This window comes from Garra rufa, chromosome 25, assembly GCF_049309525.1.
Source record: "Garra rufa chromosome 25, GarRuf1.0, whole genome shotgun sequence".
In the NCBI taxonomy this organism is placed as follows: domain Eukaryota; kingdom Metazoa; phylum Chordata; class Actinopteri; order Cypriniformes; family Cyprinidae; genus Garra; species Garra rufa.
This window is the reverse complement of record NC_133385.1, coordinates 28,178,247-28,322,425: the sequence shown is the minus strand read 5'-3', so window position 1 is coordinate 28,322,425 and position 144,179 is coordinate 28,178,247. Positions and strand designations below refer to the sequence as shown.

At 35.3% G+C, this 144,179-nt stretch overlaps 7 protein-coding genes across 7 annotated transcripts; 3 read left to right on the top strand and 4 right to left on the bottom strand.

The window, feature by feature from the left end:
* Positions 1 to 6,875: 6,875 nt before the first annotated feature.
* scamp5a (secretory carrier membrane protein 5a) lies at positions 6,876 to 21,834 on the bottom strand. Its single transcript, XM_073832110.1, has 7 exons — positions 21,614 to 21,834; positions 19,377 to 19,429; positions 19,140 to 19,259; positions 17,836 to 17,992; positions 17,649 to 17,750; positions 14,269 to 14,386; positions 6,876 to 12,276 (listed from the first exon to the last, which is right to left on the bottom strand). Exons 2-7 carry the CDS (start codon positions 19,381 to 19,383, stop codon positions 12,088 to 12,090), a joined length of 693 nt encoding a protein of 230 aa, XP_073688211.1. The 5' UTR covers positions 19,384 to 19,429; positions 21,614 to 21,834; the 3' UTR covers positions 6,876 to 12,087.
* Positions 21,835 to 29,807: 7,973 nt separating this feature from the next.
* On the top strand, positions 29,808 to 41,419 carry parp16 (poly (ADP-ribose) polymerase family, member 16). Its single transcript, XM_073831878.1, has 7 exons — positions 29,808 to 29,916; positions 31,690 to 31,886; positions 31,974 to 32,111; positions 36,655 to 36,867; positions 37,101 to 37,272; positions 38,070 to 38,214; positions 40,677 to 41,419. Exons 2-7 carry the CDS (start codon positions 31,698 to 31,700, stop codon positions 40,810 to 40,812), a joined length of 993 nt encoding a protein of 330 aa, XP_073687979.1. The 5' UTR covers positions 29,808 to 29,916; positions 31,690 to 31,697; the 3' UTR covers positions 40,813 to 41,419.
* A 611-nt stretch (positions 41,420 to 42,030) lies between these two features.
* On the bottom strand, positions 42,031 to 46,954 carry LOC141301689 (cysteine-rich motor neuron 1 protein). Its single transcript, XM_073831879.1, has 4 exons — positions 46,165 to 46,954; positions 44,341 to 44,428; positions 44,064 to 44,262; positions 42,031 to 42,388 (listed from the first exon to the last, which is right to left on the bottom strand). Exons 1-4 carry the CDS (start codon positions 46,508 to 46,510, stop codon positions 42,311 to 42,313), a joined length of 711 nt encoding a protein of 236 aa, XP_073687980.1. The 5' UTR covers positions 46,511 to 46,954; the 3' UTR covers positions 42,031 to 42,310.
* Positions 46,955 to 51,226: 4,272 nt separating this feature from the next.
* On the bottom strand, positions 51,227 to 59,408 carry eif3ja (eukaryotic translation initiation factor 3, subunit Ja). Its single transcript, XM_073831825.1, has 8 exons — positions 59,355 to 59,408; positions 59,126 to 59,214; positions 58,571 to 58,628; positions 57,449 to 57,540; positions 56,690 to 56,804; positions 56,446 to 56,610; positions 56,287 to 56,360; positions 51,227 to 52,343 (listed from the first exon to the last, which is right to left on the bottom strand). The coding sequence occupies exons 1-8, from the start codon at positions 59,374 to 59,376 to the stop codon at positions 52,212 to 52,214; spliced, it is 747 nt and encodes a 248-aa protein (XP_073687926.1). The 5' UTR covers positions 59,377 to 59,408; the 3' UTR covers positions 51,227 to 52,211.
* Positions 59,409 to 63,962: 4,554 nt separating this feature from the next.
* Positions 63,963 to 84,781, top strand: apba2a (amyloid beta (A4) precursor protein-binding, family A, member 2a). Its single transcript, XM_073831828.1, has 12 exons — positions 63,963 to 64,098; positions 68,440 to 70,011; positions 72,305 to 72,367; positions 74,166 to 74,205; positions 74,393 to 74,538; positions 74,963 to 75,049; positions 75,295 to 75,474; positions 77,675 to 77,854; positions 80,424 to 80,636; positions 80,724 to 80,843; positions 81,006 to 81,146; positions 84,008 to 84,781. Exons 2-12 carry the CDS (start codon positions 68,470 to 68,472, stop codon positions 84,077 to 84,079), a joined length of 2,784 nt encoding a protein of 927 aa, XP_073687929.1. The 5' UTR covers positions 63,963 to 64,098; positions 68,440 to 68,469; the 3' UTR covers positions 84,080 to 84,781.
* Positions 84,782 to 86,233: 1,452 nt separating this feature from the next.
* duox2 (dual oxidase 2) lies at positions 86,234 to 91,419 on the bottom strand. Its single transcript, XM_073832254.1, has 8 exons — positions 91,370 to 91,419; positions 90,507 to 90,679; positions 89,601 to 89,658; positions 89,035 to 89,169; positions 88,450 to 88,657; positions 88,128 to 88,342; positions 86,654 to 86,871; positions 86,234 to 86,419 (listed from the first exon to the last, which is right to left on the bottom strand). Exons 2-8 carry the CDS (start codon positions 90,651 to 90,653, stop codon positions 86,411 to 86,413), a joined length of 990 nt encoding a protein of 329 aa, XP_073688355.1. The 5' UTR covers positions 90,654 to 90,679; positions 91,370 to 91,419; the 3' UTR covers positions 86,234 to 86,410.
* A 341-nt stretch (positions 91,420 to 91,760) lies between these two features.
* Positions 91,761 to 135,942, top strand: duox (dual oxidase). The gene is made up of 33 exons (XM_073831945.1): positions 91,761 to 91,887; positions 92,530 to 92,613; positions 92,703 to 92,867; positions 97,930 to 98,117; positions 99,097 to 99,295; positions 101,255 to 101,421; positions 101,590 to 101,650; positions 103,818 to 103,914; positions 105,137 to 105,227; positions 109,932 to 110,034; positions 110,108 to 110,274; positions 111,345 to 111,520; positions 111,598 to 111,716; positions 111,812 to 111,955; positions 113,939 to 114,052; positions 114,150 to 114,352; positions 114,436 to 114,621; positions 114,701 to 114,914; positions 117,275 to 117,368; positions 117,540 to 117,700; positions 117,807 to 117,879; positions 117,967 to 118,044; positions 118,740 to 118,918; positions 119,625 to 119,855; positions 120,155 to 120,254; positions 128,154 to 128,203; positions 128,297 to 128,424; positions 128,527 to 128,680; positions 129,431 to 129,663; positions 131,266 to 131,424; positions 131,512 to 131,667; positions 131,827 to 131,955; positions 135,571 to 135,942. Exons 1-33 carry the CDS (start codon positions 91,824 to 91,826, stop codon positions 135,691 to 135,693), a joined length of 4,590 nt encoding a protein of 1,529 aa, XP_073688046.1. The 5' UTR covers positions 91,761 to 91,823; the 3' UTR covers positions 135,694 to 135,942.
* The last annotated feature ends 8,237 nt before the right edge of the window (positions 135,943 to 144,179 follow it).

Here is a 144,179-nt window from a genome sequence, read left to right as displayed (position 1 = left end):
TCAAGCCCCGTTCACTGCGCTAGCTTCTCGCATCAACATGAATTGCAAACACTCAATCGATATGAGGTGGTTTAAACGGCTTAATAATCATTCAGAGAGCTTGGCATTTTATTTTTGAATATACAAAAATGACCAAGGGCCGGACCTCGGTGACCTCATAGCTGGCTACGGCCGTGCCTGGAAACGCGTTACAAATGAGCTAATAATTTTTTTTAAACAATTTTCTTGTTTGATAATACTATAGCGAAATAATAGCCCCTTCAAGACCATCCGCTTCACATTCTGACCACACGGCTTAATCTGCGATAAAAACCTGTTGACTTAATTTTTCCTTACCTAATATGCATAGCCTATTAGGCTATTTTCACTCAAACAAAAGAGAACTAAAAACAATAGACAATTTAACTACAAGTTTTAATTAGGCTACAATAACTTAAACCTAAACATACCTTTGCACATGAAACCATAGATATATATACGTAGATACCCCATTGGACCGCTCCAAGCACGTAGATGCGTCCGCCATTTTGGAACGGTCCACTTGACGTCATTCACCATACTGTAGGTTCGCAGACCAACGGCTGTTCAGGACTGTGGCATTTCGAATATTCAGTGATTACTATGGTCAGTTACATAGATCTACGGGTGAATGACGTAAAGTGGACCGCAGCAAAATGGCGGACGGCTTACGTATAAAGGTCCATAGAAACAGTCGCTAATGAGGCATCTACGTATATATATCTATGCATGAAACAGCCAGGTGCTTGGCAGAGCCATATAAAAAGAGAGTTGCGACACTCCCATAGGCTTCCATAGGAACTGAGGAATGCGGAAGTAAAGCGTGTCATGGAGCGGTCAATAGTTCCAAACAACCAATAGCTCCTCCATTGAAGCCCATTCATTTCAGCGCTTCTCAAGCACAGTCGCAAGTATATTGAAGAAATTACTGCATTTCTTTACATTTTAACGCATCAGTTGACCTCTCGAAAAACTGGCCAATAGTGGTGTTTTATGAAGCGTGTTATAGTTAATGTTTATCGTTAAAAAATAAACAGTTAAACTGTAAATGCAGCTGGATAACATGAGAAACACCGTAATAGCGACCATAACCAGATACTAGTTGTCATATTTTTATGTTTTTAGTCTTTCTGCAATCTTTCTCTCACTGTAGGAGGTTGAATGAGTTTCAGTAAAGACTGCATTCAAGAAACACGATAAAAATGTATGCTGAATGCAATTCGTTGCCTTGTGTTTTTTTAAACATTATTTTCATCTTTTCTATTATGTTAAATGCCATTTTTGCTTGCCTTTTATAATATTCACTTATGTTGTATATTTGAATATCATAAAACGAGAGTAAATTACTTTTTTTTTATTTAACGTTAAATCGAAACATACTGTATAAAAAAGAGTGTTTGATCATGTCCAAATACACATGCAGATGTATTTAACCTTAAATATTACACTAACTGTAATCTAAATACTATATTAGAAAATTTTATCTTTTAAATGGTCAGGATCATTATTGCACATATTAAGTACAAAAAAACCTCCCCAAAATATTTACTAAATAGAACTTAACTATATATATTACAGTTATTTAATTGAATAAAAGTTACACTTAAGGTGTTTTGGTCACATTTGACTGCCAAAGAGTATGAGAACATATTAATTATGTCTCTTTATCACTCCCCTGAATAAAATGCGATTGTAAAGCGTATTCAGAGAAGTTATCAATACACAATCAATGCACATTATGTGTTAATAATTACTCGAAATTGCTGCAAATATAGTAAAACTGCTGTCTATCCTATTTAACTCCATTCAAACACATTGACAGCGCGGAGCTGTTTGGAACTATTGAGAGCTCCATGGACCATGTGACCGTGCGGCGGCGAGATCAAAGCGTGTCGCAACTCTCTTTTTATATGGCTCTGGTGCTTGGTAACCTTAAGCTCGTCGCATCAGAAAGGGCTCTGCTTATGACGTCTGCTTCGCGGGCATTTCACGGTATATGCGTCACCGTCGCATTTGCGCACACAATTTGAATTCATGTTTTTGGTCTGCCAAATTGACATAATAAAGAGAACGATAAAAATACCGTTATTAACCGGTTAATTTGGAATTTCTGTTTCTGTTTCTGTTCAGAACGATTAAAATTGATTTTGTTTTCGTTTTTGTTCCTGTTCCTGTTTAATGTCATTTGTTTTCGTTTTTCGTTTTCGTTCCTTAAACCGGTTCAGAGCCCTGGTTGCAAGTTATAAAGTCAGAATTGTGAGATAAAAACTTGCATTTCGTTCTTTTTCGCAAATGCCAGTTTGTATCTCGCAATTCTGACTTTTTACTCAGCACTCGTAATTGCGAGTTATAGTCAGAATTGTGATATAAAAACTCACAATTCAGACTTTTTTGTGCAAATGCAAGTTTGTATCTCGCAATTCTGACTTTTTACTCAGTACTCGTAATTACATGTTATAGTCAGAATTGTGATAATAAAAACTCACAATTCAGACTTTTTTGTGCAAATGCTAGTTTCGATTTCTCAATTCTGACTTTTTTCACAGAACTATGTGATATAAACTTGTAATTGCGAGTTATAAAATCAGAATAGCAAGATAAAAACTCGCAACTCAAATTTTTTTATGCAAATTCAAGTTTGTATCTCGCAATTCTGACCCTTTTCACAGAATTGCATGATATAAACTTGTAATTGCGAGTTATAAAGTCAGAATTGTGAGATAAAAACTTGCATTTCGTTCTTTTTCGCAAATGCCAGTTTGTATCTCGCAATTCTGACTTTTTACTCAGCACTCGTAATTGCGAGTTATAGTCAGAATTGTGATATAAAAACTCACAATTCAGACTTTTTTGTGCAAATGCAAGTTTGTATCTCGCAATTCTGACTTTTTACTCAGTACTCGTAATTACATGTTATAGTCAGAATTGTGATAATAAAAACTCACAATTCAGACTTTTTTGTGCAAATGCTAGTTTCGATTTCTCAATTCTGACTTTTTTCACAGAACTATGTGATATAAACTTGTAATTGCGAGTTATAAAATCAGAATAGCAAGATAAAAACTCGCAACTCAAATTTTTTTATGCAAATTCAAGTTTGTATCTCGCAATTCTGACCCTTTTCACAGAATTGCATGATATAAACTTGTAATTGCGAGTTATAAAGTCAGAATTGTGAGATAAAAACTTGCATTTCGTTCTTTTTCGCAAATGCCAGTTTGTATCTCGCAATTCTGACTTTTTACTCAGTACTCATAACTGTGAGTTATAAAGTCAGTTCTGACTTTTATTTGAGAAAATGCAAGTGTGTATTTCACAATTTTGACTTTTTCGCAGAATTGCGTGATATAAACTTGTAATTGCAAGTTATTAAGTCAGAATAGCAAGATAAAAGCTCACATTTCTTTTCTTTTTTTCGCAAATGAGAGTTTGTATCAAGCCATTCTGACTTCTTACTCAGTAATTGTGAGTTAAAAAGTCAGAACTGTGAAATATAAACTCACAATTGCAAGTTATAGTCAGAATCGGAGATGAAACTCGCAATTCTGACTGTTTTGCCCAAATGCAAGTTTGTGTCTTGCAATTCCGACTTTTTTTCTCAGAATTATATAGTAGCGAGTTATATAGTTAACTGCGAGATGCAAACATGCAATTCTGACTTTTTATCCCAAACGTGAGTTTGTATCTCACAATTTTGACTTTCTCAGTACTCATAATTGTGAGTTATGAAGTCAGAATAGTGAGATATAAACTCACAATTGCAAGTTATAGTCAGAATTGCGAGATAAAAACACAATTCTGACTTTTTTGCACAAACGCGAGTATGTATCTCACAATTCTGACTTTTTTTGTATTTTGCAATTCCGACTTTTTACTCAGTACTTGTAATTGTGAGTTATAAAGACAGAATTGCAAGACATAAACTCACAATTCTGACTTTTTTCTCAAATGCAATTTTGTATTTCTGAGAAAAATGCCATAATTGCGATTCTGAGAAAAAGTCTGAATTGTGAAAATTGTCACAATTACCTTTTTTATTTATTTATTTATTTATTTATTTTATTCAGTGGCAGAAACGGCCTTCCTAAGATGCAATTTTTTTAAATGACAGTTGACATTACTTCAAGCTGATATTAGAGACTTTGATACTAACCCTCACTTTATAACCTTGTTCCTTCATATGTATCCTAATTACTTCAACCTTTTTGCAAATGTAGTAAGTCAAGTAGCATTCTATACATACAAAATAAATAATGCTGAGTATACATACCATATAGTGTAAATAAGTAAGTGTTGTAGTGTGGTAATATGCTTTTCCCAGTAAGCAGAGACCAGATGTGATCCACCCAGGCTTTAGTGCCATCTACTGGTGAATGTGCAATTCAAAACAGAACATTTGATTACAAGGTGCAGTGTTATTTTAGTATCAATAAGATACTATTTTGGTTTTTATTAATATTTTAAATTAAACACGGGTATATTTGTAGAAATAGCCAAAGATACATTGTATGGGCCAAAATTATCGATTTTTCTTTTATGCCAAAAATTATTAGGATATTAAGTAAAGATCATGTTCCATGGAGATGTTTTGTGAAATTTCCTACCATGAATACATCAAAACTTCATTTCTGATTAGTAATATGCATTGCTAAGAACTTTATTTGGACAACTTTAAAGGTGATTTTCTCAATATTTAGATTTGTTTTGCACCCTCAGATTCCAGAGATAAAAACTTGCTTTTCTTTTTTCTTTTTTTTTTCACAAAATCTTAATTTCTATCTCACAATTCATAATTTTTACTCACTGCTCGTAATTGAGAGTTAAAAAGTCATAATTGTGAGACATAAACTCACAATTGCAAGTTATAGTCAGAATTGCTAGATAAAAACTCAGTTCTGAGCAAATGCAAGTTTGTATCTCACAATTCTGACAGTAGGTTTTATCTTGCAATTCTGGCTTTTTATAAGAAATGTGAGTTTGTATCTCACAATTCAGACTTTTTTTCAGTACTTGTAATTGTGAGTTATAAAGTCAGAATTGTGAGATTTAAACTCACAATTGCAAGTTATAGTCAGAATCGCGAGAGTACTGAGACAAGTTTGTATCTCACAATTTGGACTTTTTTCACAGAATTGCGTGACATAAACTTGTAATTCCGAGTTATACAGTCAGAATTCTGAGAAACTTCATTGCGAGTTACAAAGTCAGAATTGCAAGATAAAAACTTGCATTTCTTCTTCTTCCGCAAATGGGAGTTTGTGTCTAGCAATTCTGACTTCGTACTCAGTCATTTTAACTGTGAGTTATAAAGTCAGAATTGTGAAATATAAACTCACAATTGCGAGTTATAGTCAGAATCGGAAAGGAAACTCATAATTCTGACTTTTTTGCACAAATGCAAGTTTGTGCCTTGCAATTCCGTCTTTTTTCTCAGAACTGTGTTTTATAAACTAATAATTGCGAATTATATAGTTAGAATTGCGAGATACAAAAAAATTTGTTTTTATCTCGCAATTCTGACTATATAAATCACAATTACGAGTAGTGAGAAAAAAAGTCAGAATTGTGAGATATAAACTTACATTTGCGATAAAAGTTTTTCTCTCATAGTTCTAACTATATAACTCACAATTATGAGTTTATAAAACACAATTCTGAGAAAAAAAGACACAAACTTGCATTTGCTCAGAAAAAGTCAGAATTGTGAGTTGTGAGATTGTGTATCTTGCAATTCTGACTTTTTCCTCAATACTCGTAATTGTGAGTAGATATAAACTCTATAAAACTTTATTTCTCAGAATGGCGAATTTATTTCTCAGAATTACGAGTTATAAAGTTAGAATTGCAAGACATAAACTCACAATTCTGAGAAATAAAGTCGCCATTCTGAGAAATTCGCCATTTATAACTCACAATTGTGAGTTTATATTATGCAATTCTGAGGAAAAAAATCAGCATTGCAAGTTTATATCTTGCAATTCTGTCTTTATAACTCACAATTACGAGTTTATATTATGCAATTCTGATTTCGTTTCTCAGAATTGGAAGTTTAAATCTCACAATCCTGTGAAAAAAGGGAAAATTTTTGCCATAATTGCGAGATGTAAACTTGCAATTGTCAGAAAAAAAGCAGCATTCTATACATACAAAATAAATAATGCTGAGCATACATACCATATACTGTAAATAAGTAAGTGTTGTAGTGTGGTAGTATGCTTAGCCAGTAAGCAGAGACCAGATGCAATTCACCCAGGCTTTTAGTGCCATCTAAAGGTGGATGTGCAAATCAAAACAGAACATTTCATTACAAGGTGCAGTGTTATTTTAGTATCGAGATACAATTATGGTTTTTATTAATATTTTTAATTAAACACAGGTATATTTTTAGCAGTAGTTAAAAATATATTGCATGGGTCAAAATTATTAATTTTTCTTTTATGCCAAAAATTATTAGGATATTAAGTAAAGATCATGTTCCATGAAGATATATTGTAAATTTACTACCGTAAATATATCAAAACTTAATTTTTGATTAGTAATATGCTTTGCTAAGAACTTCATTTGGACACCTTTAAAGGCGATTTTCTCAATTTTTTTGCACCTCAGATTCAAGATTTTCAAATAGTTGTATCTTGACCAAATATTTTCCTATCCTAACAAGCCATACATCAATGGAAATCTTATTCAGATGTATAAATCTAAAAAAAAAAATAAACACCTTATGACTGGTCCAAGGTCCATTATATATATGCACATATATAGGTTATATATTTCAGCTAACAATTACAAATAAATAAATTTCTGTTTTAGCTTACTATGACTAAGTTTCATGACCCTGAGTGGACTCAGACACAGAATGCAACATTATATGTTTATTATCCATCAGGGAGAGACAAAATAATATAAAAGTAATACAAAATGAACCAAAAAACAATTCATTTGAAACTTCAAAAACAACCACCTTTAGAAATAACAACTATTGAGCTTCATGTTTGCATGACTGATTGATTTCTAAGTATAGCTTTTCTCAAGAAACCTAACGTGTTCAGGTGTTTGCATTGCATTAAATACAAATTAAGTACACTACACAGAGTAGCTGAGGGACAAAATATGGCTAAATTGATATTAGCACAAAATAATTTAAACGTTTGACCCTTAAAAGTCAAGAAAATATGACAAAAAAAAAGAGAGAAGTAAATGGAAACCTGTAAAATGTACTGGACTGTAGTTCTTGTCTTCAAGTCAACAATACATTCAACTTTGGAAAAAATGAACATCTACACACACACAGAGTGCCTTTGTACACGTGGCACAAAGTTTGGTTCAATTCACAAATTTACCAAGCACCACACACAACTCACTATACAAAGACAACTATCTGTTTTGTGTTACTCTACTTGCATCTTTCCACTCACATAACTTTACAGTATGAACAAGGCTTTATCTATTGTTGGCATACATAGGAATAAAGATCAGGGCACGAAAAAAAAGACATGGCGGGTCTTGGAAAGGACAGTGACCTTAGCTTTTGCTGGTGCGGCTGAAATATAACATTCACACTTGTTGATGTGATCAGATCATGCGTGACAGATATCGATATTGCTTCTGTCAGTGTTTTCTTATTAGGTGACTGTTAGAAAACAAAGAAAGTTGTATACATCCAGTCCACTAGAGGGCGCAAGAGGACTGTGGATGTCAGTTCGGAACGAAATCTTAGCCAAAGCTTTGCACAGGAAGTCCTGTCTTACCAAGCCCCACAATACTTCCCTCCAAAGGCAAAGTGCAGTAACTACGCCAACACTGAAACTGAGAGAAACACCTTTAAAATTTTTACACCAGCTAGGTCAAACATGTTGAAACTCTCGTTTCTCTGAAACGGGACACAATTTAACCAGGAGACTTTGCCACAAGACAAAACAGTTATCACAAAGTCCGTTTTAAGCCTTAACTCAATTTTAACCAAATGTGTAGTTACTGCACTTTGCCTTTGGAGAGCAGAATAGTGTACTAAACATCACATTGTGGAACAAGTTACTCCAAATACACACATTATCGAAATTTCCAGAACCAAAAAAGCACATAGAAAACTCCCCAAACATACATGAATAAAACATATTGAAGTTTCACAGTTTTTGAAATGACTGAAAGTATTTTACAAGCCTTGATAGAGACACTGAGATGACATATTACATATACTGTACACTATTATTTTAATCTATTTCATACTTTATTTTCATATAACTATGACCCAGTTCCACAGCCAACCATCTATTTATCGCTAACCAGCTCCTTAGACTGTAAATTCAGTTGAATTGGAACAACGAATCTAAATAAATGTACTACTTTATATTACAAATCCACAATTTTCAGATCTGAAAGAGTTACATAACCTCTAAATATCTGTGATTCAGGAATTTTACATGGAAATTGCTTTTCGATGCATAATAGCACAAATTTTCTTTGAAAAATGTACGGAAAGATCGTCAGACATTATGTAATATCACTATGAGAGCAGTCAATTATTCATATGATATTGTATATGTATTGTACTTGAGACAATATAAATATAATGTGCTTTACTTGAAATGTTAAAACCACCCAGAAGCCATATTTTACAGAAGTTACTGAAATTCATGAGATTATACGAGAAAACAAGAAAAAAATTCTGTGACAATGTTAAAATATCAGCCTTCATTGCAGATTCGGACCATAATGGATTGAAATATATAACAAGCCTGTAGCTAATAGCAGATTAAATATTTACTCTATTCGAGAGCTAATGTACAAACATACAACATGTACACATACAAATATTTCGTCCGTTCAATTTCGCTAGCCGAAGTTCGGCTACAGTACATCAGCAGTAAAATGAGATGCTTAAATCCTGAGGTAAAGAAAACAAAGTGAACAAACACAACCGCACTCATTAAAATGTCAACAACCTTTAACACGAACGAAAATACATAACTAAAAGGACGTAAACATATGGCTTTGCTCGTGCCTTCACAGAAAATGAAAACAAAGTTCCTTTGTACTTGCACTTGACGTAAAGTGCTCAACACAAACAATGTAATGTTTAAAAATGTCCCAGCTAACAAACATATGTTCTAAGAACGTTTTGGTATTGTTGCCATTAAATGTTCTCTGACTGAATGTTAATGGAACATTCGGCAAACATTGAGGAATGTGTTCCCTGAACATTCTGAAACAAGTAGTTATATTTTAAAAAAAAACGTTAAGACGAATGTCTACCTTAAATGTTTTAGAAGAAAAACATTTCATGACTGGTGTATGAACAACATTTGAGAACATTAAAGACCAGATAACTTTGAACGAACAATGACCCTCATTCGTGAAACTTTCCTAAATGTACAAATAAAGTAATTTGCATGTAAAACAGACTTTTCTCTGTATTCAAAAACGCTTCGTATAACAGGGGTTTGGTAGTTGTGAGTGTGTATGTTAATGAATTCTGATCATTCGTAAATAGTGCGTGCATACACGCACATTCACAATTAGAATAATTTTATGAATTACAGCTACGTAAATTACGTTTCCCGGAACGCAGTGGATTGTTCTGGACTCCCTTTGCAGGTTTGACTAACAATAAATATTCAATTAACATGTGTTTTTAGCCAGCTGAAAATGGCCAGTTGGTGGCGCTTGGGACGCTTTGGTTGCTATGATGGAGGATGTGATATACATTTCTTTCGTATCACCAAACATCACAAAAAAAAAAAAAAGAGTAAAAACCATATGACTAACAATAAATATTCAATTAACGTGTGTCCACCAAAGTGTTTTTCGCCAGCAGAAAAAAACGCTAGGCGCTCTTCTAAAAATGGCCAGCTGGTGGCGCTAGACATTATGGTATGATCCACTGAAGTAACATATACTTTGAAAGTAGCATTCTATAAACTATGGTTGGTCGGTGTCGTATTTGCCCCGCCCCTCCTCCATTGATTGGATAGTTGGAGCTATGATGGAGGATGTGTACATTTGTTTTGTACCAGCTAATATTTCGAAAATACGAACATTTTCATGAATTCGAAAGTTTACGTCAGATCGTTTTTCCGAAAGATTTACACAAAAATTTGTTCTGCTCGTGTTTCCTGAATGAAGTGTTTCTATGAACTACAACTATGTAAGTTACGTTTCCAGCAAGGAAGTGGAATATTTTGGACTCCCTTCACAGGTTTGGCTCCAGTATACTGCATAGATGCAAAAAAGACTAATAGGCCATATGACTAATATTAAATATACAGCGTTTTTTCCAGCTGAAACGTTTTGGTTGCTATGATCCATGGCAGTAACACATTACTATATTACTATACTCTGAGAGTAACATTCTATCAACTATAGTTGGTCGGTGTAGAATTTGTGCCGCTCCTCCTCCATTGATTGGATGGTTGGTGCTATGATGGAGGCGGTGTACATTTCTTTCGTACCAGCTAACAATTTTGAAAATACAAACATTCACGATTCATTCGAAAGTTTACATCAGAACAGCTTTCCGTTCATGCAGAAATTCGTTCAGCACGTTTCATAAATGAGGCGAATGAACTACAGCTTTGTAAGTTACGTGTCCAGGAATGAAATGGAATATTCTGGACTCCCTTCGCAGGTTTGGCTCCAGTATATTGCAAACGGAACTAATAAAAAACAAATAGGCCATATGACTAACAATAAATATTCAATAATAATATAGTAGTGCACCAAAATTCAGTGTCGTCAGTTTGCCAGAAAGAACACAGAATGTTTTACGCACCACTGACACATGGTAGGGCGCAAGTGTACATTTCTTTCATACCAACTAATTAACATTTTGAAAATACGAACATTTTCACAAATTCAAAAGTTTACGTCAGAATGCCTTCACAAACAATTTACACAAAAATCTGTCTGCTTGTGTTTCATGAACAAGGCGTATAAATGACAACTTTGTAAGTTAAGTGTCTAGGAACGAAGTGGAATATTCTGGTCTCCCTTCGCAGGTTATATTGAAAATATAAAAAAAATAGGCCATATGACTAAGAATAAATATTCAATTAATGTGCGTCCACCAAACCGTTTTAGTCAGCTTGGCCAGTTGGTGGCCAATTGGTGGCGCTAAAAAGCGCTTGGTGGCACAGCGTTTTTCCAGCATTTTGGTTGCTATGATCCACTGCAGTGATGTATAACTATATTGCTATACTTTACTATACTATTTGTCCCGCCCCTCCTCAACTGATTGGAAGGCTGGGTAAAAAGTGACAGTGATGAGCAATGCGTTTTACCCAAAGTTGAACAACTACTAGTTAACGTTTTGAAAATATGAACATTTTTATATAAATTCGAAAGTTTGTGAGAACGGCTTTATGAACAATTTACACAAAAACTTGTCTGCTCGTGTTTCATAAACGAGGCCTATTGAACGTTACTAGTAGAATGTTTGGTCATAACTTTGAGAGAACATTGGCAAAACGTTCTGAGAACGTTTCCTGTTAGCTGGGTACACTTTTTGAACTGCGAGATCAAGTAAATACCAGTCAATTTATTTCCAAAAGCTAATCCTTTCGTCTCTCTGTGCATAAAATGTACGTTTATCCGTAAGACGTGAGAGTAGAGATGCATTCGCTAAATAGTCAAAATGTGTTCTTGAATACTAACAGCCAAACTAAATATAGAACTGGCTTGCAAATACCAAATACGAATCTGAGAATCTAGTTACTATAGAAACATAGTGAGCTTTGGAATGTTCCCTTCCTGGTGCTCTAGTTCAGCCATGTTTGAAATACGATAATTGGAGAAACACTACAAAACCGTTAATTAAATCTGCCGTTAATACCACATGGCAAGACTTTCCTATTGAGGGGTTCTAAATACCAAAAGCAACTTCTTAAAACTATCACACAGTTTAAGCAAAGGCTTATGTGTTGTTGTACTGGTGGAAATTCGTTTGAATTCAAATTGGTCTGATGTATCTTTCTTTTCTCCCTTCCCCCGTTTCAACCACTGACTTTATCCCTCTGGAGCACCCTCCCGAATACCCTGTTTCTGTCCCCTCCCCCCACTGTGGCTGAAAAGGATCTACATTGGCTCATCGTAGTTGTAGGTAGGGGCAGCTGAGTACTGTTGTTGCTGCACGGCCCCCTGTGCAGCGCCCATAGCTGCCTGCTGTGCTGCCTGCTGGACATGAGGGTTCTTCCAAGCGCCGCTGGTCCATTCTTCCTGAGCCTTGCTCATGCTGCCTCCGCTGCCACGGTACAAGTTGTGAACCTGAGACAGGAGAACAATTTATTGCTCAAAAGATGACCTTTTATAGCTCAGTAGATCATCTGTCCTAAACAAGCAACAAGTTGTTTATTTAGATTGACAAAATCAGAATTTATTTTATGTTTAATATAAAGACTTTGCTACTTTGAACTTTGCTAGAAAATGTCTATTTTGTTCAGGAATCTAAGAAAAATAGACCAAGAATTAGATAATTGAGAGGATACAAAATTAGACACAGGGATATTTAAATTGTGGCCGATGTGCACGTCAGTAATTATTTTCGAATAACCAGTAAACAAAGAATGGCAGATATATCATAATAAGAAGAATAACTACAATTGTGTAAAATAACAAACACTTGTTAACTGCTACTGCTAAAATGGCCAAAAATAGTCAAATAAAGATGAAAAAGGGTTAAAAATAGTAGCTGATATGTAAGCCAATAATTCATTTCATAGTCATTATCATAAATGTCAGATATTAAAATAAACATGTTAAAATAATAATAAAAATATTATTCTATAATCTAAACTAAAAAAATAAAAAATCAAATTAAAGATTTGAACGTTTTAAAGAGAATTTAGGCATTGCAACATTATAGTGTACAGTATAATTGTTAATGTTAATTATTGTTACTAAGTTATTCATGTTTTTAAATATCCAAAAATGTGGCCAATATGTAAAAACATTTTAATATATGATTATTTATTTTATCTAAAATGTTTTCTAAAAACATTTCAAAATGCAGTATAAAAAAGATCACTGTTACTAAATTCTTAGTTCTTAGTCCAGTAAAATACTGGAAATTATGGTCAATGCATAATCCAATAATCATTTTCATAGAACCAGTAATCGATAAATAAAAATAAAAATAATGATTAAAAAAATTAAAATATTGTTCTTTATTATTTTATGAAAATTGTATTTTATATTCTACATTATTTTATAATCAGTATAAAAATGGATATTCATTTCAATAATTGTTGACGATTATTGTTACCAAATTATTAATGTTTTTAAATACCTAAAAAACACCTAAGCCAATAATTATTTTCATAAAAACAATAGTTAATAAATGGCAGATTTAAAAATAATAATAATAATAATAATAATAATATGTTTTTCAGCATTACAACATTTTACTATACAGTATAAAAATTAATAAAGATTGAAAATGATGGCCAATACATAATCCAATAATTATTTTCATAGAACCAATACTCAATAAATAAAAACTAAAAATAATGATCAAAAGTTAAAAATACTGTTCTATAATATTTTATAGAAAGTTTGTTATATATACTATATTATTTTTCAATATAAATATGTTTACATTATTTAGTATAAAAATGGATTTTTATTTTGAAAACTGGTATCGATTATTCATAAAACCAATAAAGGATAAAAGACACATTTTCAAAAAATAAATGATATATATTATTTCAGCATCACAACATTATAATGTACAGTATATACTTCAATTTTAGAATTGTTAAAGATCACTGTTACCGAAGTGTTACTAAATAATTAATGTTTTTAATTATCAAAAATTATGGTCAATACATAATCCAATTATTATTTTAATAGATCCAATAATCAATACATAAAAATAATCATTAAAACATTTTTATATAATATTTTACAGAAATGTTATTATATAGTCTATATTATTTTATATTCAGTATAAAAATGGATACTTATTTCAAGAATTGTTAAAGATCACTGTTAGAAAATTATTAGTGTTTTACTGATGTAAAAAAAGACAAATCTGAGCATAGCTCTATTCACAGACATCTATTCGAGGATTTTTAATCAGGAGAAAAAATATAAGAGGGAGACTACTGTAATTACTGTGTATGAGAAAAATAATGTTAATCGACAAAAAAAACGTTAATATTGTTAATGTATTACACACAGCGTAACTTGCTTGAATTTTAGGAGATATCATATCTGTGTATATTCAAACAATATTGATGGAGGAATAATAACGGGTACCTTGGTGAGAGCAATGAACGAGAGAACAGCCACAGCAGTGAACATTATGGTAGGAATAAGCATAACAACAGCAGAGCCAATATTAGTGCTGAAAAAAGTGATGGTGGCTAGCCAGCCGCTGTAATACAAACACATAAAGAAGACACATTCTCCTCATTAACATGGTACTTAGAAAGCGAACTACATGCAAACACTGTATAAATTCAGAATATTATGCAACATCCTAATATAATTTAAACAGACCCTAATATATGTAGACTAAAAATACCATGTGACGCAAGAGAGTATATGAGTCATTTGAGTTTCTATAGGGTAACTCAAACTGGAACTGACCCAGCTTTGCTGTATGTTGCTACATTTCCGCTGGGTTGAAAATAACCCAATTTGGGCTGTTTTGCAACCCACTGCCAGGTTAAATATGGACAAAACCCAACTGTGGGTTATCGCTTTATTTAACCCACCATAATGGTTGATATATTGATCTATCTAAAATTGAGGTCAAAAGTTAGTGAATCTGCAAAATGGCAATTATTTTAGCAAAATAAGAAGGATTATACAAAATGCATGTCATTTTTTATTTAGTACTGACCTGAATAAGATATTTCACATAAAAGACATTTACATATAGTCCACAAGACAAAATAATAGTTGAATTTATAAAAATGACCCTGTTCAAATGTTTTTTAATACTGTGTTGTTACCTAAATGATTCACAGGTCCCACAAATCTTTGTTTTTTTTAGCATTTTTGTGTATTTGAATCCTTTCCCACAATGACTGTATGATTTTGAGATCCATCTTTTCACACTGAGGACAACTGAGGGACTCATATGCAACTACTACAGAAGGTTCAAACACTCACTGATGCTCCAGAAGGAAGGCTTTAAGAGCTGGGGGTGAAAACTTTTGAACAGAATGAAAATGCATTTTTCCTATTTTGCCTAAATATCATTTTTGTTTTAGTTAACACTGCCCTTCAGAAGCTACAGAAGATGTTTCCCAGTAGACAAAATATCTTTAAATTCAGAAAGTTTCCCCCCCTCCCGGCTCTTAATGCATCGTGTTTAATGCAGCGTTTGAAACAGGGGTGTAGCGTATGGGTACGCAGAGTATGCAGGTTGTAATTGAAACAAGGAAACAAATACAATCCTGAATGGACCCAGCCCTGGCCCGAGACTCTCAGGCCCTAACTCTGCCCTTGTCTGACAACTTATCAGAAAAAAAGCCTGTGTTGCAACCATTAAAATAGTTTAATGGCAAAGTGGCTATATTTAGTTTAATTTCTGCGCTTTCTGCCGTCTCTGTCTTGAGGTGGAGCGCTTCACAAAAATGATCTGAGCTCAGCGAATATTTGCCTCACAGATATGATAAATATATCTATACGATGCTTTAAATGACTACTTTTGAACAAAAGAATTAATGTAATAAAATCTTGTTATATTGAGTAAAGTTAATGTCCGTGGCATTCAACCTGCCCTCACATTTAACATGAAAAACAGCAATAAAAATGTAGGCTTCAACTCAGTTAACTGGCTGATTTTTCTGAAGAACAGCGGACAGTTCAACTGTACAGGGCAAATAAAGGACTCGTGAAAAATTATCACTAAACAAAAAAACACACAGTGTTTCCCATTCATTATTAACAAGAGTGTGGCAGGCCGCCACAGTCTAATCTGTCCCGCCAGTTTCATAATAACCCGAAAATATATTCATACTCATCATTTTAACATAAAATGTCTTTAACGTTGTGTTTTGTGCCATCGCTTTGGCAAAGTGTCCATCAAACAAACTAAAAGCGTAATTATGGCGTTATCCTCTAATCAAGTCTGTTTGCACTGCTTGTTTCAAAGCGAAGCGCGCACTTCATTCAGGCGATCAACTCGTCATATGGTGTTTGCCGCGTCTCAGAGTCAGAGCGGCTTCTTTGAATGAGCGCGTTTACATGCACGTTCTTAAACCGATTATGCTTAACAAGCCAAAAACGCACGTGGTCATGTAAACGCGGTAACCCGTTTTCTTTTACCGGAGTAAGGTCATAATCGGCGTAAACATAAACCGGTTGGCACAGGTAGCTTTCTGCCTCCTGCCCCGATTTCGGGCGGCAAATAAACGCAATAACCCACTTTCTTTCGGCTTATTGAATGTGTGATACGTGACAGATTTAAGCGCATCTAGACAGAGCAAACGCTTTGCAGTAAAGAAAGGCAGACTCTTTAATGACTCAGAAAATTATAAAAAGTGTTCTCTTTTAGTGCAACAAAAGTAGAAGTGGTTCAGTCAAAACGCTGCATTTCTAACTGCATGAGAGGATAATATGAGCTGTACATTTCAGGCTGACATGTTGCAAGCTTTATTTAACATAACAACTGACAAACATATGGAATACTTGAGTCAGATACGCAAATTATTATATTTTGATGTCACTAAAAGGAAAAAAACTTATTTATCAATAAAGTCGTGTGTCATCTTTGTTTGTATTGTGATTAAAATGCAATGGTTGGTTCTTTGGTGTATTATTAAATATGTTTAGTTGTAGTAGCAGCAACTGCAAAAACAGTTTCATGGCCAGGAAAAAATATTTATGGCTGGTAAATTTTCTCAAGTCACCAGCCATTGGCAGATGTGGCAAAAAGTTAGTTTTAGGCCCTGCTTGCAAGTATAGAAATTAGGACAAAAGTATTGTAATTTCCCTGTAGAATAAGGTAAAGTATTATACCTGTGAAATACTCATTATATTTCATTTACTAATGACTAATTTATTTACTCATTTATTTTACAGTGAAATTGTTTTACAATATATGGCTATTACTGTCATAGGAATAATAATATAAAATTATTATTATTATTATTATATTCTAATTAGTTTGGCTTCCAAATTCACCAGTGTTGAGTGTAATTTAGACTGAGACACTATTTTACAACTAAAAAGAAGACATAGTTCCCTTTAAACTTTAAGTCAATTCACCAGCTTTGCACACTGAACCTGTGTTGGAGTTCTTAATTTTGAACTCTCAAGTGCACCAGATAGATGACTTTAACTTTAAAATGTACAAAATTTTCTTACGGGGTGGCATGCCCCCGGACCCCCCTAGAGGGACTGAGGGGAACACTGAACACAGCTGTGGATCATTCACGTAACAACACAGTATTAAGGATCAAGTGTATGTAAACTTTTGAACGGGGTCATTTTTATAAATTCAACTATTATTTTCTCTTTTGGACTATATGTAAACATCTTTTATGTGAAATATCTTATTCAGGTCAGTACTAAATAAAAAAAAACATGCATTTAGTATGATAACATTTTGCTGATTCTGCAAGGTGTATGTAAACTTTTGACTTCAACTGTGTAATTTCTTATACACAATGAGCAGTTCTTACCACACTCCCCATCCTGGGATTCCTACAGTCTGGATGATGCTAATCACCACCTGCGCCATGAAGACGAAAAAGAACGCCATGAAGTTGAAAGAACTGTCTGTCCTGTGAAAGAAAGAGTAACTGCATTAGAGTTGTGCGCAATGACACAACAACTCAAAGACTATTTTAAAACATTAATTTAACTCACTTGAAAGCCTTGTAGATGGGCCTAAACCAGCACACGTATGAGCATGGGGTAAACAGTATCAGCCAGAGAATGGCCATCCCAAAATTGGTTACCCCGCCTCCTCCGCACATCCACGCTAGACAGCCAATCAGGTTCGCTGCTAGAGTGGCACTATTCACTGTAAGTGGAAAAAAAATGAAGCAAATTTAAGGTTTTTGAGGAAAACATTCCAGAATTTTTCTCCATATAGTGGACTTCAATGGTTTCCAATGGGTTGAAGGTCCAAATTGCAGTTTCAATGCAGCTTCAAAGGGCTCTACATGATCCCAGCCGAGGAATAAGGGCCTTAAGGGCGAAATGATGGTAATTTTCTAAAAATAAAAAAGTACAAATTTACATACTTTTTAACCACAAATGCTCGTCTTCCACTAGCTGGACTTCACGCAATACATAATCAAGTCAAACACCCTTTACAAAAAAAGGGATGTTGGACAACTTTCCAAGTTGGAGGAGAAAATCAGATGGGGTTTTTTGTCCTACCGTACCTTTTTGAACCAAAGTACACAAACAAAGAACTAACCATGCATGACATTTCCAATGTGATTATGTAATGCGTAATACATAAAGTCCAGAGCTAGTCCAGGATGAGCATTTGTGGTTAAAAAGTACATAAATATATATTTTTTTTTTAAATGACCAATCGTTTCATTAGATAAAACTCTTATTCCTTGGCTGGGATCGTGTAGAAGCTTTGAAGCTGTATTGAAACTGCAATGTGGACCTTCAACCCACTGATGCCCATTGAAGTCCACTATGGAATGTTTTCCTCAAAAACTGAAATGATCTGTTGAAACCGGGTAGATACTAAAAAACGTTCACATTTATGACACACAGTGACTAAAATCTATTTGCTAAGTAATCTGCCTCAGAACCAGAATACGTTTTAGATACTAATACAAATTTGCATTTATCTCGACAAACACTTACTTTCTCAAGTTCCAGACCTAACGAGCTAACCAAAAAAAAAAAAAAGTGATTTGTGAAAATCTAATGCTTTTGATTCATATTATAGCATAGTAAACTGGACAATAACACAATAGTAATATGACACCTCACATTTTTACTTGTGGACTGACAGATCAAAATACAAAACCTGTCTGTACAGGTTTTCCTGTGCCCGTTTCTCTCAGTGTTTACAGTAAAACAAGGTGACACTGTAGTGGCAAATAAAGACACGTGATTGCAATCTAGTGCACACACAACAATGAACATGCACTGAGAATATCACAAAAATGTATATGCTGAAAAATGAAAATAAAACATACATATCCATAGGTAATACAGTCGTTTGCACATTGTACGCTGATGGTCTGGGATCTCATTAAAGTCTTGGTAAAAACATGGTTTCAGTGGGATGAACCGTGGAAGAGGAGGAAAATTGTTTTCTGTGGGGGAAAAACAAAGCTGATCTCACTGAGAATACCATACAGTACCATGTAAATACCACGGTACTTGAACATGTTAGCAATTCAGTTTGGTTTCAGAAAGTTATAAGCTCTCACCTGCCATGGATTTTTTTTTAGATTACCAACGTCAAACTTGAATATTTAAAAACCTGTAAAAACACACATTGCAGATCAAACTTCAATGAAACACTGTAAAAGGTGCTCGTAATACAACAGGTTATAACCTCATTAGCATATTCCAATGTGAAAGGGAAGCTTGTCCTTTGATATTTATCTAAACTTTGCTAAATAAAACCATACATCACTTTTTAACAACAACTTAGCACACAAGCTAGATCCAGCAGCATTCTTTAGTAAAGCAAAAAATTAATCCTATTATTCACTATTACAAACATGACACCTATAAAAGAGCCTGCAACACTGAGCATGTTTACATGTACATGAATAATACATGAATAATATTCTGATTATACAACAACTTGTTAGTACTTCATTTATTTATTTAAAATACTTTTGGAGGCTTACTAGTTAAAAGTTTTTGAACAGTAAGATTTTTAAAGTCTATTCTGCTCACCAAGTTTGCATTTATTTGATCCATTTATTTGAAGTACAGCAAAAAGTCACATTTTGAAATATTTTTACTATTTAAAATAACTGTTTTCTATTTGAATATTATAATATTTCAGCATCATTACTCCAGTCCCATGATCCTTCAGAAATCATTCTAATATTCTGATTTGCTGCTCAAAAAAACATGTATTATTATTATAATTATGTTGAAAACAGCTGAGTCTTTGATGAATAGAAAGTTCAGAAGAACAGCATTTCTCTGAAATAGAAATCTTTTGCAAAATTATAAATGTCTTAATCATCACTTTTAAACATCCTTGATAAATAAAAGTAATAATTTCTATAATTTCTAAAAAAAGAAAAAAAAACTATACTGACTGGAGTTTTTGAATGGTATAGTGTATAATGTAAAAAAAAAAAAAAAAAAAGGTTTTTATTTCTGATAGAGGATGATTATTGGATCTTTCTTTCATCAAATAATCCTGAAAAAAACTACTCAGCTGTTTTAAATATTGATAATAATAAATGTTTCTTGAACAGCAAATCAGCACATTAGAATGATTTCTGAAGGATCACGTGACACTGAAGAGTAATGATGCTAAAAAAAATTCAGCTTTGATCACAGAAATAAATTACATTTTAAAATATATTCAAATAGAAAGCATATATTTTAAATAGTAAAAATATTTCCCAATTTTACTGCTTTTGCTATATTTTGGATGAAACAAATGCAGGCTTGGTGAGCAGAAGAGACTTTAAAAAACATGAAAAATCTTACTGTTACTGACTAGCAGTATATTTTGTGTTTAGAACAAAAGGTAAAAACATCTTTAAGTAGCCAATGTTTACCACAAAATGATTTTATAAAAACAAACCTATCAAATGTTAAACTATATCCTCCAACCTGACATCAGAGCAACTGAATATACATAATTTATAAATTTACTGTCCAAAAAAGATTAATAATCCAAGTTCTGCTTACTAACATTTTAGAAAAGTTCACAAATGGTTTAAATTGTTTATGGCAATCAGGCTATTTGTGTAATATTGTAATATTTTGAACATGTAAGCATCATAACCTCAACAGGTTTATGAGGCCTAGTAACTGAATCATCAATTATTCGACCATATTCAACTGTCAGAACGACACGATTATAGTTAAAATGATGAAAGATGTTTGAACATTTAATAAATCGTTATGGCGATTATAATAAACCGGTTATTTGAGGCGAATATTCACAAACGTTTATTCGTAGCCGCTATATTTTTAACGAATTGCTTATTTATGTAACGATCGTTTTCTTAGCGATTATTATCAACCGTTTATTTGTAGCGTTAGCGATTTTTATCAGGTCGTGGTTGTTCTCGCTCGGATCTAACGTTAGCCAAACCCGGTTGCAATGTGAAGGACATGTCGCTGGGGTGGTTCACAGATGAGAAACGATAATCTAGTTGCCATAACGTTATATTCCCTTCATCTAAACGGGATGTATAATTATAAAACGCAACTTGAAAGAGAAAACAAAACCGACAGAATATTTAGCAAAAACATTCCCTCATTTCAAAGCGGTATCGAGGTCGAGCGGAGCGCCCTTCAAGGGAAAAGATGGTGCTGAACGGGGAGGTGTTTTATTTAACAGCCCAAGCTAACATTGCATGCATTTGCGATTTTCCTTGCTACACGATGCGTCTGTTCTAAGTGCGTAAATGTAAAAAACAGGGCGAGAGAGTGAAAAGTATCGGCGAGAAGCGTTCCCCCTTACCTTCTAGCGCGTTCACCCAAGAATATGTTGCCGATGCAAGCGCACACTCGCATCTAATAAACCACTTTCCATTCAATGATCGATGCACTTGTAATGGTGATGTTTCCCAAATCCGTTCTCTTACGAGATGATATTGGGAATATGGGAGTGAAAACAATCACGTCACGCTACTCCTACACACGCAAGAGCGTCGATAAGCATCCAAACCGCGAGGAATGAGTGTGTGATGCTGAATAGATCACCTCGTGTGAGGCCTCTACACTCGCGATACTTCATTCCTTCACTCCCACTAACTGAGAGGCCACTCTCCACGGTACTGAAGCATATATGTGACCCCTGGAACACAAAACCAGTCATAAGGTTAAATTTTACAAAACTGAGATGTATACATCATACGAAAGCTCAATAAATAAGCTTTCTATTGATATATGATATATTTGTTAGGATAGGACAATATTTGGCAGAGATACATCTATTTGAAAATCTGGAATCTGAGGGTGCAAAAAAAAATCAAAATACTGAGAAAATCACCTTTAAAGTTGTCCAAATTAAGTTCTTAACAATGCATATTGCTAATCAAAAATTACATTTGGATATATTTACAGTAGGAATTTTACAAAAAATCTTCATGGAACATGATCTTTACTTAATTTCCTAATGATTTTTGGCATAAAAGAAAAATCAATAATTTTGACCCATACAATGTATTTTTGGCTATTGGTACAAATATACCCCATCGACTTAAGACTGGTTTTGTGGTCCAGGGTCACATATGTGACCCTGGAACACAAAACCAGTCATATGGGTCAATTATTTTGAGATTTATACATCATTTGAAAGCTGAATAAATAAGCTTTCCATTGATCATCAATGTAGAAAAATCTGGAATCTGAGGGTACAAACAAAATCTAAATATTGAGAAAATTGTCTTTTAAGTTGTCCAAATGAAGTCCTTAGCAATGCATATTACTAATCAAAAATGATGTTTTGATATATTTATGGTAGGAAATTGGGAAAATATCTTCATGGAACACGACCTTTATTTAATATCCTAATGAATTTTTGCCTAAAAGTAAAATCGATAATTTTGACCCATACAATGTATTTTTGGCTATTGCTACAAATAAACCCTTGCTACTTAAGACTGGTTTTGTGGTCCAGGGTCACATAGTAAAAGAAAAAGGAGACTTTTTTTTTTTCATACACATTTTTTATGGCGACTAAAGAAAAGTAAACGGGGCCTGTTATCAACCAAAAACACATTTAAAAAACATTTAAGAATTCAAACCTTAGATATTTACTAAGATCCTTTTATTGTTTATTAACACCCACGATAATGTTTAAAATATCGGTAAGCTTAATATATATAAAATCATCATTTATTGGGTACTTTCAATTGGGAGGTGGCTGTCCCGAACCCTAACCCCTAAATTTCAACTTGTGAAAATGATGTTGAAATCATTTTAGCATTTTATTCAATTATTGTTTTTAAAAATATCTTTTTGGATTTTGTGGAAAAGTTAAGTTCAACTAAATATTTATTTTATGTTTTCTTTGTAAATTATGAAACTTTATGTAAAAACAACGTGCGCTGTACTGTACTTCACGTCACTACCGAAACAGTGCATGTTTTAGTCCATTGGCTGAGACTGATAGCTACATGCCGAATAGGTCCCATCATTTTGATGCAAATGCTTTCAAAAGTCTGAAAATATGTGTGTAACTTTAAGGAAAGTTACAGAACCCATTTTTATTGATTAAACACTATTTTGGTGTTATTCCATAACATTTTGTTTTTATATGCTAACTAACCATGTGCTGATTAGCATCTTTGAGCTAGGTTCAAAAGTATCTAAAATTGTTACTACCGAAACATTTGGTGAAGTTTCGGTAGTGAAATTGTTTTTTTGTTTTTTTCTTATTCCACTACTGCAGCAGTCATGACCAAAACATGTCATCATTGTTTTGATAGTGACAAAAGGAAACACATAATTCTTTGTTTAGGGGAAATAAGCTAAATTTGTAGTATTTTATTATGTGTTAAAACTCTGTAATGTGATATGGTCACTAGTAAAACATTACTGTTACTACCAAAAATGTGCTGTCACTACTGAAACATGGGATGTTTTGTGAAAAATAAAGTATACTGAATTATCAACTAAGATGTTATGATAGTTTTGTTCAATGTACTGTACATTCAAACTAACAAATCCTTAAGTTTGAAATCAGTGGGATCAACTTTTTGACTTTTACAAAGAAAAATGTCATTCAAAATACAACAAATCTCATAAATCACACTTGAAATATTGTTAAAATTGTAATTGTTATTGATTTACCTCTGAAAACTGTTTAATAAAATAGCAATAAATATATTTACAAGGAAGATGTAAGCAAAATCATAGTAGGCTAATATAACCCCTCTAATTAAATTATTATTACTGTGTTTCGGTAGTGACAAATTTGGGGAGAGGATAAATATTCCAAAACCTTCTTAAAAAACAATATGAGAATTAACTGCACAATTACTAGAAATCTGTACCTTGGATATTATACAATTTGCATGCATACAAAATCTGTGTTTTTTTTTTGACTTTGCACCAATTCTATAGAATTGTCCATTTATTATATATTTTTTGTATATTATATTTATTACAGCTGTAAATTTTATCTATGTAATATGATATTTTATTCTATATTTATCTCTATATTTAATGCATTTATACATACAGAAGGGTAGTACAACTTAGTTATATATTTCTAGATATTTAATACATTTATCACCTTTATATGTACACAATGTTATTAATTACAATAATTTGTACACTGATGTCCAAAAGACCACTAGTAACAGTGTTTTCAAATTTAAAATATATATATATACTTTATAATAAAATATATTTTCATAATTATATAACTGAGCAAAGTGCATTCTTCATGATTTCCAGTGTAGATTCTAGGCCAATTATATTTTGCCTTTTTTCTATACCTCAGCAAAACACTGACCTGATTTTTTCATACATAATTGATCTCTAAGATTCCTCTGGCTGTAATATTGAGTGCTCGGTAACGTTACAGCAAAATGAAAACAACAGCACTCAGCCACTTCTGGTAACACAACACTTGATCTAAAATGCTTCTCACATCATATCAATGATCACTTTCTTGAAAGCAAAAGAGAAAGACAGACTGCTCATGCTGTAAATTTTATCACATTATAGTGAGTGTAGGTTACTATGATTATAACTTCATTAACCGAAAGATTCATCAGGCTGTTTTATACTGGTAACACCTAATTTTGTGAGTTTTTTTTTTTTTTTTGGTTCGTTAAAATAACCAAATCATTTGCACATTATTCAGACTATGCTAATTGATCTGTATGTTTTTGAATCACTATAAAGAAGAAGTTCATAAGAGTCTTTTGCATGTGATTCGGACACTGGTCGCAGTGTGTATGTTATTTTGTAATGCTGAGGTTAAGTTATTGTGATTAACTAGTTGATTAAGGATTCATCAGATGTTTTAAACTAGTAACTCTTGAGTTCGAGAGTTTTTTCTCTTTTGAACAATTTAGTTGCTGGGTCTAGTTATTTGCAACTTAATGAATCTACTGACGACCTCAAGACAATATAAAAACATGTTTTTATCTCAGTACATTCAAATTAGACTGTGTTTACAACAAGTGTTAAATATGATTTCTTTTGGCATGTTACTGTAAATTGGAATAAGTATTGCCGGTTATGAACGGCCCTTAGCATGTTAAAGACGTGGATAGTGACAGAAACTTCAAGACAGTATTACAGTGCCTTAAACCCCCAGTGAGCAAGCCAAAGGCGACAGTGGCAAAGCAAAACTCCCTACAAAATTAAATGTAGGAAGAAACCTTGGGAGGAACCAAGACTCAGCTGAGGGGACCCATCCTCCTCTGGCCGGCACATATAAAATGACTCCCTATTTTACCTGTATTTCACAGGACTTAGCTGCAGTCTACAACTCTTACCTTTGGACTACTGTCCTGAATGCACCTGTATGTTGGCCATGGCATTGAGATGGTCTTGTGGTGGTCTGTGGCTGTGTGTGCTGAACTAAAGGCTGTTTGGGTTTTACCTGAGCACTGAGAGGTACCTGCGGCCGCGGCTTGAGGGTGCCTAGACTGACGCCGAAGCACTGAGGGGTGCCTGTACTTTGACCACAGCGCTGAGGGATGTCTGGGTTGTGGCTCTTGTACTGTGTTTACTAGCAGTGGCTCAAGGACAGGTAACTGTGACATCGACTCAGGAACACTACATTCAGCACTACATTGTCAACAGCCTTTTAATTACAACCACATCAACTTACTACACTGGTTTTACATAGTTGAGGGAAAGTTTGACTATTACGCCTGGTTTTGTTAGGCATAAAATGGTATTTTAACAATAACAGTAAAATGTAGAAAGTATTGCATTATGCAACATTATGTGCATTTAAGGTAATTTTTTCTCATCTAGGAAATTACATACTTTTGGTTAGTAAAAAAGTTAGTGTGCTGCTTGAGAGGAGAGTACATAGTGCATACTATAAGTGCACAGTGTATAAAACATAATTTGGGACACAACTAGAGACTAGTGGCCACAACATATACTGCTTTATGACAGATCTTACTTCATGACTATTAAAAAAAATCATGTTCTATAAAATATAAATATGTACATGTGACCTTAGGGAGTTTGGGCCATGACAGGGGAGACCTCAAGCTGCATCGGCCGTCACAGGGACCTTAGGAAGTGTTGGCTAAGACAGGGACTTCAGGGAGGCAATATCCCTGACAGGGAGTACAGCAAACAGCAGCCGTTATACGACGACACAAGTATCTCAGAGGCCATGGCCAAGTCAGGACTGAACCTCAAGCCTCTAAAATGACTAATGACCTTATATTGAGAAATCGGTCAGTGCTTAACAAAATTGTCCTGCAGGCTCCACAACTGCACATAATGTGTGTCTCTGTTATCGAAAATCTGAATTCAAATTTCAGAGTGTCTACAATTGAGCCGATGAGATGAATCAGATGTGTAAGTTAAGAGACAAACAAAATGTGTAGTGGTGGGGGCTCCAGGACAGGTTTGGGAAGCACAGTTGTATGTGAAAATGTTGGCTCAGGCATCCTTTGAGGTTGAAATGACTATTGAAGACCTACCTGTACACATGTGCATTCTTACCTGTACTCTGCAACACTTACCTTTGCAATATTACCCTTACATATACTCTACATCTCTTACTTAGTGAAGTTCCAAACGTAGGTTCAGGAGGAGCCGAATCATTCAGTCCTGTCGATCATCATTATGAGCAGCAGTCATTGCGTCGTCCTAGTGATGATTCTTCAGAGATCCCTCCACCTCCTCTTTTCGTCCACTATTTCCTTTGTTCTTGCTCTATGCAGTACCACAATGTGGCATTGAACTCAGAGCTCAAGCTGAGTCTCGTTTTCAAGGTCCAAGTCTCCGTTGAGGACAGCAAGCCAAGTTCGTTTGCCATTATCCATCAGGACAGGATGGACAGGCAAACTTGTGAATAGCAGTTTTCCATCCTTTAGTGCAGTGTTTTCAGTTCTGGTCGAGTCCTGTTGTATGTGTTTCTTGTCTGACACACTAGGTTCAATTCATGAAGCTCTCTCAGGATTGAAAAGCACAGCTGTAGTAAAATACTTTTCTCCTACAGCACTAACCTGCGCTCTGACGGAAGTAATTGCTCAATGTAATCCTCAGCAGTGACTGAATCATTTACATAGTGTTCAGCAGCACACCCCTGAGTCTGAAGCAACATTTCTGAAAGATCCTACAGGAAAAGAATTAAAATGTGCAACTTGGTAAGTAAATATACTGAATACATAAATAAATACATACATTTTGTGTTTGTTTGCTGTGTAATATTAATGGAAAGATGCTGAGCGCCACCTTGTCTCTATCATCATGCAAACATGTTTAAGTTACATTCTCGATTTCAATTGATCAAGCCATAAGATTATAAACAACACAGTTTGGTTTGAAGTAAAGTGATTTGAAAATATTTATAAAAGCACAAATCGCAGTAGTGCCAGCTTTGCCTCATCGGGTGTCATGGAAACAAATCTACATAGCAATAATAAACGTAATTTGGCTCTAATTCGGTTCATACGGAAGCACAATTAACCATTAAAATAACTGATATGCAAATGAAGCAAATTCTGCAATATGAAAACGTTAGAAAAGTAAGTTTATCATCAACTCACCAGCAGCAGCAGATGTAAACACAGATGTGGAAACTGAAGCAGCACAAGTTTAACAACAGCGCACTGTGACAACTCCATTCAACTCAATTCATTCTCAAAAGTGAGAAATAACAACAAATATATAAAACACTTCCTGTTCCCTCAAAGTAAAAAATCACTATTCCAAAACCGACATAAACATCCTTTAAAATTCAAATTTTCACAGGTTTTTCTAGATAATACATTTATTGCTGATGAGTGTGAAATTAAAAGTTAATGATTTAGACTGTTTTACACATGCTGTGAGAATCAGAAACTATCCAAGAGAGCTGGAACCTTATCTGAAAGTTTTTATTAAAATCATGAGGTAAAAACATAAGGCCATGTGGCTTAAAACAGCATATTTTTATTTCAAAGACTGTTGCTGCGTCCCAATTCGCATACTATCCGTCCTAAATAGTATTCGAAAATAGAATTATTATGTCCCAAATCGTAGTATGATTAAAAAAGTATTCCAAAGATTCCCGGATGGTCTACTACTTAACTTCAGAATTGTGGGGAAAAGTGCGGATCCGGATCAATGCACACTCTAACGGCTAATATTGCCCACAACACATTGCGCGGTGAACGAGGATTCGATTAGAACTACAAACACGCATAAAAAGTGTTAAAAAACTACAAACATGGCGGATATGCGCGACCAACGGACAGGTAAAGAAAGGGGTGATAAATAATCTCTTGCTGCGTCCCAATTCGCCTACTTATACTACGCCCTGAAAGTATGTACTCTTTTTGTGAAGAAAAAGTACATACTTTTGAGTATGTAGCAGAATAGTAGGCAAGCTTTGGGACATACTACTTCCTCATAACTGCGTCTTTAACGGACGCTCTGTTGCTTAGTTACCTTAATCCTGTCACTGTTTAAACTGCCCTGTCAATCATCACAGTTAACACTATCTACATTTCATGTAATTTAATTTCCTACCATATTAGAGAGAAATGAAGAGGCACGTTCCTTCATGAGTCTTTCATGCTGAGAACTTTGCTCTTGTGTTTGCATAATTATGCATTTAAACGTTAACGACCAAACCTATCATTATAAAAGTTCATAATGTTGCTGCACATGAAATATAACGCGGATAACATTTAAAAATATTTTTTATCAGGTTACACACTGATTATTTATCACTCAAACCCCTTTCTCTACCTGTCCGTTGGTCGCGCATATCCTCCATGTTTGTAGTTTTTTAACACTTTTTATGCGTGTTTGTAGTTCTAATCGAATCCTCGTTTACCGCGCAATGTGTTCTGGGCAATATTAGCCGTTAGAGTGTGCATTGATCCGCACTTCGAATTCCGAAGTTAAGTAGTAGACCATCCGGGAATCTTTGGAATACTTTTTTAAACGTACTACGATTTGGGACATACTAATTCTATTTTCGAATACTATTTAGGACGGATAGTATGCGAATTGGGACGCAGCAAATGTGTAACCTGATAAAAAAAATATTTTTTTAATGTTATCCGTGTTATATTTCATGTGCAGCAACATTATGAACTTTTATAATGATAGGTTTGGTCATTAACGTTTAATGCATAAAATATGCAAACACAAGAGCAGAGTTCTCGGCATGAAAGACTCGTGAAAGAAAGTGCCTCTTCATTTCTCTCTAGTACAGTAGGAAATTAAATTAAACAAAATGTATATAAATATTAACTGTGTTGATTGACAGGGCAGTTTAAACAGTGACAGGATTCAGGTAACTAAGCAACAGAGGGTCCGTTAAAGAAGCAGTTATGACGAAGTATTATGTCCCAAAGCTTGCCTACTATTCTGCTACATACTCAAAAGTATGTACTTTTTCTTCACAAAAAGAGTACATACTTTTAGTGCATAGTATAAGAAGGCGAATTGGGACGCTGCATGTCTTTTAATGTCTAAGAATGCACTATGTTTCAGGGTAGGATCTACTGGGGTGGCAACTGCCTGCCCTCTGTTGGTGGAATCAGGCGCCTGCGCAGCAGCACCTGGACACGTTTAGCTTCCGGTGGCTGTCAGATGCCTGAGCTTCAGGCACATAAGGTAAAATACATAAATGTATGACAAATGTTATTGCTATTTTATAATGTAATTACAAGTAGGGTGATGTGTACTTTGCGTTTAAATCGTTTGTGCGTTGAAGCTTGAATGAGTTTCGCTAATAATGAGACAGAAGTTAAGCTAAGCAGCTAACATGCTTAACATGTAAACAAACACAGCTGTGCTGAACTAACTATTTAACGAACTGTTGCATTAAAACAGTAAGTTAACATATTCGAGTATTAAACGTCTTAGGGCAATTGATAAATAAGTTTATGTTATGGGTTTGGTTTTCGCTAGATGATATTAACTTTGTAGCAGTTAATGTGCAGGCTAAGCTATTAGTCTTACTGAAAACAAGTTTGACATAAATTTACGTACATCTACTAAAATCATGCGTCGACGTTTACTAAAAACGAAATGTTAACATTCTTAGTTATGCATTCGTTTTTAATTGTAAATTATATACTTTAATATATTATTTTTATATTTTTTATAATTGTACATATAGTTATATATTATAATTATTTATGAGTAAAAATAAAATTTAAAATATAATATAATTGTTAAATATATAAATTGCAAAAATGTAAAATAAAAAATATCATTTACAAATATAATATCGAATATAATTATTATGTTTTTATTGTCATTACACTATGTAATATAAATATAAAATTGTGTATTTTTATTTTTTTTGACACTACATCTGTTGTATATGCATATGTGTTAAAATAAATGTAGAAATGCATAAATAAATGTAGTATAACACAAATGGTACAAAAATACAATTAAAATGACACTTGACATAATTAGTAAATTATTTATTCATTTATTTATGCATATCTGCATTAGATTTATTTCAGCATTTCATTATTTATTTATTCATTTATGTATTCTACTTTTTTATGTATTTCTACATTTATTTGTTAATTTATTTATGTATTTATTCATTTATTTATACTTAAGTCATTTCTCTTACCATATACATGTTTGTGATGAATAAAAAACACTTATTATTATCATAATTATTAAATAGCATGTAAAGTAAACATATAAAGTGAAAATGTAATGGATTTACAAATATACATATAAATTGTATTATTTTATTGTATAATGTAAATATAAAATAATAATTATAATATTGTAATTATACTACATAATATAAATATAAGTGTTAATATATAGAGAAAATATAAAGTAAAAATATAATGAATTTACAAATATATATATATTGTCTTTATTATAGTTATTAAATAATATAAATATTAAATGATTATATTAATGTTGTAATTTTACTACATACTGTAAATATAATTATTAAATAGTATATAGAGTAAAAATATAAAATGTAAATATAACGAATTTCCAAACTTGAGTGTTTGAACCTTCTGTAAGAGTTGCATATGAGTCCCTCAGTTGTCCTCACTATAAAAAGATACACTCTTTGTTGGAAAGGGTTCAAACACACAAAAATGCTGAAAAACCAAAGAATTTGTGGGATCTGACGGATTTTTCTGAAGAACAGCAGGCAGTTAACTGTTTAGGACAAACAAGGGACTCATGAACAACTATCACTAACAAAAAAACACAGCTGTGGATCATTCAGGATCAACTCAGTATTAAGAATCAAGGGGATGTAAACTTTTGAACAGGGCTATTTTTATAAATTCAACTTTTTTTTTTTTCATGCTACTAGATTCACAGTCTACATGTTTTGCATTAATGAAAATCATTTCTTATTTTCTGTTATTGTGATATATCTGTGTATTTTAGTGTTGGGAATGCAGCCACCTCTCCCAACAGCTGCGGTCAGAGAGCTGGTTTGCTCCTGTCTGCATCGAGACCCTGTAGCAGCGGATCTGCGCTGCAGCCTCTTTGTTGCCGCTGTCCAGAGCTACAAACGCGATTCAGCTCTCAGGCCCTTCCCTCCTCGCTACCTTAGAGGAGAGATCAAGGACTTTGAGGAGCTGGTAAGACATTTGCAGAAATTGAGTACGTCATGTTGTTGGACTTCCAAAACATATTTTATAGTTTTGATTCTACTGTGTTCCTCACAGCAAAAGGATGTGGATACTTTGCCAAACGTGAGAGATCTGGTGCGTCTGGGACATGGTGATGGAGATCATCATCTGGCTCTTGTACACTGGGTTCTCTCCTCAAAAAGTTTCGCTGTGAAGACCCTGCAGAAAGAGGAGGTATCGCCAAACTTCACATAGATTAAAAAAAATCGATTCATAAGAGTCTGTTTAAGATTCACTGAAAGTAACCAGTTCATAAGAATCATTCTTTGAGGGATGAAGCAACACTGATTCTGCTCTGTGTTTCTAATTCAAGAACAAAATCAAAGGAATAGTTCACCCAAAAATGAAAATTAGCCCATTATTTACTCATCCTCCAGGCATCCTTTCAGACAAACGCAATCGGAGTTATATTAAAAATTATCCTCACACTTCTAATCTTTAGAACGGCATAGGTCTGTGTTTCTCTTCATCAGTTTAAAACAAGTCCAATAAAGTTCATCCATTCATAATAAAAAGTGCCTCACACGGCTCCGCTGGGTGAATAAAGGCCTCCTGTAGCGAATCAAGGCATTTTTGTCGGAAAAATATCCATATTTAAAATGTAAGAATCACTTTAATCTAGCTTGCGCTCATTAATGTACACGAAAGCAGCTCCGGGTGGATAAACAAATAAAAAGAACCGGTATGTTTGTGATTCACTAAAAAGAACTGACTCATAAGAATCATTTGTATCATTTGTGTGAACTACAGCTCAAAAGAATCAATTGTTTGTGCATGGATCAACACTTAAAGCACTTTATGTTTATGATTCACTAAAAAGGACCAGCTCATAAGAATCATTTGTTTAGGGATAGAGCATCACTGTTTGCACTCTGTGTTTATGATTCTCTAAAAAGCACCGGTTCAAAAGAGTCTTTAGTTCGGTCTGCACTGGTTATCCTGTATGGTTTTGATTCACTAAAAAGAAGCCGTTCATAAGAGTCTTTAGTGCAATTACTATGCAGGGCTCGACATTAACGCTTGTCCGGGACAAGTGGATTTTGTGAATAGGCAAGTGAAGGAGAATTTTACTTGTCCGACCAGACAAGTAACCTGATTAAAACATCAATAACATACAATAACTAGCGTAGCACCGAAACTTTGGTGAGAATGATTCTGATTGTATTACTTACAGTGTAAACGGTTACTGAAAGCGGACAGTGTCAAATATCAAGCTCGTGCAGCCTTTCTGAATCACGGAAATTTGAAAACTAATAGGCGCAACAGCATACACAAAGAAACAAACACACTGCGATAGAAAAAAAAGATAAATATAGCACCATTACGATTGCAAACGTGACATTGATTTTATACAACAGTAGTTCTATGTAGTAAACTAGTAGTTAATATTAACTGACTTACATTTTAGACACATCACTGACCGTTTTTGTTAACGAAATGGTTATAAGCAAAGACACAGCAGAACAGTCGCAAATCTGAGAAACACACAGCGGTGTTTCAATACTGAATGATTTAGCATTTAATTTAATGAATCGGGTGAGTCAGTGAACGAACTGGTCTATGGTTGATCCGTGGTTGAATCCGTGACTCGCTCATTAAGGCAGTGACTACTGCCACCTATTGCTGGTTAGGTTTCATATTTATAAGTATTGCATTTTTTCAACATTTTAGATTTATATGTTAAATAAAGTACAGCATTAAAGGTCCCATATTGTCAAAATCAAAATTTCCTGGCTTTTTTCATGATAACTGAGGTCTAGGGGCTATGTAACTACCTTAAGAGTTTCAAAACAGTCAATCCACAGTAAACTGCACACAGCCTGCTTATAGTAGCTGTTCATTTTCACGAGCCGCTGTGACTTCCGCAAAGATGTGAAGTCCGATCTACTCAGTCACCGCCTTCAGTCACCACCCCAGCACCAATCACGTCCCACCCTCCTTTTGTCAAACCCAGACAATATCGAGTCCATAACATTGCTAAGCAACAACAACACGGAAACTAATCTAGAAAACCCTGTTCAGTCGATAGATGTCGAAACTACATCATTGCACAGGCTTCAGAACAACGTTAATATAAGAGACCAGTGGCAGTCAACTTCAGCCTCTTTCACACAGCGATTGCGGTAAATACACGGATAATGTTTCCCATGATTTGTTCCGGAGTTGTTTGATTTGGTTCATTCACAGTTGTTAACCAGAATCTGTGCGTGCTTTACACACAACCCATAAAGACATGTGACGTTTGGATGTGAGATGTAATGCGACGCGTACGTTTCACTAAACTGAAACTAAGCTGAACAAACTGTGCTTCAGCGCTGATAGTGCGGAGCTGGCTCTGCCCGATCGCCGCTTCATTCCACTTTGCACGTATTTTTTTTGTCGTGAAGAGTCGCAGGGTAACGTGCATCATCACTACAACACTGCCTTTATGGTTCTGGCTTTTGTTCACACAGCGCTCGTTCCCGTAATTTTCCAGAATCAGCGCGCATTGTGAAAGAGGCTTTACTAAAGCAACAGTTATGTAGCTTACTGCATTCGGTGTTTGAAAAAGAAAAAACATTAATGATCATTCTGAAATATCCTGTTGAGTATCAGCAGGCTAGGCTCTCTCTATGGCTCTGGGTTCAGCTACAACGATACATGACCGTAGTTACCTGTGATTGGCCTGGCTGTGCGTCACTCAGAAAACAACAGGCCAATCAGAAGAGAGGCTCATGAATATTAATTAGATGGACCAAAATCGACCTGTTTTTGACAGAGCTCCTAAAAAAGGAGCTGTAAAAATATATTGAGATGGATTTTGGCACTTATACCGCAAATATATATTCTCAAGGACATCAACAACTAAAATAAACCTCCAGAAGTGTGTACAATATGGGACCTTTAATCTTATAACATTATTTATGTATTTGCAATTTTACTGTGTAAATGCATTTTTTGGAACCTCTTATCTTCAATAAACAGCCTGAGTAAATGCATTTAAATAGCATTTTCGATGCAGTCTGGGTTTTTCCTGTGCAGTGGAAAGATGGAGTTTGTTGATACTGATTTAATCTGAGTGGTAACCATACAGAGTCTAGTTATTCTAATTAAATGTATTGCTAAAATTTCAGAATTTAATGTAAATGATGACACACGTTTAGTAAGGTTAGGAAATTAAGGTAAAAAATGTCCTAGAAATAAATTTAAACCAAATATAACAAATATTCAGATTAAAGTAAGACCTTATAGAACAGCGATGAGACTATTGCTTCAGAATAGATTGATTTACTGCAAAAAAGGCTCTTTTTTGCCTCAGACAAGTACATTTTTTACTTGGACAAGTGAATGTCTGATTTACTTGTGCGAAGGACAAGCACATGTCAAAGCTTAATGTCAAGCCCTGCTATGGTTGTGATTCACTGAAAGAACCGGTTTGTACGAGTCTTGAGTTTGGGCTGCACTGGTGATGCTCTATATGGTTTTGATGTACTAGAATGATTCTTATGAGTGTATCAAGAGTCCTTAGTTCGGCTTGCACTGGTGACGCTTTATGGTTTTGATTCAATAAAAAGAACCAGTTCATAGGAGTCTTTAGTTCAGTCTGCACTGGTAATGCTGTTTGGTTTTGATTCACTAAAAAGAACTGGTCCATAAGAATCATTTGATTGAGTATGGAGCAACAATGGTAGCGCCCTTTGTTTCTATTTCACTAATAAAAACCGAGTCATGAGACAGACTACACTGGTTGTATTGTATGATTTGATTCATTAAAAAAATTAAATCATTCAAATAATTTTAAGAATTATACTATTAAAGAGTCATTAGTTTGGATTACACAGTTCACACTTTATGCTTGTGATTCACTAAAAGAACTGTCTAGAATAAAATGATAATTTGTATGGGGACAGATCCATTCCGGATGCACTCTATGTTTCTGGTTCACTAAGAATGTGTTCACACTTGTAGTATGGTTCATTCGGTTTGGACCAAAAAGGAAAATGATGCATTTGGTCTTGGACTGCTTAGCATTCACACTGGCATTTTTGACAGCAAACCTAAAAATACAGAACCTAAAGGCATAGTGATACATTCACAACCTGATTGGTTGGGTTGAATAACGTATATATTTCATGACAGAACTCACCGAACACTCCAAACAAAAGGAAAAGGCTCGTTCGACTTAAAGCGGTACTGCGGGTGTATAAGATCAACGTACACATTCACTGAATCTTGCTGATCGGACCTGCAAACTCACAAAGAGCTCATAAAAAGCATTTCCCTCCTTTTCCCTCCACATTTGCCTTCTGCTCATTTCGTTTTGGATACACCGCTTGTTCCCTTCGTGAAATCATCTAGCATAGCGTTGCATCTTGTCATTCCTTCCTGTTTTTGGTTCATTTAGAAGTATTTGGTCTGTGTTGCGTTAATATTTCATTAGAAGCACATAAGGTTTCGGATGGCAGTGTTCACGCTTACTCAAATGAACCGCACTAACAGAGCAATCGCGCCAGAGTTCGTTTTAATCAAACAAAACGCGACAAATGTAAACACACCCTAAAAAGAACCAGTTCATTAAAGTCAGGAATTCGTTAAGGAATGGGATAACATGGTTTGACTGATTCATTAAATCATTTGTTTTTGGTATTCTGGACTAGTCATTCAGACAACACACAATGCAAGTATATTTAGTTTTGAATGTCTCTTAGCTCATGTATATTCAATCTCCCTCCATCAGTTTGCCAGACTCAGCCAGCTGACTCAAAGCGAGGGCGTTTCAGCTCCGGTTCCGGCTCCAGACTTCCTCTTTGAACTGCAGTACTGTGATTTGCTCAACTCCAAGTTCGAACGACTGAGGGCTGGACGCGAGCTCATCTATGCATTCCACGGCAGCAGACTGGAGAACTTCCACTCCATCATACACAACGGATTACACTGCCATCTCAATAAGGTCAGGACATGCTGTGCTGGTGGATGATGCTCATTAAACCTGGCTTGGATGCTGCCCAGACAGGCTTTTTGATTATTATAGAGGGCCGCAAATAAGTGTGTTTGACTCTCCCTTATCAGTTTATGTTTAGATGATGTGTGAAGATGATAATTATAACTACAGTGTTATCTGTTCAATGATTCAGCGTTACACTGTAATTCAGAGTTATATTTGGTCATGGTTTGATGTTTCAGACCTCACTGTTTGGGGAGGGCACATACCTGACCAGTGACCTCAGCATGGCCATCCTTTACAGTCCCCATGGTAATGGATGGAGGGAAAGCGTTCTCGGGCCTTTGATCAGCTGCGTTGCCTTGTGCGAAATCATCGATCATCCTGATGTGAAGTGTCAGGTGAAGAAGAAAGGTAATGTGGCAAAAGTCTGGGAAGTATCTTATGCCCACCCATGGTGCATTTATTTAATCAAAAATACAGTTAAAACTGTAATATTGTGAAATATTATTACAATTTAAAATAACTTTTTGCAATTTGAATACATTTTAAAATGTAATTTATTCCTGTGATGCAAAGCTAAATTTCACCATCATTACTCCAGTCTTCAGTGTCACATGATCCTTCAGAGATCATTCTAATATGCTGATTTGCTGTTCAAGAAACACTTATTATTCTTAATGAGTTGGAAACAGTTGTGCTGCTTAATATTTTGGTGGAAACCATGCTACTTTTTTTTTCAGGATTATTGAATGAATAGAAAGTTAAGCAGCATTTATTTTTATCTTTTGTAACATTATAAATGTCTTTACTGTCACTTAATCAGTTAAATGCATCCTTGCTTAGTGAAAGTATTAATGTCTTTCAAAAAAAGCTGTTGATGTGTTTTAAAAATCTAATTTGTGTGAGCCATTCCCATGTTAAAATAACACTACTAATAACATGTGTTTGTGATGGAATACTACTGTATTTTGTAGTATAGAGAGGTGTGTGGGGTAAAATGTTGCCCTGTAGGCAATGAAAACAACTTTTTAAAACAAATGAGACAATGGCTGCCCACTGCTCCGGTGTGTGTTCACAGTGTGTTTGTTCACGCCTCTCTGCTGTGTGTGTGCACTTGGATGGGTTAAATGCAGAGGGCCAATTTCGAGTATGGGTCACCATACTTGACAATACGTCACTTTCACTTTCACTTATTCTGTGTGTTTTAGACTCCGAGAGCATTGACCGCAAGCGTCTGAGGGCCAGGAACAGTGAAGGTGGTGAGGTTCCTGAGAAATACTTTGTGGTGACCAACAATGAGCTTCTGAGAGTGAAATATCTGCTGGTGTATTCTCAGAGACGCTACCGATCACGGTGAGTCCAGAGTTACGCTTAAGTCCTTATTTACCCAAATTGTCAATTGTTGCAGTTCAAATTCATAATACGTAGTTCTTAGAAACAGTTAGTTACTCAAAATAATTTTTTGTCATTATTCTATTTCCTGTGGAACACAAATGGAGACCTTTTGTGTAATGTATAACTCACAGGTTTCCATATAGTTACAATGAATTAGAGACTAAAACTATAAAAAGTGTCCATAGCTTTATGTGATGACCAAAATTAAAAGGGATAGTTCAACCAAAAATGAAAATTCTGTCATTAATACTCACCCTCATGTCATTCCAAACCTGTAAGACCTTTGTTCATCTTCAGAACACAAATTAAGATTTATGATGAAATCTTTCTGACCCTGCATAGAAAGCTACACAACTAACGGGTTCATGGCCCAGAAATGTAGTAAAATAGTCCATGTGACATCAGTGGTTTAACCGTAATTTTATGAAGCTACGAGAATACCTTTTGTGTGCAAAGAAAACAAAAATGTCAAGATCAAAAGATTGATCTGGTCTATGCAGGGTCAGAAAGCTCTCAGATTTTATCAAAAATATCTTAATTTGTGTTCTGAAGATAAACAAAGTCTTACCAGTTTGGAACGACATGAGGGTGAGTAATTAATGACAGAATTTTCATTTTTGTGTCAACTATCCCTTGAACTTATTCACAACCAATCTTTATATTCAATGGGTTTTTGTGAACAATACATTTAGACTGGTAATGTGAACTGTATTAACTGATTCACTGAAAAGATCTGACTTGAAAGAAAGAATCGTGGGCAGATATCAAGATTTTCAAGAATAACAACTTAAACTTTCATCTGTTTCTCACACAAAGCCATCATATGACTTCCAAACACTTACATAACATAGACTAATATAGCATATTGGTAAAAAGGGCTACTTTTATGATATTTTTATGTTGCTTTAGCATCATTTTGAAGCTTGATAAACCTAGTTGTCATTAAAGGAGAAGTTCACTTTCTGAACAAAAATGTACAGATAATTTACCCACCCCCTTGTCATCCAAGATGTTCATGGTTTTTCTTTCTTCAGTCGATAAGAAATTGTTTTTTCAGGAAAACATTTCAGGATTTCTCTCCATATAGTGAACTTCCATGGTGCCCCGAGTTGAGTTTAAATGCAGCTTCAAAGGACTCTGAACGATCCGAGCTGAGGAAGAAGTGTCTTATCTAGTGAAAAAATCTGTCATTTTCTAAACAAGTTGACAAGCTATACTTTTTAATCTCAGATGCTCGTCTTGTCTGACTTTGTGTCAACTCTGTGTATTCCAGTTCAAGACAGTTAGGGTAAGTCGAAAAATCGTGCTACATCGCTGCAGAAGTACTGACCCACTGTTTACAAAGTGAACATGCAAAGGAGGTCAAACGCTCTTTACAAAAAGGTAAAACAGCGATGCAAGATGATTTTAAAGTTGGAGAAGAAAATGAGATGGGAGTTTTTCGACATACCCTAACTGTCTTGTTCACACAGAGCTAAGACGAGCATGTGAGGTTAAAAATATATAAATTATAATTTTTCAAGAAAATTACAGATCATTTCGCTAGATAAAACCCTTCTTTCTCACCTGAGGCTGCATTGAAACTGCAATTGGAAAGTTCAACCTCGCGGGCACCATAGAAGTCCATTATATGGAGGGAAATCCTGAAATATTTTCCTCAAAAAACATTTTTGCCTAACATTTAATCACCCTTAGGTTATCCAAGATGTAGATGAGTTTGTTTCTTCATCTGAACAGATTTGAAGACATGTAGCATTGCATCACTTGCTCACCAATGGATCCTCTGCAGTGAATGGGTGCCGTCAGAATGAGAATCCAAACAGCTGATAAAAACATCACAATAATCCACAAGTAATCCACACCACTCCAGTCCATCAATTAACATCTTGTGAAGCCAAAAACTGCCAGTTTGTAAGAAACAAATCCATCATAAACATGTTTTTTAATTTCAAACCTGCTTCTGGCTAAAACGTCTCAGGTTAGGAGACTAGACTTTTTCTCTGTAGAAAGCGTTATTATGGATCATGGACTCCTATTTTGGTGGGAAGCAACATTTTTATGTTAAACGCTTTCATGACGGAAATTGCAGATATGCAGCTTTTCACTTCAGAAGATGCTAACTGATGGACTGGAGTGGTGTGGATTACTTGTGGATTACTGTGATGTTCTTATCAGCTGTTTGGACTCTAATTCTGACGGCACCCATTCACTGCAGAGGATCCATTGGTGAGCAAGTGACGTAATGCAATATTTCTCCAGTCCAAATCTGAAGAAACAAACGCATCTACATCTTGCATGGCCTGAGGATGAACAAATATTAAGCAAATTAAAATTTTTAGGTGAAATATTCCTTTCAACGATGACAGAATTTTCATGTTCGCTAATTTGCTGTATAAAGTGACACTCTGTTTTGATTCCAGACGCGCTCAAGGGACGTCGTGGCTCGTCAGACACCATTTTGCTATCATGATGGGCCTGTATCTCCTTCTCCTCATATTCATCGGTGCCTTCAACTCGTCCGCTTTTCAGTCGTTCTGGCACAGAATGTTCCGGTGACCCAGACCACACACATCACATGTAAACGCTCACATCCAAAGTGCCTTCTACACACAAAGACTATCACGAAAGAGGGAAAAAATAGACTCAGGAACGATCTTCTTCAGCTCAACATGACATTCCTTGATTTTTACATTACATAGATTTGCATAAACACTGTGCGTCTGTCAGAGGCAAATCTGCAGTATGAGCAAAAATGTTTGTTTTGCTCATGAGCAGATGCAACTGAGCACCAAGATTGTTACATGTTAGCATGTAGCCTGTTTGAATGATGGGTTCACTACATTAGTTACCAAATGATCAAGACAAAGCGCTGTCTTTACCTGCCTTTCGAACCTATAGACATTGGCATAATTGCTGCTTATATTAAAAATAATCATGTGGGGAGGTCTGTGTGCTTTTATATTGAGATATATTTTCAGTTTTCGGGCAAGTTCACATGTTCTTAGACTATGTCTAGATTAAGTCAACTATGCAGAAGACCCATGCTGTGGTGGTCAGTATCATTAAAACTGTAGTCTTGATATTGCATAAATGTCTCTAATTTGAATAATCCAGAGGATCCGTGAAATATTTTAAATAAATAAATAAATGGGACAAAGTTACAGTGTGTTTGCAAAGGCACGGAGTGTAATATTTGACGGCTGTTGTAGTTTATAGCTCTTGGCGTGCTGAACATTTTGTCTGGCCATTGTTTTATCAGTGGAAAACAAAAGCAGTAATATACTACTGATAACAAAAGCGGTGTGTTTTTCATCTTAAGAGGCGCAGACTCATTTGTGTGCACCATAGATTAGCTCTGATGACTTAAAAAATTTTTTTTGCTAGTGATAGCCATAAAAAAATCACTTTTCATGCACAAAATAAGTTACTAAATTACTAATTTATCACTTTTCTTTGTTGTTCTTCAGGCTGAGAACATGGAAGCATGTTATAAACAGTATTCAATGCCAACGCATTTACCAGAATTAACCATTTACTTTTTTTTTTTGCAGCTTTATATGAGACAGACATCAAATGAATTGTGAACAGGTTGATCTATTATGGATCTGGGCTTTGGATGGACGTCTAATTGCAGGCTCATAAACGCATTGTTATTCAGTAACAGGCCAGACAGGAGTGGGAGCGTGTTTATAGTGCCACTTTTTTCTGAAGGTGTCAGCCTGACCTTATTAGTTCATTTAATATATGCAACAAAAAAAAGAAAAAAGAAAGAGCTTTCTGAAAAAGTTTTATTCGTTTAACATTTGCACATACAATTATTAGAACACATTGTTTAAAAAAACTGAAATGACTGACAAAAATACTATTGCAAATGCAATTTTAACATGGTTTTAGCATGTTTTAATGACAAAAGGTTGTATTTCTCAAAAGCTGTACAACAATAATGCAAGTAATTTCACAGAATTTATTTTTTAAATAGTAATGAAATGCGTTAATAAATCGAGCTGCCTTTTATGCTACATTTTATCACTGGATTACATTATTTGGATTCCTTTTAAGATGTGGAATCAGTTTGCTTAGCTGCAGTTGGACAGGAAGGAGCCAGACACACAAAGAATCCCTCAGAGTTATTCTGTTAAAAGAATATTGAAATAATATTTAATAATAAATTTAATAAAATGTTATAAAAATGAAATACAAAAATAGATAAAATGAAATACAAAAATTACATTAAAAATACAGAAAATTTATTTGATTCATCATTTTTATACATAAATGAAATATTTAATTTAAGCTTCAAATTTCTGTGAATTTAAAAGTCAAAGCATTTTGTTTTCGTTAAAAGAAACCGGATTGTAACCAACATAGAAATCAGCAGAGATATATTTCAGAATTACATAAAAAAAAGAGTGATACAACTGTGTTTTAGTGCCACGTTAAAAAAAAAAAAAAAAAAAAAATCTAAGATGATGAGAATAAAGTTGTAATATTTCAAGATTAAAGTCAAAATACTATGAGAAAAAAAGTCGGAATGTTTCGTGAATAAAGTTGAATGTGTCGTGAATAAAGTCGGAATGTTTCAAGAATAAAGTCGAAATGTTCCAAGTTAAAAGTCGTAATGTTCCGAGAACAAAGTCGGAATGTTCCGAGAACAAAGTCGGAATGTTCCGAGAACAAAGTAAAAAAAGAAGTCGAAATTAAAAAGAATAGGAATGTTTATTGGGGGTGTGAGCTGATGTTAAGATAAAAGATAGTCGGAATGTTTTGAGAATAAAGTCGGAATGTTTCGAGAATAAAGTCGGAATTAAAAAGGATAGGAATGTCTATTGGGGGTGTGAGCTGATGTTAAGATTAAAGATAGTCGGAATGTTTTGAGAATAAAGTCGGAATGTTTTGAGAATAAAGTCAGATGTTCCGAGAACAAAGTCGGAATTAAAAAGGATAGGAATGTCTATTGGGGGTGTGAGCTGATGTTAAGATTAAAGATAGTCAGAATGTTTCGAGAATAAAGTCGGAATGTTTCGAGAATAAAGTCGGAATGTTTCGAGAATAAAGTCGGGATGTTTTGAGAATAAAGTCGGGATGTTTTGAGAATAAAGTCGGGATGTTTTGAGAATAAAGTCGGGATGTTTCGAGAATAAAGTCGGAATGTTTCGAAAATAAAGTCAGATGTTCCGAGAACAAAGTCGGAATTAAAAAGGATAGGAATGTCTATTGGGGGTGTGAGCTGATGTTAAGATTAAAGATAGTCGGGATGTTTCGAGAATAAAGACGGGATGTTTCGAGAATAAAGTCGGAATGTTTCGAGAATAAAGTCGGAATACTACGAGAAGAAAGTGTAAATGTTTTGAGAAGAAAAAAGTTGAAATTACAAGAATGAAATGTTAATGTTTTGAAAAAAGAAGTTGAAATATTACGAAAGTGAAGTTAAAATTAAAAAGGGTAGGAATGTCTATTGGGGGTGTGAGCTGATGTTAAGATAAAAAGTTTATCTGTTCATTGTGTTAATAAATAATCATAATCTTGATATTAAACTGTTTCTGCGAGTCCTTAAAATGGACTCTTTCTCATTTCATTCCAGTGGCCTGGCAACTTCTCCAGGTGCTCTCAATCCAGGCCATTTGCATGCGTAATATAGGCTTTATTCTTGAAAAATTTAGACATTATACTTGTAATTTTGACTTAATTCTTGTAATATTTCGACTTTATTTTCGAAATATTATGACTTTAATCTCGTAGTCTTAGATTTTTTCGTTGCACTAAAACTATCGTAAAATGATAATGCGTAACTCTGGAATCAAATTCACCTGTAGGTTCTGGTGGCAGACGGGTGGGTGTTTTTGTTCGATCAGGTGTCCGCGCACACACCTGCCGAAGCGATGCAGACACACGTGGTCTGTTGGGGAACAGGACTGAGGACAAGATGGAGGTCTGAGAACCAGGCAGCTGGAGCAGGTTGTGTGCTGGCAGTGACCTCCACACTCACGCCTTTCCAGCAATACAGACCTGTAGCGGGAAAAGCTTTTACATTAGAAACACTGGAAAACAGATGAATCAAAAATCAAGACTATAAAAAGAAGTTACCTGGCTGAGCATATCTCATTGGGATTTGCCTTGCAGAACTCCCATGTGCACTCAGGTCTGCAAGTGTCAGCTTTGAGAACCTCCAGCACTGTTTGGAAATCCAAAATTAACAATAAAGCCTTGCAAGAAGTGACAAATAATAAAATATATTGTAAAATATTGTTCTGCAGATCAAAGACAAAAACAGACTATAAAGTCGATGGAATCCCGTTACTATACGGATGCAGTTTTTCAGGAAAGGTTGTGGATTTCATCACCGTCTAGATAAGAACAATCAAAGCGTTGTTTTTATGGGAAAGTGCTCCGAGATCAAAGGAATCCTTGACTGCCGTATCTCTTTTCACAGTTCATAAATTATATTAACCTTGATGGTGCCATTTTCAGGAGTGTGAACATGAACGTAAAAGTTAATCCATAAACTCACACTCTGCTTGAGAAGATTGTACCACAGGGGTTTTCATATTTGATACAAAGAATACCAAACACTGTTCCTAAAATATAAATGCAGCTAAATATTTTTATGCATAAAGAGTGATTTATATTGTGAGAACAAATTTTAAGGGTGATAATACTAATATTACAAGACATGTTTCCAAAATGAAATTATACATTTTTTATAAATATTTTTATCTTGTCATTATATTGTAACCCAAGGAAATTAGTACAATATGAAACTTTTTGTAGATTTAAAAAGATGTAGATGTAAAAATTGGTTTAAAAAATTCGAATGAAAAGTGAAAAATTAAAAGATGAAAAAAAGTGAAAATTTAAAAGCATGTATGAGTGTGTATATATATATATATATATATATATATATATATTACAAAAAAAAAATCCAATGAAATTTGTCAATGAAAATACAAAACTTTCTGTGGATGTATAGCAAAATAAAAAATGTTTCTGATTAAATAAAAATAAATAAAAAATACACACACACACATATGTATATAATTCCAATTAAATTTGTCAAATTTGAAATTTTTTGTAGATGTAAAAAAATATTTCTAATTAAATTCAAATGTGTGTGTATTACAAAAATATTTTTTTCCAATGAAATTAGTAAAATATTAAAAAATAAAAATATATGAAACTTTGTAGATGTATAGCACAATAATAAAATATTTCTTATTAAATTCAAATATATACATATATATATATATATATATATATATATATATATATATATATATATATATATAAAATTTACAAAAATTTTATTTTTGCAATGACATTAGTAAAATATGGAATTTTTTGTTGCTGTTGGTAACATAAAAAAAAGTAATAAAAAAAATTATCTCCATAAATCTCCTACATTTTTTCCATTTTTCTTTTTGTGCAGAACTATGGCTATCAATACAAGAAAATACTATAATTTCAATACTAAATTTTAATGTAAAAATATTGATTAAAAAGAGGTAATGTTAAATTATCATTCATAACTTTTAATTTCAAATTGTATTTATTTTATTTCTCTCTAAATTTTTTTATTTATTTTTTTTCTCTCGGCTCTCCGTTGTACTCCAGTTTGGAAACCCTCGTTGAATTATTATATTTGCTCTTGTATAATTCACAGGGATCCCACAAAAAGGTCTAGTACAAAATTTGAAATGTACTACAGAAATATGATTGATTTATTTTTAAATATTACTAATTTCCATGACTTTTCAGACCTGGTATTCTCTGATATCTATGAGAGCCCTTAAGTTAAGAATCAACTTTTCTATATCAAGTTCTTAACAAAACTAGAGAAGCCAATGAAGAACCTTTATTTCTAAAAACATAGACTTAGACGAATTAACTTGGTATCTCCAGCTTCAGTGCTACCTGATTTGCAGGTTCCCTTGTGTCCTGCCTCTGCTTTTTCATCTGGGTTTACATCTTTTTCTTCTGGGTAAATGCAAACCAGCCCTTCGTCGCACTTCCCCAGGTAGTCCCAGGTGCCTCCACAACTTTCTCCCGCAAGTTTGGCACAAGCTGGACAACACCCGCAAATCCCAGTGGTGATTCCACCCTGACACTGGAGCTTCAGCGCTCGACGAGGCGAACAATGGATGCGCTCGCAGGGCGGACAATGCAGGGCTTGGAGGATCTGCTGGCTTTCCAAGGTGGAGATCTCCACAGCCATTACTAGCCACAAAATCACAGAGATCAAGAAGACGTATGGACTCATTGTTGGACTTAATGTCACTGAAATGGCTCGCCTTTTATATAACGGTCCTCACATTCAACTACACACCAACAAACCTCCTCCCTTCTTCACAACCAATGGATGATGAAGTGTTACGTTTGTTGAGTCTGGATTTGCAGTGAATTATCCTCAAGTCTTATCTTTACAATCGCGCTGTTGTTGTTTTTTTCTGTCTGAAAACCAATAAGTTGGACAAGGGAAAGAAGACTGGACCCTTTGTGCACAGATCACATGACCAATAGCAGGGGGTGTAATTCACGGTGTGATTGAGATAATCACCCAGGAGCAACAAAGACAAGATTAGGACATTGGCAGGTTATCTGTGCAACGTTTTCATAAGCTGGAACGCAATAAAACGCCGCTTTCCATCTGGCTTACACTTTTCAGGACAGAACGGTTCTTCAAACAGTCTCAAAGGTCATATCCTTGACCGCTTTATCCTTAATAAATGTCTACTGTAGATACATATTAGATGATAAAATGTTCTATTAAAATAGTTTTTCTTGTTAAATTAATTTAAAATACATCTCTCTTAGTTCATCTAATGTATATTCTGGTTCAAATAAGTAAGGCTTGGCATAAAATTGCAAGTCATCCTCTCTGGTGAAATCAGAGAGTCTTCCTCTGCTAATAAACAAGGTGGTACTCTCCTGAACGCATGTCCAAGACTGACACAGAAGTAAAGACATTATTGAATATATAAGGGCAACTTTTTGAGCAATTTTATCGGGCAACTTTTTTTGAGCAATGTTGCTTGGGCACTTTCCCATTAAGAATGGCTAACACATTTCTATCTGGATAATTTAGATCAGTTGTGGGCCCTGTATCACCCGTTGACGGCAACATTGCTCAAAAAGTTGCCCAGTGTATCATCAGCATTACAGGTTTGGAATGACATGAGGGTGAGTAATTAATAACAGAATTTTAATTGATGTTGACCTCAAAATATTTGTCTTTGTAATAGTTGTTTTGCTTCCAAAGTGTGTTTTTTTTTTTTTTTGGCTAGTTATCTTATTTCTACTCAGAAAGTCACATTAAAGAGATTATGGTAGGACACTTTTGTCTTGTAATAACGAGATATTATGCTGTTTGAAGTTCACTTCGAGAACAAAAATGTACAGATAGTTTACTCATCCCCTTGTCATCCAAGATGTTTGTTACTTTCTTTCTTCAGTCGATCAGAATTTGTTTCTTCACGAAAAAAAGTTCGGCAGTTATCTCTATATAATGGATGTCAATGGTGCCCCCAAGCTTGAACGTCTAAAATGCAGCTTCAAATGGCTCTGAACAATCCCAGAAGAGAAAGTAGGGTCTTATCTAGCAAAATGATCGTCATTTTTGAAACATATTGACAATTTATATACTTTTTAACCTCAAACGCTCAACTTGTCTAAGTCTGCGTGAACAGTTTTTCTTCCGGCCAATACAGTTAGAGTATGTCGAAAAACTCCTATCTCATTTTCTTCCCCAACTTCAAAGTCGTTCTAAATCGCTGCAGAAGTACGACCCAGTGTTTACAATGTGAACATTTAAAGTAGATCAAATGCCCTTTACAAAAAAAGGTAAAACAGCGATGTAGGGTAATTTTGACGTAGAAGTAGAAAACGAGACAGGGGTTTTTCGACATACCCTAACTGTATTAAACCAGAAAAAAACAGAGTTAATGCAGACTTAGGCCCCGATCACACCGAACGCGTCTTTTAGTTCTAAAAACGCGAGGCGCACAGCACTGCCTTTTTTGGTGACTTTTAATAAAAGAGCAGTGTGCTGCGTTTTTTATGTTGCTAAGCAACGACCAAAACAGCTGTCCTGTCAGTCAAATCAAAGGATTATAGCGCGAGCGCTCTAAAATCTTAGTTTTATTGCTGTTAAGTAAACTGTCATATTAGCAGAAACCCTAAAAAATACAGCTCCTGGTTACCCACGACAGACACCAAAGGTTTCTCCTCCATTTCTTGCAGTCTCCGGACTTTTTAAGCAACGGTAAACTTTCGTCACCACAACAGAAGGCCCGCCTCTCCATTCATTCGATTGGACAATGGAAAAGAACGCGAATGACGTCGGGCGTTTTTCCGCTCAGAGTTGATTTTTTTTTTCAACTTCAGGCGCTCAGAGCGCTCCTGCAAAAACTCGAGGCGCAGCAGGCGGCGAAAACGCGAGGCGCCCGGGGCGCATAAGCAGCGCACAGAACGCTCACTGCCAACAGAAAACCATTCAAAAGAGGCGTTTCCAACTGCAAAAACGTGTTCGGTGTGATCGGGGCCTTAGACAACATGAGCGTTTGAGGTTAAAAAGTCTATAAATTGTCAATTTGTTTCGAAAATGATTGATTGTTTCGCTAGATAAGACCCTTCTTCATTGGCTAGGGTCGTTTAGTGCCATTTGAAGCTGCATTTAAACTGTGTTTTGGAAGTTCAAACTTGGGGGCACCATTGAAATCCATTATATGGAGAACATTCCTGAAATGTTTTCCTCAATAAACATAATTTCTTATTGACTGAAGAAAGAAAGACATGAACATCATGGATGACAAGGGGGTGAGAAAATTATCTGTACATTTTTGTTCTGGAAGTGGACTTCTTCAAAACAACCTTCTTCCTGTTTAAGCGACAATTATCTTGTTGAAACGACATCTTTTCTCATAACGACATCTTTTCTAGTTAAATGACAATCATCTTGTTAAAACATCTTTTCTCGTAATAATGAATGAAGCATATCAGATGGATTACGAAAGAAGAAAAAAAAAAAGATTTACATTCGATTGTGGGTGGGATTTAAGCCAGTCTCTCCAGTATTTTGCAATGCAGTGATCACAGAAGTTAATGTTTATGGTGACGTATTGCTGCCATAAAAATTATTTTTTTCCATAATGAGAGATGTTGTTTTAACAACATCTTTTCTCAGTAAAACATCCTTTTTTGTTAAAATGACAATGCCGTAACAACGTAATGCTGTTAAAACATCTTTTCCCGTTATAACGAGAGATGTTAAAACTACTTTTCTCATTAAAAACAACATCTTTTCTCGTAATAAGATATGTTAAAACGACATCTTTTCTAATTAAATGACATAATTATCTTAAAACATCTTTTCTCGTAATAACGAGATGTTAAAACATTTTTTTTCATTAAAATGACAAATATCTTGTTAAAATTACATCTTTTCTCGTAATGAATATTTCTTGTTAAAACATTTTTACGTAATAACGGTGTTGTCGTGACGACATCTTTCTCATTAAAACTACATATAATTAAAGAGATATGTTGCTAAAACGTAATTTTGTTGTAATGAGATTCCTCATTAAAACCTCTTTTCTCGTAATAACGAGATATGTTGTTAAAACGACTCTTTTCTCATGAAAACAATTATCTTATTATCTCGTAATAACAAGATGTTATGTTAAAACAATATCTTTTCTCATTAAAGCATCTTTCTCGTTAAAAAAACAATTATCTTGTTAAAACATTTTTTTTTTCGTTAAAATGACAATTATCTTGTTTAAATTATATCTTTTCTCGTAATATTTCTTGTTTAAACATTTCTTTTCTCATTAAAACTACATCTTTTCTCGTAATAACGAGATATGTTCGTAAAACGCCATATTTTCTTGTTAAAATGACATTTTCTTGAAATGAGATTTCTCGTTAAAATGTTTTCTCATAATGAGACGTTAAAACGACATCTTTTAAAATTAGTTATCTTGTTGAAACATCTTTTCTCATTATGACAATATTTTCTTGTTAAAACAAAAAAAAAAAAAAAGCAAAACAATGCAAAAAGCCACAATATAAAAAACTAAAGCAAATTCAGTCATTTTAATCAGGAAAAAAAATATGGAATAAATATGACAGTAATAACTTTAAAAAAATTATCAAAGGAAAAAAAACTACATTATTGCTGCATTTTCACTGCAAAACAATAAAAAATAAATAAATAAATAAAAGCCAAAGCAATTTTAGTCATTTTAAGACAAAAATTAGGAAAAAAAATCCAAAGAAATCCCGGTGGGACTGTTTATGTGATAGTTTGATTAAAAAAAAAAAACATACATGGATGAATCATTTGCAAAAAAAAATAAAAAATCTAAAACTATGCATTTAATAATTACAGTGAATTTTCATTTCATGCCTACTTTAAAGGGATAGTTCATCTAAGAATAAAAATAGTAATTTTCTCACTCCCAAGTTGATGGTAGTCATTTACTTCCATAGTATGGGAAAATTCTTTTATGGAAGTCCATGGGTACCGTTAACCGTTTAATTACCAACATTCTTTAAAATATCTTCCACTGTGCTTCACAGAAGAAACTTTTACAGGTTTGGAACAAAATAAGGATGACTTAATTTAATTTTTTGAGTGAACTGTCCCTTTAAATCTGATCAACAGGATTCTATTCAGTCTTTTACCACATAACTATGATTCATTCCTAAGCAAAGATATCCACCTTTTAACATGAAAGTAAGCTTATAGCCACTATAGGGAAATAAGAATAAGTGTTCATAATTAAGATAATACATTAAATATGGTAAGACACACCAATTTGCAATATCAAACAGTAAAACAAACTGTTTTGTACAGATAAAAAAAGCTGGACATGGATGAAACCGGAAGCCAGACCCATAAAATTTACAAATGGCTACACCCACTCTTAAAGAAAGTAAAAAAGGCAATAAAAAAGGCAAAAAAGACAAACAACAGTGGATTTTAAGCAACTTTTATTAAATTAGATCTTTATAAAACAGTGCAGAGTCCTATCAATGTCGTTGCTGATCGGAAGTCTCTTTGAAGCACGTCTATCACTGTAAGTTGTCGAGAAAATGGAAAGCCAAACGACACCTGAAACGACCCTACGTCAACGTTCAGCCCCTTATACATCAGCAGACCGCGTGTGTGAGATCACACTCACTCATTGCTGGCATGGTTGAGGTCAAATGAGTAACTGCATAATGTGCTGTATTGAAAACAAGTCACATTTGTAAATATTCGCATAATTCGCTCAGCAAAAGTTGAGGTAATCCTAATAACGCTGCAATGTATTTTCAAAACGGTCCGTTTTGTGATACTTTTGGTCTTAGACTGTTCATGGAATGCATTATGAACTACAAACATAACGGCGTTATTTTTTGAAGCATTAGGCTAGACGCTACACTAGATTGACTTATCTAAACAAAAGAGCTCACTATCATCTACGAACAAATTAAAATGATTGTAGACATGATTTATAAACCATGTGACTACCATATCACCACTTTAGGTTGTATAGGTTGAGTTAAATCGGCTTAGTTTGCGAAAGGAACATCCCATTCAAAAATGATACCGGCCAAAGCAGATCCAACGAGAGATCAATCCGGACTGAAATTTGCATAGAATGTCATTTATTTCCAAGAAATAGCAGTTACCGAACAATAACACTCTTTGTTGCCTGGGCTGAGACGATTAATCGATACTGAGACCTCGTTTTTTCAGGTTTGTTATTCCGACAAACATTGACCTAAATTCAGACCAGAGAAAAATACCGCAGATTCTCTGCATAAACGTCTTTGAAGGGAGAGTGTGCATTGCGTGGGGTGGCGTTCAGTTTTCTAGCATGGTTCTGGTAGTGGGCCTGACTGTGGGGTAAGGTCATGCTTTTAAGGTGTGTGGTTCAGCAATCAGCAAACGCTATCAATGGGTTCAGCCTTGGTCACATGAAATCCTCGTAGTCTTGTGCATAACCGCCGCCGAACCCCCCGTAGTCTGCGAGATCATCTTTCATTGTGGCTTTTAAACCTCCTCCTGGTACAACTCCCTTCTTTTTCTTTTTACCTTTGTTTGCCTATTGAAAAAAAACATGATATTTAGGACTGAAAAAATACAATAAAATACAAATATTACATATTGTTTGTAGGAGTGAACAAAACAAAGATTTTTACATATAGAAAAACAATGAAATACCATCCAAGACGTAGATGAGTTTGTTTCTTCATCAGAAGCGATTTAGAGAAAATTAGCATTGCATGACTTGAACGGGTGCCATCAGAATGAGAGTCCAAACAGCTGATTAAAACATTACAATAATCCACAAGTAATCCACACCACTCCAGTCCATCAATTAAATGTCTTATGAAGTGAAAAGCTACATGTTTATAAGAAACAAATCAGTTATTAAGGCAATATGATCCATAATCCAAAATGAGGCTTCCTCTAGTGAAAAGTCCATCTCTTGTTGTCCTCTCAACATGAAAATCGACCAATATATTTGTTTAGAGCTGTTTTGGACTTTGTTCGATTGTGAGTACTGCTGTCAAACGATCAATCGCATCCAAAATACAGGGTTCGTACAGATACTGTAAAATTAAATTCCAGGACTTTTTAGATTTTCAAGGACTTCAATCAGAAATCTCTTATCAAACAATGTCTTATGTTTCAAATTCTAAAAAAGATAAATAGATAAAAATATACTAATAATAAAATGGCAAAAATAAAGTCAAGCACATGCAAAGTATCCCTACTAAAGTAATACAAAGTATGCTACACTTTAACTATAGTAAAACCAGTTAGTTTTCTTTGTGTATACTTTTTTTCTGTTTTGTATAACTGTCCCTGACAAAAGTGTTGTCACTTATCTATTTTGTAGAAACACCTGCTATTAACCTGACTTTTAATTAATCAATTGGTGTTAGAAATAGCTCATATGAAAAGCTAAAACCCTCCCAAATGCTGTTTTATGCACTGAAATAAATTAGTTTCACGGAAAAAAGATTTTATCATTTAATCAAGACAGAAAGGTCAGATTTTGGCAAGACAAAAGTTTTGTCGCCTATACAGAAATTGAACAAATTTACTGCAAATACAAAAATATGTCAGCAAATTAAGTAGTGGTGCTGTGACATCCAAATTTAATATCTTGTATGACTTCCATGAGCTTGAAGGACTGCATCCATGCGGTCTGGCAAGGATTCATACAATTTATTGATGAAGTCATCAGGGATAGCAAAGAAAGCAGTCTTGCATGCCTCCCAGAGTTCAACAATATTCTTTGGTTTCGTCTTCCATGCTTCCTCTTTCATCCTACCCCACACATGCTCAATGATGTTCATGTCTGGTGACTGGGCTGGCCAATCCTGGAGCATCTTGATCTTCTTCGCCTTGAGGAACTTTGATGTGGAGATGGAAGTATGCGATGGAGCACCATCCTGCTGCAGAATTTGGCCTCTTTTATGGTTGGGAATATGAGAGGTAGCTAAGATTTCTTGGTATCTTAGACTATTGATGTTGCCTTCCACCCTGCAGATCTCTCGCACACCTCCATACTGGATGTAACCCCAGACCATGATTTTTGCACCACCAAACTTAACTGTTTTCTGGGTGAATCTCAGATCCATGCGGGCTCCAGTAGGTCTCCTGCAATAATTGCGGCGACTGTGGTGTAATTCAACAGAAGATTCATCTGAAAAATCCACCTTCTGCCACTTTTACAGCATCCATCCTTTTAGCAGGCTGTGGGCCTTGGCAAATGCCACACGGTTTTTCAGTTGTCTTTTGTTTAGTGCTGGCTTCTAGGCACTGATTCGACCATGGAGGCCATTTCGAGACAGAATCCGACAAACTGTTCTGGTTGACACAGGGACTTCAGGTGACCAGGTCTCGTGGAGCTCTGCTGCAGTGGAAAATGGGCTGGCCTTGGATTTTCGAGCCAACAAACGGTCCTCTCGAGCAGTTGTCTTGCGGGGTCTGCCTGACCTGGGCTTGTCAAAAACGTCTCCAGTCTCTTCAAATCTTTTTTTTAATCCTCTGTACTTGACACTGAGACACATTAAAGGTGTCTGCCACATCAGCAGTGGATCTGGTCTTCAGCCTCTTGATAATCATTACTTTAGTCTCAGGGTGAATCTTAGGCATGTTTGCAGAGGTCTAGTTGCAGTTGATGTGAAGGTCTGGTGTACTGGGGTTCTTTTTATACACACCTGAGACCTAATTGATCCATTATTAGTCACTGGTGAAGCTCATATGACAAGGCGACAACACTTATGTCTTTGCAAAAATTGACTCAATGGGCTTTACCAAGCTGTGAATATTAGAATACTTTTTGACAGTTTTGTTTTACACTGAAACATTTTTACAAAAGCTGTTGGGATTAAAATGAGCCATTTCTTGTAAAAAAAAAAAAAATCTTGATTAGAAATATATTTCAGCAGCACTTCAGGTCAATTTGTACACAAGCGACAAGATTTTTGTCAGGGACTGTACTGCTCTAATGGTTTGATGTTTTCTACCGTTTAAGAAAAAAATCTGAAAAAAAAAAAAAAAATATTCACAAAATCACTCCAAAGGACTTCAAATCGTGTATTGCGAATCATTTGATTTAAACCATTCAATTTGAAAATGACTCACGAACTCGTTCCGATCTAAATTAAATGATTCACGATACGCGCTCCGAATTCAGGTTCCGATCTGAATCAAATTATCAGTGCTATGCAAAGTTCCGATCTAAATCAAATGGTTCATGATGCGCGATTTTTTTTAGTCCCAACCTAAATCAAATGATTTGCGATTTGAAGTCCCAACATAAAGCAAATGATTCACAATTCACAAACCCGTTCCAATCTAAATCAAATGATTCATGATACGTGATTTGAAGATCCAATCTAAATCAATTGATAAGTCCCGACATAAAGCAAATGATTCGCGATTCATGAACCTGTTCTGATCTAAATCAAATGATTCACAACATGTGCTCCGAATTCAAGTCCCGATCTAAAACAAATGATTCATGATTTGAAGTCCCAATATGAAGCAAATGATTCACGATATGCAAAGTCCCGATCTAAATTAAATGATTCATGACTTAATCACATGATTCGCGATTTGAAGTCCCGATCAAATTAAAATGATTCACAATTTGAAGTCCCGATATGAAGCAAATGATTCGCAACACGCAAAGTTACAATTTTAATCAAATGATTCATGATAGGCGATTTGAAGTCCCAATCTAAATTAAATGTTTCGCGATTTAAAAGTCCCCCTATGAAGCAATTTTTTTTTTATTGCGTGAATTTTGCATGAAAAGATATGATGCATGGAAAGACACTTATTTCACAGATACATTGTCTTTTAATGATTCAAGCACTTTTCAAGTACCTCTTCAGGAATATTGCTATTTTCAAAGGGTTTTCCAGGCCTTAAATTTCAAAAAGTCAAATTTCAGTACTTCTAGCATTTTGTACGAACCCTGCAAATAACTGTTTTTGTTTGTATAATACATGTGGTGTGTGCTGAGTATATTTATTATGTATATATAAATACATATTAACTTATGTAAACAAACGTTTATTTTAGATGCGATTAATCGTTTGACAGCATTACTTGTAAGCAGTGCTTGATCTGTGCACATTTCTATCTAGATTCAGACAAGATGACTTCTTCACTGGAGGATGGATTACAGACTCATCTTTTAACTGGAAGCAATGGTTTGAAGTTTCAAACGTTGTAATGATGGACTTGTTTCTTAAAAACATGCAGCTTTTCACTTCACAAGACGTTAAAGTGATGTACTATAGTGGTGTGGACTTTTGTGATGTTTTTAATCAGCCGCTTGGACTCACTTTGACGGCACCCGTTCACTTCAGTGAATCCATCTGTGAGCAACTGATGCTAAACTTCTCCAAATCTGTTCTGATGAAGAAACAAACTCATCTACATCCTGAAAAGGCCCGAGGGTGAAGAAATTGCATTTTTCCAGGTTTTTCAGGAACTGTTTCTATAAATAAATTCCATACCTTTTCTTGCCTTTGCTTTTCACTTAGTAACACTGTTAGTGAGTTGTTAATTTTCTTCAAGTCTTCAACTTCCACTGCAAAACCGATTCAAAGTGTCACAAAACAATAAATAGATTACATTACGAATGACTGAAGTATACAAAAATGAAGCATACTTACATGAAAGACACAGGTCCCTAAACAGCGTCTCTAAAAAGCTGGAATAGTGTATTGACTTCTCATATGAAGATATTTTTTCTTTTAGCAACCGCTCGAACTCTGTGAAGTCATCTTTTGTAGAAGGACTCATTGCATCAATTCCTGTAACGTTATTTGATACTACACCTACAAACGAGAATATTAGTTAATGATTTGGGCTTATAATGGGTAGAAATAGATATATGGATAAACAAAAAGCACTTACCGAATGCTTCTTTTGCTAGTTCTAAGTCTGAATCCTCTTGTAGTTTTTTCACTCTAAGTTTTTCTGCCAGCTCCTCTTCTGGTGTGAGTTCTGTGCTGTTTTTAGACTCATCTGTCTATTTAAACAAAATAACAGTTAGCGAAATTGTTGGTATGTCCTTCTACAACATGTATGCTATTAATAAATGCACAGGTTGACATGATAGACATACATACACAACCATTCAGACGTTTGGGGTTAGTAAGATATATTTTTTTCAATGCATTTGATTAAAAATGCAGTAAAAACAAATATAATTACAATTTAAAACAACAGTTTTCTATTTGAATATATTTCAAAATGTAATCTATTCCTGTGATGCAAAGCTGAATTTTTAGCATCATTACTCCAGTCTTAAGTGATCCTTCAGAAATCATTCTAATATGATGATTTGATGTTGAAGAAACATTTCTTACTATCAATGCTGAAAACAGTTGTGCTGCTTAATACTTTTGTGGAAAATATGACTGATGAACAAACAATTTAAAAGAACAGCAATTATTTAAATCTGAAATCTTTTGAGTAAAGTTAATTTCTTTAAAAAAAATGTACTTACCTCACACTTTTGAATGGTAGTGCAAGAAAAGAAAAAAAGAAAAATATGACAGTTACAAAATGCTTTAAATAAAACAATGCTTTTAAAGTTACAAAATTAAATGAAATATTTAACAACTTGTTATTGAAAAACAGGTCAAATGAAATACTGCTGTCTGAACTCACTTGTTTTCGAAGCTCCTCTTCTTTTTTTCTTTGTAAATTTTCCTTTTCTTTTATTTTTTCAATGAGTTTCTTCTTTTCTGTAGGTTTAGCCTCTGTATATGAAAAAAGCACTGTTAAACCCTCAAAGTTAAACTTCACATGACATTTCGTAACTGCTTTGAAGAATGTAAATTTATCTGCATAATTAAATAGTGTAATTCTCATATACTGTTGCATTAATTTTTATAGCCTCTGATTAATTAACTATAATCACTCAAAATAAATCTGTACTTAGAGATGAAAATACATACACTACCAGTCAAAAGTTTTTGGACAGTAAGATTTTTAATGTTTATTTTTAAGTCTCTTCTGCTCACCAAGCCTGCATTTATTTGATTCAAAGTACAGCAAAAACAGTACAATTACTAAATATTTTTACGATTTAAAATAACTGTTTTCTATTTGATTATATTTTAAAATGTAATTTATTCCTGTGATTTCAAAGCTGAATTTTTGGGATCATTACTCCAGTCACATGATCCTTCAGAAATCATTCTAATATTCTGATTTGCAGCTCAAAAAACATTATTATTATTGTCAAAAACAGCTGAGTATAACTTATTCAGGTTTCTTTGATGAACAGAAATTCAGAAGAACAGCATTTATCTGAAAAAGAAATTCTTTGTAACATTGTCTTTATTACTTTTGAGCAATTTGAAGCATCCTTGTTAAATAAAAGTAATAATTTCCAATAAATAAATATTATCTTTAAATCTTTCCATTCATCAAAGAATCCTGAAAAAATATACTCAACTGTTTTAAATATTGATGATAAAACTAAAACATATTTCTTGTGACAGAAGACTGGAGTAATGATGCTGAAAATTTTGCTTTGATCACAGGAATAAATTACATTTTACAATATATTCAAATAGAAAACAGTTATTTTAAATAGTAAAAATATTTCAAAATATTACTGCTTTTGCTGTACTTTGGATCTAATAAATGCAGGCTTGGTGAGCAGAAGAAAAAAAAAACATTAAAAATCTTACTGTTCAAAAACTTTAGACTGGTTGTGTTTACTTTGGGAAGAAAAAAAAACTTCTGAATTACGCATTTCATAATTTAACTATGCAGTCGTACCTGATTTATTTTCCTCCTCCTCCTCCTTTTCTTCCTCTTCATCATCATCCCAATTATCCTAAAATGCATTTCAAACCACAAATTAGGACATTTTGTCATGATAAGCAAGTATAAAGAGAAAAGAACAACTGGAGATGATTAATTTCACAGTAATGAAGCAGAAAGCAAACTACTTTGAGAAAGTATGATAATTTGAAATGAGCAACAGATGACATTCATATTTTGCTTTGAAAAGCACAAGTACAGTAAATTAGTCAAAGGTGTTTAAGATATGGCTTTTGCATGAAATTAATATAATTACTATGACTTAATTGCATTTAAACTTAAGCATCTTTAAGACAGCATGTAAACGCCTGTGCTAATAACTAACTCGACACATTTATACTAAGACAAATCATCACCACGCTGTTTTGACACTCTTGAGTTAGCAAGAGCAGCTAAGTTAGCTAGACTTAGCTGACTGTAAGTTCTTAAAACATGGAGACTTTCTCAGTTGTTAAAGAAATAAACACACTCTTTGATGTGCGAACGATATATAAAGCATGCGTTACTAACTTTCACGTCGTCGTCTTCATCTTCTCCCTCCCATTTGTCGTGAACTGCCGCCGTTTTGATAGGCGCCTCCGGCTCGAAACTATCAGCATCTGGACAACAACAGCGCGTTTAGACAGATTACTTAATGACAGCTGTAATTCATTACGACACTGTATAAGATAAAACATATTAAAAGAAATCCGCACGGACATGAAAGGAAAATAACGGTAGAGTTTAGTCAAATTCTCACCCCAAGAATCGGCGTCCGCCATGATGTCGGAGTCGCTGAGGGGAATGAGGGCGTGAAGCTCAACACACTGCACGAAGACTTCCAGAAATTTCAAAATAAAGGTCCACATCACATTATGAAAAGCATGGCTTTGTTCAAAGCGAATTAATTGTGTAATATGAAGAATAATGTTCTTAAATATTAATTAATTAGATTTTTGTGGCTTTTGAACCACGTGTTAGCTTTTATCTATATGCTGATGTACTCATAAACATTGAAAAATCAGCTTTTAGCAGATATATATGCACTTAAATTTTACAGTATTTCTCTTTTGACCAAAATATTAATGACTCACCTTGCTCTACACTAATTTTGACCAATCAAATTCTCACAACAACGGCCCTCCACCTGTAGCCAACTAAATGGTCACGATGTTCAGGAATGCTAGCGGACATTTTAATAGGAGTTCAGATTTTGCATTGGGTTCATGTAAATTTGCCACGCTGACCAACAGAAGGTTGCTTGGTTTAGATGTTTGTTAAAGATTGCTTGATCTGGAAAGCATCTGCTGTGTATAAACATCTGACAGACGTCTGTAAGATGTCAGTTTTACATACATTCTAAATAATAAACATCCTTAACACATCTAATAGACGTCTATTTGACATCTAATAGGAAACGTCCTATAGATGTATTGCAGATGAGCAAACACTCTAAATAATACATCTAGCAGATGTAAATGCAGACATCAAATAGACGTCTTCCGTGGTGTGCTATCAGGGATACGTCTGCAAGATGTCTGGTGAAGATTGCTTTATCTGGAAAGCATCTGCTGTCTACAAACATCTGACAGACGTCTGTAAGTCTGTCAGTTTTACATACATTCTAAATCATAAACATCTTAAAGACATCTAATAGACGTCTATTTGACATCTGATAGGAAACATCCTGTAGACATATTGCAGATTACCAAACACTCTAAAAAATACGTCTTCCAGATGTAAATGCAGACATCAAATAAACATCTTCCGTGGTGTGCTATCAGGGATACGTGTGCAAGATGTCTGTTGAAGACTGCTTGATCTGAAAAGCATCTGGTGTGTACAAACATCTGACAGATGTCAGTTTTACATACATTCTAAATAATGAACATCTTAAAGACATCTTATAGATGTCTATTTGACATCTCATAGGAAATGTCCTATAGACATATGTGACCCTGGACCACAAAACCAGTCTTAAGTCGCTGGGGTATATTTGTAGCAATAGCCAAAAATACATTGCATGGGTCAAAATTTTTTATTTTTCTTTTATGCCAAAAATCATTAAGAAATTAAGTAAAGTTCATGTTCCATGAAGATTTTTTTGTAAAATTCCAACTGTAAACATATCAAAATGTAATTTTTGATTTGTAATATGCATTGTTAAGAACCTAATTTGGACAACTTTAAAGGTGATTTTCTCAGTCTTTTTGATTTTTTTTGCATCCTCAGATTTCTGATTTCAAATAGATGTATCTCAGCCAAATATTGTCCTATCCTAACAAACCATACATCAATAGAAAGCTTATCTATTGAGCTTTCATATGATGTATAAATCTCAGTTTTGTCAAATTTAACCTTATGACTGGTTTTGTGGTCCAGGGTCACATATTACAGATGAGCAAGCACTAAAAAATACGTCTTCCAGATGTAAATGCAAACATCAAATAGACATCTTCCGTGATGTGCTATCAGGGATACATCTGCAATATGTCTGTTGAAGATAACTTTCTCTGGAATGCATCTGTAGTGTACAAACATCTGACAGATGTCAGTATAAAGTCAGTTTTACATACATTCTAAATAATAAACATCCTTAAGGCATCTAATAGACGTCTATTTGACATCTGATAGGAAATGTCCTATAGACGTATTGCAGATGAGCAAATGCTCTAAAAAATACGTCTTCCAGATGTAAATGCAAACATCATTAGACGTCTTCCGTGGTGTGTTATCAGGGATACATCTGCAAGATGTCTGTTAAAGATTGCTTGATCTGGAAAGCATCTGTTGTGTACAAACATCTGACAGACGTCTGTATAATGTCAGTTTGACATCATTCTAAATCATAAACATCTTAAAGACATCTAATAGACGTCTATTTGACATCTGATAGGAAATCCTATAGACATATTACAGATGAGCAAACACTCTAAAAAATACGTCTTCCAGATGTAAATGCAAACATCTTCCGTGGCGTGCTATCAGAGATATGTCTGCAAGATGTCTGTTGAAGATAACTTTATCTGGAAAACATCTGTAGACAAACATCTGACAGATGTCTAAATCATCAACATCTTTAAGGCATCTAATAGACGTCTATTTGACATCTGATAGGAAATGTCCTATAGACGTATTGCAGATGAGCAAACGCTCTAAAAAATACGTCTTCCAGATGTAAATGCAAACATCATTAGACGTCTTCCGTGGTGTGTTATCAGGGATACATCTGCAAGATGTCTGTTAAAGATTGCTTGATCTGGAAAGCATCTGTTGTGTACAAACATCTGACAGACGTCTGTATAATGTCAGTTTTACATCATTCTAAATCATAAACATCTAAGACATCTAACAGACATCTATTTGACATCTGATAGGAAATCCTATAGACATATTACAGATGAGCAAACACTCTAAAAAATACGTCTTCCAGATGTAAATGCAAACATCTTCCGTGGCGTGCTATCAGAGATATGTCTGCAAGATGTCTGTTGAAGATAACTTAATCTGGAAAACATCTGTAGACAAACATCTGACAGATGTCTAAATCATCAACATCTTTAAGGCATCTAATAGACGTCTATTTGACATCTGATAGGAAATGTCCTATAGACGTATTGCAGATGAGCAAACGCTCTAAAAAATACGTCTTGAAGATGTAAATGCAGACCTCAAATAGACATCTCCGTGATGTATTCTGTATGTGTGCTATTAGGGTATACGCCTGAACAAGTAGCGAGTCCCACACGCTTCAAAATCACTGCTTATCCCTTAAAAAGTATACAGCACAATGCTATGCTATTGACAATAGACCTCTTTACCCATGAATTTTCATCGAAATCTTGCTAATTTAATCGCGTTTGAACAAGTAGCAAATCCCACACTCTTCAAAATCACTGCTTATACACTTAAACGTATACTATTTGAGAGAACAGCCACTGTAGTGGTGTTTGAAACCATAACATAAATAAGTGCACTCATTCAATCCCATAGTACACTGCAATAACTAACGTACAATCAATATACACTCAACATTACTTCATCAATTTATTCCACTGAATGAGTAAATGACAATAATGGCTCGGTATGTTTTGTGGAGATGTGCAAATTCCTTCGGTGAGACGGTTACAGCGCATGGGTAACCTTTAGCGGCTAGTCATTGAGTGTACATTAGTTGTACACTTGTTATTGAGGTGAAAAATGTCTTTAAGATATTTATGAATTAGAATATATGTAAAACTGACATCTTAAAGACGTCTATCAGATGTTTGTACACATCAGATGCTTTCCAGATGAAGCAATCTTTAACAGACATCTTACAGACGTACATGTATCTAGGTAAGGGTATAAGGGTTGGTTTTAGACACAGCTGGGATTGTACTGTTTATTATTACATACTATATACTGTAACTTATTAAGTATGTAGTGTTTACAGCCCTGGTAGCACACATACATCATGGAGACGTCTATTTGAAGTCTACTTTTACATCTGCAAGATGTATTTTTAGAGTGTTTGCTTATCAGCTTCCTATCAGATGTCAAATAAACGTTCAGAAAATGTCTTTAAGATGTTTATAAAATAGAATATATGTAAAACTGACATCTTAAAGACGTCTATCAGATGTTGGTACATAGATGCTTTCCAGATGAAGTGATCTTTAACAGACATCTTACGGACATACATGTATGTGGGTAGGGGTATAAGGGTTGTTTTAGACACAGCTGGGACTGTACTGTTTATTATTACATACTACATACTGTAACATATTAAGTATGCAGTGTTTACAGCCCTAGCACACATACATCATGGAGACGTCTATTTGAAGTCTGCTTTTACAACTGCGAGATGTATTTTTAGAGTGTTTGCTTATCTGCAATACGTCTATAGGACGCTTCCTATTAGATGACATTCAGAAAATGTCTTTAAGATGTTTATAAAATAGAATATATATAAAACTGACATCTTAAAGACAGCTATCAAATGTTTGTACATAGATGCTTTCCAGATGAAGTGGTCTTAGTAACAGACATCTTACAGACGTACGTGTATCTGGGTGGAGGTATAATACGAATAAGGTTTGGTTTTAGACACAGCTGGGATTGTACTGTTTATTATTACATACTATATACTGTAACATATGCTTTGTATGCAGAGATGCACACAATTATACTTCTCTGACTTCAGTAGTGACTATATGATCAATTCAGTTGTCCTTTTTATTATTATTTTTACATTTGTTTACATCGGACATGGAATTTAGGTTAAGGAATAATATAAATAATTCATTTGTTAGTACTCTGTAATGTTTGACTGTCTCTTTAAAAAAAAAAAAACTCATAAAGCGCCTCACTGTCCCGGGATGCTGAGGGTGTGTGTATAAGCTACATCCACGTACCTCAGCATCTGTGGTTCATCAAAGACATGTCCTAACATTTGCTCAGTAAATGTCTGAGCAATACAACGACAAATATATATTTGGCTGAGCAACGCCAAACTGGCACCGGTAAGCACTGGTTCGTTTTAAAAGCTTATCGTCGGTATCAAAGTACATGTTAGCCGTTTCGATTTCAGTCAGGTTTGTATTAACTGCACTAAAAAGACGAAATACACATCATGCTAATGCTCATCGCCACATGATATTGGCGTTGTGAGTGAGTGCAGGTTTTAAGCGCGTCCACATGCATGTGGCGTCTCAAACGGCGACATATCTTCATATTCTCTGGATATGAGGCGGGCTAATGTTTCTTGTCATGTTGTGTGCAGAAACAAGAATATTTGGTCGGTGATTTAAAGGATTACGAGCCGTGTGTTTGTGATTCATTCGGTCTGTGAGGAGTCCGGGTCGATGGATGTTGCAGTAATTCAGTATCGAGATCACTGGAAGAATGGAGTGTGGCGTCAGAACCGCTGGAAATGAGGCTTATTTGGTGCTGAAGGCAAACTTTATTTTAGAAAATATTTAACATTCAGAATTGAACGAATGTTTTGTGAAGCTGTTATAGCTGTACAAATGCCTTTAGATAAATCTGAGGTGTTTTCTGACCACACAACCATGCTGAAATGCCAAACCAGCATAAACTGCTTTCATGGTCTTTTGGCTGGTTTAGAGGGGGTTTTTTTGGCCACTCAGATGGTCTTGGTCACACTTCGAGACCAGGTTGCTGATATATATGAGGAAGCTTATATACAGCTCAACACCAGCTTGGCCAGGTTTGAGACCAGTTTAAACCATCAACAAAGCGTAGTTCTTATACTAGCTTAGACTGGTTTAAGGTTTTTTTTTTTCCCAGCAGGAAAGTGTCCAGATGAAGGCATTTACATTTAGATGAGACAGCAACTCCCTGCAGGTCTAGAGGTTTGTACTTGCACCTTTATATTTCAGACCATGTCTGACAGATTCTGTGTTTGTGTTATTGTCCTTTACCAGTCCATTTACTTTGTTAGATATGAGCACATCCGTGTATTGTCCTTTTCTTTTTAACAATTATTTATACGTCTGATCAAAAAGTAATGGAGGTGCAATTTTAAATATGTGACCCTGGACCACAAAACCAGTCATAAGTAGCCAAAAATACATGGTATGGGTCAAAATGATCTATTTTTCTTTAATGCCAAAAATCATTAGGATATTAAGCAAAGATCATGTTCCATAAAGGTATTTTGTAGATTTCCTACCGTAAATATACCTAAACTTAATTTTTGATTAGTAATATGCATTGCTAACTTAATTTGGACAGCTTTAAAGGTGATACAAATAGTTGTATCTCGGCCAAATAATGTCCCATCCTAACAAACCATACATCAACGGAAAGATTATTTATTCAGATGATGTATAAATCTCAATTTAAAAAAATTGACCCTTATGACTGCTTTTATGGTCCAGGGTCACATATATGGTTTCTATCCCTGGGTAGATTAATGAAAATGCAAGTTTTTTTAAAATGTATAGATTTTAAAACTTAGAAAGTCATGGAAATGTATGACGATTATCAATTTTATAGAAGATAGAGTTTTTTAGTTAGAAATTGCACAATTTAAGGGCAGCCTGTATAGTTGTTGTACTTAAAATGAATGGAGGGAAAAAGCTAGTAAAACCTGGAAACATCAGGGCTTTTACTGTGATTCTTGTACTGGAAAAGTCATGGAAGTCTAAGTCACTGAAATGTGAATATATGTGTTTTTATTTATTTTCTGCTCTAAAATATTGAATTGCTTTGCGCAGTCTCTATAAAATGATTTTAAAAAATTGTTCCATATTTATGAATAATCTCAAATGGCATGGAAAATCTATAGAACTTTGTTTAAATTAATAGAAATTTAGTGGGCAAAAGATGTAGGAACCGTGCTATTATGCTATAATCTATTTATTTCCGAGTTTTAGTGCATTCAAATACTGAAAACTGTGTTTATTTCAAACCTATTTTTATTAAATGAGCTTCACAGAAAACCTAATTAAAGGCACATTTCTGCATTGCTGAATAAGAAAGCTGTAGACCAACGAGAAAAAACCCCTCATTGATATTCACTGAACATAAAGGTACATTGAGGAAGACAGGTATATTGGCCAGTTAGAAGTTGCTTGCTGATCTAATAGCGATACTAATGTGTTCGATTACATGCTTTGACCAAGATCACATTTTCAGCTTAGGCTTGCTGTTTTTTCCTTTTTAAAGTCTGGGCCAATTTTCACAGTTTCTCTGAAGTTGCAAACTGTGAGTTGGCTAATTTATGAGGAATAAGAATCAATTTACTTTGCAACTTAAACCACATTAATTGCAGATAGATTAGCAAACTAAAACATTATATTGCTACCCCAGAATCCCCATGCTTAATACAATGGCTTACAAAAGTATTCCACTTCCTTCATGCAGATTTTTTGGGTTTAGGTAAATGTTGCCCAGATCACCTGTTTTTTTGTTCCTGAAATAAATAAAAACTTGTTAATGATTAAGATTTCAATCTAAAAATATCAGTCCATCTGTGGGTGAAGCAAGCTTGTGTTGTATAAGTGGAGAAATGAAGTGAGTCACAATCAAAAGCAGGATGCTGCATTACCACTGGGAATCTGATGCCTCTCATCAATAGTGAGAAATCCCTGTAGTGCAGAAAAATATCAGCATGTTTCCTGCTGATACACCTGCTGAATTGTGCAGATCTGTCTCCCTGACGCTGTGGTGTACTGTGCTTGATTTGGATGAGGTTATTTTCCTCAGAGGTTTTAACTACAAAGTCAAGGTGTCTGTGTAAATTGCATATAGACTGATGCTGTCTAATCAGTTTTTGGATATTAGCAGTGTTGTCTCAAATATTGGATTCACACATTTTGAGAATTCCTTTATCTCTTCTGGGTTTTCGGTATATGTTGCACTAATTTGTTAGAATGTTGTACGAAGGGACCAAAGTTAACTTTTAACCGGTCAAATTTAGACAATGTACAATTTACTGGCAGTGAAATTGTATTTTGCATTGTGTTCATTATATGTGACCCTGGACCACAAAACCAGTCATAAGGGTAATTTTTTAAATGAATAAATAAACGATTTGAAAATCTGGAATCTGAGGGTGGAAAAACTAAATTGAGAAAATCGCTTTCAAAGTTGTCCAAATGAAGTTCTTAGCAATGCATTTTGCTAATCAAAAATTAGGTTTTGATATATTTATGTTAGGAAATTTACAAAATATCTTCATGGATAATTATCTTTTGGCATAAAAGAGAAATTGATGATTTTGACCCATACAGTGTATTTTTGGCTATTGCTACAAATATACCCAATCTACTTGACTGGTTTTGTCTTTAGGATTATTTGGCGGATTTTTTTCCTGCATGAAGCTGCAATCATGCATTTACCATTGTTCAGCTAATTTTCATGGCCAAAATCCAGTAATTTCAATGGGAATCCACACAATCAGGAATGTCCTATAAGGATTAAAGATTTCCCCATGCATTTTTCACAAAGGGTTTAAACTGGTTACAATGACCAACAAAAAGATACTTGGTTTTAAAGTGACTTCTGAGTTGTGCTTCACACAGTACATCACCACACTATTAAAAATAAACAATGGATCTTTTTTCTCCCCACAAAATTTTGCCAAAATGAATGATACTGCACCTAAATAGTGAAATACTTGTCTTTCACTTCCATTGTAAAAAGACACATTTTGATTTTTGGTGAGAAACCTTACTTTGATGGTAGGTAATATGGAGAGAGAAAAAAAAAAAAGAGTAGATAAAAATAGTTTCAAGATGTTTTCTTAATAGATGGCTTATATGTGTTTGAACTGAATCAATCATATCTATAGGCACTTTCACACCAGAGGAACCTTTTCATAGTTCCTAGAACTATTGGCGTAAGTTCCTACTTTTTGACATGTTCTAGGAACTCTTTGGGGGAGCTACATTAGCTCCTACTTCAGAGTAGGGCCTAAAACAGCTCTATAGCAACTACCAGTGATGTAAGTATTCACTGATTGGCCGAAAAAAATTGTGTGTTTACATTCCATCTCTATTATTACGAAACCCAAGACATACAACAAAAACAACTCAGATCACGGTGTCCTCTATTCACTACTTGTTAAGGTTTGTAAATAGCGTACTATCGGCCGCTTCAGAGTTTCTGCTGCCAGTGTGAACGCAACCAGAAAAACGGCCTGAGGGGAAATTGGTTCTCTGGAACCACAATTCTTATAACTATGCGATGCGAAAGTGCCCAATGACATTAGTGACTACATCTTAAAACAGTTCCTTATAGTCACCAAGTTACCCACCAAGTAAGTAAATACTCACCAAAACCTATTTTAATCACATTTGGCATGTTTTACTTTAATTTTGAACTTTTTGTTTCAGGGCTGACAGAATCCCACTACTGTGGGGCTGATGAAGCCAGTCATGGCTCTCAGGAGAAGACCGGGGACCAGAGCCATTGTTTCAGAGCTCAACCCGTCAGCCCCTATCACTGCGCCTGAGGGAAGTGAAAAGCTCTCTGGAGATGGAGTTGATCCAATTCCTGAGGAACTTGGACAGGAAAAGCTGGACATCCAGCCACCCTCACCTACAGCAGCTAGGTTTTCTCTAAGTGATGGGTCTGGGGACGACTCCATTCAATGCGAAAGCCCTCTTCAGCAGGACAGCATGGAGGAAGACTCATTGTCTGAGTATGATAATGTTGTATCTGGGGAAGAGGAAGAAGGAGAAGAGGAGCATGATTACGAGGAAGATGAGGAACTGCAAACCGAAGCAGACAGGATGACCTACTATGTCCACTGCTGTCCTGAAGATGAAAGTTACATGGAGGGAATGGACTGCCATGAAGGTGCGGACAGTGCTGAGTGTCCTGGCACGTCTAGGGACGTAAAGGATAGCCCTAAACCGGAGGAGGCTTGGGAACACTCAGAAGGCTTTTACAAGGTTCTTCAGCAAGATTCAACAACGAAGGTCTACAAACGACCTGAGCCTATCACGGAGACAACCTTCGTACAAGCCCCCATGGCTGAGGATGAAGAGGATGAAGAAGAAACAGAGGAAGAAGCAGAAGAAGAGGACAGTGAAGAAGAAGACAATGTTGGGTTTTTTCACTACGAAGGGAAAGAAGCGGAATTAAACAACAATGAGATCCCACATAAAGGTGTTGATGTCTTTCCCAGAGATGGTAGAAGTCGTCCTCAAGAGTCCAAATGTGCTAAAGTGGAGCAAGAAAGTGATGCAATTAGCAATTATAAAAGGAATCAAGACATCCCCAAAAACCCAAGGGATGTCCCTCCGGGGTCAAGTTGTCCTCGTAGAGATCGAATGGAAAGGGTTCGGGAGGAATGTGCAAGTGACTGTCCAAAAGATTGTGATGTCCCAGTGGTCAGAGAAGGTAGAGGAGAGCCTAGACAAAGTTTCAGATATAAAGGACATCAGTCGGAAAGAGTACACAAAAGAGACACCGCTTACCAGGATGGTAGCGGGGTCAGCAATAAAGCTAAATTCGCAGATCCAGAGGACAGAGGCGTTTGGAAAAAAAGACATTTGCCAAAATACTCTAGAGAGGACAACAGGGACAGAGATAAGCAAAATAAAAGTCCTGGAGACAGCAAAAACAGAGAACAGGACCATCCCGTTTGTGGTCACAAACCAAAGGGTGGAAAAGAGAGAAAAAGCACAGGGAATGTTGAGGAAGAGCAGATTGAGGACGGAGTTAAGACCAAACTCAAAATTGCTCCAAACAACTCAGGGAGGAACAAAGGTGCACCTGAAGAGACAAATAATGAGAAAGGGGCTCCGGACAATTCCAGGGCCTTTTCAACGTCATCAGACAGGAGAAACAGCCAATCCAGAGCCCATGTTAATACACCTGTACAGTCACCAGACAAACAGCTGCATAAAGACTTGGCCAAATCTGTTGAAAAGGAGAAGACAAGGCCTAGTCAGGAACAGGTAACTGTCCAGAATTCTTTACTAGCTGTCAAGAAGTCTTTGCTTCAACCTTGCAGAGGAGCTTACACAATGATTGAATCCGTATGAGTGGATCCTTGTTATTGTGGTAGCAATTTGTCCAGATTGACCTATACTTAAAGGTAGGGTAGGCGATTTCGGAAAGGCTAAAAATAGCATTTCATGGTCCTACGCCTTCCACAGATGATATAAATACATAAAGACCATTTAACTTCGTGATTGCTATTGGGATGTAAATGTTTTTTAACCAAATCACCTACCCTGCCTTTAAATGTCAAAAAAGTGGATGGTTGCTTTGTATTTCGATCAGACAGCATGTTCTTGTTATATTTGGAAGCTCTTGACAACATTTCACCAGACTCCCATCAGTGATCTGGCTCCTTCTAGACAAGCATAAGACAAACATATCCAATGAGATTTAAAGATTTCCATCCATTCTTCAAACTACTTGTCTTCTGTAGGGTTCCAGGAATGCTGGAGCCTGTCCTAGCATCTTGGGCCACAAGCAAGGGAAACACCCTGGACATATGCCATGTCAGATTTGAAGATTTGTCCTAAATAATAGATTAGATCAGGGGAAAGCAAATTCGGTCCTAGAGAGCCGCAGCCCTGCAGAGTTCAGCTCCAACCCAAATCAAACACCTAAACAAGCTAATCAACGTCTTCAGGATTTCTAATGCTGCCTTCATGTGCTATCATAATTATGGTAAATACATAAATCCGACATCGAAATTGCACACGAACACCCACTCACGTTGTAATTTCCACTGGAAAGCTCGGAATGTTTTATGATACCCGAGCTGCCGAGATGGGATAAACTTTGACCTTTCAACATGGCGGACAGCAACGAAACTGTAGTGAATGATAAGCATTGCATGATGTTAAAAGTTCTCTGCTGTTTAGTTGGTTAGTTTGTAGCCCCCATAATGCTGGGGCATAAAGGATTTTAATAACGTCGCTTTTTAAACGTAGTGTTGTCTTTAAAAATACCGTTAAGAGAAGATGCTAGCTTGTCGTGGCTCGCCTCCAGTAGGGTGCTGTGCTGTACAGTGTTCTGAAGGAGGCAATTTTCTCATGTTAATTTATTTGGTCTGTTTTACCAAAGTAGGATGTGAGGACAAATTCCAAGTCCGCCATGTTTCTCTTCATTATGACAACAAAAGCACCTGAACACGACACACTGGTAATTTCCACTTCACAAGTCTTCACATCTTTCCCATATCACATGAAGGCAGCATAAGGCTAGGGTTTGCACTTATGTCACGATTTGGTCAGTTACCCGGATGTGCGGCCATATTGGTGATACTCAAATGTAAACAACAGCATGGATTACACGGTTAATGTACTACTAAATACAATGTTCTGTCTAAACCAACCAATCATATAGAGAAGGACTAAATGTTAAGATTGCAATATTTTGACAAACTAAAGTTAATAGGTGGTAAACATACGTACGAGCAGCAGTTAAGATATTAGCCTAATATTTCACCTACCTGACTGGAAATGATAGGAACAAACACGAATATTGTCAAGATTCTTGCCCTGGAAATCCTGGTTCAGTTTGGCCAACCACAAACGCCTTTGTTCCTTAGTCAGTTTTTTGCACTCTTCTCCTTGATTTGTTATAACATTTGTCAGTCTATAGTACTACAAATGTTTTCCCGGTCCGAACGATTAGTACAGCCCAAAACATGACAATAATTGACCTTTTTTCAGCGCCGTCAATATCGCCGATTGATGACGTGTCGTGCCTCTATTAGGCAAGTCAGGTTTTTTTTTTCAGGGTTGAAGCTAAACTCTGCAAGACTTTGGCTCTCAAGGACCAAACTTGGACTAGATGTTCAACCTCTGAACAGTGGACCAATAAGGAGTGGAAAAGCGGTTATTTGGAAAACAACACATACAAACTTTTTTTATACAAACCCAAAAATGTAAGCTAATTATGCTAATGCTAACTGAACTAATTTAGCTAATGTTTGCTTCAAGTTTGTTATACGTTCCCTAAAAATTGAGTTGTCCTTCTCCAGCTTATATGTATACTCCTCAAAAATTTTCAAACGCCAATATATCCAAGTAAATCCACATCTAAACCGTCAATTGTTGAGCTCTTGAAGGGTGAAATTGTAACTGCTATAGCTGACTGGCTATTGACAATAATAGCACTGCCATCCACTTATTTTTTGGTCTTATGTTTTCAACAATAATTATCTTATGTCAATTATAAATTGCACCTATAATCAAAATGTAATAATTGTCTGTTTTATTGCTTCTACAGGTTTCTCAGAGTAGTCCAGAGGACAGTAGTAGTACAGGGTCACCGCCCGGACAAAAGAAACCGGCAAGTTACCTAGTTGAACTATGCTTAAACAATCTCTGAGTTGGTTGTATCTCTCACAACCCTGTGAAAAAAAACACCATATGCTGGTAAGATATATTTTGCAGCATGGTAGCTGGTTTGAGTTGGTTTATCTGGTCCTTAGTCGGTCATGAGCTGGTTTAAGCTGGTCCTGAGCAGGAGATAGTTTAACAGCTTAAACCAGCTTATGACCAATTTAGGACCAGCTTAAACCAATTCAAACCAGCGACCATGCTTTAAAACATACAGTTGAAGTCAAATGTTTGCAAAAATCTTGCAGAATCTGCAAAATTATCTGTTAACTTCACCTGTTAATTATTTTACCAAAATAAGAGGGATGATACAAAATGTTATTGTGTATTTAGTACTGACCTGAATGAGATATTTCACATAAAAGACGTAGAGAAGAGAAAATAGTAGTTGAAATTCTAAAAGTGACCCCATTGAAAAGTTTACATACACTTGAGATCTATCTTTTCACACTGAGGAAAACTGAGACTCATATGCAACTATTACAGAAGGTTCAAACACTCACTGATGAGTCAGAAGGAAAAACTAGGGGGTGTAAACTTTTGAACAGAATGAATATGTGTACATTTTTCTTATTTTGCCTAAATATCTTCTTTTTTTCCATTTAGTACTGCCCTTTAGAAGCTACAGAAGATACTTACATGTTTTCCAGAAGACAAAACAATTCAATTTACCCTCATCTTCAAATTCAAAAAGTTCACCCTCTGGCTCTTAATGCATTTGTGTTTTCTTTCTGGATCATCAGTGAGCGTTTGAACCTTCTGTAATAGTTGCATATGAGTCCCTCAGTTGTCCTCAGTGTGAAAAGATGGATCTCAGAATCATACAGTCATTGTTGGAAAGGGTTCAAATACACAAAATGCTGAAAAACCAAAACATTTGTGAAACCTGAAGGTTTTTTTTTGAAGAACAGCAGGCAGTTTAACTGTTCAGGACAAACAAGGGACTCATGAACAACTATCACAAAAAAAAAAAATTCAGCTGTGGATCATTCAGGTAACAACACAGTATTACGAATCAAGTGTATGTAAACTTTTGAACAGGGTCATTTTTATAAATTCAACTATTATTTTCTCTTGTGGACTATATGTAAATGTCTTTTATGTGAAATATCTTATTCAGGTCAGTACTTAAGCAATAAGGTACGAGAGGCCGTGCTGTATCATGAATAAATCACGGCTGAAGGGTATTGTTAGGCACGACTCGAAGCGGAGTGCCTGCAACCCCTTCAGCCGTGATTTATTCATGATACAGCACGGTCTCAAGTACCTTATTGCTTTTATAAAACGGTTACCACACAATAAAAATATTAAAATCAAAAATATATATTAATTTATTATATATGTTAAGTTGTACGTTTTCATAAAGTAAAATCATTAACTGCCTTCCGCTGTAAAAAGTAGTCCCTAACTGCTGCAGCTGTGTTTACGTTGCTAAGGGTGGTTGCTAAGGGGGTTCAATGATACACAAAACCGTTGAGTGAAGCGGTCATAGCAGTGCCGTATCATGAATATGACACAGCTGCTGACCAATCAGAATTGAGGAATGGAACTAACCGTTTTATAATAAATAATAACATGCATTTTGTATGATCCCTCTCATTTTGGTAAAATAATTCACATTTTGTACATTCTGCTAGATGTATATATACTTTTGACCTCAACTGAACCTAACCAGCATATACTGCTTTTTTGGTATAAGTTGTAACCTGAAACTAGATCTGTAACATAAATATTGTTTTGCTTTTCAGCAGCCACAGAGAAATCCCTCTTTCCCAAGCTTTGTGGATAGTAAGTTCAGTTTTATATGAAAACTATTAAATATATTGCGACTTAAACCTTTAAAGATTTGAAAGACGCATCTGTTTGTTGATAACCGGTATATGGCTGATATTAGAATCAAGTCCAGAGTTTTAGCTCAGATACCAGGTGTTTTATTAATCAAGTTGTTTATCCAGGTCTTTGCATTTGTTTCCAGTCCCTGGTCCATGTGAGCCAGAAGATCTCATCAATGGAATCATCTTTGCCGCAAACTACCTCGGCTCTACCCAACTGCTCTCCGACAGAAACCCGTCCAAAAGTGTGCGAATGAAGCAAGCCCAGGAAGCTGTGGACTGTGTTAAGGTACTTTATAAGATTCTTCTCACAAAAATATTCGAATATGTGTGCTGCACTGTAAAAAAAATAATGCCTTTCTTACTTAAATTTTTTACCTTTTGTTTTTTGCCAAGATATCTAAAAATCCTTAAATCAAGAAGGATTTTTTTAGACACGTAAACAGAAAACAAGATTATTTAGCTTACCACATTGGCAGATTATTTGGCTTGTTTCAAGCAAAAACTTCTCTAAAAACAAGACAATAATTTTACTTCCTGATTTAAGAATTTTTTGATATCTGGGCTGGAAACAAGACAAAAAAAATCTAAGTAAGAAAAGCATTTTTTTGCTGTGTGTCTTGGTGAAATGTGTTTATAGTTGAATATTTGGTGGAATTTCCCTCTCATTCCACTAGATGACACCCTAACCTTTATAAAACCATATTCTTTAGTCTGCAGAGGGTGAAGCTCAGAGTTTAACAGAGATTGACTTGTTCATCTCAACCAAGGCCATCAAGGTGCTCAATGCTGACACACAGGTAGGTAAATTTAATTTAGGACACTATAATACACTATTTTGTTGGCTCTGTAGTACAGCTGGCCTAATGGGAACGCAGGCTTAAATCCGGCCTTGATCTCACTGTTTTCTTTCTGTCCTGATACTTTCCTGTTGCGTTATACTTTACTATTCATAAAAAGACCAAATGCACTATTAAAAAGAACCGGGTTTACAATAAAAAACAAGGTGCTGGATTGATACTTACAGACTTTTTATTGTTCACAGGAGACGATGATGGACAATGCTCTCCGAACCATCTCATACATCGCAGACATCGGTAACGTGGTGGTCCTGATGGCTCGCAGGCGTCTGTCGAACTCCTCGCTTGACTGCACAGATTCAGGCCTCAGCACTGAAAACCGAAAGCAGTACCGCATGATGTGCTACGTCTTTGAGTCAGAAGATGTGAGACTGATCTTTTCTTAAAATAATGAACTGACTTAAAACTGATGAGGTGTTTGGTAAACCTTACATTTTACATTTTTTTTGCAATTGCAGGTTTTTTTCACATAAGTTGCACAAGCTGTCAATCAAAAACTGCATAATAAATCTGTCCTCATATCAGTGTTAATTTGGTACCCTCTAACTAATAATATGTACCTATAATATTAGTCAAAAATCCAGATAGAATATTATGACTTTCTTCACATTTATGTTATTTAAAATTATTTAAATATATGTATTTTTTTAAATCTCTGGATTTTATGGATTTAAACCTAAGTTAATAGATTTAACTTGAGTATAATTTAACAAACGTAATATCTAATATAGCTATATTTAACATTTAACAAACAAACACTCTTATTGGTAACTGAAAGCATGAGTAAATTAGCCTAATTATTAAACAGACATATAATATTTAATATTCAGTAAGCAATATTTACTATTATCGGTAGTTCAAAGCATTATCAAGTTAGCCAAATAATTACTAAACAAGCATATGTATTAATCTGTAAGCAATATTTAATATAAATAATATATTAATTAACTATATATTTAATAAAAACATTAATAGCTGTCCAGTATTAATATTTAATTATTTAAAAAATAATAATTTTAACACGGAATAAAAACTAAAACATAAAAAAGGGCTAAGCAACTATATATTATTATTATTATTATTATTATTATATATATTATATAATATTCAATATCCAATATTCTTATTGGTAGCTGAACAAATTATTAAATTATGTATTATATAATATTCAGTAAGAAATATTTAATGTTAATATTTCATAAATAAACTCTATTGTTGTTAGCTGAAAGCATTATCAAATTATCTCAAAATCTGGATAAGCACATTTATATTATTTAATATTCAATAAGCTGTAGTTAAGATCAGGATTTCATAAACAAGCACTATTTTTTGTAGCAGAAACATTATCAAATTAATAATATTTAATATTTAATAAGCAATAGTTACCATCAGTATTTAATAAACAAACATTATTCTTTGTAGCAGAAAACATGATCAATATTTTTATTCAATAAGCAATAGTTAGCATCAGTATTTAATAAACACTATTTTTGGTAGCAGAAAACATGATCAACTTAATATTTAGTATTCAGTAAGCAATAAGTAATATCAGTATTTAATAAACACTTTTTGGTAGCAGAAAACATGATCAAATTAATAATATTTAATATTCAATAAGCAATAGTTAACCTAAATATTTAATAAACACAATTTTTGGTAGCAAAAAATATGGTCAGATTAATAATATTTAATATTCAATTATCAATAGTTAACATCAGTATATTTTTTTGTAGCAGAAAACATCAAATTAAAAATGAGTTAATATTCAATAAGCGTTAATTAACATCAGTATTTAATAAACAAACACTATTTTTGGTAGCAGAAAACATGATCAAATAATATTCAATAAGCGTTAGATAACATCAGTATTTATTAAACAAACACTTTTGTTAGCAGAAAAGATGATCAAATTAATAATATATATAGTTAACATCAGTATTTAATAAACACTATTTTTGATAACAGAAAACATGATCAAATTAATGATATTCAATATTTAATAAGCAATAGTTAGCATCAGTACTTACTAAACTAAAAAATTAATAATGTTTAATATTCAATAATCAACAGTTAATATCAGTATTTGATAAACAACACTATTTTTGGTAGCAGAAAAAAATAATAAAATAATAATATTTAATATTCAGTAATCTATAGTTAACATCAGAATATTTTTGCAGCAGAAAACATTATCAAATGAATAATATTCAATATTTAATAAGTGTTAGTTAACATCAGTATTTAATAAACTATTTTTAGTAGCAGAAAACATGATCAAATCATTAATATGTAATTTTCAATAAGCTATAGTTAAATCAAATTAGCCCAAATAATGACTAAACAGACATGCATGTAATTCCTGGGTTTGCAGCTCATAAGTCATAATCAGCCTGTAGTCAGTTATGTATTTATTCTTTGTGTTCATGTTGTGCTCATGTAACTGCTTGTTTGGACTTTTTTCCGCCCTCTCGATTTGAGTCAAGCACTCTCTGGCTCTGAGATGTCGTCACGTGGTCAAGTATCCTCCTCTGGCTGAGTGTTTCACCTCCCTGTCCTCCCTCACAGGCCCAGCTCATCGCACAGTCCATCGGTCAGGCGTTCAGCATGGCCTACCAAGAGTTCCTCCGAGCCAATGGGATCAATCCCAAGGACCTCAGCCAGAAAGACTACAGCGATATCCTCAACACCCAGGAGATGTATAATGACGACCTGGTCCATTTCTCCAACTCTGAAAACTGTAAAGAGGTGATAAAAAAAAAACAGAAATCAAAGCAGCTATGAATTGTAAAAAACACTTTGTATCACAAACACCAAACTCAGTCATGTTGTGATGCTCCTGCAAGTCTGGCCTCTCTTTTCCAAATCCCATTCTTTTAGTTATTCCTAATGTTTTTCTATGACTTTCCAGTGTCCTGTCTAGTGGTCGGCCAGTATGCATTTTTCAATGCTGATGCCAGTAAAATGTAAAGTGATTAAGTAAGCAATATTTACTATTAATATTTAATACAAACAATTGTATTGGTAGCTGAAAGCATTTTCAAATTAGCCTAAATAATATGTTTAATATTCAGCTATATGTATTATTAATATTTACTAAAAACTAAGGAATTATCAAATTAGCCTAAATAATTACTAAATAAACATGTTTAATATTTGGTAAGCAATATTTACTATTAATATTTAATACAAACAATTTTATTGGTAGCTAAAAGCATTACTAAATGGGCCTAAATAATTACAAAATATAATATTTAATATTCAATGGAATATGTTCAGTAATAACATTTACATTTTAATTATGTAAATTGTTTTATGAATATATGAAAATATGAAATATAATAATCTAAATATATTAATTGTATAACTGTATAAATGGTAAATATTTATATATTTATTATAATATTTTAATATTAATGTAATTTTTAAATATTAATACATTTGACATTTATATTTATATTTAAATATTTAAGTATTTTTTTATTATTTCTAATGATATTCATTACTTTATATTATATGAATATATTAAATATATAAAATATAACATAAATATAACTTAATTATATAACTATACATTGACTTTATAACTGCATATTTAAATGTATATATTTCATAATTTTACACACACGCACACACACACACACACACACACACACACACACACACACACATTAATTAATAATTATATTAATTATTTATATATTTTTCCCTAATTATGTAAATTACTTTATATTAATATATGAAAATATTAATTAAATATAATATCTAAATATATTAATTGTTTAACTGTATGAATGGTAAATATTTGTGTGTATGTATCTATCTATCTATCTATCTATCTATATATACACATATATTATGAATATATTAAATACAAATACAAATGTATAACTATATTAATTATATAACTATATATTTATTTGAATATTTAATATTTTTAAACACATAATTTTTAATTACTTATTACTTTTTATATATTTTTTAATAATATAAATTATTTTTTATTAATGTGAAATTGTGAAAATGTTAAATGTTAAATACAGTATCTGCATATAATAATTGTATAACTTTATAAATTGTAAATATTTAGATATTCATTTTAATATATATTTTTCTTTTTTATATTAGTGCATTAAAAAATAATACTATTTACATTTATTTCTATATGTAATTTTTATATGATTTCTGATTATACTAATTATTATTATTATATTTTACTAATTATTTTAAATTATTTTTTTGAATATAATCATTCAAAAATAATGTATAACTATATTAACTATATAACATATATTTAATTAAGTATATTTCATATTTTGACACACACATGTTTTTAATTAATAATATTGAAATTATCATTCATTATTATATTTTTATATTCTAATTATGTAAATTTTTATATGAATATATGTATATAAATATTAAATATAATATCTCTATATTAATTGTATAACTTTTACACACATCAGGTTTAATTATTAAACATTTGCATAATTATGTTTGTAATTATGTAAATTATTTTATATTTATATATGAAAATGTTAAATATAATATCTAAATATATGAATTGTATAACTGTATAAATAGTAAATATTTTTTAATATATTTTTCTTTTTTTTAAATATTAATGTGTTTTTTAAATATGAATACATTTGACATTTTTTATACATGTCATTTTCATATTATTTCTATTTATATTAACTATTTCATATTAAATTTATAACTATATTAATTTTAAAACTATACATTTGACTATACATTTAATTTAATATATTTCATATTTGTACACACACACACACACTCATAATTTAATTAATTTTATTAATATTATTAATTATTTTTCAAATTATTAGATTAATTATTTTAATGTTTTCTAATTATGTAAATAATTTTATATTAAATAAATATATACATACTCAGAATATAATATAGTAAAATATTTTATTATCACTGTATTTATTGCAAAATGCGCTCAAAGATTAATTCATTTAAACGTGCAAAAAGCAAGCTTGATGTTGATAATAGGCTCATAATGGCTGAATATCAACCAATTAACTGACAGTAATGAATACTGGTGTACCACTGCTCCTGTGTAGTAAATGCAAAAAAATAATAATAAAAAACTGATTTAGCATATTTAGCTTCATGCCACATCATTAGAACATTAAAATCATACTTATAACAGCAATTAACACCTGTCACCCCATGAAAACACCCCAAATGAAACAAACTTGTCTGACTTCTTTACTTTCTTTCTTTACTCTTTAATCATTTAATTGATTTTCCTCTTTTATTAATCCTCTTTTTGCACATTAAGCTCCAGCTAGAGAAGCAGAAGGGCGAGATGCTGGGTGTGGTGATCGTGGAGTCGGGCTGGGGCTCCATTCTGCCCACGGTCATCCTGGCTTGCATGCTGAACAACGGCCCTGCGGCCCGCTCCGGCAAACTCAACGTGGGCGATCAGATAATGGCCGTCAACGACACCAGTCTGGTGGGCCTGCCGCTCGCCACCTGTCAGGGCATCATCAAGGTTTTGACACATCTAAGCATGCATTCAACACATACGAGTCATTAGATTACACTATTACATATTTTTGTGTCTGCTCGTGTGTTTCAGGCCCTGAAGAATCACGTTCAGGTGAAACTAAGTGTGGTTAGTTGCCCACCAGTTACTACAGTCCTCATAAAGAGACCTGACCTGCAATACCAGCTGGGTTTCAGCGTTCAGAATGGCATAGTAAGTCTCAAGGACCTAGTATTGCTAAATAACAAACATCTTATGCATGACTCACAAATGTCTTTTTGATTGCAGTAACTTGATCAGCTGATGTGTACACATTTAGAGGATGTTTGGCTTGCATCATGGCTTGTTTCAGTCTTACGCTGTCATCAATTGCAGATTTGTAGTCTGATGCGTGGAGGTATTGCGGAGAGGGGCGGTGTGCGAGTCGGTCACAGGATAATTGAGATAAATGGACAGAGCGTGGTCGCTATGGCGCATGAGAAAATCGTCCACGCCCTTTCAGTATCTGTAGGAGAGGTACAGTATTACATAAACTATGTTTTGGTGAAGCATTAGTCACTGGCAGGGGTGTAAAAATACACAGACATTATGCCTAAACATAAGTACTGTGCCAAAAATATTCCATTAATGGCTGAAAAAAAGCCTTACTTTGCCAACACTTAATTTGGTTGACTTATAAAGGTGTCCACATACTTAAAAAAAATGTGCTTTAAGTGAGCACATACATACATACATATATATATATATATATATATATATATATATATATATATATATATACACACAGAATGCATGTTATTTTTTATTTAGTACTAACCTGAATAAGATATTTCACATAAAAGACATTTGCATACAGTCCACAAGAGAACATTATAGTTACATTTATAAAAATGAACCCGTTCAGAAGTTGATCTTAATACTGTGTTGTTGCCTGAATGATCCACATATTTTTGTCCTGAACTGTTAAACTGCCTGCTGTTCTTCAGAAAAATCTTTCAGGCCCCACAAATTCTTTGATTTTTCAGCATTTTTATGTATTTGAACCCTTTCCAACAATGACCGGATGATTTTGAGAGCCATCCTTTCACACTGAGGACAACTGAGGGACTCATATGCAACTATTAAAGAAGGTTTAAATGCTCGCCGATGCTTTAGAAAGAAAAATGATGCATTAAGATCCGGGGGTGAAAACTTTTGAACAGAATAAATGTGTGTACATTTTTTCTTATTTTGCTTAAATATCATATTTTTCTATTTAGTACTGCACTTAAGAAGCTACAGAAGTTACTTGCATGTTTCCCAGAAGACAAAATTACATTTACCCTGATCTTCAAATGCCAAAAGTTTTCACCCCTGGCTCTTACTGCATTGTTTTTCCTTCTGGAGCATCGGTGAGCGTTTGAACCTTCTGTAATAGTTGCACATGAGTCCCTCAGTTGTCCTCAGTGTGAAAAGCTGGATCACAAAATCATACAGTCATTGTTGGAAAGGGTTCAAATACACAGAAATACTGAAAAACCAAAGAATTTGTGAGACCTGAAGGACTTTTATGTACATATACATACATTAAAATTCAGAGACTGGAGGCTGATGAAATTTTAACTTTACCATCACAGGAATAAATTACACTTTAAAATATATTTAAATAGAAAACAGTTCTTTAGAATTGTGAAAATCTATAGGTTTTTAATGCATTTTTGATTAAGTAAATACAGCATTGGTGAGCATTAGGGCTGGGTTTTAACACAAATTGCACAATTTGATTCTTCGAAGCTGGCGATTTGATTCAATATTGATTATTTTGGATATATATCAGGTACAGTACATGCTAAATTATCTGAAAGAAAACAAATCTCTCAACTAATGCAGTAAAATATACACGAGAGTCGGTTGATACTACAATAATATTGAAGGTTAAAATTAACTGATTTGTATAGAAGCGCTTAAATTACACTTAATTAAGTTTTTATATTAATACATTACAATTACATAATTATATTTCTACTTCAATTAATTTTTTGACACATAAATGGTGGTTTTGAGATCTAAATGGTGGCTTTCATAAAAACATGTGACAGATTTATTCAAACATAAATTAAACATTGATAACGAATATGTTGTATGCTGCATATATTTAGCAAAATGCTCCTCTCTTGAGTTATTTTTTTTTAGTTGACCAATGAGTTTATGCTCACCGAAATGTGACGTTATGTGATATATTGTTGACAAGCTGTTACAGCGATGGCTTTCCGATACGAATTTCAGCAAGTGTCTTTCTTTTAACATACCTTCAGATGTTTATTCAAGCTTATTTTATTCTGAAACTGTATTAAAGCATAGAAGAAAATCAGTTCACATGCCACTTCTCTTGAACCGAGACGCTACAGCGATCTGTCACTCCACATGAACTTTTTTTATGTATTTGTTTAAATACTGTAATAAAATGGACAGAGTTTAAAATCTAAGACTTTGTTTCATAACAAAAGTAATAAAGCACAAAGCCTATTGCGATTTATCAAATGGTAGGTGTGCATAAATGTTTCCTTAATTAACTGAAAATTCTTGGGATTTAAGAATTGATATAGTTTTATAAAAATGAGAACCATCTAAAATCGATAAATCTGTATTTTTACCCAGCCCTAGTGAGCATGAGAATAAAAATGAGAAAAAAAGTCTTAATTATTTCAAACTTTTCAGCCCTAGTGTGTGTGTTTATGTAATTAAGTTTAAAATTGGCTGCTTCCAAATTAAAATTCTCAACATTTTGTTTTTAATGAAGGTTAATTAAACTACTCTCATGATGTAAAGAAAATCCTGAAATAAAAAATATAGAAACTATTTTGGAAAAACTCAATTACCTCTAATTGTAATGACAGCAGTTTTGTGGATACTGACACAGTTATGAAATATTAGAAATTGTGCCAACATACCAAATGAACTGAAACTATTTATCAAGATCTTAGGCTCTTTATACATTTTATTGTTAAGGTGCGGGTGGCCTAAATACAGCATTTATGACAAAATTGTTTTAATTAAAATTTACAATTTAAAAATTGTAAAATTAAAATTAAATAAAAAAATTTAACGAAAATGTTCATTTTAAAAACACCCAATTAAAAAAAAAAGCTAGGTTTCACTTTGAGGTCAAACAACATGTTTTTAGTTTCGACTGAACTTCAGTACAGTACAAATTCCTCGAAATAACACGCAAGTACTGTACAGTTATGAAGAACAATTAGTACTTTACACCCCTGTCTTTTGCCGTGAGTCAAATAAAACTGACTTTTAATTTTAAGCACACAGAGTACACATTATTTCACTCAATGATTCATGCTGTACATGCTGTTAAAATGACGTGTCTTTTCTTTTTTCAACAGATTAACATGAAAACTATGCCTGCCGTCATGTTCAGGTTGTTAACTGGCCAAGAGACTCCTGTGTACATATAAGGAATCATAAAACTGGGACTTTTTCCTGCAAATAAGTAAAAAAGTTTACAGCTTCTTCTAAAAGCGCAGAAAAATACTGAAGAGCTCTGTCTTGCTGTAGACCGCATGTCAAGACCATTAGAAAGAGTACAAACTTACACACAAAAGAAGACCTAATCATGTAATTACCTGATCAAAGCAATGCTGTTGTTTGCTTATTAAGGCGATTATACGGATAGTCTTATCCATGTCAGACTTATTAGTTTGTATATATGTTAAATGCCTTTGGTTTAAGCCTTTTATGAGTTCCTAAACTAACAAAGTACTCTTAAAAAATAAAGTGAGTGCTCAATCATTAAAGTAGGGCATTATTAATAGATTTAATTTCGACCAATAGTCATTTCACAATTAACAAATGGACTAAAGCATGCTAAAATCCAAAGATTACTGTTATATTTGTCGAACAGGCTGCGTTTTAATTCTTCTGCTGTCTTCAGTGTCTGTGGTAAATGGGTATTGTACACTGTGAATGAACCATTTCTGTAGATTACTACTGTAGTTCAGCATGCCGGATTTGAAGACTGAAAATATACTAATCAGAAAACCTGAGCTGAGCTTCATGTTTATGCATGATGTTATAAATTATGAATGGGTATTATTTCATGAATGAGCCCCTCTCTGATGTATATCAGTGTTATTGTAGAATCAATAGACCGTATTATTATTTTTGAATGACGTATTTTTTGTCTTTTTCAAATGTCTGTATAGTGTAAAGAAAATATTTTATACAGTTGTAGGTATTTTAGAACTTCAGTTTAAATGATAAAGAGATTTTTTTTTTTTCATATACACTACCAGTCAAAAGTTTTTGAACACTAAGATTTTAATGTGTTTTTAGAATCATAGCTCCAGTTTTATTATTATATAGAAAACTGTAGATTTTTTTTTCAGGTTTGTTTGATAATTAGAAAGTTCAGAAGAATAGCATTTATCTGAAATAGAAATCTTTTGTAACATTATAAATGTCTTTATCATCACTTTTGCACTTTTAAACATCCTTGCAAAATAAAAGTATTAATTTCTATCATTTCTTTCTATAAAAAAAAATTATACTGACTCTAAGCTTTTGAATGGAATTATGTTATTTCAGAAAAAAATCTGATCTTTCTATTAATTGAAGAATCCTTTTAAATATTAATAATAATAATAATAACAATAATAATAATAAATGTTTCTAGAGCTCTGTCTTGCTGTAGACTGCATGCAAAGACATTTTAATATTCTGATTTACTGTTAAAAAACATTTATTATTATTATTATTATGTAGAAAACTATATTTTTTTCAGGTTTATTTGATAATTAGAAAGTTCAGAAGAACAGCATTTATCTGAAATAGAGATCTTCTGTAACATTATACATGTCTTTATCGTCACTTTTGCACTTTTAAACGTCCTTGCTAAATAAAAGTAATAATTTCTATAATTACTTTCTATTAAAAAAATTATACTGACTCCAAGCTTTTGAATGGAATTGTATGTTATTTCAGACTAAATTCTGATCTTTCTATTAATTGAAGAATCCTTTTAAATATTGATAATAATAATAATAATAAATATTTCTTGAACAGCAAATCATCATATTAGAATGATTTCTGAAGGATCATGTGACACTGAAAACTGCAGTAATGATGCTGAAAATTCTACTTTGAAATCACCGGAATAAATTATATTTTTAAATATATTCCAATAGAAAGCAGTTATTTTAAATAGTAAAACTATTTACAAATTTTACTGTTTTTGCTGTACTTTGGATCAAATAAATGCAGGCTTGGTGAGCAGAAGAGACTTCTTTAAAAACATTAAAAATCTTACTGTTCAAAAACTTTTGACTGGTAGTGTATATTTAATTTATTTCAATTTATATTTATTTCAAGTATTAAAAATGTTATATATGGTTTTATTTTTTTAGCTAGTGATGTGTGTGTGTGCGTGTGTGTGTGTGTTTATGAATTACTTGCGTATTATTTCAGAATTAAAAATTAAATTAGCACATTCAGGTGGCTCACATATTGAAAAAAAAATGCTCTTATGGTTATGAATTCAATCTTGGCATCACCAAGTTATCTCATTCAACTAGAAAGATCAAACTGTAAGACAAATTATGAAAACAGACATGTTATAGAATTTGTATTTTATTTATTTATTTTGCCTTATGTACATATATACATATGAATATGCAGTTTGTTTAGAGTACAGTTTGATCAGTAACAATTTATATACAGATGCTCCCAGCAATTCAGTCTGTAAGTTTTCAAGTAGTAGTAGTTGTAGTACAATGACAACAAACCGCCCATCAAAGTCTCTGTAAAAATAGGAGAAAAAAGCAAAGCAAATATTTAATCAAACAGTAAAAACAATGCATATGACATAATTTTGGTGTATGTAGCAATATGCGTTTGTTCCATGGAAAAGCGCAGCATTAAGGTCGTCATATGGGTTTGCAACGACATGAGTGAGTAAGGTTGAGTAACTGATGACAAACTGAATTTTTCGATAATGTTAATGCAAATGCATGTATTTGTGTTTTGAAACATACTGTCAGTGTAGTGTTCTGCTGAGACAAGGAGCCATTCCCCGTCTGCATGCTGTCGTCATAGATGACTCCCTCTAGAAAGCCTGAGTTGAGGTAACCTACACCAGTATGGCATTCATCATCCTCGATGTCCACGCCCACGCTGAACACCTCCCTCATCCTCGCAGGAAACAGACAGTCAAGTAGCACCACCACCAAACCAATCACAGCGCACAGAACACCTGAAAATGATCACCAAATACAAATAAATATTCTTCATTGGCATTGAAGGTTCTATGAAGAACCTTTATCATCCTTCGAACCAATCACCGTAGGGTTCTTTGGGAAATTCAAAAATGGTTCCATGACATCACTGTGAAAACCACCTTCTAGAACTTTTATTTTTCAAACTGTTTCAAATAAAGCTTCCAAAATGTTTTTTGAAGGGATTCCATAGAAGAAGCATTTTGGGTTCCATAAAGAACCCTACCATGAACAATTCTTAAAGGAGAAATTCACTTCCAGAGCAAAAATTTACAGATAATTTACTCACCCCCTTGCCATCCAAGATGGTCATGTCTTTCTTTCTTCAGTCGTAAAGAAATTACGTTTCTTGAGGAAAACTTTTCAGGAATGTTCTCCATATAATTGACTTCTATGGTGCCCCAGAGTTTGAACTTTAAAAATGCAGCTTCAAAAGGCTCTAAATGATCCCAGCCGAGGAAGAAGGGTCTTATCTAGTGAAACGATCGTTTATTTTCTAATAAAAGCACAATTTATACACTTCTTAACCTCAAATGCTCGTCTTGAACTCTGCATATTCTGGTTCAAGGCAGTTAGGGTATGTCGAAAACTCCCATCTCATTTTCTCCTCCAACTTCGTCCTCCAAAATCGTTCTACATCGCCGTTTTACCTTTTTTGTAAAGAGTGTTTGATCTTCTTTGCACATTCACTTTGTAAACACTGGGTTGGTATTTGTGTAGCGATGTAGGACGATTTAGAAGTTGAAGGAGAAAATGAAATGAGTTTTTCGACCTAGCCTTACTGGAATACACAGAGTTGACGCAGATAGACAAGACGCGCATTTGAGGTCACCTGTCAATTTTTTTTAGGAAAATAACCCATAATTTCGCTAGATAAAACCATTCTTCCTCGGTTGGGATCATTTAAAGCCCTTTGAAGCTGCATTTAAACTGCATTTTGGAAGTTCAAACTCATGGGCACCATAGAAATCCCCTTCATGGATCAACGTTTTCCTCAAAAAACATAATTTCTTTACGACTGAAGAAAGAAAGCGTGAACATCTTGGATAATAAGGGGGTGAGTAAATTATCTGTAAATTTTTGTTCTAGAAGTGAACTTCTCCTTTAAAAGAACCATTTTTCTTAGTGTGAAGAATATTTTAATCATCTAAAGAAACTTCTGTGGAATTGAAAGCTTCTATAGATGCAAAAGGAACTTTTTTGAGAGTGGTGCGCTTTCATAAGGAGCATTTACCCGTAGCCAAAGCGATCCAGAAGGAATGGCTGTAGTCTGCACTTAAGGACTCTGCACCTATACTGAAGTCACACGGGGTCACGTTGAATATCGTCGAGAAGGAAGCGATGGAGAAGAAGATGAAAGCGGCCGTGGCTATCATCATGTACCCGGCGTAGAGGATGACAGGCATTGAGAAGAGGATATTGGCCACCAGCCAGCAGCAAAAAGCCGTCCTGTGGGAGAAGGCCATTCTGTACTTTAGCTTGTTTGCATTTGTTGAATAGGACTGAGTTTCTTTACACTACAGTAAGACATTGGTGGTGTCTGTGTGTTGGTTTACCACAGATTGGCGGAGGCGAAGCGGCCTGAGTATCTGTACTGGTAGATGAGGCCACAGGCGCTGCTGCGAGTGAACTTCTCTGCAATGTAGAGGATTGGGTTGGGAAGACCTCGCTCCAGCGCTTCGTTGTATTGCTCATCCATGTTGCTCGACCACCTGAAGACCTCGTTGTAGTCAATGGTCTCGTTTATCTGTGATACTGGGTTGCCTGTTGGAAACCGATATCGAAAGACTCCATTAAACCCTGAAATGTGACCCTGGACATCAAAACCAGTCATAAGGGTCCATTTTTTTAAATTGAGATTTATACACCATCTGAGGGTGCAAAGAAAATCGCCTTTAAAGTTGTTCGAATGAAGTTTTTAGCAATGCATATCACTAATCAAAACTTAAGTTTTGATATTTTTATGGTAGGAAATGTACTAAAAATCTTTATGGGACTTGATCTTAACTTGATTAACTTGTCCTAGTGTTTTTGGCATAAAAGAATTTATAATATTGTTGGCTATTGCTACAAATATACCCTTGCTACTTACGACAAATGGTAACAAATGGACTCAGTCTTCTTGAAAAATATTGATTTACCTTTGAGTGTGATGTTTATGCCATACAGCCCCACGTGAAGTCCCACCTTAGCGGACACCACTGCGTTACTAAAGGATTTGTAGGTGGCGTTGGCCTTCACGCTGGCTTCAGCCCAGTCTCCAGTAAAATTCAACGCTGTAGAAGGTCATGGAAAGAAAATGTAAGATTTGTTACACAGTTTCAGCAGATCTTATATAATGCCATGAGATAACTGGACTTAAAGGGATATTTATTTCTATTGTCCCAGTAGAGTTTTTAGACTCTTACTCATGCTTAAAAATATGTAAATGCTATTGAATTATATAACAAATATGTCAAAGCAAACCAATTACATTTAATGAAAGAAACTTTTTAGGTTATCACTTTGACCTTGGTTAAACGTCATCGAAAAATTTGCCAATTTATTTTAGAGAAAGTTCTAGCAGACTTCTGTTGTCTAATGCAATGTAATTCATGCATTTTAAAATGGAAAAAAAAAAAAAAAAAATTGAGGCCAACATAAACACATCTTGCAAAAACTACTAGATTTCTTGCGTATTAAAAATTAAAGAACTTGAAATACTCACCTACTAAAACAGCTCCAATAAATAAACTAGTGATTATCCTGAACATCCAGAACAGTCTCTGAAAAAGAGGATATTTTAGCATTTCTTCTCTTTTTTTTTTTTTTTTTTTTTTTTGCACATATGTAACCTTGACCCACAAACCAATCATAATGGTCAATTTTTGGAATAAATAAGCTTTCCATTGGTGTATGGTTAGGATAGAACAATATTTGGCCAAGATACAACTATTTAAAAATCAGGAATCAGGGTGCAAAAAAAAAAAAAAAATCAAAATATATTGAGAAAATCGCCTTTAAACTTGTCCAAACTAAGTTCTTAAGCTTAGCAATGCATATTACTGATCAAAAATTAAGTTTTGATATATTTATGGTAGGAAATGTACAAAATATCTTCATGAAACATGATCTTTACTTAATATCTAATGATTTTCGGCATACAATTAAAATCGATCATTTTGATCCATACAACGTGCTATTTAAGACTGGTTTAGTGGTCCAGGGTCACATATGTTTCTACATCTTCGACAGATATAAAGAGCTGATGTAAAAGACTTAACACTAGGTTTATAAATGAACAATGGGCACCAAAAATGTCGCCTAAATTGGCAAAAAAAAAATACCTCAGATATATAATTTTAATCTAACTGGTGTTACTGTACATATCAATGGAAAAAAGAAATAGAAATGTATTCTATGTCCCTCAGAAAATCAAAACCAAATAGAAAACAAAGAAGTAGCCTATACTGTTACTAATATGAAATAAATGGCAAAAAAAGTTTTTCAAAAAAACTGAAGCCATCTCAGAGATCGACAGGTAACTTTTCAAAGATCCTTATTCATTATTGACCCTTATCTCAAAGCTGTAGAGAGTAATATCGTTCTAGACAACGTGCTCCAGCTTACTCACCGATTTGCCACGTATTCCCGGTAGAATGAAGAGGAAACTGACAGCCAGAACCGAGAAAACCAGGATCACGACCAGCAGGCTGATGTCGATGATGAACGGGCTCCTTTGTAGCGAGTAGAACGGGTAAATGCCATCGAAGAAAGTCATCTTCCCTCCACAAGCGAGAACTAAAGCTGAAAGCAGGACAGTGTTGGCCAGAGGCTCAGTTACCTTAAGATTGCAGATAACAGTCTAGTGTGCAAATTATACAGTCAATATCAAGGGAGCCGATATATCGTTGAAGTGCGTCTAGAGAAACCCGCACTTGAGGGGATTTTTCGTAAACTTTCTTAGACTTTTTTTTAGTTTGTGTGATATATGAATTTGCTTTTTTTTAACTAAATAATGATTTTTGCTTTTGTTGAAATATCGTCCCTGCGTGAGAAGTGAAAATTCCAAGTGAAATTCGCGGTACACCCATGTTTAAACAAATCCGTATAGGCTAGTTAAAAAGAAAATGTAGGCTACTTAAGACCTTCCTAATTTGTTTCCCTCAGATTTAAAATGACTGAAACATCCCCCATAATTGAGCCAATCTCTATCACTGATCCTCACACTTCACTCACACAAATCCATCGTTAAAATCTATCAAATTACTAACTTAAAAACTTAAAATACATCTACATTATAAAGCGCTGCTCATAGAGCAGCCCGTTATAATGCAAATGATCCCGCTCAGGTAACCTGTCCAGGTAAGCGCACCTTGAGGTGATTGTTAACGTGAATGATGATACGTTGATTACAGTAAATCAAAGGACATCGGATCTTTTTTAAAAGTCTTTAAAAAAATCTCTACCCGACGACAATGCCGCATTGCAACTCACCTGTGGACGCAACGAGAGCCGCAAAACAGCACGGGAAAATGTGAGTCCTGGAATTGAAATGATCCGCATCTTTTAAAGGATCGCACTTCCTAATAACAGCCTTGATTTGCATTGATTGGTATTTCCAAAAAGGTGTCAACCGGTCATGACCAACCCTTCAACATAAACTCAGCGTGTAACAGTCAGGTGTGGATGTGGGTCGGACTCTCGTTCCGTCACTGACTCTTCCTTTTACTTTGGCAGCCATCCGCTCTATTCGAAGACAGGTGAGGTCTGCTATTCCGTAGACAGGTGTGACTGTATTTTCACTTTAATTGCTTTAATGTTTGCTCTAAAGTTCCTGATTTGTCAGTCTTAAAGGAAAGCTTTGTCTACTGTACACACAGCTGGTTTCTCCAGTCTGAAGTTGAAGTGCTCTTGTTCAGGCGAAGAGCTGCTTCATTGGTTTGCAAGAATGGGTTTATGTGAGGTACTCTGGAGAACTTTAACTGCACTGTCTGTTCTCTGTCAAGCTATTGGTAAGTAGAACTATCTATCTATCTATCTATCTATCTATCTATCTATCTATCTATCTATCTATCTATCTACATTGAAAAAACTTAGTATAAAACCATTTTCACTCAGAAATTTCTAGCAAATTTCACAAATAATTACAATGAGATGTCAATTAACAGTCTGTTTGTCTGTCTATTGCATTTTGAAAACATAAAAACTATTTTTAATCAGTTTGAACCCACTTGCATCACTTTATAATAATTTTATTTTTTAGTATAATATTTAGTATATTTCCTCTCAAGCTTCGAATGCTATATTAATTAGAAAAACTGATTTTTGAGTTATTATTTTATTTTAAGAGTTATGTTTTTTTTTCAAATAAAAGATACATTTCTTCTATTTTGCAATAAATAAGTACATTGTCACAAAATAGCTTTTTTTATTTTAAATATTCATTTATTTTACATCATAATTGTATTTACATTTTTGAGGGACATTACAGGATGTACAGTAAATTGGAATTTGAATCCTAGATAAATCCTAGGTGTATTTTAAGAAAAGCTTGACTGTGCATGCAATAAATGAATACGTCATTAACTAACATTATATGATGACTCACGTTTATTATAGTGTTGCAAAACTCCCTTTGATCTTGATCCAAACAGGTGCCGATTCTGCCATTAGCTGGGAAGTTCAAAGGTATGATGGGTGGTACAATAATTTGGCAGATCATGATCGAGGGGCTGCAGGTGAGTGAGTTAAATATACAGATAAATAATAATTTTCCAAAAAAAAAAAAAAAATGAAAGAAAGAAACATAACGATGTTGTTCCTACAGATGCAGCTCTGGTCCGTCTCTTTCCGGCCCAGTACATCGATGGCGTTTATCTGCCCCGACAGGAACCGCACCTGCCCAACCCCCGCCAAATAAGCAACATAGCCATGAGCGGCCAATCCGGTCTCCTGTCCTACAAGAACAGAAGCGTTCTCTCTGTGGCCTTTGGTGAGTGACGTTTTCATTTAAACAAGTGCAACTTGTTGATTGAAGAGCCAGTCTTTTAATTATAGTTTCACATCATTTAAAGACATTTTCAGTAAATGCATCCTGAGTGTAATTTACCCTGAAGGGATAGTTCACCCAGTGTATTCACCCAAAATGGTACCTTTTATTCAGTCCTTTCTTTCATGGAACAAAAACAAAGAAAATTTGGTAACACTTTACAATAAAGTGTCATTTGTTGCCATTAGTTAATGTATTAACTAACATGAATGAATACTAAATAATACATTTATTACACCATTTATTAATCTTTGTTAATGCTGGTTAATGGAAATACAGTTGTTCATGTGTGTTCATGTTCACAAATTAACATTAACTAAGATTATTTATTAATGTAGTATTGTTCATTCTTAGTTTATGTTACAGTGCCTTGCAAAAGTATTCATACTCATTTTTTTCACATTTTGTTTTGTTGCAGCATTATGTTAAACTGCTTTAAATTACTTTTTTTTCCACATCTCATACACCATAATGACAAAGCACTGAACAGGTTTGTAACAACTTTGCAAATTTATTAGAAATAAAAAACTGAAAAGATCCCATTGCATAAGTATTCATACCCTTTTCTGGGACACTCGAAATTTAGCTCAGGGGCATTCATATTGCTTCTAGATGTTACTACACTTCGAGTGGAGTTAAACTGTGGCAAATTTATTTGAATGAGTATGATTTAGAAAGGCACACACATCTCGGAAAAGATCTAGATGCATATCAGAGCAAAAACCAAGTCCTGAGGTCAAGATAACTGCCTGTAGAGCTCAGAGACAGACTTGCGTTAAGGCAATGATCTAGGGAAGAGTTCAGAAACAAATCTGCTGCATTGAAGGTTCGCAGAAGCATTATCCATAATGGAAGACGATTGGAACAACTAGGACTCTAGAAAATGTCTGCCAGCCTCCACCCAAGCTGACAGAGCTTGAGAGGTGAAAAGGTGAGGCAAAGAATGGCAGATAATTGCCAAATGCAGATGTGCAAAGCTTGTCATATCATACCCAAAAAGACTTGAGGCTGTAAAGGTGCTTCAACTATGTACTGAGTTAAGGGTATGAATACTTATGCAATTGTAATAAATTTGTAAAATTTGCATATTTGGTTTTTGCTTTGTCATTATTATGGTGTATGGAGTGTAAATTGATGTGGGGAAAAACTAATTTAAAACAGTTTAACATAATGCTGCAACAAAACAAAATGTGAAAAAAATGAAGGGGTATGAAGGCACTGTAACCAATGTTAACTAATGTTAACCAATGAAACTTATTGTTGTTACCGAAATCTTAAAGACTTTACTATTTATTCTTTTTTTCCCATGCAATTACAATAAACTTTCAAGCTTTAAAACATGCAAAAGCACTTTTTTAAAATTACTCATTCACTGTATTGTTTTATCTTAGTCTGGAAAAGACTGTTGTAAATCCACCCTGGTTCACCTCAGTGTATTCATTGGAGTCCATGAAGGGAGTGTTGATGTCCAGTTTATAAGGAATCATTCTTCTCTTTGAGTCAGATCTTTTAGTGAAATGTCATGGAAATGATTCACTCACGAATGGACTAAATCAAAATCAATCAATTAGAATGGCACTTATTTTTGAATATGATTGAGAAAATAGTTAGGTTCAGGTGTTTATATGTTTAATTCTTTCCTGTTAATTGAATTATTTCAGGCTTACAGCATCCTTTTCATTCGAATTGAAATATAATTTGGCTCAAACTCAGTTGGAACAATTGAGGTGTGTCAGTGAAGGCTTTTTAGTCTGAATGAGCCATCAGTCCATCAGTAAATAGCAGCCCAGGCTTATGAAAATGCATGCATCATTATGCACTGCTGTTCAAAAGTCTGGGACCAGTAAGATTTTTATTGTTTTTAAAGAAGTTTATGTTCATCAAGGCTGAAGAAAATGTAATATTGTGAAATATTGTTTCAATGTAAAGTTTCTATGTGAATATATTTTAAGATTTTAAGCTGAATTTTCAGCATCATTAGTCTTCAGTGTCACATGATCCTTCAGAAATCACTCTAATATGCTGATTTATTTTCAGTGTTGAAAATAATATTTTGTTATATGATACTTTTTTTCCAATAAAAGCATTATTTAAAAATAGAAATATTTTGTAACAACATATAATAACTATAATTTGTATAATATAATAACTAAAGTGTGCTCAGTAAATTTTATTATTTTTTACAAAAAGATTTGTATTTTGAATAAATGGAATTCTTTAAAAAAAAAATTATCAAAGAATCACATATTCCAAAAAATTATTAAAAAAACAGCACAACTGTTGCTAACATTTATAATAAAAGTTATAAATCAGCATATTAGAATGATTTCTGAAGGATCATGTGACACTGAAGCCTGGAGTAATGGCTGATAAAAATTCAGCTTTGCATCACAGGAATAAATTATAGTTTAAAATATATTAATATAGAAAACCATTATTTTAAACTGTAATAATATTTCACAATATTACAGTTTTTACTGTATTTTGATCAAGCCTTGATAAGCATAAGAGACTTATTTAAAAAACATTACAAATCATACTGATCCCAAAATTTTTATCGGCAGTGTATATTTCTGCAACACCGTGATTATGTTTATGTGTAATTATGTTACCTTACTGTGCGTTTTGCGGCAATTTCAAAGTAAAGTGAGTGTAACATGGTATCGCTTGAGCTACTGAGCAAACCTACTGAAATTGAAAACTCATGCATATGAAGCTGTATATGATAACAACGTTCAAAAGTATAATTTTTCACATTGCACAGGATGTTAAAGTTGTTCTGAAGGCATAATATTCTGCAAGTAAACTCTGTACCTGTAAATCATACTTTGAGTTTTACTGCCTCTAGTGTTTGTTTCAACTAGAAACTGCAGTCATTCGAACATATAGGTACAGGGTTTTTTTCTGATTTGCAGAAATGCATAGAGGCACATATTTCCAATGTTGGTAAACAGATTGTTCCAGAATAGTTCACCCAGTAATTAAAATGTACTGTTAATGCTGTTTGCTATTAATTTACTCACCCTTTTTTTTTCAGTAGAACATTAAAGACTATTTTTAGCCGAACACATGGATCTTGGTGATTCATAAAGTGCTATTGTCACTTTGAGAGTCAAAAAAGTATATCAGGGAACTCAAAATGAATACATGTGGCTCCTGACTACATATATAGAGGTCTTACAAAACAATCAGTCTGTGCAAGAAATTGAACATTATTTACAGTATTATTACCTGTAATCCATAGCCTCAGGCAAACGGGAAAATCCGTTTCTTTCCGCCAACAGGTTCTTTGGGACAATTCGCTAGGTCATTTGCATAATCACGTAATGGCATAGCATATACTAAATTATATTATTAAAACACCCAAATGTGAAATGCGGATGTTTTACATGTCTAAAACACATAAAGTGAATAAACTAGTCTGCATCAACTAGTCTTCAACTTTTTACAAAATAGGGAAACCATAAAAACTTTAATTTTGCTCTTTCACACATTTATGTCAGCAACTAAAATTATTTGGCTAAAAATAGCAAAAAAAGCTCTTTTGGTGTTTTACTGCCTCTAGTGTTCCTTTCAACTGGAAACTGCAGTGATTCATACATACAGCTACATTTTTTTTTCAGTTTTGCAAAAATGTATATAGAGGCATGTATTTCAAATGAGCCTTTGTTGGACAGATTATTACAGAATAGTTCACCCAAACATTAAAATTTGCTTTTAATGTTGTTTGCTATTGATTTACTTACCATTTTGTTCTTCAGTAGAACATTAAAGACTAATTTTAGCTGAAACCATTCTTGGTGATTCATTAAATGCAAGTCAGTGGCTATCGTCACTTTGTCAAAAAAGTATACCAGGGAACACAATATAAATACCTGTGGCTCCCGACAATATATTGAGGTCTTATGAAGCAAAGCAATCAATCTGTGAAAGAAACTGAAAATTATTTACAATATTATTACTTGTAATCCAGAGCCGCAGGCAAACGGGAAAATCGTTTTCTTTCCGCAAACTGGTTCTTTGGGACAATTCGCTTTAGTGAACTGGTTCAGTTCTCTAGTTCATTTGCATAATCACATTATGATATAGCATATACTCAATTATACTATTAAAACACCCAATGATGATGTAAAATGTGGAGGTTTTACATGTCTATAGCACATAAACTGAATAAACTAGTCTTCATCAACTAGTCTTCAACTTTTTACATAAAGGAAAAACATAAAAACAGTCATTTTGCTCATTTTACACATGCTCATATCAGCAGCTCATCAATCGTTGTTCCGTGTCTAATCTGTTGCCTCAGTTCAGTGACTGTTGGAGAAACTGGAGCACTGAATGGCAAAAAACAGTATCATATGATCAGATATGCTAGTATTTTGGCTCATTTTGAGTCTGAGTGATTGTCAAGCATTTGAAAGTAAGTTTTGATTAACTTGTAGATCTGTGCTGCTCAAGCTGCGGTTTCAGACCGATCTATGCAGTGTTATCAAGAATTTTAAACCCTTTTTAGAGCTCTTCAAGGATTTCAGTAGATGTTTTCCTGATATTAACCCATTTTTGTAAAGGATCAAGAAGAATTTGATTGCTTGTGATGGCCATTTTAAAGAAATGGTTTATAATTCTGTCATTAATTACTCACCACATGTTGTTTCAAAACAGTAAGACCTTCATTCATCTTCAAAACACATTTTTGATCAAATTCAAAAGCTTTCTGACACTGCATAGACAGCAACGCAACTACCATGTTCAAGGCCCAGAAAAGTAGTAATGGACTATTTCAACAACGTCCTTACTACCTTTCTGGGCCTTGAACATGTCAGTTGCGTTGCTGTCTATGCAGTGTCAGAAAGCTTTTGGAAATCATCAAAAATACCTTAATTTGTGTTCTGGAAATAAACTAAGGTCTTACGGGTTTGGAACAACATGAGGGTGAGTAATTAATGACAGAATTTTCATATTTGTCTAAACTAACTCTTTAAAACACTCTTTCTTTCTACATCAGGTTACCATGTGTGGTCTGAGATCTCTGAATCCCGAAGACCTGGTTGCCCAACTGAGTTCATGCATATTAAAGTCCAAAAAGAAGATCCCATCTTTGGCTCTAACTCTTCACAACCAGTACTGCTTCAGTTCCAGAGAGCAGAGTGGGATCCAACCACGGGCAAAAGTCCCAACAATCCCCGTGCACAGGTGCGTACAGTACAGTATGTCACAAAAGTGAGTACACCCCTCACATTTCAGCAACCATTTTAGTATATCTTCTCAAGGGACAATACAGTAGAAATGAAACTTGGATCTATTTTAGAGTAGTCAATGTGCAGCTTGAATAGCAGTATAGATTAACTGTCCTCTAAAAATAACTCAACATACAGCCATTATTATCAAAATAGCTGGCAAAAGTGAGTACACCATAAGTGATAACAGCAGTATGTTGTTTAACCATGCAAAGTTTATGTTTTTGTCTGCTTGACAGGACCATACAAACTTGTGTATCTTGTATTAGAGCAGTTAAAATGTAGTGCTTTGAGTACAATTCTCTCATACTGACCACTGGATGTTCAACATGGCATCTCATCGAAGAACTCTTTGAGGATTTGAGAATTATATTGTTGCTCTCCACAAAGATGGCCAAGGCTATTAGAGGTTCAGTAACACCCTGAAACTGAGTTATACTACAGTGGTCAGGGTCATACAGAGGTTTTCCAAGATCGGTTCAATTCAGAACAGGCCTTGCAAGAGTCAATCAATGAAGTTGAAGGTGCAGAACCTGGCTTCAAAAAACATATGCATGAGTGCTGCCAGCATTGCTTTAAAGGTTGCAGAAGTAGAAGGTCAGCTTGTCAGTACTCAGACCATACGCCGCACACTGCAACAAGTCGGTTTGCATAGGCGTCATCCCAGATGGAAGCCTCTTCTGAAGCTGGCTCACAAGAAAGCCCGCAAACAGTTTGCTGAAGACAACCAAGTCCAAGAGCATGAATTACTGGAATTTGTTTGCTTATGTGGTCTTCCTGTGGTCTGATGAGACTAAGATAAACTTGTTTGGCTCAGATGGTGACACTAAATCTATACTGCTATACAAGCATGTATATGTATGTAGACACAATAGACTGAAATTAATTTAGAATGGACCTGCTGAGTTTTTGATTAACACATGATTATATTACAGATGAATCATGTGACAGCATGGATAGATGGCAGCTCCATCTATGGGTCGTCCAGCTCATGGTGTGATGCCCTGAGAACGTTTTCCAAAGGGATGCTGGCATCAGGCTCCTCACAGGACATGCCCCGGCAAAGCAACAGCGGTTACCTCATGTGGAGTGCACCGGACCCCAGCACCGGTCCCGACTCACAAGAGCTCTATGGTAAGATATGAAACAGCTACTTTAAGGGATAGTTCAACCAAAAATGAAAATTACCCCATGATTTACTCACCCTCAAGCCATAGGTGTATATGACGTTCTTCTTTCAGATGAGTACAATCAGAGTTATATTAAAAATGTCCTGCCTCTTCCAAGCTTTATAATTGATTTTGAATAATCGATTCAAAATAAAAGTTTATTTTACATACTATATGTGCGTGTACTGTATATATTTATTATGTATATATTCTGCCGCTCCAAAAGTTTGGGATCAGTAAGATTTTTAATGTTTTTTAAAGAATTCTTATATGCTCTTAAAAATGTTTCCTAAAAATACAGAAAATGTAATATTGTGGGATATTATTACAGTTTAAAATAATGGTGTTCTATATAATATATTTTAAAATATAAATTATTCCTGTGATGCAAACTGAATTTTTGTCAGTCATTACAGTTTTCAGTGTCACATGATCCTTCAGAAATCATTCTAATATGCTGATGTATTACTGTTATTATCAATGTTGTAAACAGTTGTGCTGATTGATTTTTTTTTTTTTTTTTTGAAACCTGTGATTCTTTTTTTTAGGATTTTTGGTGAATAAAGGGGGTTAAAAAGAGCAAAAATAACTTTTCTAACAATATAAGTCACTGCTATCACTTTTTATCAATTTAACACATCCTTACTGAATAAAAGTATTAATTTCTTTCAAAAAAAGAAAGAATAAAAATGTACTGATTTTTATTTTAAATAAACACTGTTCTTTTCACATTTTTATTTGTTAAAGAATCCTGGGGGGTTTTCACAGAAATATTGAGCAGCACAACTGTTTTCAACACTGATAACTGTTTTCAAAATTGATAATAAATCAGCATATAAAAATGATTTCTGAAGGATCATGTGACACTGAAGACTGGAGTAATGATGCTGAAAATTCATTTTTATATCACAGGAATAAATTACATTTTAAAACATATTCACAGTTATTTTAAATTGAAATAATATTTCACATTATTAAAGATGATAAGAATAAGAAACATAAGAAACACCTTTTACACACAAATAGTATGTAAACATAAACTTTTATTTTGAATCGTTTAGTCACAACTAATCGTTTTGCAGTCCTAGTGTAAATAAACAAATAGATTTTTTATAAATAATTAATAGATTAATAGATTTGTTTAAAATAATATTTATTTATTTATGGATGAATAGATAAATACACAATACACAAATGGCTAAACAAATACATTTATTGTAAGTTAGTTTATCATTTAGGAGAAATTTGTCTTGAGGAATCAAAAGAGAAGGTCAACAAAACGTTATTTTTTAGAAAAAATAAGTAATAATAATAAATAAATAAATAAATTACAAAATATTTTAATTAAAAAAATCTCAAAATTATCATTAAAATTATAATAACTATTAATAAATTAATGTTTAAATGATTGCATAATTAAATAAATACCAGAGTGTTGTTGTTGCAACTGTGACTATAGTAATTATTATATTTTAGCCATCACTCTGGTTACCATGCTAAATGGTCATAAGACATTCAGATAGCATTTTAAGTCTTTTTGTGCTCTTAATCTAGTCTGTCACCAGGTTCAATCCCTTTGCATGTTTCTGCTAGAACCCCTAACAATGTGCAGTTGGTATATTGCTGTAAAAATAAATTACATAACACCAATATGAGGCATGGAAGTAAAATACTGAATAAACCACAACTTTTGTTTAACTTGTGTGTGACAATAAAAAGAGTAACTAAATATATGTACATTTACTTCTTGTAAATGCAAGAAAAAACATTAAGCAATCAAGTACAAGAGGACATGACACAGGGCAGAGTGCATTTTCACAATATTGGGTTTAGTACTTATATAAACAAAATTGCATGCATTGCAAAGTGCTTATGGAAATGTTGCAAGTTGTGGTTTTCAGCTGCTGGATTTGTGTGTTCTCAGAGTTTGGGAATGCCTGGGCCAATGAGAACATCTTTACAGTCACTGAGGGAATTATTTGGTTTCGTTACCACAATTACCTGGCCTCCAAACTGCATGAGGAACACCCCTCTTGGTCAGACGAAGAGCTTTTCCAAAACGCCAGAAAGAGGGTTGTTGCCACATTTCAGGTAAAGCAGATAGTCCTCTATTACTGACTCACTTCACGTAACAGGTGCCAATTTGGAGGGGCGTAGCGCACTATCCTTCACTTAATATTTCCTCTGAACACTGGTGTATGAATATAGAGATCATAGATATCAGTCCTATTTCTGATTTGATGATTTATCTTTTCTCAGAATATAGCGTTCTATGAGTGGCTGCCAGCCTATCTGGGAACACAAGTGACTTCCTATCCAGGTAAGATTTCTGTGTGTTTGTTTGAATGTGCATATAGTCCAGTAATCTGTGGTTTGTCTTAGTCTCAGACGGCACACCCACTGACCACAGTCCGTTCACTGACCGTCTGAGGTGACACTACAATTTGAGTCCCATTCACTTCCACTTACAGTCAAGCCCAAAATTATTCATACCCCTGCCAAATTCTGACTTAAAGTTACTTTTATTTAACCAGCAAGTTTTTTTTTTTTGACCGCAAATGACATAGGCTTCTCCCAAAAGATAATAAGACGACGTACAAGAGGCATCATTGTGGAAAAAAATATTACTCATCTTTTATTTACATTTGAACAAAAAGTGGCCTGTCCAAAAGTATTCATATCCTTCTCATTAATCAATAGAAAATTCTTTATTGGCTATTACAGCAATCAAATGCTTCCTATAATTGCTGACCAGCTTTTTGCATGTCTCCACTGGTATTTTTGCCAAATCATCTTTAGCGATGAGCTCCAACTCTTTCAGGTTGGAGGGTCTCCTTGCCATCACCCTGATCTTTAGCTCAATTGGATTTAAGTCAGGACTCTGGCTGGGCCACTGCAAAACGTTAATGTTTTGTCTGCTAACCATTTATTCACCACCTTTGCTGTGTGTTTTGGGTTGTTGTTTTGCTAAAATGTCCACTGGTGCCCAAAGCCAAGTTTCTCTGCAGACTGCCTGATGTTGTTGTTGAGAATTTTGATGTATTGCTCCTTTTTCATGGTGCCGTTTACTGTGATTAGGTTCCCTGGTCCACCGACTGAAAAACACCCCCAAAACATTAGGTTCCCACCACCATGTTTGACAGTGGGGATGGCGTTCTTAGGGCTTGATTAAAACAGCTGTTCCCAATGACTCAGGGTAATTAGGATACTTTAGAACAGCTTGGACTATTTGGAATGGTATAGAACTTTGGATTTTCCCATAGACTGTGACAGTTTGCAAAGGGTATGAATAATTTTGGACATGCCACTTTTTGTTCAAATGTAAATACATAGAAGATATCTGCCTGTTGATGATGCCACGATGGTATTAATTTTTCTAATATTTGAAGAAATAGTTCACCCAAAAATTAAAATTACCCCATGATTTACTCACCCTCAAAGTGTATGTCTTTCTTGTTTCAGATTAATACAATCAGAGTTATATTAACAAATGTCCTGGCTCTTCCAAGCTTTATAATGGCAGTGAATGGCTGTTCAGGTTTTGAAGTCCAATAAAGACCATCCATCATAAAAAAAAGTACCCCACATGACTCCAGGGGGTTAATAAAAGCCTTCTGAAGTGATTTGATGCATTTTTGTAAAAAAAAAAAGTCCCCCCAACACTGGTAACAATACAATATTTCTATATGCAACTTTAAAGACATTTTATGTTAGAATAAGAAGTTTAAATATATTTTAAAAACTACACTTTTTGCCTGGAAGACCTATCGTTTCATATCGTCATGTGACCACGATAATATCGAGACAGTTTGCTATCACGATACCACGATATTAAAAATACCATTACATCCCTATTTGCTTCAGAAGGCCTTTATTAACCTCTGGAGCCATGTGGAGTACCTTTTATGATGATGGATGCACTTTATTGGACTTAAAAATCTCAACAGCCATTCACTGCCATTATAAAGCTTGGAAGAGCCAGAACATTTTTTATTATAATTTCAATTATTCATCTAAACGAATATTGTCATATACACCTAGGATGGCTTGGATGTGAGTAAATCTTTTTTGGTTGAAATATCTTCAGGCTGAAGAGAATATCCCACTTTACAGTTATTTAATATTAAATGATTAGTCTGTTATTGTGGTGTATTGATCAGAATGAACTACAGCAGGTCAGATGGTCTCTTCTTGTTTAAGTGGTGATTGTGGGCAGACGTAAGCAGACTTTTTTGCCGCAAGTCAAAAGATTGGCTACACGAGACTAACCTGTGGTCTGTTAAAATCTCTCTCATGGCTTGCGTAATGTGTAGCTGGCTTTGCATTTGACAGCATGTCATCTGCATCTACGTCATTAAAGGTGAACAGATGTCAAGTATGTCATTAATGCTGAGAGCAGTGCTGTTAGCAGTGATTAGTCAAATAATGAGCTAAGAATTGGATATATAATACAAGCTGAATTACACTTTCATTCTGTCTTTCTGCAGGTTATCAGAAATATGTTGATCCAGGGATCTCTGCTGAGTTTGAAGCCGCTGCCGTGAGGTTTGGACTGACTCTTACACCACCTGGTGTATATAAAAGGTACGTTTTGTAAAACTGATTAGTTGAAAGTCTAAAAATGTTAAAAATGTTGACATAGTAACATTAATTCCATTCTATTAAAATACTCCGGTGTTAGACAGACTTACACTACTGTTCAAAAGATTGGGGGAGATTTGGTCTCTTATGCTCACCAAGGCTGTATTTAGTTGATTAAAATACAGTAAAAACTGTAAAATTGTGAAATATTATTACAATTTAAAACAGCTGATTTCTATTTGAATATGTTTTAAAATGTAATTTATTTCTGTGATGCAAAGCTGAATTTTCAGCATCATCACTCTTCAGTGTCACGTCACATATTTTTGTGGAAACTGTGGCCCCGTTTACACGAAGGGAAAACGCAGATATTTCCCTGCGGTTTGGCCTCTCATTTACACGAAAACCCCATTTTTATCACAGAAAACGATTATTTCTAAAAACTCCGGCCAAAGTGGATAAATTAGAAAACGCCGTTTTCACGTTGTAGTGTGGACTGTGAAAACGGAGGCTTTTGAAAATGATGACGCATATTTATAGTCATGTGACGCATATTGTACCAATAGATATCTATGTTTACACCAGTAATTGTGCCTGTGCTATTCACACACTGCTGCTAAAGAGATTTACCTTGTACACACTCTTCAAATTACAGTCCTAAAATGATGACGGAAAATTTACTCACAGTTGCTGTCCTGCAAAACATGACGACAACTGCTTTTCAGATAAAATATGAATGAGCGTGATATAGACGCGTCAGTGGATAATGAGATATTTCCGTAAATTATCCCGCTAGAAGAATTGCGTGAAAACTTATTACGTCTGTATAATTTTGGAGGCTTTACGCATGCGCAGTAAGGCGAATTTGATGTTTTCCTACGTTTCAGTGTGGATGAGAAACTTTTGGAAAACGCTTGGAAACGCTAGTGTGGACGGAGAGAGTTTTAAAATTAAAACTCCGTTTTCAAATGTATCCGGATTAATGTAAACGTAGCCTGTGATACATTTTGCCGGGATTGATTGATTGATTGATTGATTGAATGAATGATTGATTGATTGATTGATTGATTGATTGATTGATTGATTGATTGATTGATTGATTGATTGATTGATTGATTGATTGATTGATTGATTGATTGATTGATTGATTGATCAAATGGTGATGTACATATAAAATCCTCAGTTGTATCTAATATTTTGTTGAAATGTAATTTTGGGGATTCAGAAACAGGACGTGTCACTACAGAAATGCTGTGAACAACGATGGAAGTAAATCTCCTGGCCTGCGTTTATGCAACACCTTCTGGAACCGAAATGTGAGTCATGATCAGCGGGGTTTGGTTTGGATTATGCAACCATATTATTACAATTTCAAACATGGTGGCTTTACGAAGATTTTTATGTTTTTGTTTTAAAGGATTTCATTATTTTATATATGGGCCATTCTACAGTGGTGCAAAGTCAGAGTTTGAAACATCTTGAATTTTTTTTTTTTTTAATTATTTTCCACAAATTTTGTATGTATGCAGATAGTATAATATCTAAAGTATGGTGACCGGGAGGGGACATGTTGGGTTCATTTAATTTTGTTGTGGCCACGAGATATTAGTTTGTGGGAACGTCATGTCGTCATGACTTATTATGTTGAGGGAACAACATATTTTTCTTGTTTTGTACTATGATGATTATTATTATTATTAGCCTATTATTATTGGTTATATTTTTATATTTGTTTACATTCTTTTTTTTCTCTTTACTTAAAGGTTAGTTCACTTCCAGAACAAATTTACAGATAATGTACTCACCCAATGTCATCCAAGATGTGTCTTTCTTTCTTCAGTTGTAAAGAAATTATGTTTTGTGAGGAAAACATTTCAGGATTTTTCTCCATATAGTGGACTTCTATGGTGTCCCGAGTTCAAAATGCAGTTTAAAAGCGGCTTCAAATGATCCCAAATGCAGTTGTAAACGATCACAGCCGAGGAAGAAGGATCTTTTTTGTTTTTAATAAAAAATATACTTTTTAATATACTTTTTAACCTCAAATGCTCATCTTTCTTGCTCTGCCTGAACTCCCATCTCATTTTCTCCCTTAACTTCAAAAATCAATTAAAAAAAATCCTCCTACATTGCTGCAGAAGTACCGACCCAGTGTTTGCAAAGTGAACATGCAAAAAAGTTCAAACACATTTAACAAAAAAAAGTTCAAACAGCGATGTAGGGCGATTTTGAATTGAGGGAGAAAATGAGATGGGAGTTTTTCGACATACCCTAACTGTCATGAACCGGGGGAAAAAAAATGAGTTCAGGCAGAGCTAGACAAGATGAGCATTTGAGGTTAAAAAGCACATAAATTGTAATAAATAAAAAAAAAAGATTGTTTCACTAAATAAGACCCATTGGAATAGTTTGAAACCGCATTTAAATTTCATTTTGTAAGTTCAAACCCGGGCGACCATAGAAATCCACTATATGGAGAAAAAACCTAAAATGTTTTCCTCAAAAAAAAAAGAGGAATGAATCATTCATGTATAATTTGTAAATGAAAAAACGCTCATTTATCATCACACATGGGCATAAATACAATCATAAAGTCAAAACTTTATTGGCATAATTGTCAGGCGTTTACAAAACACAGCCCTAACCAGTTATTAAAATAATAATAATATAGCCTATAATATAATAACTGGTTAGGGCTATATGTCTATATTAATTGTGTATCGATTTACATAATTAACATTCTGTATATGCTACCATATGTTTTGCAAATACTGTAAACGCCTGACAATTATGTCATTGATGATTGTATTTTTTAGAAAGTTTTGGAATATTTGTCCTCTCCCCAAATTTGTCGCTACCGAAACACAGTAATAATTCAATTAGAAGGGTTATATTGACCTAATTAGATTTTGCTTATCTTCCTTTAAAATATATATATTTTTGCTATTTTAGCTATCAATAACTGTTAATAAGAGGTAAATATGAGGTAAATCAATAATAATAGCAATTTTAACAATATTTCAATTGTGTTTTATGAGATTTTTTGACTAGATTTTTTCTTTGTAAATGATAAAGTTGATCATAATGATTTCAAACTTAAGGATTCATCAGTTTAAATAAACATTGAACCAAACACTATCACAACATCTTGGTTGATAATTCAGTATACCTTATTTATGACAAAACATCTCATGTTTTGGTAGTGACTGACTGCACATTTTCAGTAGTTACAATGTTTATGGTAGCGACCACATCACATTACAGAATTTTAAAGTGCCCCTATTATGCCATGTTAAAGGTAGTTAATATTGTTGTAACAGTCTCTTAAAACAGGTTTACATGTATGCAAGTTCAAAAAACACTTTAGTTTTCTCAAAAATTAGATTTAATTTTACCCCGTTTCTAAATGATTCGTAAACGACTCGTGTGAAGCAGTTCGAAGAATCAGTCTCTCTAAACCCCTCCTTTCAGTGAGCCCTCACCGCTGTGATTGGTCAGATGGTGCAGTCCTTTTGGATTGGTCTACCGCTTCAGCAGCGCAAAACGAAACGCCCATTGGCATAACTGAATGACAGCTGTGGAGACCTGTTAATGCATAGAAAAGATAGCCTCGATTTTACCCTATCAATTCGAGCCGGAGTCTGACGATGAAACGGTTGAAGTGGCACATCGACAAGAAACTGTTTTGCAAGCATGACTGGAGCAGGACGTTTCTCAGTGGGTGTCATATTATAACTGTAGAAAGTGCTTGCAATTTGCTTTTGTAAGCGAACCGGGCACACCTCTACGTTGTGAACTTCAACACTGTAACGTACAACCCATAACACTGCGTTAAGCCATCGTTTATCATTATCATTACTTAAACTAATAAGGCAGACAGACAGTCAAGCTGCATAAATCACAATTTTTAGACTACATTGCACTCACAGCTGAACAACAGAACTACAGAAACGCAAGTTAGCCGCTTACCAAGACATGTGCGGGGTTGTTACACACCATAACGTACACAAAGACGTATTGTGAACGATCGCTAGAAAATACAATTATTAATCATACTTACAGGTAGAAGTTCAGAGGAGCAAGCCGGTCCAAATAAACTGGGCACTGATCCATTTTTTAAAACCAAGCGTTTGGTGAATCTCGCGTTGTAACGTTACTCCCCAAGATTGGAAAAACAGTCATCAGTAAAATGACGCGAACACAACACAAGATTGGCATTGGACTGCTGAGGTGTTGAAAAAATTAATGTTAACCACTCATTCTTGGTAGTTTCATCTTTCGGAAGGGCATATAAAACAAATTCACTCTCACAGCGCAGGGCGTCTTCTTGACATGATGTAACGTTAATCCACGTGAAAATGGTAGGCCTACTGTTTGTGGGCGGGCAAGTTGTTTGCGAAATTGAACGTGGGCGGACATTACGCAAATGTGTAGCTCGTGACGTGTGGCCGTTACAGAAAAAAGATTCGAATTGCTGACGACTCGTTTAGGCGAATGTGAGCCGACTCTTTTTTTTGTTAGACAAAAACTTCATTTATAGTGCACTGTCGGCGTCACAACTTTGCAGATAGTTTATGTTCACATACAGCTACATGACACACTACATGAAATATCATATTTGAAAAGGCATAATAGGGGCACTTTAACTCACTAATTTTAATTTTAATTCATACTGAAACACTACTAAAACATACTAAAATACAAAAAAAAAAATTGTATAACTGTACTACAATTTAGTTTATTTCACCCAAATAAAGGATTGTGTTTCCTTTTTGTCACTACCGAAACAATTATGACAATTATGTTTCTGTCGTAACTGTTTTGGTAGTGGCAATTTTAGATGCTTTTGGGCCCAGTTTAAAGATGCTAATCAGCGCATGGTTAGCTAGCACAGTTCTGAACAGTTGTACACATATAAAAACTAATTTTATTAGATAACACCTAAAAAACAACCAAACACCTCCAAATATTTTGGTCGTGACGTTTTCGGTAGTGACAATTTTAGATACTTTTGAAGCTAGCTCAAAGATGCTAATCAGCGCATGGTTAGCTAGCACAGTTCTGAACAGTTGTACACATATAAAAACTAATTTTATTAGATAACACCTAAAAAACAACCAAACACCTCCAAATATTTTGGTCGTGACGTTTTCGGTAGTGACAATTTTAGATACTTTTGAAGCTAGCTCAAAGATGCTAATCAGCGCATGGTTAGCTAGCACAGTTCTGAACAGTTGTACACATATAAAAACTAATTTTATTAGATAACACCTAAAAAACAACCAAACACCTCCAAATATTTTGGTCGTGACGTTTTCGGTAGTGACAATTTTAGATACTTTTGAAGCTAGCTCAAAGATGCTAATCAGCGCATGGTTAGCTAACACAGTTCTGAACAGTTGTACACATATAAAAACTAATTTTATTAGATAACACCTAAAATCAACCAAACACCTCCAAATATTTTGGTCGTGATGTTTTCGGTAGTGACAATTTTAGATACTTTTGAAGCTAGCTCAAAGATGCTAATCAGCGCATGGTTAGCTAGCACAGTTCTGAACAGTTGTACACATATAAAAATGAAATGTAATGGGAAAACTCCCCAAAAAAGTGTTTAATTACAGAAAAATGGTGTTGTTCGGTAGTGAAATTCTATAAAGTTCAAGACAATGGATTAAAACATACAACTGTTTCGGTAGTGACATGAAAATGAGGGACACATTTATCACAGGAAGTTTCATATTTTAAAAAGATATTAAATATATATTTTTTTCAATTTTTACAAAATCAAAGATATTTTTTATAAAACAACAACAGAATACGTTTATTTACTGATATATTATTGTAGGTTTCAATGGATAATAAAAGGTTCTTAATAAACATCTAAGATTTGAATTCTTATGTGTTTTTTGGTTGTGGGACAGCAGTTTGCACCAGTTCTGTAAAATGTAGAAATGTTTGAAAAAAAAAAAAAAAAAGACAAATTGCATAGCTATATCATAAAGTTATATATGTTTCAGAATCCAAACCTGAAGTCCAGTAAGGATGTAGATGAGCTAATAATGGGCATGGCTTCTCAGATTGCTGAGCGAGAGGACAACATCATTGTCGAAGACCTGAGAGGTTGTTTTTTCATTCAATAAATTTAATGACATTAGTAAGATCTACTGTTTAACCCATCTTCTCTATTGGTTAGACTACATGTATGGCCCCTTGCGGTTCTCACGCTCTGATGCAGTAGCTTTGACCATCCAGAGGGGGCGTGATTTTGGTCTTCCCAGTTATAACCAAATCAGAGAGTCACTCAACATGCCTCCGGTCAACAGCTGGGACGAGATCAACCCTAAACTAAATAACACACAGGTATTATTGCTCCAGAATCTCTCAATAACAAATACACAGAATGCACTTTAAAGGGATAGTTCACCCAAAATTGAAAATTTGATGTGTATCTGCTTACCCCCAGAGCATCCAAGATGTAGGTGACTTTGTTTCTTCAGCAGAACACAAATGAAGATTTTTTAACCTCTGCAGTCTGTCAACCATATAATGATAGTGGATGGGCACCAGACCTTTCAAAGTAAAACAAACCATGCACAGACAAATCCAAATTACACCCTGAAGGTCTGGTGCCCATCCACTCACATTATATGGCTGACGGACTGCACCGCTTTGAGTTAAAAATCTTCGTTTGTGTTCTGCTGAAGAAACAAAGTCACCTACATCTTGGATGCCCTGGGGGTAAGCAGATACACATCAAATTTTCATTTTTTGAGTGTACTATCCCTTTAACCACTTATTAAGTTGGCTTGGGAAAGCCAACTTACTGAAATCCTAAATGTAATGCTAAAATCATGCTAGCGACTTGCTAGTCATGCTAAAATCATGCTAGCGACTTGCTAGTCATGCTAAAATCATGCTAGCGACTTGCTAGTCATGCTAAAATCATGCTAGCAACTAGCTCATCATGCTAGCAACATGCTAGAAACATGCTAGTAACCACCCTGGGTACCCTAGTAACCACATAGCAACACCTTAGCAACCACCCTGGGTACCCTAGCAACCGCATAGCAACACCCTAGCAACTACCCCGGGTACCCTAGCAACCGCATAGTAACACCTTAGCAACCACCCTGGGTACCTTAGCAACCGCATAGCAACACCTTAGAATCTATTCACATTCAAACTATTTATATCTTCTAACTATTTATATCTATAAATCTATCTATTTTCAAACTATTTATATCTATCTAGCCTATCTATCTTCAAACTTTACCAATCAAACTAAAACTATTTCAAACTGAAAACCTTTAAACTTTCTTTAAACTAAAAGCTTTTAAAACTACTTAAAACTTACTGGCTAGGCTTTCTCAAGCCAACTTAAAGTTTGCTAACAAACTTTTTATGTAGTTGTTCTTTGAATCTCTTTTCAGTTGTTAAGGAAGCTCGCAGAGTTATATGAGAATGATATCTCCAGACTTGAGCTGTTTGTGGGCGGCCTACTGGAAACACAGGAAGGACCAGGTCCGGTGTTTTCCACCATCATCATGGACCAGTTTGAACGCATAAGAAACGCCGATCGCTTCTGGTTCGAGAACAAACAAAATGGGTGAGACATTTTCCTTTGATGATTACTAAAATATCAGTTTGGTGAGATGATAACATTAGAGATATTGTTCATCACAGGTTGTTCACTGAAGAGGAAATCCAAGCCATACGTAACACCACCTTTCATGATGTCCTTCTGGATGTGACCAGCGCAGAGGAGGGCGACATTCAAAAGAATGTGTTTTTCTGGATGAATGGTAATAAGCAATCCATGTGCATCAGCATATTCCACACTCACACAAAAAAAATCTGATTATAAAACTGTGATGTTTATACTGGGCTTTTTGCACAGGTGATCCCTGCCCCCAGCCTCATCCAATCACAGCCTTCACAGATCTTCACCCCTGCCCAAAGGCCTACTCTATGAGTTACTTTGACAACAGCAGCAAAGCTGGTTTTGGCATAACGGTACTGGTGCTCTTCCTGTTTCCTGTTGGTCAGTATCATTCATCATTTTGTGTTTGTGTTAAATAAATTCTAAATAATTTATTATATTATATAAATTATATAAAAAAATTAAATTATGATTAAATTGAGACAAATGTATTTGATCTGGAATGATAAAAGTTTGTTTGTTTGTTTGTTTATTTTTTTATATAATCATAATAATAATTATATATTTTATTAAATAATAATAATAATGTAATCTTTTATTTTAAAACATACTGGAATGGAACTTTGTGTAAATTGTTTTGCATTTTAAATAATTAAAATGTTAAATAATAATATTTTTTATTAAATAATAGTATTAAAAATTGTTTTATATATTAGAATTTTAAATAATTAAAATTAGTAAAATGTTAAATGATAGTATTATCTATTAGAAATAGCTTTATTAGAATTTAAAATAATAGTATTTTATATTTAGTATTTTATGTAAAAATATTTATTTTTTATATTTTGTTTTAAAAAGGCTGGAATGTTATTCTTGTTTTAAAGAAAAAAAACGTTTTACTTATTTATATATTTATATATTGATTGATTGATTGATTGATTGATTGATTGATTGATTGATTTGAAAATGTGAAAAACAAGTAATGGTATTTTAGATTGTAATAATAATAATAATTGGATATTTTATTAAAATAATAATATAATAATTAACTTTGTGTGAATTGTTTTTCATTTAAACTAATTAAAATAAATAGATGATAGTAATAAAAAATATTATTTATTAGAATTTTAAGTAATAGTATTTTATATGTATTTATTTATTTGTTAGAATTTTAAATAATAGGATTTTATTTGTAGTGTTTTATATAAATAATAGTATTTTATATAACAATATTTATTTTTATTTTTTATATTTTGTTTAAAAATGCTGGAATTTTATTCTTGTTTTGAAGTAAATAAAACTTTTTACTTATTTATTTATTTATTAATTGATTCATTATTTGATTGATTAATTGATTGATTGAAATTGTGAAAAACAAGTAATGGTATTTTAGATTAGAATAATGATAATTAGATTTTTATTAAAATTAATAATATTTTTTTTACTTATTTATTTATTAATTGATTAGTAGTTTGATTGATTGATTGAAAATGTGAAAAACAAGTAATGTATTTTATATTATAATGATAATTATTAGATATTTTATTAAAATATTAATAATAATAATAATTAATTTTGTGTGAATTGTTTTCCATTTAAACTAATTAAAATAAATAAAATAAATAGATGATAGTAATAAAAAGTATTATTTATTAGAATTTTAAGTAATAGTATTTTATATATAGTATTTTGTACAAATAATAATAATTTAATATAACAATATTTTATGTATCTAAAATTAACAATATTTTATATTTTGTTTAAAAAAGAATGAAATGTTAATCTTTTTTTCAAAGTATATATACAGTATAACAACATTTTGTATGTATGTATATTTCATTAATAATTACATCAAAAGAAAAATGTGAAACACCAATAATAGTATTTTATATAATCATAATTATATATTTTACTTCAATAATAATAATAATTATATAATCTTAATAATAGTATTATTTATTAGATTAAAATAATGATTATTATTATTATATAATCTTTTATTAAATGGAACTTTGTGTGAATTGTTTTCCATATAAAATAATTACAACAATTAAAATGTTACATAATAGTATTATGTATTAGATAATAGTATTATTTTATATACAGTATTTTATACAAATAATAGTATTTTATATAACAATATTTGTATATTTTGTTTTTTATTTATTTAGCTAGCTAGCTTAAACCTTGTGTAAACAGTTTTCCATTTAAAATAATTCAACTGAAATTCATTTTAAATAATAGTATTTTATATAAATATAGCATTTAATATAAATAATTGCATTTTTATATATCAATAATTATGTATTTCTATTATTTTCAGTGTTTTGTTTAAAAAAGATTGAAATGTTGATCTCTCGACAGTAAGCTACATAGTAGCTTGTGTAGTTGCTCGTGTCCGGACAGCCAGATACAAACGATTCCAAAAGAAGCTCAGAGGTTCCACCACAGACAAGAAACCTGAACATGAAACTATTGGTCAGTAACATCTCTTTCAGTGTCTTTACATTGATCCGAAATACCAATGAAGATGAATTCATCAACTTCTGTTATTGCATTTGACTTTTTTGTTCAGCCAAAGAGTGGTTAGGGCACAATAAAGCACCCCGACAAGTCTCACTTGCTTTCACCGAGAAGAAAGGATTGCAGACTTTTGATCAGAACGGCTGTCTTCTCAGTTCTCACAGCTTGGGCAATCAAAGCCACCTGAATGTGTTTATATCCACTGACTATCAGCATCGTGCTCTACTCTTGAAGATCCCCAAAGAGTATGATGTGGTAGGTATTTGGTAGTTCATGCTCTTGTCATCATTCAGCTAATTTTCAGTCAGACATTAAGTTGTTGGATTTCTGTCCAAAAGGTTTTGTTCTTTGAGGACGCTGGTCAAAGGTCAAAGTTCCTGAGTTACCTGCGCTCTGAGCTGGAGGGCAGAATTCAGAGTCTAACTGTGATGGAAATGAGTGAGAAAGAGATTCTCAGAGATGCAGTAACCAGACCACAGAGGGAAAAGATTGTGGAGACGTTCTTCAAGCATGCTTTTTCAAAGGTATGTGTTTCTCTCTTCACATGTCTACAAGGTCATTCCATTGACAAATCATCACAAAATCATGTTTTTTTGATTCCAGGTTTTGGGCATTGATAAAAGTGATGCAGGAGACTTGAGCAACAGGACCAGAGAAGCTTTACAGTGTGAGCTCACACGAGTTGAATTTGCCAGTGTGTTCGGTCTGAAGCCTGACTCGCTCTTTGTAGAGTCCATGTTTACACTGGCTGACAAGGATGGCAATGGATACCTTTCGTTTCAGGAGTTCCTGGATGTTATTGTCATTTTCATGACAGGTGAGGTTGTTCAGATCTTTTGTATTGCATTGTTACAATATTACCATTTTACAATGCTACAAAGGGTTACAATGTTGTCATCTTACAAAATAGAATGTTATAGTTTTACAATCGTATGGCGTTATAATGTTGCAAGATCAGGGAGGTTGAGGATCTGGCACCCGCGACCTATCTTTGGAACCTGCGCGTCTGGCTTCTGGACGGGATGTAGCTGACCTCTCTGGCCTTCCCCAGGCCATGGTAGATACTATCACTCAGGATAGGATCCCCTCTATGAGGCAGGCCTGCGCTCTGAAGTGTTGTCTATTCGTTGATTGGTGCTCCTCTTTTGGCAAAATAACCCTCAGAGATGCTCGGTTGGAGTGGTGCTTTTCTTCCTGCAAGAAAAGTTGGAGTGGAGGCTGTCCCCCTTCACTTTCAAGGTGTACATCGCTGCTTTCCCTGGGAAGGCATCACCTGATCGCCAGATTGCTGAGAGGTGCGAGGAGACTAAATCCTCCCAGAACGCACCTCATCCCCTCTTGGGATCTGTCCGTGGTCCTTTCAGGACTAAGGAGGGATCCTTTTGAGCCACTTCATTCAGTCAAGCTGAAATGTCTGTCTCTTAAGACCTCACTTCTGATCACGCTCACTTCCATCAAGAGGATGGGGGTCCTGCATGCATTCTCGGTCAACGAATTGTGCTTAGAGTATGGTGTCTCACATGTTACCTTGAGACCCCGGCCCGGTTATGTGCCCAAGGTTCCCACCACTCTCTTTCAAAATTTAGGTAGTGAAACAGCAGAGGCCCAGAGTTGGCGTTGCTTTGTCCCGTTCGCGCCTTGCACATTTACGTGGAATGCACCCAGATCATCAGACACTCCGAGCAGCTCTTTGGTTGAGTTGGAGGTCAGCAGAAGGGAATACTGTCTCCAAACAGAGGTTGGCTCGTTGGGTGGTAGATGCCATCACCTTGGCGTGCCAGTACCAAGGTGAGCCGTGCCCCTTGGGAGTGAGGGCTCACTCCATTCTGAGTATTACCTCCTCTTGGGTGTTGGCACATGGCGCCTCTCTTGCAGACACATGTTGAGTTGCCTGCAGGACGAGACCTAATACCTTTGTGAGATTTTACAATCTTTGCGTGGAGCCTGTGTCCTCCCATGTGTTGGGTAACATCATGTGCACCTTTTTTTCTAGTTGTTTGCCCTTGGTAAATTCTGGGTCCTCAGTTGCCCGACAGTTTGGACTAGATAGACTAGTCTGTTACTGCGTCCGGTAGTGGGATTCCTTCATCCCTACGAACCTGGCATTAATGTCTCAGTATTCCCTACGTTTTTCCTACATTTCCCTTGTTCCTCAGTTTTTTCTAATTTGCTCCACATGACCTCACATTCTGTCATTGTGCTCCGCCTACCAACAGCTGCTTCAGTACCCTGGTACCCCTGGTGGGCCTGTTATCTGGTTTACAGGACATTGGGAAGGTATTGAACTTCATTTGTACTGACACACTTGCCTGTCAGCATTTGTACCTCAATTATGTAACGCAGTTCAGGTTGTGACATTTTTCATAGGGACCCCATGACGTCAGTCGACGTAATTTGAACGTGACTGACTGATAGGGAACGTCTTGGTTCCTCTTGTAACCCCCGTTCCTTGAAGGAGAGAACGGAGACGTTACGTCCCTCATGCCACAATCTTGAACTGCACTGAATGCCAGTTGCATCTCGACTCCTCAGCACAAACCTGAATGAGTGAATGCAAACTGCCATCTTATATACCCATATGTACGGGGAGTGGCTTGGCATGCAAAATCCACTCGCCAATTCTCATTGGCCTTTTTTTCCTAAGCTCAGAGGTGATTGGGCTCCTAAGTGAGACCCCATGACGTCATTCAACATAACGTCTCTGTTCCCTCCTTCAACAAGGGTTACAAGAGAGACTTTACCTTATTAGGATGTTACAATTGTACAGTGTTATGTTGTTACATTATTACATTGTTAGGATGTTACAGTTTTACAACTTTACAGTGTTATGACGTTACAGTGTTACATTGTTAAGATGTTAAAGTGCTACTAAGTTACCTTGTTAGCATGTTACAATTTTACAGTGTCATGAGGTTACAATGTTACAGTTTTAGGATTTTACCATCCTACCATTTTATATCGTAAGGATGTAACAGTTTTACAATTTTACAGTGTTATGATATTAGAATGTTACAATGCTACAAAGTTACCTTTTTTATTTTTTATTTAGTTCTGCCATTTTGAAACATTACAATGTTACAAAGTTACCTTATGTTATTATAATGCTACAGTTTTACAGTATTATGTTGTGTTCGTAAGAGTGTTATAATGTTTGCTGTTCTTGACTTTCAAATCCAGGTACCCCAGAGGAGAAGTCCAAGCTTCTGTTTTCAATGCATGACATTAAAGGAGATGGCTTCTTGTCCAAGGAAGAGTTCACTTCCTTACTCAGGTTGGTTCTGATGTTTTTTGCGCCTTGTAGAGATCAAAAGTCTTTTGTACAAAGATTTTTTTGATAATAACCTTAACTTTGAGATTAAGATGGTGTACTTTTAAAAGCCAGTTTAATTCCCTAAGGGATTTCTTCTTTCTTTTAGTCAGTTTTTCCTCTTGTCTCATGCAGGTCTTTCATTGATATCTCTGGAAGTGCTCTATCTAAGAGTCAGGCTGATGATGGCATAGCAGCCATGCTTCAGGCAGCTGGTCTTCACAACAAAGACTGCTTCTCCTGGGAGGACTTTCACTTTCTGCTGAGAGATCATTCAGCTGAGCTCAATATTAAAGGTTAAGGATATTATTTTATTTATGATCAAATCCCCCATGACTATATATTTCTTAGTTCACTCAACACAGGAATTTTACTTTAAAACATTTGTTCATGTATTCTCAGGCATGGAAGTACTTGGCAAGAAAAAACTAACCAGACAACAGCGAGAGAGAGTATCATTCATTAAGAAAAACAGGTAATTAAAAATTACATAATATACTGTAAAACTCTTTGAAATATGCAGACAGTAAAACAGCTAAGTTATTTTTGATTTCTATTGTAGTTCTTCAGCAGTGGAAGAGCTTACTAACATACCTGAGGGGGAGCAAGACCAGGAACTTCGTCACAGACAGACCAAGAAGTGAGACTTTAATGTATAATATTTCTGCCCTGGTCATTTTAGAGCATGTGTTACATTATGAAACATGTTCTGACGTGTGTATGGTCTTTAGGAGCTCAGCTGGGTGTTAGATTTAAGCCTTTGTGAAACCCGTCATTTGTTAGCTATTGAGAAATGTGGCAATCAAAGTTATTTGAGGGAAGTGATGCCATTCTGTGACGTAATACTGGTCAGGTTTCGCTTTGAACGTCATAATCTTTAGCTGACTGTGCCAAAATTAAACAGGCTAATGCAGTAGCAGAAATAACTAGATTTTTACATCTTACAAAGACGAGTGATTATGACCTGTGCAAGGGCCACCACATTGATTGTGGTTGACGTTGTAGGTTTTTGGAGGATGTTACTATGCAATTGCAGATTGTTTATGTACTAAATAAGCAGACAGACTGATAAATAACTAAGGGAGACCAGGGAGGGCCACTGTCCCAAACCAGCTAATCAAGGTCTTACTCGGTATGCTAGAAACTTCTAGGCATATTGGAGCTAAACTCTGCAGGACAGTGGCCCTCCGGGGCCGAGTTTGGACACCCCTAAACTAGACAGACAAGCATACAAATGATTAATTAGACATAGATGGTTAGTAATCTGTAATCAGTCTTAATAATTAGATATCGCTAATATAATATCGCTAATATCGTTTTTATTTCCCCCGTTAGAATTGTAAAAACCAACGCTAAGGTGTACGTGAGTCCACAGAGAGAGCGCTATAACAGGAACCCAGTGAAGCAATGCATCCAGCAGTTCAAACGCTTCATAGAAAACTACAGAAGACATATCATTTGCATGGTCATTATATACGGGATCACAGCTGGACTAGCACTGGAAAGATGCTTCTGTAAGTGTGCTTTTATTCTGTGTGTCTTTATATCTCTGAACTACGGTGGCCGAGAGAGGCCAACGCACTGCAAACAAGAAAACACATGCAAACAGAAAAAACAACAACAAATTAAGAAAACATCTTCATCAGTTTGACAACACAGGCGCTGCAAATCCTCGCAACGCAAACACAAATACGGAAACGCGCTGCAAATTCCCACAACACAACCAAATTCAGTAACGCGCTGCGAACACACGAAGGCGCTGCAAACTAACAAACGCGCTGCATATAGCTCGGTCCACAACGGAAATGTTTCAGGGGGACATCAAAAAGTGACGAACTCATCTGGGACCTGATATATATGCAGCGCGTTTGTTAGTTTGCAGCGCCCTCGTGTGTTCGCAGCGCGTTTCTGAGTTTGGTTGTGTTGTGAGAATCTGCAGCGCGTTTCCGTATTTGTATTTGCGTTGCGAGGATTTGCAGCGTCTGTGTTGTCAAACGGATGAAGATGTTTTCTTAATTTGTTGTAGTTTTTTCTGTTTGCATGTGTTTTCTTAAGTTTGCAGCGCGTTGGCCTCTGTCGGCCACCGTACTGAACACTGTTTTGTACACATTTAACACATTTAAGGCCTGACTTGATTTATTATGATCATGTTGAACTGTTTCTATTTTTTGCCCCTGGAGATCCGCACTAATGTTTGCAAACCAATAGCAATGTTTGTAGATTATGGTTTACAGGCACATGCTAGTGGCATCCCAGAGGCCTCCATGGTGGGTGTACTCGTGTCTCGCGGTTCTGCGGCTGCCATCTCCTTCCTGTTTCCCTACATGCTCCTCACCGTGTGCCGTAACCTGATCACCTTGTGCAGAGAGACTTTTCTCAATAGCTACATCCCATTCGATGCGGCCATTGACCTTCACCGCAACATGGCTATGAGTGCTGTCATCCTCTCAGGTCAGAAGAGAAAAATTCCCTCTACGTGCAAAACTTCCTTATGTGCCTTGTCAACATTTTTTTTTTTTTTTACAACAGATACAGTTCAGTAGAACCTTACATCATGTTTATTAACACTTTGCGTGCCATGACATATTTGTGCAGTTTATGGCATATGTGATTCACAATCAATGCATTTAATTACCAGGGTTCAAAGTTTCAGTGCGTTTTGTAACGTTTCCTCAAAGTGATGTGATCAGTTATACTTATGCATGTGCTTAATTATGTTTATTTCATTTATTTATTTATTTTTGTGCCAGTTGTTCACAGTATAGGTCATGTGGTCAACGTTTACGTTTTCTGTGTCAGTGACCTCAGCATTCTTGCCTGCCTGTTTCCTAGAGTGTTCTCCAACAATGGGTAATTCATAAATTTAATCTTAATTGATATATACACAACATTAGTCAATATATACAGTCAAGCCTGAAATTATTTATACCCCTGGCAAATTCTGACTTAAAATTATTTATATTCAACCAGCAGTTTTTTTTTTTTTTTTTTGGACCGGAAATGACACAGGCTTCTCCCAAAAGATAAGACGATGTTCAAGAACAAAAAGTGGCATGTCCAAAATTATTCATACCCTTTGCAAACTGTCACAGTCTGTGGGAAAACCCAAAGTTCTATACCATTCCAAATAGTCCAAGCTGTTCTAAAGCATCCTAATTACCCTGATTCATTGGGAACAGCTGTTTTAATCAACTCAACAGGTGAAAATCAGAAGCTCTCTGCTGTTGGTTTGTGGACAGTCATGGCTGAGACAAAGGAGCTCACTGAGGACCTGCGGCTGCGCATTGTGGCTGCTCACAAGTCAGGAAAAGGCTATAAGATCATATCTAAATGTTTTGAAGTTCCAGTGGCTACAGTGCAAAGTATTATTAAAAAATACAAGACGTTCCGCACTGTGAAAAATCTCAGAGGACGTGGTCGGAAGCCAAAACCTGCGCTGGCTAGGAGGCTAGTGAGAGAGGTAAAAAAGAATCCAATGATCACCACCAAGGCCATCCTGATGAATCTGGGCTCTGCTGGTGGCAACATCTCAAGGCAGACAGTTCAACGGACACTGCACACCACTGGGTTCCACGGTCGCAGACCAAGGAGGACACCACTTCTGTCAGGAACGAGACTGAATCCAAATGCAGGTGAAAGCAAGGCTTTTTATTAATTAGGGAAAAAGAGAAAACAAAAAAATTAAAGTAAAAATTCAGCTTAATAACAGCCGCAACAGTCAGCAACGGTCAACCTAGACCGAACGGGGAACAGACCAGCCCCAGCCAAGCCAGCAGGGAAGAGAGTCGGCTTAACCGCGGCGATCGACCGCAGATAAACTCCAGAGGGAGCACAGAGAGCGAGCAGAAAGAGAGCAGGCGGGGCTTCCGTGAAGAATCTGCGTTGAGCTCCAGATGAGGCGGGGCGTGCGAGCTGAGAGAACACAGGCAGGACTGCTTTGTAGTGCTGTTGATGAATTCCAGAAGATCGCGGCGTGCGAGCCGAGTGAGAGCTGACGGGGCTGCCGTGAAGAGAGGGAAATCCGGGCAGACGTGAGCCAAGGCAGAGAGCAAAAGGAGTCCTAAAAAGCGGGCGGGTAGAAACAAAAAGTGACTAAGTAAGGAACGCTAGACAGACAAGACACTAATAGAAAACAAGACGGGCTTAGTAGTAACAGCTAGAAGTCAGGGCTAGAAAATTAGAATCACGGACTGACACCATACAGAAAACACGAGGGGATTATAAAGGGGAGATAATGAGGACAAAACAGGGTGCAGGTGAAGGGGAAAATTAGCTAACAGGGATAACAAGAGGGGCGGGGCTGACAACACAATGACAGCGGAGCACATGGCGAGCTGTCAAACACAAACAAGCATGTGCTCCAAGACAACAAAAGCACCAGAAGAACAAACACAAGACAACAAAACCTAGGCAGACCACACCGAGATCGTGACAGTACCCCCCCCTTCAAGGACGCCACCAGGCGGCTCAAGGAGGGGGTCTACCTGGTCTCCGGAGGAAGTCCCTGATCAGCGACTGATCCAGAATATCCCGAGCCGGAACCCAACTCCTCTCCTCCGGACCGTAACCCTCCCAGTCCACCAGGTACTGGAAACCCCTGCCACGACGTCGAACATCTAGCAGTCTCCTAACAGAATAGACAGGAGAACCATCCACTAGACGAGGGGGTGGGGGGGCAGGGGATGACATGTTGGCATTAAGAGAGGATCTGAAAACAGGTTTAACCCTGGATACATGAAAAACAGGGTGCACCCGACCAAGAGAGGAAGGTAACTTGAGCCGTACCGCAACCGGATTAAGGACCTTAGTGATCTGGTATGGACCAATGAACCTAGGCGCTAACTTGCGAGAGACAGCCTTGAGAGGCAGGTCCTTGGTAGAAAGCCATACCTTCTGACCACAGACATAGCGGGGCGCTGGAGTCCGGTGGCGATCGGCCGCCGCTTTGGTCCGTCTAGAGGCCTGGGCCAAGACCTTCCTAGCCTTTTTCCAGACACGGCGACATCTCTGGACAAAGGCTAGGGCAGACGGTACTGCAGCATCGGGTTCCTGAGAGGGAAACAACGGAGGTAGATAGCCAACAGAACATTCGAATGGTGACATACCTGTGGATGCCACTGGGAGAGTATTGTGGGCATACTCAATCCAAGAGAGCTGTTGGCTCCAGGAGGCAGGATTGCGGGACGCCAGGCAGCGGAGAGCTCGCTCGAGATCCTGATTGGCTCGCTCACATTGTCCGTTAGTCTGGGGATGAAAACCTGACGACAGACTCGTAGAGGCCCCGATCTGTCGACAGAATTCCTGCCAGAAACGGGAGACAAACTGGGGACCCCTATCAGAAACCACATTGACCGGAAGACCATGGATCCGGAAGACATGGTTAATTACCAGTTGAGCTGTCTCCTTGGCAGATGGGAGTTTGGGCAGGGGAACAAAATGAACCGCCTTGGAGAAGCGATCCACCACCGTGAGAATAACGGTGTAACCTTTAGAAGGGGGCAAGCCAGAGACAAAATCTAAGGCTATGTGTGACCAGGGACGAGAGGGAATAGGTAAGGGTCGGAGTAGACCAACAGGGGGACGATTGGAAACCTTATTTTGGGCACAAACTGAGCAAGCCAATACAAACTGCCTGACGTCCTGGCCGATGGAGGGCCACCAAAATCGCTGGCGGATGGCAGCCAGCGACCTCCTGATCCCTGGATGGCAGGTAACCCTAGATTCATGACCCCACTGAAGGACTTCAGGGCGCAGCGCCTCCGGCACGAATAACCGACCCGCTGGACACTCATCTGGCACTTCCACCCCTCGTCCGGCCTCCTCTACCCGTCGCTCAACGTCCCAGGAAAGGGCCCCTACCACCACTCCCTCAGGGAGTATGGCATCGGCCGGAGACTCCTCTCCCGGGCGCTCAAACTGACGGGATAGGGCATCAGGCTTAACATTTTTGGACCCGGGCCGGTACGAAAGGGTGAAGCTAAATCGGTCAAAGAAGAGTGCCCAGCGAGCCTGGCGCGAGCTCAGCCTCTTGGCCGAACGGATATATTCTAAATTTTTATGATCCGTCCAGACCAAGAAGGGCTGCGCTGACCCCTCCAACCAGTGACGCCACTCACCCAAGGCCAACCTAACCGCCAGCAGCTCCCGGTTACCAATGTCGTAATTACGCTCGGCTGGGTTAAGGCGATGAGAGAAAAATGCACAAGGGTGCACTTTCTCATCCTGGGGGGAACGCTGGGACAAGACTGCGCCTACCCCGACATCAGAGGCGTCCACCTCAACAATGAATTGCCGTTCAGGATCTGGAATGGAGAGAACAGGAGCAGAGATAAACCGGGACTTTAAATTATCAAAGGACTCCTGAGCCTGAACACTCCAGGTGAACGGTACCTTGATGGAGGTGAGCGCCGTTAAGGGTGCAGCTACCTGGCCAAAGTTCCTGATGAATCGCCGGTAGAAGTTGGCGAAACCCAGGAACCGCTGCAGAGCTTTTCTAGAGTCAGGGACTGGCCACTCAGCAACAGCCTTGACCTTGGCCGGATCAGGCTTAATCTCCCCAGGCGAAACAATGAAACCCAGGAACGAGACCGACTTGGCATGGAACTCGCACTTCTCCGCCTTGACATAGAGCTGGTTCTCCAGCAGCCTTTGGAGGACCTGGCGTACGTGCTGAGTGTGTACCTGAAGGGATGGGGAAAAGATGAGAATATCATCGAGGTACACAAAGACAAACTGGTTAATCATGTCTCCCAACACGCTATTGACCATGCCCTGGAAGACAGCTGGGGCATTGGTGAGCCCAAAGGGTAGGACCAGGTATTCATAGTGTCCCGTAGGGGTATTGAAGGCTGTCTTCCACTCATCGCCCTCGCGAATGCGGATAAGATGATAGGCGTTGCGGAGGTCTAACTTAGTGAAGACCTTGGCTCCCTGCAAGAGTTCAAAGGCAGAAGACATTAAAGGCAAGGGGTACCTGTTTTTAACAGTAATGTCGTTCACACCCCTGTAATCAATGCAAGGACGCAGAGAGCCATCCTTCTTCTTAACGAAGAAGAACCCAGCGCCAGCAGGGGAAGACGAGTGGCGAATGAGACCGGCTTTGAGGGATTCTTGAATGTATTTGTCCATAGCCTCTCGTTCAGGACCTGACAGGGAAAATAGACGACCCCTGGGCGGAGAAGTGCCTGGGAGGAGGTTGATGGCACAGTCGAACGGCCGGTGAGGAGGAAGTGAGGTGGCCCGGGACTTGCTGAAAACCAACCGCAAATCACGGTACTCCTCCGGGACCCCGGTGAGATCAGCTGCCTCAACCTGCAAAACAGGAGACACAGACACAGGAGAAGAGGCAGCACCTAGGCAACACACATGACAAGACTGACTCCAAGACAAAATAAGGTTGCGAGACCAATCCACGTGAGGGCTGTGCTGAGCCAACCATGGATGCCCCAAAACGAGACTGGCATGAGGGGACTCCAGGAGGAACAGCACAACAGACTCACGGTGATTGCCCGACACAACAAGACTTACACGGGGGGTGGTGTGGGTGATGGTGGCTAAAGGTTGGCCAGAGAGGCCCCAGACAGTGACAGGAGAGGAGAGGGGAATGGCAGGTAAGCCCCAGCTCTTGGCCAAGCTGCTGTCCAGAAAGCTGGCTTCGGCACCAGAATCAATCAGAGCCTTGCAGGAATGGACGGAACCTTGAAAGGTGATAGTGGCGGAGAATTGGGTGCGTGACTGAGGGGAGACTAGAGGAGAAACGCCCACCAGGACTCCCCGGTTAGCTAGTGGGCCTTGGCTTTTAAAGGACAAGATAGAGCAAAATGGCCCGAACCCCCACAGTAGAGGCAAAGGCCCCGAACCAGCCTTTGTTGTTTCTCTTGAGCCGATAATCGAAGCCGCCCCAATTGCATGGGCTCAGGTTCAGGCAGGAGCGATTGAGGAAGTGAGTGACTCTTGGAAGGTTGGACTTCGTCCAGCCCCCAGGACGAGCGTGGAGCCGAGCGTCGTTGACGCAAACGGAGACGACTTTCGACCCGTGTGGCCAGATTTATAAGGCCCTCCAGGTCCTGGGGCAGATCGTGGGTAGCAATCTTGTCCTGGATGTCAAAGTTAAGCCCCTCCCGAAACATCGCTCGCAGCGCCCCCTCATTCCAATCGCAGGAAGCTGCTAAAGTCTTGAACAAGATGGCATATTCGGTCACAGAACGGCCTCCTTGACGGAGCCGTGCTAGCTTGGAAGCAGCCTCATCCCCCTTAACGGAGCGGTCGAAAAGCCTTGTCATCTCAGCACGAAACTCCTCAAAATCAGTGCAGAAGGAAGCACCTGCATCCCATACGGCAGTCCCCCACTCACGAGCCCTTCCTGTCAGCAGGGTAATGACATAAGCAACCTTTAATCGTTCAGTAGCATATCGGCGTGGTTGCAGCGCAAACACCAATGAACATTGAGACAAAAATGCCCGACATGAATTAGGGTCCCCATCATACAAGGGCGGATTGTTGGCATGCGGCTCGACCTCGCGCTGAGCAAGAGAGAGGGGAGCCCCTGACACAGATGACATAACGTCTTGGAGATCGTGGAAGCGGCCGCTTAATTCAGCCAGTTGGGAGGTAAGGGTTTCAACCTCCTGAGCGGTAGATGAGAGCTGGCTGGCTTGGTGGCCGAGAAGAGCTCCCTGATGAGCGATGGCCGCTCTTACAAATTCTTCACCTGCTGGATCCATGCTGGTCAGTCCGTGCTGTCAGGAACGAGACTGAATCCAAATGCAGGTGAAAGCAAGGCTTTTTATTAATTAGGGAAAAAGAGAAAACAAAAAAATTAAAGTAAAAATTCAGCTTAATAACAGCCGCAACAGTCAGCAACGGTCAACCTAGACCGAACGGGGAACAGACCAGCCCCAGCCAAGCCAGCAGGGAAGAGAGTCGGCTTAACCGCGGCGATCGACCGCAGATAAACTCCAGAGGGAGCACAGAGAGCGAGCAGAAAGAGAGCAGGCGGGGCTTCCGTGAAGAATCTGCGTTGAGCTCCAGATGAGGCGGGGCGTGCGAGCTGAGAGAACACAGGCAGGACTGCTTTGTAGTGCTGTTGATGAATTCCAGAAGATCGCGGCGTGCGAGCCGAGTGAGAGCTGACGGGGCTGCCGTGAAGAGAGGGAAATCCGGGCAGACGTGAGCCAAGGCAGAGAGCAAAAGGAGTCCTAAAAAGCGGGCGGGTAGAAACAAAAAGTGACTAAGTAAGGAACGCTAGACAGACAAGACACTAATAGAAAACAAGACGGGCTTAGTAGTAACAGCTAGAAGTCAGGGCTAGAAAATTAGAATCACGGACTGACACCATACAGAAAACACGAGGGGATTATAAAGGGGAGATAATGAGGACAAAACAGGGTGCAGGTGAAGGGGAAAATTAGCTAACAGGGATAACAAGAGGGGCGGGGCTGACAACACAATGACAGCGGAGCACATGGCGAGCTGTCAAACACAAACAAGCATGTGCTCCAAGACAACAAAAGCACCAGAAGAACAAACACAAGACAACAAAACCTAGGCAGACCACACCGAGATCGTGACAACTTCTCCAGATAAGGCACACAAAAGCCCGCTTGGCCTTTGCAAATGCTCATCTGGACAAAGAAGAAGGGACCTAAAGATCAGGGTGATGGCAAGGAGACCCTTTGAGCTCATCGCTAAAGATGAATGGGCCAGTGGAGACATGCAAAAAGCTGGTCAGCAATTATAGGAAGCGTTTGATTGCTGTAATAGCCTATAAAGGTTTTTCTATTGATTATTGATAAGGGTATGAATAATTTTGGACATGCCACTTTTTGTTCAAATAAATAAAAAAATAAAAGATGAGTAATAATTTTTTTCACAATGATGCCTCTTGTACATCGTCTTATTATCTTCTGGGGGACGTCTGTGTCATTTCCAATTAAAGAAAAAGTAACTTTAAGTCAGAATTTGCCTGGGGTATGAATCATTTCGGGCTTGACTGTATATAATATATATTTATATATAATATTTGCAAAATTATCAAATGGATTGTTCTCTTAAAGGGATAGTTCACCCAAAAATCAAAATAACCCCATGATTTACTCACCCTTAAGCCATCCTAGGTGTTTATGAAATGTTTTCTTTCAGACGAATACAATTGGAGTTATGAAAAATGTCCTGGCTCTTTCAAGCTTTATAATGGCAGTGAATGGGTGTTAAGATTTTGAAGTACAATAAAGTGTATCCATCCATCATAAAAAAAGTACTCCAAACAGCTCCAGGGGGGAAATAAAGGCCTTCTGAAACAAATCAGTGTATTTATGTAAGAAAAATATCCATATTTAAAAGTTTATAAACCGTAATCTCTAGCTTCTTTGACACATGCACATGAACACACGTACAACAGATTACAATTTATAAAGTTTCAAAATATGGATATTTTTCTTGCACAAATGCATCGATTCACTTCAGAAGGCCTTTAATAAACCCGTGTGGCTTTATTGAGCCGTGTGGAGCACTTTTTATAATGGATGGATGCACTTTATTGGACTTCAAAATCTCAACTTCCATTATAAAGTATAACTCTGATTGTATTCGTCTGAAAGAATAAAGACATATTCACTTAGAATGGCTTAAAGGTGAGTAAATCATGAGGTAAATTTCATTTTGGGGTGATCTATCCCTTTAATTGGAACATAAAACAATGCTGTTAGTGTGGAAACCTTGTCTAAAATTCTATGTGTTGATCATTTGCAGGTCTGAGCTTCCAATGAAATGGACCTACTGGTTTTTCAAGACAGTTCCTGGTATAGCTGCACATTCAGTGTTGTTTTGATATTTACTGTATATTATTTTTCTAGATGTGTGTTTGCTGTAACTCTCAATTTTTTTTTTTTCAGGTCTCACTGGGGTTCTATTGCTCTTGATTTTTGCCTTTATGTATGTCTTCGCCTCACACTATTTCAGACGTATCAGCTTTAGAGGATTCTGGATCACACACCACCTATATGTGCTCGTCTACATCCTGGTAAAGGAAAAACACGCCTATTACTTTAGTCTTTTAGTGTTTTGTTTTTTGTTTTCGTTTCGAGAATTAGTCTGACTTCCTCTCCCTCATCTCATTTGGCAGACGGTGATCCACGGAAGCTACGCCCTCCTCCAGGAGCCCCGCTTCCACATCTACCTGATCCCCCCTGGCCTCCTCTTCCTCCTGGACAAGCTCATCAGCCTCAACAGGAAGAAGGTGGAGATCCCAGTGGTGAAAGCCGAGCTGCTGCCTTCAGGTAGACAATGCACTCAGCAGATCCAGCACAAAGCTCTTTTTATCTCAGAGTCCCCAAGGGCTTGAGCACACAGCGGTGTGTCATGTGCTGTAAAGTGTTCACTTCTAATTGCTCTGGCTGTGAAATCATACAGCGTCTCAGGAAACAGGAAACCATGAGTCAAATTCAGGACTCATTTTATTTTACTTTTAATGGAAAGTAATACATTGTTACTTTTACGTTCACTTGAGCTGAGCTTATTTATTTTTAATAACAAAGGCCTTTTTATGCCAAAAGTGAAATTAATAAGCCTCAGCTTGAAGAAAGTGCCTCTGCATTTAATCCCAGTTTTTCTTAACTTGCATTACTTTTTTTGAAAAAGTAACTACATTTAAAATAATTCTTTACTAGTTACTTGAAAAGTGTACTAAAACACTGATCAGAGTTACAGTTTAGGTCAAAAGTTTACATACACCTTGTAGAATATGCAAAATGTTAATTATTTTACCAAAATAGGAGGGATCATTTAAAATGCATGTTATTTTTTTATTTAGTACTGACCTGAATAAGGTTGTACACTTGATTCTTAATACTGTGCTCTTACCTGAATAATCTACAGATAAGAGCACAGTAAGAGCAAGGTGTATGTAAACTTTTGACCTCAACTGTAGTTGACATGTACTTACAAAGTTATTTATATTTAGCAGATTGTCTAAAGTACATTAATAGCACTGATAACAAACCTGATTCTCAATTTCTGTGCACTGGCAGATGTAACATACCTGGAGTTTAAGCGTCCACAAGGTTTTGTCTACCGCTCGGGACAGTGGGTACGTATCGCATGTTTGGCGCTGGGCACAGACGAGTACCATCCTTTCACCCTGACCTCCGCACCACATGAGGAGACCCTTAGCCTTAACATCCGTGCAGTGGGACCCTGGACCAGCAAACTCAGAGAGGCCTACACGCCTGAGAAAATCCAGGAGCTTGGAGGATATCCAAAGGCAAGGATACAGTTTGTTTTTGGATCATATACATATAGATAAACCTGAACAGATACTAAATTATCAGCCGATAACCGATAGCCAATTATTTAGAATTATATCTACCGATACCGATACCGATACTATACAGGGAGCCCCCTTATTTGTTTGGGTCATATAGATATAGATAAATCTCAACCGATGATACATTTATCATTTGATATCAGTAGCCGATTATTCGGAATGATATCTGCCAATACCGTTTTCGATACCGATACTATACAGGGAGCTTCCTCATGGGTCTTTTAGATATATATAACCCTGAACTAATAATAAATTCATCAGCCAATACCGATAGCGATTATATAGAATTATATCTGTCGATACCGTTACTATACAGGGGGCTTCCTCATTTGTTTAGGTCATAAAGATATAAATAAACCTGAACCGATTCTACATTTATCAGCCAATACCAATGCCAATACTATACAGGGATTAAAATTAAAATTAACAACAAAAATATATTATTGACTATATTTATTTTCAGATATGTCAGTCCTTTGTTCTGCCACTTGACTTAAGGTGCTACAGCGATCTGTTGTGCCACAATTAAGTGTGTAAAAATGGCATTTATTGTTTTTAATTTTGTGATAAAATGAATGAGTATATGAAAGCTGAGACATTGTTTCTTATCAGAAGTAGGGCTGTCGCTAACAATTATTTTAGTAATCAAGTAATCGTTGATTATTCTGACGATTGAGTAATCATAATTTTTTTTTTTTTTTTTTTTGTGGTACCTGAAAAGCAAACAACAGCCTTTAAAAGTACTTAAAAAGTAATCACGGTTTTATTTAACTAAACTGTTAAAATACATATTTTTTATAAACAATAGTGCTAATGTACTTTACGCATTATAACAAATGACTACAGCGGGCACAATCTGCCTGACGATTTTGTGTACACTTTACTAGGCAATCTAATCCTTTTTTAATATTGACCAAACAACAATTAATTAAAATGGTTACTTAATCTTTAATATTTGCCCATTTCTTTATGACAGAAATACTGAAGCCACTGTAATTTCTTGAAGATGTGGACATCAAAATATGATCAAAAATTACCGTTTGGGAAGCTGTTACGGGGTCATTTAGAAAAGGGGCCTGTCCAAGTATACCCAAAAGCCTATAAAGCTAAATAAAAACTCAAAACTTCACGAAACGTGGTGAGCATATGCGACAGGTGATTCTAAACAAGCATGCAAATCTAAATATCGGGAGATTGGACCACAGCTGGCACTATAATGTCATAAATGTTAAAAAACATATTTCTGTGGCAAATTACCTGTATTTGTCAAAAAAAAGCTTTTTGAAATCATTGATTTAGTTGGTTACAGGTTTGCTAATAATATGTAATTTTCATACTGCATATGCTTAAATGCCTTAAAGCACTTGAGCCCAATAACAAAGAGTAACAAAGCTTTTTCTGAATTATTGGAGACTTGCTGCATATGTTTGATCAAGATAAAACCACTGATCTGGCAACCCTGGTGGTTCAAATAAAACCCACATGAAAAAAACGAGCATTTTTATTTATTTCTTGAATGACTCCGCTGTATCTCCACAGCTGTATCTGGACGGGCCATTTGGGGAGGGTCATCAGGAGTGGACAGACTATGAGGTGTCAGTGTTGGTGGGCGCTGGGATTGGAGTCACACCCTTTGCTTCCATCTTAAAAGACCTGGTGTTCAAATCTTCAGTCAAGTTCAAATTTCACTGCAAGAAGGTACAATACAACCATTAAAAGTTCTTTCAATGTGGTATAATTAATGATTATGTTTATACCGACTCTTTACATGTTCTGTAACTCCAGGTATATTTTATCTGGGTGACACGGACTCAGCGTCAGTTCGAGTGGGTGTCTGATATCATAAGAGAGGTGGAGGAGATGGACACTCAGGAGATGGTCTCAGTGCACATCTACATCACACAGCTGGCTGAGAAATTTGATCTCCGCACCACCATGCTGGTAAACCCATTGTTTATATGATGATAAAAGGTTTTTATTGGTTTATATGTTTATTGTAAGTTCCACTGAACTACTGTGATGTAATTTGGAAGTAGGTTAACTGATATGAAGTTATGATTGGGTGTTAAATCACCTCTCTCTCTTTCTCTCTTTCTCAAGTATGTCTGTGAGCGGCACTTTCAGAAGGTGTGGAACAGGAGTCTGTTCACCGGCCTACGCTCTGTCACACACTTTGGCCGCCCACCCTTTTTGGCTTTTCTCAGCTCGCTACAGGAAGTTCATCCGGAGGTTAGAAGCCAAATAATTTGCATCTAAGATGCACTGAAACTGTAGTGTTAAACTCTGTGAAGGACAATAACTACAGGGTGGGCCATTTATATGGATACACCTTAATAAAATGGGAATGTTTGGTGATACTAACGTCCTGTTTTTGGCACATTAGTATCTTGAAAAGTTTGCCCCCTCACATATACTAATGTGCCACAAACAGGACGTTAATATCACCAACCATTGCCATTTTATTAAGGTGTATCCATATAAATGGCCCACCCGGTGTATCCATATAAATGGCCCACCCTGTATAACAATACCTGTGGCAACTTTTTAGCAAGACATGAAATACGTACCAAACAGAAATGAACACTAGATGCAGCTGGCACAGAATTGGAATTAGGATGTGTAATCCTTGGGTACTAATCCTGTAAAAAACATGACTCACGATGAAAGATCTTAAAAGAGATTGAAAAAAAAACAAGCTAAAACAGTATGATTACGATTGTGTTTTATGTCACACACCATTATTTTTTTACAGTGCAGATGGTACATTATTTTTAAACGTCATATAGTGTTATGGTGCGTTCACACCGGACGCGACTTGCGCGGAAAAAACGCGCTATTCGCACGTAGCTGAACGCTTGAACATTTGAGTTTACTCGCGCCATTCGCGCGGTAAAATTCGCGTCATTCGCGCGTGACATTTTCTTCACAACAGACGCGAATTCGCGTCAAGGGAGGGGCTTCTGCCACTCGTCAGCGGGAAAGTAGTTGTAAAATAGGTGAATGAGCTCAATTTGCCAGCTTTAGCTTGCTTGTAGTCTCAATATGTATGTATATGTAGGTCAAATTGAGTAAAGAGCGTTTTTTAAAACTAACCAGATTGTCCGACCTCTTCACTCACTTTATTCCTAGCAAGATCCCTTTTATTCCTGTTTCTACAAAAGTCCAAAGATGTATCGTACAGCTCCGAGGAACCACAGACAGCAACGGTGATTTTGTCCGCCATTGTTGTTTCGGATTTCTGCCTTCGTCACTACTAGAGCAAGCTCCTGATTGGTTAACGCCAAATATTTTCGCCAAAGTTCAGATTTTTGAACTCGCGCGTTTCGCGCGATTCAATCGCTTGAAACGCTCAATGCGCGCCGCGCTATTCGCGCGTTTCGCGCCGCAGGATGGCTATTCGCGTCTTTGCATTGACTTAACATGTAAATCACTCGCGCTTGCCGCTTCATTCGCGTCCGGTGTGAACGCACCTTTAGAGTTAAAGCCCCACTCAATGGACATTTTAAGTCAGAACTGCGGTGACACATACAAACCAACATTAAATGTAGCATATGTACATTTTCACATCCAATATGTTACAAAACGTAAATGGCCGTACCTATTTTACATCTTGCGAAAAAGTTCCCATAGGTTCGTTTTCGTCATGAGATTAGGCTGAGTTATCCTTATATTTATCTTTATAGTCATCATTATAGTTATATTTATCATTATACTTATCATTATCGCTATAGTCATTATCGCCATGTTTATCGTTATGGCTATCTTTATCATTATATTTAACATTATAGTTATTGTTAGTTATTTTTGTAGTTTTTGTATCTTTATCGTTATGTTTGTGACTGAAGTTTTGTTTTTACAGTTAACTTTATAGTTATAGTTATTATAGTTAAGTTATCTTTATCGTTATGGTTATCATTATAGTTATTGTTATTGTTTTCTTTATTGTTATAGCTATCATTGTAGTTATTGCTGTAGTTAACTTTATCGTTATGGATATCATCATTGTTAAAGTTATCTTTATCGTTACAGTTATAATTATCGTTATAGTTACCTTCATGGTATAGTTATCTTTATTGTTATAGTTATCGTTATAGTTATTTTTGTAGTTATCACTGTAGTTACCTTTATCGTATGGTTATAATTATCGTTATAGCTATCTTTATCGTTATGGTTATTATTGTTAAAGTTATCTTTATCATTAGTTATTCTTATAGTTATAGTTATCGGTAAAGTTATCTTTATCGTTATGGTTATCATTATTGTTAAAGTTATCTTTATCATTACAGTTATTCTTGTAGTCATAGTTATCGGTAAAGTTACCTTTATTGTTATAATTATCATTATAGTTATTGTTATCTTTATTGTTATGGTTATCATTATTGTTAAAGTTATCTTTATCACTACAGTTATCCTTATAGTTATAGTTTTCGGTAAAGTTATCTTTATCATTATAGTTATTGTTATCTTTATCGTTATGGTTATCATTATTGTTAAAGTTATCTTTATCATTACAGTTATAGTTATAATTATCGGTAAAGTTACCTTTATCGTTATAATTATCATTATAGTTATTGTTATCTTTATCGTTATGGTTATCATTATTGTTAAAGTAATCTTTATCATTACAGTTATTCTTATAGTTATAGTTATCGGTAAAGTTATCTTTATCGTTATAGATATTATCTTTATCGTAATGGTTATCATTATTGTTAAAGTTATCTTTATTATTCCAGTTATTCTTATAGTTATAGTTATCAGTAAAGTTATCTTTATCATTATAGATATTATCTTTATCGTAATGGTTATCATTATTGTTAAAGTTATCTTTATTATTACAGTTATTCTTATAGTTATAGTTATCGGTAAAGTTATTTTTATTATTATAGATATCATTATAGTTATTGTTATCTTTATTGTCATGGTTATCATTATTGTTAAAGTTATCTTTATCACTACAGTTATCCTTATAGTTATAGTTATCGGTAAAGTTATTTTTATTGTTATAGATATCATTATAGTTATTGTTATCTTTATTGTTATGGTTATCATTATTGTTAAAGTTTTCTTTATCATTACAGTTATTCTTAGTTATAGTTATCGGTAAAGATATCTTTATCGTTATAGTTATCATTATAGTTATTGTTATCTTTATTGTTAAAGTTATCTTTATCATTATAGTTATTAGTTATTATCATTGTAGTTACCATTATCATTAAAGTTATCTTTATCGTTATGGTTATCATTACTGTTAAAGTGATCATCTTGATCGTTATAGCTATCATAATAGTTTCCTCTATCATCATAGTTATTCTTATAGTTGTATAGTTATCATTGTAGCTACAGTTATAGTCATCTTTATCACTTTTGTTATTGTTAAAGTTATCTTTATCGGTAAAGTTATCCTTATAGTTATCGTTATTATTATCTTTATTATTAAAGTTGTCTTTATCATTATAGTTATCATTATCTTTATCGTTGTAGTTATCTCTATTATCATAGTTATCGTTATAGTTATTTTTAGTTAGTTATAGATAGTTATAAGTATTTTGTAGTTATCATTGTAGTCATCGTTACATATGGATATATATTGCTATATATATATTGTATATTGTTATGGTTATTGTTAATGTCTTTATCAGTACAGTTATCTTTATCATTATAGTTATCCTAACTGTAATAGTTATCGTTACAGTTGTAGGGCCTGTAGTGTTGCATCTTCCTGTATTAGTAAATATCTGTGATTCAAATGGGATTTTGTGAAAGGAGTCATTTATTTTTTTAGGTTATTAAATCATTGAAATATCAGCCTCACGTACACCACTGATGATGTTTTCTTTCTTAAAGGTGGAGAAGATTGGCGTGTTCAGCTGTGGTCCTCCTGGTCTGACTAAAAATGTGGAGAAGGCCTGTCAGCAAATGAACAAACGCGACCAGACACATTTTGTTCACCACTATGAAAACTTCTAGATTGTGATTGAATCTTAGAAGAAATACTTGACAAATACTTGACAAATAAGTCATGCTAAATTATTATTAGAAATGATTTTTTTATGCAAAGAAACAATTACTGAGCTTTTGGACTTATGCGAAAATAAATCACTTTAGCGTGTTTTTAGGTTACTATACATTTCCATTGTTTTCTGTGTGCTTCTGTCATTGAATATAAACGTACATACATATATTGTACATTCTATGTAACAAATGATCAATAAAGTGTTATGCCATATTTGTCTGTAATGTAATTGTCATTTGAGTGTCATCTTTGATGCCTCATGATCATTATCACTAAAAGGTGAAAGTGCAACCAAACATGCACCTTCCAACATTTAAAAAAATAATGTGAATTCTCCATCAAAACATCAGCTGAGATAAGCAATGTTGCAATATAGAATTTAACATATTACATTATTTTAACATATTACATTAATTGTTGTGTTTTGGGATCCAAAGATTTCCTCCCAGAGAAAAGGAGAGGCCAAATATTTTCAGATGTGTAGGAAATTGCCATTTTTGGTGGCATATCCTTAAAGAGGATTTATGTTTTGTTGGTTCGTTAGAAGTACTAGCCAGTTCACGGCTTTTCATGCAGATTTGATGTATGAAACTCCTACAACATGGCCAACAATGCAATAAAACTACGGGAAATTTTGGGGAATGTAATTATGATCAGCACAATAATTGCCAGAGTTCTAGAGAAAGGATGAAGCAATGAACTCCATGAACTCCCACTATCAATGGCCACGTACACACTTTATGTGTTTATTATGGGCTTGTTTCCTAGCACCACACGTACAGAAAAGTCACTGATACAAAAAAATTTTTATATATGAAACTGTTCCAGACGTTTATAAACAGGTACAGTTGAAGTCAAAAGTTTACATACACCTTGCAGAATCTACAAAATGTTAATTATTTGACTAAAATAAGAGGGATCATACAAAATGCATGGTATTTTTTTATTTATTACTGACCTGAATAAGCTATTCCACACAAGATTTGTGCACATAGTCCATAAGAGAAAATAATACAAGTCTGTCTTGAATGTCTTGAACAGTTAAACTGCCCACTGTTCTTCAGAAAAATCCTTTAGGTGTCACAAATTCTTTGGTTTTTCAGCATTTTTGTGTATTTGAATCTTTTCCAACAATGACTGTATGATTTTGAGGTCCATCTTTTCACACTGAGGACAACTGAGGGACTCATATGCAACTATTACAGAAGGTTCAAACGCTCACTGATGCTTCAGAAGAATTTCTGATGAGCCTGGGGGGTGAAAACTTTTTGAATTTGAAGATCAGGGTAAATGTAGCTTATTTTGTCTTCTGGGGGGAAAAAAAAGATACTTTCAAAAGAAAATTTTCACATTTTCATTCTGTTCAAAAGTTTTCACCCCCAGCTCTTAATGCATTGTTTTTCTTTCTTAAGCATCAGTGAGTGTTTGGACCTTCTGTAGTTGCATATGAGTCCCTCAGTTGTCCTCAGTGTGAAAAGATGGATTCAAAGATGGATTCAAATGGTTCAAATACACAAAACTGCTGAAAAACCAAAGAATTTGTGGGACCTTAAAGATTTTTCTGATGAACAGCGGGCAGTTTAACTGTTCAGGACAAACAAGGGACTCATGAACAACTATCACTAAACAAAAAAAAAAAAAAAAAACACATCAGGTAACAACACTATTAAAAATCAAGTGTATGTAAACTTTTAAACTTTATCAATTCAACTATTATTTTCTCTTGTGGACTACGTATGTAAACGTCTTTTATGTTAAATATCTTATTCAGGTCAGTACTAAATAAAAATTTACAAAAAAGTAACATATTGCAGATTCTCATACTGGTTCATTGCAAGTTTGATTTTTGTTTTTGTTTGTATTTAAATGAGTTTTTTTGTACTTGCAATCAAACCCTGATAAAGCCCTGCGTGCCGAAATGAGTTATCGATATTAACACAATTATTCTTTTCAGTTTCACTTTCTGATTATTTTCACATCTCCACTTCATAGGTGTTGCTGCTATTGTTCAAAAAATACTTTCATTATCATTATCAGAAGATGTACTGTAATAAATACGTCAAAATCAGCGTAACTAATGTCATAAAGTGTTAAGTCACCGGTTCCCATAATACAATTAAAGTATGCTTACAAAATATACATTCAAACCAAAATGTATTCAGACCTTCAACATTTCTCACATTATCACAGTTTATTTGCTAAAGTTTAGAAAATAGCAATAAAACATGACAAGAACTTAAGAGTTAAACTGTGTCAGAACAAATTCATCTTGATAATGTCAGATAACTTTGATAGAAAGGTAGTCAGGTCAAAGTCTCAAATCAAATTTTTGGTCCCAAATTTGTATCGATTTTACTGATAGTCCACTGTATGAAGAATTTCTGCATATAATATGTCACAGTGTTTTTCCACTTTTTTTCACAGTGGAAATGCACCTATGCTGACCCCTCCATGATTTCTAAGTAAGAGAACTTGCAAAATCACAGGGTGATCAAATACTTATTGACCTCACTGTATGCAAATATTGAAATATTTAAAATTCTATGATAATAATAGCTGTCTCAGTTTACTGTTCAACACTTCTAATAGATTTCCCATGATAACAATTAAGAAATAAGATTAAAGATTATCAGTTTTTATTGGTTTTTTAAAGTTGTAGAAGTGCTTTATTGCGTTTCTGAATAATTCTGATATGAAAGGCTTGGCAGGAAACTAGTAAACTTGAGATCAGTTAACAAGGAATCTTGTAGCAAGACTGAAAATGAGTTTTTCGTATAAGGTTTATAATTATCCATTAGCCAAAATACAGTAACAAACATATTCGGAGTGCATTTCATTAAAAGAAACACATTCGTTCATGAGATCTTTGAATCTTAAATCATTTGTTCTCGTATTATAACTTGATGATCTATGCTTTGTGTGATGTAATGTTTAATGTGATTCATTTACCTACAAAGCATCATAGTTTACTGGAACAGGAAGTGGCAGCAATTCAGTGACTGGAAACACAGCCTTTAATGTCAATAGATGGGGGCAAGATATTCTCCACCGTTTTCATATCTTTTGTCCAGCCTTTGTAACCACAGATATGGAGATAAAATGAGGTTACATGCTCTCTGAGATAAAACCAACAGTAAAGATTGTGATTGGATCAAACTATTACTCATTCCATCAGAAAAAATGTTAGCATAATGATAAACTTAATCTCAACTTCCTTTTCAGAACTGGCCCTACTTAATCTTCAGACCTGTGATAAATACAGAATATCTACAACATATTTGCATATACAGTCAAAGCTAAATTTATTCAGACACCTTCAAATTTTCTCATATTATCAGTTTATTCACTACAGTTTAGAAAATGGTAATTAAATATGACAAGAACTCAAGAGTTAAACTTCAAAATTCATCTTGATAATGTCAGATAACTTTGATAGAAAGCTTTGTCCCAAATTTGTATTAGTTTTACTGGTAGTCCACTGTATGAAGACTTTTGGGGTATAATATGTCACTGTTTACTTTATTTTGCTATCCTCAATTACATAAATCAACTATAGTGTCCTGCACCCACTAGTAAACATATTGTATACTTAATAGTATACTTAATAATTTTTGGTTTAAAGGAGTAGCTCACTTTCAGAATAAAAATGTACAGATAATGTACTCACCCCCTGGTCATCCAAGATGTTCATGTCTTTCTTTCTTCAGTCGTAAAGAAATTATGTTTTTTGAGGAAACCTTTCAGGATTTCTCTCCATATAATGGACTTCTATGGTGCTCCCGAGTTTGAATTTCCAAAATGCAGTTTCAAAGGGCTCTAAACAATCACAGCCGAGGAAAGAAGGGTCTTATCTAGCAAAACAATTGGTTATTTTCTAAAAAAAAAAAAAAAAAAAATATACAATTTCTATACTTTTTAATCTTTATTGTGTAATTTTAATAATTTTGTGTACTCTGTGTAGGGATTAAAAAGTATATAAATTGTAAATGTTTTTAGAAAATAACTGATCGTTTCGCTAGATGAGACCCTTCTTCCACGGCTGGGATCATTTAGAGCCCTTTGAAGCTGCATTTAAACTGCATTTTGGAAGTTCAAACTTGGGGGCACCATAGAAGTCTTTTAATAAACATCTACGGGTAAAACAGGTAGGAACTATCAGGAACGAGGGAGACATCCACACAGTGAGAAAATGACATCAAAGACCGATGCTGCGTCCCAATTCGCCTATACTTATACTATGCACTAAAAGTTTGTACTCTTTTTGTGAAGAAAAAGTACATACTTTTGAGTATGTAGCAGAATAGTAGGCATGCTTTGGGACATACCAGAGCCATAGAGAAAGAGAGTTGCGACACGCTTTGATCTCGCCGCCGCGCGGTCACGTGGTTCATGGAGCGCTCAATAGTTCCAAACATCTCCACGCTGTCAATGTGTTTGAATGGGTTTAAGTAGGATAGACAGCAGTTTCACTATATTTGCAGCAATTTCGAGTAATTATTAACACATAATGTGCATTGATTGTGTATTGATAACTTCTCTGAATACGCTTTACAATCGCATTTTATTCTGGGGAGTGATAAAGAGACATAATTAATATGTTCTCATACTTTTTGGCAGTCAAATGTGACCAAACACCTTAAGTGTAACTTTTATACAATTAAATAATTGTAATATATAGTTCAGTTCTATTTAGTTATTGTTTTGAGGAGTTTTTTGTACTAAATAATATGTGCAATAATGATCCTGACCATTTAAAAGATAATATAGTATTTATATTATAGTTAGTGTGATATTTAAGTTAAATACATTTGAATGTGTATTTGGACATGATCAAACACTCATTTTTTTATATATGTTTCGATTTAACGAGTTAATGTTAAATAAAAAAAGTAATTTACTCGTGTTATTTTATGATATTCAAATATACAACATAACTGAATATTATAAAAGGCAAGCAAAAATGGCATTTAACATAACAGAAAAGATGAAAATAGTGTTTAAAAAAACACAAAGCAACGAATTGCATTCAGCATACATTTTTATCGTATTTCTTGAATGCAGTCTTTACTGAAACTCATTCAACCTCCTACAGTGAGAGAAAGATTGCAGAAAGACTAAAAACGTAAAAATATGACAACTAGTATCTGGTTATGGTCGCTATTATGGCGTTTCGCACGTTTTCTAACTGAATTTACAGTATAACTGTTTATTTTTTAACGATAAACATTAACTATAACACGCTTCATAAAATACCACTACTGGCCAGTCAGTTTCCGAAAGGTCAACCGATGTGTTAAAATGTAAAAAATGCAGTAATTTCTTCAATTTACCGGCGACTGTGCTTGAGAAGCGCTGAAATGAATGGACTTCTATGAAGGAACTATTGGTTGTTTGGAACTATTGGCCGCTCCATGACACGCTTTACTTCCGCATTCCTCAGTTCCTATGGAAGCCTATGGGAGTGTCGCAACTCTGTTTCTCTATGGCTCTGGGACATACTACTTCGTCATAACTGCTTCTTTAACGGAAGCCCTGTTGCTTAGTAACCTGAATCCTGTCACTGTTTAAACTGCCCTGTCAATCAACACAGTTAATATTTATATACATTTTGTTTCATTTATTTTCCTACCGTATTAGAGAGAAATGAAGAGGCACTTTCTTTCACGAGTCTTTCATGCCGAGAACTCTGCTCTTGTGTTTGCAAAATTATGCATTTAAATGTTAATGACCAACCCTATCATTATAAAAGTTCATAATGTTGCTGCACATGAAATATAACACGGATAACATTAAATAAATGTATTTTTTATCAGGTTACACATTGATTATTTATCACTCAAACCACTTTCTCTACCTGTCCACTGGTCGCGCATATCCTCCATGTTTGTAGTTTTTTTAACACTTTTTATGCGTGTTTGTAGTTCTAATCGAATCCTCGTTCACCGCGCAATGTGTTGTGGGCAATATTAGCCGTTAGAGTGTGCATCGATCCGCACTTCGAATTCCGAAGTTAAGTAGTAGACCATCCGGGAATCTTTGGAATACTTTTTTAAGCATACTACGATTTGGGACATACTAATTCTATTTTCGAATAATATTTAGGACGGATAGTATGCGAATTGGGACGCAGCACGACAGAGAACTAAACACTGGGACAGACTTAGGGTAAATGATAATTGAACACAGGTGAAGGGGATGACGGTGACGAGGACTAAACCAAGGCAAACAGATCAACCGGGGGAGACAATGGGAGAAACCAATATATAAACATACAGAACTGTGACATTACACCCCTCTCCCAGATGGAGTGTCCTCACCCTGTAAACAAAAACAAAAAAGGACAAGAGGGGTGGACAGGCAGAAACACAGAGTCTATATGGGAGGAGGCTTCGGCAGAGGACGGACTCTTGTTTTCCGAAGGGAAAACAAGACAGTCCAGGGAGGTGACGATGGTGGGAGGAGCCAAGGGGAATACAGGAGGGACCCGAAGCAGGAGGAACCTGACCCAGACCGCAGCCATGATGACCCACGGTGGAGCCGACGGACGGAGGAGCCATGGTAGAGGAAGGGCTGACGACTCCAGGGGGCCAACTGACAGTGGCGGAACAGAATGGTGGAGCCCGAGGCGAAGACGGAGAGCCGAAGATCCTGGGCCACACCAAGGATCCGAAGGGCCAAGGCGGAGCCCGAGGCTCTGGCAACCAAGGCAGAGGTGGAGGTCCGCAGCGGAGGGAGGGAGGAGTTCCACAGAGCCGTGAGGCGAAGGTGGGCTGACGACAGACCGGGGCGGAGCCGAAAGGGAGAAACCAATATATAAACATACAGAAATGTGACAATTATATGGAGAGAAATCCCGAAATGTTTTCCTCAAAATACATAATTTCTTTACGACTGAAGAAAGAAAGACATGAACATCTTGGATGACAAGGGGGTGAATACATTACCTGTAAATTTTTGTTCTGAAAGTGAACTTCTCCTTTAACTGTATTTTCAGGATACTGCATTTTAAAGATAATTTTGCAAATCTCCCAAATAAGCGTTACAGATCTGTCTTTAAACTTTATTTTTCATGTTTGTTCAATGGCCCATAAACAGTTATTGCACATGCACCTGTAAAACAGTCCTTAGCACACTTATGGTTTACCAGTTGCAGACAATTCAGGTCACAGTTGTAATATGTTCAGACTTTTTATGTGACAATTTTACTACATTTGCGTGAACATGCCATAAACTGCTATTTCTGTAATGCAAGATGCCTAAGACAGAATTACAGGGAGACAGGAATGACAGCTAATCAGCCTTGCCGTGGCAAAGGTTTACCCATGTGGTCCCTCTGAGAAAGTGTCTTGGTGAAAGAGTGAATTAACTGTTAAATCTGCTGATCTATGTCTAGGAGTCTCCTAAACGTTGGATGTGCTACTTACAGTACCTCCTGGGCTCCAAGCTTTCCACTCCCGTTTCCCCGATCCTTGTCCCAGATTCCTAGATATAAGAGGTGTAAGATATATTATCAAACCGTCAGAGACTTAAAAGGTGTGTTTGTTGCTGCTTTCAACATGTATGATCATACTATTTGCACTTCCTTCCTGAAAAAAAAACAGCATGTGCTGGTTAGGTGTGTTTTGGTGCTGGGATCCAGCATCCCAGCACCAAAACATACCTAACCAGCATATGCTGTTTTTTTCAGCAGGGTTTTCTGATAGTAAATATCATCACTGTTTATATTCACAATCCTGTTGAGTCTGTTTCTTGACAGAAGACCAGACCAACACTGAGTGATCATCATGAGTTTACCATCACAAGACCCATATAAAGTTGAGGTCAAAAGTTTACATACACCTATCAGACATCTGCAAAATGTTAATCATACAAAATGCATGTTATTTTTTATTTAACACTGACCTGAATAAGATATTTCACATAAAAGACGAAGATTTGATTCTTAATACTGTGTTGATAGTTGTTCATGAGTCCCTAGTTTGTCCTGAATAGTTAAACTGCCCAGTGTTTTTCAGAAAAATCCATCAGGTCTCACACATTTTTTTAAATGGAAAAATCCATCAGGTCTCACAAAATATCTTTATTCTGTTCAGAAGTTTACACCCCTGGCTCTTAATGCATCATATTTTCTGCTGGAGCATCAGTGAGCGTTTGAACCTTCTGTTATAGTTGCATATGAGTCACTCAATTCAGAGTCCTGCATGCGGCCAGGTAATAATATTCATGTGACGGGTGCGAGTCGGACGGGTGACAGGTACGGGTATTTGCTCTTTTAAAGCCTGACCATTTAAAAGCCCTTTCACATGGGACGCGGCAAACAATGATTAGCGTTTACATGTCAGACACAGTTATGACATTTCACACATAATTGCATTTTTATCTGGCAAACCAACTTGTATAGGCCAACATGAATGCTCTGGTTTTTTTTTTCTTTATTTAT

Coding starts and splice junctions, on each gene's coding strand:
- duox2 (XM_073832254.1), bottom strand. CDS start 90,653: ATGACTTTCTTCGATGGCATTTACCCGTTCTACTCGCTACAAAGGAGC. Junction 89,659..90,506: donor CGGGAATACGTGGCAAATCG/GTGAGTAAGCTG, acceptor CCTCTTTTTCAG/AGACTGTTCTGGATGTTCAG. Junction 86,872..88,127: donor CTGGATCGCTTTGGCTACGG/GTAAATGCTCCT, acceptor GATCATTTTCAG/GTGTTCTGTGCGCTGTGATT.
- apba2a (XM_073831828.1), top strand. CDS start 68,470: ATGAAGCCAGTCATGGCTCTCAGGAGAAGACCGGGGACCAGAGCCATT. Junction 75,475..77,674: donor ACGTCTTTGAGTCAGAAGAT/GTGAGACTGATC, acceptor CCTCCCTCACAG/GCCCAGCTCATCGCACAGTC. Junction 80,637..80,723: donor CCTGTCAGGGCATCATCAAG/GTTTTGACACAT, acceptor CGTGTGTTTCAG/GCCCTGAAGAATCACGTTCA.
- LOC141301689 (XM_073831879.1), bottom strand. CDS start 46,510: ATGAGTCCATACGTCTTCTTGATCTCTGTGATTTTGTGGCTAGTAATG. Junction 44,429..46,164: donor CAAGGGAACCTGCAAATCAG/GTAGCACTGAAG, acceptor ATTTCCAAACAG/TGCTGGAGGTTCTCAAAGCT. Junction 42,389..44,063: donor TCTGCCACCAGAACCTACAG/GTGAATTTGATT, acceptor TTCTTTTAACAG/AATAACTCTGAGGGATTCTT.
- parp16 (XM_073831878.1), top strand. CDS start 31,698: ATGCAGCCACCTCTCCCAACAGCTGCGGTCAGAGAGCTGGTTTGCTCC. Junction 32,112..36,654: donor AGACCCTGCAGAAAGAGGAG/GTATCGCCAAAC, acceptor TCCCTCCATCAG/TTTGCCAGACTCAGCCAGCT. Junction 36,868..37,100: donor TACACTGCCATCTCAATAAG/GTCAGGACATGC, acceptor TTGATGTTTCAG/ACCTCACTGTTTGGGGAGGG.
- duox (XM_073831945.1), top strand. CDS start 91,824: ATGGGTTTATGTGAGGTACTCTGGAGAACTTTAACTGCACTGTCTGTT. Junction 128,425..128,526: donor ATGTGCTCGTCTACATCCTG/GTAAAGGAAAAA, acceptor CTCATTTGGCAG/ACGGTGATCCACGGAAGCTA. Junction 131,956..135,570: donor TACAGGAAGTTCATCCGGAG/GTTAGAAGCCAA, acceptor TCTTTCTTAAAG/GTGGAGAAGATTGGCGTGTT.
- scamp5a (XM_073832110.1), bottom strand. Junction 17,993..19,139: donor ACTGTATTACCTATGGATAT/GTATGTTTTATT, acceptor TTCCACTTACAG/TGAATAGTGCCACTCTAGCA. Junction 17,751..17,835: donor CCCATCTACAAGGCTTTCAA/GTGAGTTAAATT, acceptor TTTCTTTCACAG/GACAGACAGTTCTTTCAACT.
- eif3ja (XM_073831825.1), bottom strand. CDS start 59,376: ATGGCGGACGCCGATTCTTGGG. Junction 59,215..59,354: donor GGCGGACGCCGATTCTTGGG/GTGAGAATTTGA, acceptor GTTGTTGTCCAG/ATGCTGATAGTTTCGAGCCG. Junction 58,629..59,125: donor ATGAAGACGACGACGTGAAA/GTTAGTAACGCA, acceptor AATGCATTTTAG/GATAATTGGGATGATGATGA.